The sequence below is a fragment of the Pipistrellus kuhlii genome, unplaced genomic scaffold, assembly GCF_014108245.1.
Source record: "Pipistrellus kuhlii isolate mPipKuh1 unplaced genomic scaffold, mPipKuh1.p scaffold_m20_p_14, whole genome shotgun sequence".
Classification (NCBI taxonomy): Eukaryota; Metazoa; Chordata; class Mammalia; order Chiroptera; family Vespertilionidae; genus Pipistrellus; species Pipistrellus kuhlii.
Window position 1 is genome coordinate 27,006,708 of NW_023425449.1, and position 144,179 is coordinate 27,150,886.

Sequence of the window (144,179 nt, forward strand, 5' to 3'; positions counted from 1 at the left end):
CAGAACTGCACTGAGAAATAATGCCTGACCAATGTCCACAGGATGTTTTCAATGTGTACTTTGTGTAAGGACTGACAGCAATAATCATCCTAACCTACGTGGGAGGCACTGTCCCCTGGAGGGCACTGCCCGCCTGCTCCTTGTCTCTCACTACAGAGGGCCGCTTAGGACATTTCCTCACACACAAAGGAGGAAATCACCCCTTGGTGCTCGAGAAGCACTAACTCCTCTTCCTGGGAAGGTCAATTTCCCTGTGAGAACTGGATTCACATTTCCTTTTTTTTCTTTTTTTTTTTTTCTTTTTTAACCTGGCTCCTGTTTTTCCCAAACTGAAGGCTGGGGTTGGCTACCATGACTACCGTTCCCTCTCTGCAAAACCATCATAAGTCTTCACTAAACGTGCATATGAATTTTTAATAGGACATCAAGTGTGCTTATTGGTTATCTGGAACTATTCCTTATAAATATAACTTCTAAATGTAAGTAGAAAGAAGGGAAAAGAAATCATGTATGTTATAGGGGGTTTTTGTAGTAAGATTATTTCACTCAAATAAGATTTGTTCCAAAAAATATTTCCAAGGAAATGTACTTAATATGACTTAAATTGCAAGGAGTTCATTTTCATCCCAGTCTTGTGCTATGATAATACTGTGAATTTTCTTTATGTCAAGATGAAGCATCTTTATGTTATAAAAGATAAAGTGTTTTTCATGCAATGTATAGACTTTGATATGCATTTTATTAAAAAATATATTTTATACACACACACACACACATATACACACACACACATATATACACACACACACACACACACATACACCTTTGAGCCAGATTCTAATATAATTTTCATAGGAAAATTCCTATTGAGGTTGAGTAAATTGCAATATAATTTGAAAGCACAGGAATTGTACAGCAGAGTTATTCTGGAAATGAATCAGGCCCCCAAGGTATGAAGCAAGCATATTCAGGTCTTTGGAACAGCTCTAAGAAATTTCTTAAGTTCTACTGACTCACTGAAACTACAGTGTTCCAGAGGGGGAGTAAAAGCATTGCAAGGCAGTAGTTTATGCAGATCCACTTAAGTTTCAAAAATCAAAGTTTCTTAAAACTCAATAGCATCATCTCTAAATGAGTATTCCTGTACGACTCAATGTATAAAACTTTAGTGTGTCTTATTAAATTGTAATCTAAGTCTGATATGACACAAAAATTTCTAGTTTAAACCCTCATTATCTCAATGCGAGCCTGTTAGGAGTTTCATGCCAGACACACAACTCTAAATAGAGGAAAGGAACAGGAAAAAAGAGGAGAATGCTTCTCTGTGAGTATGTCCTCCGGGGCTGCATTACATCATCAGTGTATAATGCCTCTTCCTGTTCATCATACCCTCTACTATGACCCAAGATAATATTCTGCATTAAATTAATAGAGGCTGCTTTTTAATCATGTCAATATTTGCTATATTAATATTTCCCACTAAATGTGGATAGTTCTAAGGAAAATGAACTGTCCTCAAGATGGTTAAGTTTCAAGAGTCAAGAGTTAGACATAAAAAGCATTAATCAGCACATACAAATTAATTGCTTTTAATTAATTAGAGAAATAAATGATGAAATAAAATTGCAGAGTTATTATCTCAATAAGTTAATGCCTGATATGTCAACTTCATTTTCATTTTAAGAAACTTTAAATTACAAAAGTGCATGAGTCTATCCTTTATTACAATGTTGGTATTTGACACAAATTTTTGAAAAATGTGCTTATCCAAGTGAAAATTTCAAAAGGGAACTGGCAGCCTAACAGTTTGAGTACTGCGCTACCCTAAAGGATGGAGAGCTACACCCAGAATGGCAACGTGAGGAGCTCCCAGATTTGCTGCCCCCTGTAAACAATATCACCGGTGAATAAGAATAATTTTAAAGTGTCTGGACATTCCCCTAAGGACATACAACAAACAGGGAAATATTTACTGAAGAAGACCTCCTAAATCTCAGTAAGAACAGTGTGTTGGAATTTGAGCCACAAACCCACTCTTTCCCTTCCCCTCCCCAAAGTTGACATGATTAAATCTCCATTCTAGGTGGGTACAGCCAAGAAGATGGGGCTCCCTTTCCCATCAGCCCCCAATCAAGGAATATTAAAAAGGCTGCAGAGGCTAAATCTCTGGAGACAACCACAAAGAGGTCATGAGCCTCTTCTTCCACACAGCCCCACTCAGAGAGCAGAGGTCCTACTATGTGCACATGGAATACAATCCAAGATAAACCATATGCTAGGCCATAAAACAAGACTCAGTAGATTTAAGAGGATTAAAATCATGCAAAGTATGTCCTCTGATCTTGCAAGGAAATTATAAATCAATAACAGAAACCTGGGAATTCATAAGTAGGTAGAAATTAAGCAATGTGTGCCAACATAACCATTGGGTCAAAAAAAAATCACAAGGCAAATTAGAAAATACATTGAGATGGATAAAAACAAAAATATAACATACCACAAGTTATAGGATGCAGCTAAAGCAATGCTTAGAGGAAAATTCATAACCAGAAATGCCTATATTACAAAAAGATCTCAAGTCAATAGCCTACCCTTTAACATTATGATACATCAAAAATCACAAATGAACCCCAAAGCAAGCAGCAGGAAGGAAATAATAAAGTCAGGGCAGAACTGAATGAAATAGAAAACAGAAACATAGTTAGAGAAAACCAACAAAATCAGATGTCAGTTCTCTGAAAGGAGCTACACTACTGGCAAGCCTTCAGCTAAGTTTACCGACAGAAAAAGAGAAGGCTCAATTATCTTAACTGACAAAACTTCTGAGACTTTACACAGGACCGGATCCCTTAATTACCATGAATCAGAGGTGATTTCTGACGTGTAAGCCATATGGAAAAGCACCTCCATTTGTCGCCTTTCTTCCTTTGTTAGGTCAACAAAATCTATCGTAAATGTCACAATCTTTGAAATTTATCATTTATTCCTACTTAACTACCTCCTCCCACCCCCTATTCCCAAACATATGCACACTTCTGCTTTAGGAAGCTCCTTCCCCTATTTCAGGATCTGTTGCATACCTTTCCTTTCCCAGCCACCATCAAAACAGGATAGATCTGATAATACTTATTTGCACTTTTATTCATTGACAGATGGCCCTTTCACATTTATCCCTAAAAGAGCACCACTGACTCTGAGGTATTAGCTGCAGGAACAAGCGATTTTCCACCTTAAAGAATATTAAGCTGCCACACAATCTAATCAATGGATACCACACGTTGAACCAAGTAGCTGATTTTCGTCTTTTGACTCAGAAAATATGCAGCAAATTAATGTAAATCCTTAATTTTATTTATATTAGGAAAAGGGAAAATATGGGAAACTGGGTATCACCTTGAAAGTCATTTGAATTCATTTTTGTTATGTTTACTTTGTGTTTTTTAGGGACAGAAGGTTGGAGACTACAAGAAGCATCAGAAGTTGGGTCCAGGAACAGACCCTGGCTGCTCAACCCAACTGTGCCAGGAGCAGAGAGGCGGCACCCGTGAACCTCCATGCCAGGGCCTCTCCTCCAAGATGGGGCTGGGAGTCTGCCTTCCTTTGGATGTTGACTACAAAGGAGGCCACACCTGCAGTCGGTGTTTGGCAAGTATGTGGTTTATCAGTTTTTTTCTGTAAGATATGAATGTTTAAATATGCCAGTGTGTGTAGCAGGCTTTGCCATTTCTTCATTTCTGTGTACACGCAAGAAACCGTGGGAAGGAAAAATCCAGGGCTCTCCCTTCTGCCCCTCAGCGGCTCTGCCTCATGCTGCCCTGATGTGGTCCAGGCAGCCACACAGCCTGACCCTTCACAACACAACACAACATGCCGCCTTCCTCACTCAGCTGCCGCTCTAGTGCTTTCTCCCCCCTGCCCATGGCTCCACCCTACACCTCCCACACCTCCCTGTCCCCCGACACTCAACACATCTAAAGTCTCTCAGCACATGCTTATTCCACCTGCATTATTTCTATTTCTAACATATATATTTTGCATCACACAATCCCTCCAAATCGGGACTACGTTTTTGAAGTTACTAGTTTTACAACAGTGATTATAACAATAAACATTTATTAAGGACTTGCTTTGCAACACGCACTCTACTGTTTTACATAAGTTATCTCATTCTGTCACACATACTTATATATATATATAAACATATGCTAAGATTTGCCAGTAACACTTAAAATTAATTAAAATGTACTGTTGGCCACCTTTGACAGAAATGTTTCAATATACCGAAGACATGAAATTCACAGAATAAAATATCTTGAAGTCTTACAAAATGCACAACACAAAATTATGGTGGGGTACTATTAAATTTATGTTTCTATCATGGAAAAGGAGCTATTCAAGGTACCTACTTTCTTTTTGTCTTAGAAACCACAGCTTCTAATATGTCAAATAAATATGATTAGATTCTTTTCTTCAAATAAATCCTTCTACTAAGACAGAAATATATAAAGTGAGTATTGTGTTTTTGCATTCATTTCCAAACTGTTTTCCATAATAACAACCCAGCCTGACATCATCTGTGGCGTGAGGGCTAGAAAATAACATGAGATATGATTTTTACTAATCCTCTACATTCCACTTTGAAGCTGTATTCTGTTTTTAATCAAAACTCTTATTTTATTATCAAGACTTACATTATTCTCCGAAGGAGTGGATTTTCTGTTGGAGACAGGAAATGAAGGACTGCTAATGCTGGAAATGTATTTTTCCTGTCTCGACATTAATACATGATATATATTCATATTAATAACAACTCTGAAAACTAGCTTCATTTCTTCTACATATAAGCAATAAACAGTGTGTGTAAAAAATATGAATACTACCAGCAGTGATATATAATATGGGGCCTCTTTCAATGTACAGCCATTCCTAATATTTCATTAGAGCATGTGTACAGGCAACTGCCAGAGATGTCCATCAAAGCTGGATTAGATGAAGACAAACAATGCAGGCTTTCAGGAAAAATCAAAGCTGCAGCTCAGACGTTTCCATTCTCATCCTAGGGCACTATACCACCATTGTCTTCCTCCTTTATGCAAAAAAGAAAAAAAGAAAAGTCAATTATGTTACGGACATTCCTCTACAGCAGACTGAAAAGTCTGTTACAGTCCGACGAGAGACAGTAAAATCTAAAACCTTTATAAGAAAATGTAGAAATCTCAAAATACCTTCATGCTCAAGTCTATCACCTCTGCAAATTTTCTGCAAAGTCTACCATAATTTCACTGTTGCAGAATCTATCAGTGCAAAATTTCATAGAACCAAGCACTTTACTCCCAAATAAATAAGTGTTTGAATTGTTTTCTAAACAAAAATGTTTAATAATAATTAAACAATAATCCATAAATAAGCATAATATAAAAATTGACCAGACGGTGGAACGACTGGTTGGCTATGACAGGAACTGAGGAAGACGCTCAACGCAGGAGCTGGCCCCAGCTGACTGCCTGATCGGCTAGCCAACCTTTCGGTTATTCCTTTCCCCACCCCCCCACCTCCACCCCCAAGAGCAGGCTCCAAACGCCTGATGGAAAATGGGAACTGGGTGGCGGTGGACACAGGCAGTGTTGGGCGCCAATCGCCCCACCAGTCACCCCCTATGTTCGCCCCACACACAGAGGGTGACCAGCCATGGTGGCAGCAGGGGACTGGGCCGGCTGGCAGCCGAGAATGATCGGCCCTCATCACAAGCCAGGCCTAGGGACCCTACGTGCACACAAATTTCGTGTGACAGGACTCTAATGTTTAATAACAAAATAAAACTTCCTGCTATTGTCATTAATTTTATGTGTAATAATCACTTCTTCCTAGTTCCCAAATACCTTTACACTTCTATTAAGTATATGGATAAATAATAAATGGATAAATAAACCACTCTAATCATGCAAGGTCATGTCTTAATCCAGAGCATTTTAACATTGAACATACATCCATATGGCAGCCCATTGCACTTGCCTGTTGGTGTCATTTTGAAGCTCCAAAGGTTTGATGTAGAGGGTTCTCCATAAATGTTGAATGAATTCTAATATAACTGAATGTAGACTCTGCTGGTGAATTTAGGTACTCACTCTCCTAAGATCTCTCTCACAGAAGAAACTAAAGATAATACCCTATGCTTACTGGGCTTTTCTTTCTCTATAGTTTTCAAAGATAATGTCACCTCTCAAAACAAGGAACTCTCATAGTGATCTTGATATTAGATTCCCCCCCCCAAAAGACAGACGTTCAATCTTGTTCACTGCAGATACCATAATATCTGGGGATATGTTTCAATTGATCACAATCTGAGGTATAAATCTGGAATCAGGAAGACCCAAATTCAAATCCCAACTCTACCCCCATCTTGTTGTAAAGTTTTGGGCGATTTACCTGACCCTTCTGGTACAATGCCTAACTCATAAGTAACAATATCTACTCGTAGAGATTGTGTGAGAATGTAATATGACAACAGATATAATGTAACATCACCTCCAAAGCATATAACTGAACTACCAGTGACCATTTCAGTTGATTTTATAGACACCTAGCTAGATGAAAACTGAACTGCCACACTGGATGGTCTATTATTTTCCATAAGCAGGTGTTTGAAATTAACTATTCAGCATTTTTGGAGGGAGTGTTCATGGGATGGAATCACACTTGGTCTCATCTACACTGAGCTGAGTTCCTAAGGTCCAGCACAATATCTGGCTCAAAGCAAACACTCCAAGAAAATTCATAAGTGTGTACATGTGTATGCCTGTGTACAATCATTTTTAAAAGTATAACAAAATGAGAGTAGCAATTGCTCCTATTTGTATTTATTTTCCTCAAAATTATACATGCACACAGTTTAGAAGGTTAAATAATTCTAAAATGTTTCTTATGAAAACTATCAGTCCCATCCCATATGCCACCCATTTCCTCCTCCTCAACTCTTTTAGCTGATTATTAACACCATAAAGCTAAGCAGCATGATTGTATTGCTCCATTCCAGTATTGTCTGTTGAACTTTCCTATGGAGAATGAAGATTGACCCTCTTTCCTCCTGTCAGACACCGCCCCCCCCCTCCGTCACACACACACACACACACACACACACACACACACACACACACACACCACCATTCCCTTTACCCCATTTTCCCAGTAATTTTGGCTCTTTCAATAGTCAGCTTCTAGTATTGTAATGATATAAATAGTATTCAGAGCTGAGCTCTGTGTATTAATATATCATTAGTTCTCTTTTCCTGCACACCTTTTTGTTTTCTGTGGAGTTCATTATCTTGCATTTTTTTTCTACCTTAGCTTCCTGTATACTCAAATCAAAACTACCTACCAATTGCCTGACTCTCGGGAAGTTCAGACATCTTGCAGTCTATCAGTTTCACTGTCCTAAGGAAACTTTTCTAGAACCTTCTCTGCTCACATCTGACTGACACCGTCTCTGCCTACAACCTCGGGTCACCATCTTTCTGGCAATCTCCTTTGCCTTTCTTCTTTGTCTGATCTCCTGTTTCCTGAATCCCACATCTGTTTTCTTTGTTTACTCCCTTTTGGTGAAGCAGATTTTCCAGTAGTTTCCTGGGAAGTAAGTTTTTAATGACTTTGATACTTGAAAAGGACATTGAGAAGTCATTTCAAATTAATCAAAAGTTTGGGTAAGGAATTCTAAGTGGGATGAAAATTCCCTCAGAATTCTGAATATGATCCCTTGACTTTTAGCTTCCAGTATGCTATTGAGATGTTTGATATTCAAATTCCAGGTTCTTTGACCTTTGACTTTTTTTTTTTTTCACTGTAATTTTCCCTCAGCGCCCAGAAATGTCACGGTGATAGTGCCTTGGTGTGGATGTATTTTTATCTACCATACTGGAAATTTAGTGGGTCCTTCATAATTTGGAAATGTATGTCCATGAGTTCTGAGAAAATATTTTGAATAATTTTGTTGCTAGTTCATCTCCTCCACTTTCTCTGGTCTCTCTCTACTTTTTTTATTTTTTGGATAATGGAGCTCCTAAATTGGTTCTCCAATTTTCTTATTTCATCCTCTCCTGTTCTGCTCTACTTGCTAAGAAATGTCTTCAATTCTTCCTTCTGTTTCCACTATAAGATTTTTCATTTCTGCTCTCCTGTTTTCAGTTTCTTAATTGCATCCCATTCCTATTCCTTGGTTGCAATTTCTTTCCTTCTCTCTCTGAAGATCTGAATGATTGCCTTCTTGAAGTTTTCTTTTCCTAGGTCTTTCTGATAACTTGCCTTATTCTGTGTGTTGTGGATTCTTACATGTTATAGGATTCCTTCAAATATCTGTAACTGCTCATATCTGAGAAAGGGAACAACCACTACTAGAAGCCAGAATGGAGACTCCAAGCACACAGGGGGTCTTATCTGTTGTGCTATCACCACAGGATGAGCCAGCTGGGCTACAGTAGAGAAGTCCCTGGTGTCAGATTCTCCAGAAAGTATCTTTTGGCCACTTGTCTGGGTAGAGAACTTTCTACCACTGCATTGGAAGGCAAGTGGGGCAGGAGAGGGAAAGGGGGTATGAGGAAGTCCTTCAATCACTCTCTTTTACTGTAGTATCCTGATCCTGATCAATTATGCCTATGTCCCCTCTCTCTTCATCATCTCCAGAGAGTATCTCCAGGTACCCACTGAAGACTGGGAGAGGATTTGGAGATGTAAGTCCTTCTTAAACAGAACCAATACAGATGATTTGAGTCTCCTTTCATTCCAACATATAGTGAAATTGGTAACTATTGTCACCAATTCTTGGGACTTTACGAGATTCTGTTATGTACATAGGCTTGTTCCTCACATCTGCTAAATCCATTATCATACTAGCATCTGCTTCTAGCTTCCAAAATATTGTCGCTGTTATCTCCTCTTTTGTTTTGGCTATCCTTGTAGGTTTGTGCACTTAAAAAAAAAATCTATTTCCTGTTATTTTACAGCAATTTGTGATGGAAACAAAATTAACTGTCTAGGTTTAATGGATTATCAGTATTTAAAATAAAAGTTCCTTTTTACACATTTGTATATTTTCTAAAGTTTCCACAACAACTGTATTCCTTGGTAATCAATATGTAAGGAAAGAAATGACACTTTGAATATACAGAGGGGATCAGGCTAACTTTCTGCACTTCGGGACTTCCTCCAAATACCCATTTATCTAGCGAGATAAAGGGCTAATATACTAAGTGTCCCTCCACCTGTCCAACCAGTCACTATGACGTGCACTGACCACCAGGGGCCAGACGCTGACGCAGGAGCTGCCAAGCTGCAGTGACTTGGCTGCAGAGGTTCCTGGGTGACAAACCCTGAAACCAGAGAGGGGGGAGCCCGATTCCTCGTGGGATTCCACATTAACCACGGGTTACGTTGTTGCTGGGGCACTATTGGCCCCAAATATGGTTTACTGCACACTTGCATTTGCGTTCCACACCCTGTAGACAGCAACTTTGCACAGTGCCCTCTCACACTCCGGGACCCCTCAGGGCATGTCAGAGAGCAGGTTTCAGCCCAATCCCCGCAGGCCAGGCCAAGGGACCCCACCTGCTGGAGGGACCCCACTCACTCTGCAGAAGCTGGGGAGTGACCGCGGGAGGTTGTCTCCAGGGCACGTCCGGCCCATCTCGCCCAGTCCCACCCCACCGGCCACCACTTAATTTCTTTTCAATGTGCATGAATCCATGCACTGGGTCACTAGTATATAAATAATAATAAAAAAATAAGGAAATGTTCTATTATGCAATGGTCATTGTCCATAATGAGACCTTGAAGTATGACTATATCTTAAGAAGTCTTCTAAATTATCAGCTATTTCAATATAATTATAACAGATGCTGTCTTTCCTGTGACTGTTTCAGAACCTTAAATTATCTTCTACAAGGAGATCCTTGGGAATGAGTACAAATCAAATCACTATTGGCGAGTTTCCTAAAAAGCTATCAAAAATAAGAACACACATGTCCTTGTTCTCAAAGGCCACTGCAGGTCCCAGGCTTGATCTGCATCCCAGCGAGTCTGGCTCAGCTCCTTGATAACACTCTAACACATCCCTCTTTAAGCAAGATAATTCAATGTTACATCTCCAAAATAGGATTCTTTTAAGAAATAGCTATATGCTAGACATACGGACTTTCTCTTTTCAAATGGTCTCTTTCTCCTGTACACCAGTAGAACCCTATGTCAGGGCAGTTTCTATCGGGTATAGTAATAATTAATGTCATTTTTTAACATTCGTTTAAAATCTTGCTTGGCGTTGACTTGTATTGACATAACCTTCAAACACGTGGTATCTACAGAACGTGTGAAGTGCAATTAACAAGTTTTGCTTGAAAAAGTTTGTGTTTGTTTTTTGGTATTTGTTGCAAAACTAGGGCTAAGAAGATGGCGGATGAAGAGCATATTCGGCACTGCATGCTTTACGAGTTCCAATTAGGAAGAAAAGCAACTGAGGCTGCAAAAAACATCTGTAGTGCTCTTGGTCAAGATGCAGTTAGCGCCAGAAAATGCCAGCGTTGGTTTGAGAAATTTTGCGAGGGAAATTTTTAGTTAGATGACAAGAGTGGTCGAGGCCGTGTGTCCAATTTTGATCAAGAAGCTCTTCAAGCTCTTTTGGTGCAAAGTCCTCAAATTACCCAACAAGAGCTTGCGACAACTTTAAATTGTTCACAAAAAACAATTTCCAATCAATTGCGCGCACTTGGCAAAGTCCAAAAGTTTGGAAAATGGGTTCCTCATGAGTTGACCGACAACAACCGTAATCAAAGACTCACAATTTGCAGTTCGCTCCTCTCTCGTCAAAACCGTTTGCCGTTTTTAGAGCAAATTGTTACCGGAGATGAAGAATGGGTGCTGTATGTTAATTTGAAAAGGCGGCCTCAATGGTTGGACAAAAATGAGGCTCCGCAGCCCACGCCAAAACCTGACTTGCATGCGAAAAAAGTGATGTTGTGTGTTTGGTGGAATTTTAAAGGAATTCTTCATTATGAACTTTTACCATCTAACCCACATGTGTCAAACACAAGGCCCGCGGGCCAAATCCGTCCCACCAGGCCTTGCAATGTGGCCCGCACCGCGCTGTCATCACTGCACTCCGCTGCGTTTCCATCACAATGACAGTTTATGACTGTTCAGTAAACCATTCGGCCCGCGATTTAGGCTGGATTTTAGATTTTGGCCCCTTCTCTGATTGAGTTCGACACCCCTAATCTAACCAAACCATTACAAGTGCAGTGTATAGTGCCCAATTGGAAAGGTTAGCCCAAGCTTTAAGAGAAAAAGAACCCGCGCTGAATAATCGGAAGGGCGTAATTCTTCACCACGATAACGCACGACCGCATACTGCAAGAATCACTGCTGAAAAACTGCACCAGTTGGAATGGGAAGTTCTCCCTCAACCTGCATATTCTCCTGATATTGCCCCTTCCGATTACCATTTGTTTCGTTCTTTGCAAAACTTTCTTCTTGGAAAAAAATTTAATAATGAAGAATGCCTCAAAAATGCATTGACCAAATTTTTTGCATCAAAATCACAAGAATTTTACAACAGAGGGATTAAAATGCTTGTTGGGCACAAGTAGTAGAAAACAACGGCAACTATATTGTTGATTAAATTTTGTTGTATTGTTTAAATAAATTCAATTTAAAAAAGTATTAGAAAACGACATTAATTATTACTAGACCTAATATATGTTGCTTTGATTTGGAGTTAGCTGTGCACCTGATTAACTTCCAATACTAGGCTGTAAACTCCTACAGGGAAAATCTATGTCTGATTATGTTTGTTTCCACATAGCCCCTTCAATACTGACATACACAAAACAGAAGGTTAAAGATAAATGTCCTTCCATTACAAGCAAAGGCATATAGCTACCTTCTTCAACATACCCACTAGTAACAAACAGTATGTGGTCATGAGGAAGAAAAATAAAGAGAGGAAGAAAGAGTTCAAGAAATCAGATATTTTTTAAGATTTAAAGAGAGTTGGGGGAAAATGCTTCTGGATTTGGGAAGTAGAAATACAAGGGTATCAGAAGTAAGAAAGGGGTACCAGACATCACTGTGAATTTACTTAACATTATTCTAAAAGTATTATAATGGTACAATAAAATAGTAAGTATTAAAATTATAAAGGAAGAAATAAAATTATCATTTCAGATAGATGTGATCACAGTCTATATAGAAAACTCCAAACAATCAGCTAAAGTACTAGTATTATAGGAAACTATAGGAAAGATTAGTGAGAAAGCCAAGGACAGACTTAAGCAATTATTTTTTCAATTAAATAACATTAACCAATATTAGAATAGGAAATATCACTAATCAAAATTGATAGTAATAGCTCACATTTGTTGAATGCGAGCCCTTGGCTAAGTACTGCCCTGAACATTTCGCCATGTTTCATTTAATCCTCACAACATCTTTAAGAGGTGTGACTCCCAGTGCCTTCAGTTCATAAATGAGGAAACTGAGGCTGAAAGAATATCAGTGATTTGCCCAAGTTGTAGACCAGCAACTACATACACTGTGTTCCTCATCAAGCAATATTCCAGGCCAACTCCAGAGCCCAAATGCACACATCCTGGGGTAAACTTAGTAAGAAGAGAAAACTATACAATGTATGAAGAACATAAAAAACATTAATAAGCATACACCTGTGCATTGTTCCTTAACTAAAAGATTTAATACTGAAAGGATATCAATTCTCAAATTACTCTATATATTCAATGCAATCCAAATGAAAAATCCTAGCAAGATTCTTTTTTCCTTTCTTTTTCTCTTTTACTCACCCTTTTTTTCTTATATTCTTTATGTCAGTCTTTCTGATAAAAATGATCCTGCATCTTTTCTAGAAGAATTAAACATGTGAAAATTCTGTCAAAAAGATTAGTAAGGGACTTTGTCCTACAAAACACTGAAATATGCTTTCTTGCCACAAACATCCTGGTCATTGCTCACGAATAGATAGATTATGGTACAGAATAGAAAATTCAGGAATAAAATCAAGTGTTCACAGAAATATCTAATATAATGTAGCAGTCATTTTTAATCAGATAGGCAAGAATAAAAGAAATTGAAAATACTCAATGTTCGTAAAGGTAAAGAGAAATAAATGTATAATTGGGCACATGGTTAGTGGGAACATAAGCTGATACAACTCTTGGGGAAGAGCAATTTGCATACACACACACACACACACACACACACACACACACACATATATATTATAATTAACTCTCTGAGCCAGCAATCTTATTACTAAGAATTTTTAAGGAAATAAATGCATAAATTAACCATGGTGTTGTTGATTATAGCTAAATACTGGAAATGACATAAATGCACAATAATAGAGAAATAGCTCAATAAATTTTGTTATATACTTAAAGGCAACTTAGTACAATCATTTAAAAGTACGCCCTCTCTTCAATGGCATGAAAAGATGTATCACCCTAACCAGTTTGGCTCAGTGGATAGAGCGTGGGCCAGTGGACTGAAGGGACGTTGGTTCAATTCCGGTCAAGGGCATGTATCTTGGTTGTGGGCACATCCCCACCAGGGGGTGTGCAAGAGGCAGCTGATAGATGATTCTCTCTCATTGATGTTTCTAATTCTCTATCCTTCTCCCTTCCTCTCTGTAAAAAAAATCAATAAAATATACTTTTAAAAATAAAAGATGTATCATTAAGCAGATAGAAACAGCCTGCATAATATAATCCCATAAGGAACACTATATGTATGCATATCCATATGAAATATATGCCTAGGAGAGATCAAATGGACACAAATAACGTTAAAGGTACATTTATTGAATACTTACACTATGAACCAAAACCATGTTAAGCAACTTTGATCACATTATCTCATCATATCTTCACAACCACCCTATGAGGTAGACACTATTATGGTCTTCTTTTTAAGTGATGAAAAAAAGAGACTTAGAGATATTAGTAACTTTTTCAAGGTCACACAACCAATTAGTGGTGGAGTCAGAATGGAACCTGAGCCATGCCCCACTGTGCTACAGGTCTCCCATGTTCAACCGAACACCCAGCACTGGTGACAGCTCTCCAGAGAGGAGGATTTGAGAAACGTCTGCTTCCTCTTCCTTTTATTCTGCATTGTTTAAATTTTCTTCCATGACCATGTATTATATTTGGAGATATGGGAAGAAGGAAAAAAAAGGAGAAAGAAATTCAACGGTGACTTTTGCCACAGCCATTTCAATAGGCAGATGGAGATGAACATATTTCAAGAAAGTGAAGAGTAAAAAGATGGGAGAGAGGTGCGAGGCATGCAAAGGGATTGATAGAAGTAAATGGCAAAAAAAAAAAAAAAAAAAAAAAAAAAAAAACCCTCTATAAAGTGTTCAATCAATGATGTAAGCAAAAATTAATATAACTCTTTATAGAGGGGATTTTAGCAATATGTTACCCAAATCAAAACCAGGCATGTCCTTTCCCCCAGAAATCTTACTCCCAGGAACTGTTCTTGCAGAAAGAAGGGGGCGCAGATAGAGAGGCCTTCATAATTTTCTGCCTTTGCTATTTGAAATGGGGCGCAGGGGGAAGAGCTGAGGGTTTGTAGTTGAACCTACCTGGGTTTGCATCCTTGCTTTGCACTTTAATGGCTGTGACCTTGAGCAAGTTACTCAACCCCTCTGAGTCTCAGTTTCTTTATCTCTAAAATGAAAATAAACACACATGCCTCACAGAATTGTTGTGAGGATTAAATTAGATGTACAATACAACAGAATGTTTAAAATATAAAGTAGCATTTGTTTTTACCTTCCATCACTCACTAATATGTATACCTTAGAATAGATGTCTAAACTTTAATCAAAACTCTAGGGTAAATCATAGCTTGGTCATTTGCTCACTTCTCTGCATCAAAGTATCCTAAAATATTAAACACTATTAGCTTTTAAAGCAATCAGAAGTAAACTTATGTTATGATACTTTGACACTTTCTCAATCTCAATTAGCACTAAACTAATTAACAAAACTATTTTCTACACTACAGTGCATCATATTTTTCTTCCTTCTTCCCTAATCCCTGGTGTGTTGTAAGGGTGATTGAGTATCTAATTACTTCTTAATTGAAGCACATATTATACATTTTTTACTAGTTCAAGCTTAATGCTTTTAGTCCAGACATCAGATTCAAGGAAATTAAGTTGAATTGGGATTTGGGCAACTATTATAATGAGAGAAGGTTTGTATTATGTCTAATTATAAGTAAATGTGGATTTTAGCATTATTTCCTGTGGAAATATTTCAAGTACAGGAATGTGCCATAAATGACTAACTTAGATGATTAATAGCATTGTTATTCTTATTTACAATCTTATATTCCTAATTACAGTGATTTTGTTGCTGGGAACCATTAAATATAATCATTCTTTAAAGAAAAGATATTAGAGAACCTTTGGTTGTCCCCATACTAAAATCAGAATGAACATTCATATCTGTGAAAAATTATGCGTTTCTCTGCAGCATAAAGGTTGTAGGACTTCATTCATGCTACAAAAAGAAAAAAAAACAAAAATCTTGGGATACTTGGAATCTAACCAATGACATTAATAAAAAATATTTATTTATGGAAAACCATAAAAATATTACTACCTGAATGGTATTCCAATTTAGTTAATACTTTACAGACAGTATTTCTTAATGGGTTTTTTTCTCATTGAATTAGGCAGGAATAAAACACTCTGAAGTAGGTATTTGCAGACAACACGGGTGAGTTGGACTGTTTGTTTGTAGATAAGGGGAGCAGCCATCTGGAATAATTTGGTTGAAGACCACTCTGGGCAGAAGACTGGATTAACTAACTTTTTGAGATCCAATTCAACTCCATGCTTCTAAGATGTCCTGGAAAATATTTTATGCAGACAAGGCCTAAAAAGCCTTTATGAGTTTGTGACCACTGAAATGAAAAGAATTCAGAAATTCTGAAAGAGTTTAAAGCTCTGTAATGGAAAATGGAAATGTAGCAATTCATTTAGTTGAGAATGTGCTGTCTAGTGGCAACTTGATTGATTAGGAAACCTCCATATTATCTAATAAATATTTTGGATTTTTGTCCAGGACATTGGGAATTATCTAGGTTACTGTTTTGTTAAAAGTCTTAACTGGAATACTTGTTTAATTAAAACTGAAGTAGCCAAAAGAACAAGGCAAACCTGTTTGTATTAACAGAAATATCTCCAAGATAAATGAGCAAAATTTTTGTGTTGCTTTTTTTTTAATATATATTTTAAAAGACATTGTCTCACACCTTTGTGAGACTGGTGTCAATATCTACCTTTCCTCTAACGTGGCTCCTTCTCTAACTTACAGGAGATGGCTCCCATCCCTAAGAAAAAGGAAGTGCCATACACTATCAGGCCATGTTCATTTCCATGCAGAGATTTCAGATTTCCCAGGTGGTGCTCTATGTAAGCAGCTTGCTAGCACAATCAGCAGGACCTTAACTACCACATAATGAAATTAAAGTATTAAAAAGAAAGTAGAGAACTTCATGATTTCATCATGTTTCTGTATTTCCTTGTAATCACTAGCACCAAGTTACATATTGGTAGATCTAATGCAGGTCAATTTTCCAAAGCCCATTTAAAAGACTTTTAACAGCTGAGACATTTAAATCAGATGCCCATAATACTATAGTTCAAGTGGATGGCAATAAGAAGCCACAAGACCACCACCAGTCTCATATGGCAAACGGTGACAATTAGTTATGTCACCGTGTCCCACAGTGCTCAGGTGTAGATTCAGAATCCTACTCAATGCCCTTGTACCAATCCCTCAAGAGCTGGCACACACGTTTGAGTGTTCTGTGTCATTGACGTCTGTTATTTTTATAAATCTTTCTCGAATAATCCTATGTAGAAGAGAGGAAGAATGCCCTTGCAACAGTCTAGGTGAGAGATAATGCTAACTTTATGGGTTGTGATAGATAGATTTGGAGCTATCAGAAGGAAAATCTAGAACTGGATGATATATGGAAATGTGAGATGAGGTGAGGTGAGGTGAGATGATGAGGTGAGGTGAGGTGAGATGATGAGGTGAGGTGAGGTGAAGTGAGGTGAGGTGAGGTGAGGTGAGAAGAAGTGAGATGAAGGAGTGTCAAGTCTGACTCAGGTTTCTAGGAAAACTTGGAGAGCCAAGTCTACGAAGGACCATCATGAATTCAATCTCGTATATGTTGAGTCAGAGATGCCTTTGACAACCCAAAAGAAAAGTCAGACTGACAGGCAGGCACTCAATTCTAGAACTTCGTAGAGAGACCTGATGCAGGGATGTAAATGAGGGGTATATCTGTATTTAGTGGCCACTGAAGCTGTGGGTGTAGGTGAGTCACCTACGGAGAGAGCAGGCCCGTCAGGCTGAGCGGTGAGGACTCTGGCAGGAAGTGAGTGCTGGGAATTTACAGTTCCCCAGTGCTATGGCGCCTCTGCTTTCCTAAACCTCTGTGAACTTTATCACAGGAAAGAGAACTAGAGAGAATAGACAACAGACAAAGGACAATGAAACTGACACGAATACCTCTCCATAAGGTTTCCGTACATCTCAGAGTGGAAAAACAAAGCTAAAATTTTGATTTGAGGAAATTACAAAAAATGAGCATCCATGAGATGAGAGGCATCACAGAACATGTTTAGAGGAGATCACCTGGTCTCAGAGATTTTCTTATGGAAAATATATCCTTCAGGTTTAAAATCATAAAATCAATGTAAAGTGCGAGAATATATTAATGTTCACCATATATGTTGGCCCATGATTGCAAAATGGACTCTTCTTCTGCCCAAACACAATTTTGTTTGAATTCATGGGGGAAGAGGAACACTAAGTTATTCTGGAATTTTTATGCACAATAAATAATTAACATTTCTAAAACATAAGGAAAGGCCCTGGCCAGTGTGACTCGGTGGTTTGATTCTCAGGCAGGGCATATGCCGGGGTTGCCGGCTTGATCTGAGGTGTGAGGCAGCAGGTCAATGTTACGCTCTCACATCTATGTTTCTCTCTTCTCCCTTCCTTTTCTCTAGAAATCAATAAACTATTCTTTAAAAGGGGGGTTGGGGAGAAATATGGAAGCAGGGAGTATTCTCTTTGTTTAGTCATTTTGAAGAAATGCGCAGACAGTTTTGATATTTTCAGTCTTGAGTTAATAACAATTTCATATCCCATAACCAAAACGCAATAGATAGATTGAACATCCTCGGTATTGGGGCCTCTTCCTGAAATCATTTTGAAACCCTTTAGGACAGTGGTTGGCAAATTGTAGCTGGCGAGGCACATTCGGGTCTTTGGCCCTTTGAGTGTGTGGCTCACCAAGGCCTGGGTGAGTCTATTCTGAAGATGTGGCTTTAAAAGAAGTTTAAGTTTAAAAAAATATAGCTCTCAAAAGAAATTTCAATCGTTGAACTGTTGATATTTGGCTCTGTTGAATAATGAGTTTGCCGACCACTGCTTTAGGAAATTCATTCCATTTTCAAAAAAGTTCTATATGATACAGTAAATAGAAAACAGCAATACCCATCGAGCTTTCATCCCTCACCCTAATGCTTGCTGTGCATCATGTTAAACTACTAGATTGCAGAGAGTCCAGGTTCTATTGACTAAAAGAACTTTCCATTTATCCAGGAAGCATAATAGCAGCATTTACCTACATGGTCATTCCAAGTTAACATTCTCTCTTTTCCCACACAGACCCTCCTTTCCTATAATGCATTATCCTTTTCTACCCTATAGTTCTTTTAGGTTATAAAAGAAAACCGATATGGAATTGTTGCTAGCTATAGCTTCATTATCACTCAGAAGACAACATTATTAATTGCAAAAGTATACGTGGAGAAGAATTCAACACAGCTGAGTGTGACTTCAAAGACCCAGAAAGAATTACAAGGGCAAGTGTGATAAAGCAATTGTTCAGAGAAGGTTGCTTAATCACCCCTCTTTTTTCTTCTACGTTTTTTGAGCATTTTAAGAATCTATTTGGGACATACTCATATGCCTCCTTTTAAGACAGGGGGGAAAAGGAAATATTTAAAGAGCTTTGTGGTATTGCTTTTTATAGAAAATAAATTAAATAAGTATAATTAATTATAGTTATTGTAAATATGTGCAGTTTAACAATATCTGAGTCATAAGGGAAATAGATAAGACTAAACAGTAAGAATAGCCTTCTAAAACTGGGATAATACTCAATGAAAGAAATAGGCAAATAATCATTTCATTGATAGATTAGTACCAAAGTTATGACACCAAGAGCAACAAAGAAACTGGGCCTAATGCTTGGCCATATTCTTTGTTTGTTGTTAAGTTTTGATATTTTCAGTCTTTCTATAGAAAACTCAATAGGTGAAGAATCATTTAATGTCAACTGGCTCCAGGAAATCTGAACTAGCAATGCACCTGGGTAAGTTATATGCTAACTCTCTATGCAAGTACAAAATCAGAGTTCTTACTTCTGAAATGGTAATATGAAAAGTTACAGATTATTCATGGGAATAATAAGTCTTGGTTATCAAAGCCTTCCAGATGTCTAGACATGTCGTGCAAAAAAAATGCCATTTTAAGTCCCAAAACTAAAGTTATTTTAGTAAAACATAGCTAAAATAAATCTAAATTATTTTAAACATTTTTAGAGGACTACCAGAAAAAAAGTGTGGGCATTTTTTTTTCTTTTCAGTTCCAAGAGCTTAAATGAAACATTCATGCATTAAATTCAAAGTCTGACTGTCAAATCATTTCACTTTAATAAAAATTTGAATTACTGCCTTAGGGCATTATTAAATATCAAATAAAAGCACACATCCATAAGTCTGATTTCCCAATATAATTTTTATGTAGAACTATAACTAGATTTGTATAACATATTTCAAGATAAAAGGGATGAAAAATGCATTCATAAAAGGATGAAGTCAGAATTGGGGTCACCTTTGAAAGAATTCCTGCACCATTCTTGGGAATTTCTGGGAAAATGACCTCCTTTAAGTAATCTCAGCCTCCAAAAACAGGACATGGATCTGTCTTCCTTTTCAAAATACTTAAATTGTCATTGATTTAAGACTTTCAAAATTATACATTATCTTCCTATCATACAGTGAATATGAAGTATCTGAAATATACATAATATCATGGTGCTGTGTGTGTAAAAGTGATAAAATAGAGATGGCTATTTAGATATTTAGAGAGGCACCTCTGGTCTAGAATGATATAGATAAAAAATTCAAGATAATCTTATTTCATTAAAAAGGGTCACTTATAGTCACTGATCATCATAGACAGTATATTAAACCTAAGCTGGAGAGAGTCATAAATTCATGTTGAACAAACCTCATCACACCTCACTGTCTTCCCCTCTTACTGGTCACTCCTGTAAACCCATCCTTTCCACCCTTCTGCTCCAATCTCCCATCCTCCCTGCAGCTCTAGCCCCTACTGGCTACCTCCCCATTCTTCCCTAAATAACAAAAGCAAGTCACAGACTCACTATGTCTATAAACCACCACCTCCTCTTTCTTCCTATTACTGCACATGAAGGGTCTATTCTCTTACAAAAGTCAATCTGCAAATCAACTTAGGATTTCATCCCTTTCAACTCTTTAGACACTTCACAGCTAGGACTAGCCCCTCTGAGAAACAGCATCTTCAGTCCCTCCATCTGCATAAAGAAAAGTTCCAGTATTTCTTTTGTTTAAAAAAAAAAAAAGTCTTGCCCTGACCGGTGTTGCTCAGTGGATAGAGCCTCGGTCTGTGGACTCAAGGGTCCCAGATTCAATTCTGGTGGAAGACATGTACCTTGGTTGTGGGCACATTTCCCAGTAGAGGACATGCAGGAGGCAGCTGATGGATGTTTCTCTCTCACCAATGTTTCTAACTCTCTGTCCCTCTCCCTTTTTCTCTGTAAAAAATCAATAAAATATATTTTTAAAATAAAATAAATTTTTTAAAAGTCTCATTCTCACCACAATGAAAGAAATGATGTATGTGTGACATGATAGGTGTTAGGCAACACTACAATGGTAATCACACTGCAATATGTAAGTGAATCATGGAGCATCACATAGCATCTCTGCCTCCTCCCTTGACACTCAACTTTGTTCTGTGGCAACATGCATCGCTCGGCATCACTCCACCCTTACCGCCAGCATGGGGACACTCTGACCTCTGTCCAGCTGCCTGGGTCCCCCTTCCAGTGCTGCTGCACAACTGCATTACTTTGGGCAACTGACCTAACTCCTCTGCGCTTTGGTTAATGTACCTGTAAAGACTCAAAGACTGTATGAACACTTCATGAGTTAATGCCTATGCAGCATTAGAACATTATACATACATATATATATATATATATATATATATATATATATATATATTAATCTCTATGCCAACAACCCCCATGTTCAGTTTAGTCCTCTTTTTTGATCTCCACTCTCAAAATTCCAGCTACCTTCATGGTGGATCCACCATTGGAGAGTGACAGGCATCTCTCATTCAACATGCGCCAACTCAGCTCTTTTTTTGGGGGTTAGGAGGAGTGGAATCTGCCTGAAACAATCTTTTTTATATTTCCCCTTTAAGGCTACCGAAAAATCTGCACCTATATAAGGCAATGATCATAATAAAAATTCCCCCATCCACATAGCCGAGGTCTTCATCAGATTCCACGGTGAGTACACAGTACATCACATTCTACTCCACAGATGCACTTTCTTGAGAGTCTGTGGGGTTGTGACCAATTATCTGGAAATATTAGTTTGTCACAAACTGCCTCCTTGATCAGTAAATACTGTGACATTTCATTAGGTTCCATGAAGAGGGAAGGTGAAACGTTGGTTAAATTAGCAATTTTGCTCTCTCGTGATGTATATTCTTATAACATGTAGGTCTTGTGGGCCTCGTGGTAAAGTCTCCTATCATTCATGCTGATCAGCACTCCATCAATTCACAAGCAAAACTGCAATAGCAGGAAAAGGCTGGAAGGCATTACTCTAATTTTCATACTTAGACTTGAAACTACATGATCATGAAGTTCATCCTCAAACAAGGGAACTTCTGCAAAAAAAAAAAAAATTAATCTGCTCTCTGGCTTTCAAATGCACTGTATCTTTAGGATGTACCTTTAACTTGAGTGATTCTCCATGTAATGTTCCCTTATAATCTATTGCTTATGTCAAATCAGAGGGTTTAATAACCTCCCTGGAATGTTCACACTCTATCCGGGCTACTTGAAGCTTCCTTGGTAGTTGTTTACACATCTGTATCACTGACTCAATCCCAAGGCCAAAACCATGCTGCATTCTTAAAACATTGTCTCCAAACATCATTCCGGGGGTAAATGGCACATACAATTCATCAGCTAACTTCTCCACCTCTGCCAACTTCCTGATGTAGGTCTTAGCTGCCGTAAGCTTCCAGGGCCCAAAGAAGTCCCAGTGGTTGACCTGGAAGCTAGGGATCATCACAGTAAAGACGGTGCCCACATGGACCACATGGAATAGGCTGGTGCGGCGGTGGCAGCAGACACAGATTCCCTGCCTCACTGTGACCCAACCCCCGGGGCTTCCACGCTATCACCATCCCAACTCAACTCTTTATCTTCCTTTCTATCCCAAACAGAGCCTCCTCCAGCTTTCCTGCTGTCACTCAATTACAATCTATCCACATAAAACTTATCTTTGATATTTCCAACCTCTCTAACTCATCTATCCACTCTCCTCTACCTCATCCAATCGGTCACTAGCTGTCGCCTTCAAGGTCTGTCTCGCACACATGAAAGTCTCTCTCCTTCCACTGCTCCTCGTCAGAATCCGAGCCTTCATGTCCTACACCTTGGCTACTCAGCTGACTTCTGCAATGTCCTTCCACTATAATCCAGTGCATTCGATCTCCAGTCCCTGTGACCTACTAAAACCACACATGAGAATAGGCCACTCCCCTGAATAAAAGTCTGTATAAGTTATCAATGCATCAACAATAAAGATGCTTTCACATGGCTGGTAGGCCTTCCAAGGATGGGCCCTGCCTAACTCCCTGCTTTGATTTCTATCCTCAGGCCCACGGGGTTTTCCTTCGGGTACCTCAGTGCATTAAATGTTTACCTCCTTCACAAGGAGTAGCTCCTTGGGGTCTTTGAAAAGGTAGTCCCACTATCAGAAATCTCCATTGCTACATTCCTTTGTTCTCATTCATGGAGTTACTACAAGTTTCTTCTCATTCCTGCCAAAGGCAACTTGCCTGGTCATCATCTTCAAAACTAGGAGGGTGAAAGGCACTGGAGTGTCTAACACAGAAACTGAGAGGGAATGAATGACTGGAATATAGGACATTAGAGTGTAAGGAACTTGTCATTTGCCTGGACATTCAAGATACAAAGTTATGTGTCATGATGGATTCAAAGTAAAATAAACATATTTCAATCCTGAAAAAAATCTGAAATCTAACAAAACAAAACAAAATAAGAAATACACAAAGTTAAATGGAAGAAATGATGCGAAATGAGAGGTACAATTGAGAGGAGAAGCAGAGAATTCCTGCTGAGAGTGGTATTGAAGTTGGGCCTGCAGGTTAGCAAGGATTTCAGTAGGCAAAAGGTGGAGCAGGAAGGACTGTGTGAACGAAGCACAATCACAGATGTAAACAGACGGTCTGGCTGGAGTCCTGGTTACATACAGTGTAGTAATAACAGAGAAGCAAGGAGAGTGGATTGAGAAACACATGGACGAAACGATCACCTTTTACAATTCCCGTGTTGACTGTCCAGCTCACGAGATTGTGAGCTCCTGGACGCCAGAGATTTCTATTCATTGTATTGCTTGCGTAATACGTGACTATCTATCCCAATGGTCCACTAAACAGTCAGAGCTCTGTCCTGCTTACCTAGAAAAGTATTTCAACAGATACGACTCTCTTATGGGAAGCAGTGGCTTGCCGGCCACGTGCTGACCTCTGTACACACTCTTAGGCAATTTACAAGGTAAAGAAATAATTCAGTGTACCGGCATTTTTGTAGACTTTACCTTTTCCATGTTTGTGATGTTTTATTTTGTTAGCTCCTTAGGGGTAAGGAATCCATATATTGAATTCAACATGTTAAAAATGTATATATTATGTTTTAATCAATCCCAAAAGATACCATATTCTGATTATTAACTAGTGCTTCTTGATTATCAAATAATAGCACTTCCGTAGGACAAGTATTTTCATTCACAACAGATCTGCCTACCCCAAAAACAATACAATAAATCTGTGTCAGACAATGAGGGTCAGCTCTGAGGCTCACACACCCCTCCAGTCCCTTCCTTCACGTTCCTCTGTCATGAGGGGGTGACTGCTGAAGCTTCAGGGGTTCGACACAGTGAAGTACTAAAGGGGTGCTGGCATATCCCTGTCTCTGTCCTTAGGAGAATCAGTATTAAAGCAACATTCGGAATGAAAGGCTGCTCTAGTGGGAAAATCTGAGGATTGCAGATTCTTTTCAACAATGCATGAATATTTTTTTTTAAACCGCCTTACTTCCAAATCAATGGGGCTTGAGAGTGTGTCATACATTTTACCAAAATAAAACTCATATGGCTGAATTATCAGGATCCCCACGAGCGTACCTTTGGTCTGATAGGTTTACACAACCGTCTGCCCACTTCCTTACACAGCCTGCACATACCGGAGGAAGCCTGGCTTGTTCCCGTTCCCTCCGGCTACTGAAATGCAGCTCTGATGACTCTGTCACTAAGTGGCTGCGTGGGTCTAAAATTGTCTCCCAAAATCCCATCACAGCCTTCCACGAGCTCCGCCCCCTTCACATGTGTCCTCAGCCTTCGGAATTCTTCAATCTGAAAATAAGAGCAGAAAAATATAGATTAATAATTTACCAGACATTAACAGGAGTGGCTTAAGATATGCATGCATTGCCAAATTAAAAAGGAGAAAATGAAAACTAAACTTCAAAAACAGGAAAACAGACTTCATTCTTCCAGATCTAAGACATTAGTCATGATCCTTGCAGGAGAAATGAAGACCAGAGAAGTAAGCACAGGTATCATGAAAACCTGCTGGACTTATTAATGCAAATATGATATGCATCTCTCTCAAAAATCTTTCATGCTTGCCAGTAGGATAATAAGAAAGAGTGAATGAATGAACATCTCAAAGGCTTCCCAAGTATACCTTTAATAAGTTCTGATGTTACTGTACATTAACACTGATTAAATGTTAGTTTTATTAGATGGAGATTTCCTTCATCCAAAGACTCTCTTTGCTGCTCTTTCAGCCCTTTGGAGAATGCTAGTCCAAAGAATACCTCTAATTTTCCCAAAAGTTTAAGCCCAACTTCCTCTCTTAACAATATCAATTTTCAAGTTCATTTCCCTTTCTCAGGTAACCTCTCCATGTCCCAAGGTTTCCCTTTACCTGTGGAGAGGTTGTTCCCATGGTCCCCAGGGACCTTTCCCATCAGCCACACTGCAGTTCCTCTGACCTGCCAGGTCTGTACCCGCTAAGTACCCATAGCCTGCCAGACTCGGCCCTCTGACAAGTATGTTCGCAATAAGCAGACATGTGAGGAACATCACCAGGCTCATTCCCATCTATAGGGAATGACTTACTTACAGGGCTCATTGTCTGCTACTTCACTTAAATGCCTCACAGGCACATGACTCAGGCAGTCTTCATTCCTTACGCAAAAGGAGAAACTGATACTAAAGAGGTTAAGAAAGTTTCCAAATTAACCAAGTCTGAGCCCACTTCTAAACCCACCTGCTCTTTTCCCAGCTCCATGGCCAACTCTTCAGAAATCCTAGTCCAATCAAGAGAACCTACATCCTGCATGGATGCTGAGCAAATGTGTTTGATCAGCAACAATCCACCAAAAGCCCATTGTGTATTAGAGGGTTATATCCACAAAGGTTTCTTCATACAGCATAGCCATAGAGTCTCCACATTCATAAAGTAAAAGAAAATGCAAGGAATCAACTAATGCAGGAATAATGATAAAAATGTAAAAAACTCCTACAGACTTAAGGGGGCCCATGAAACCCCTCAATGACATGCAAAAAAACTGTACATGTGCATTTTTTCTGAAGTAGAAGTTCACTGACCCCAAAGGAGCTGAATCTCACAAGATTCTAATCCAACCCCCACATGTACATGTTGGAAGATAGAGTTGGGGGCAAATTAAATGGCTTGTTAGATTAGAATCCAGGTTAGAAATCTGACTTCTATTATTTTATTTTTCCATGACTCCAATACTGTTTTATTTCCTAATAATAGGTGTCAACTGTCCTGTTTTTTTTAAAGTAATATATGTATTTATATAAAGATGCCAGTCAGATTAGCAACTGGCTGTTTAATCTACATAATGGCTTGTCACTAGACCTTCTCCGGGTCTTTGGGTGGGGATATGAGTGGTGATTGTATCGCATGCCATGTCTGGGAGGTTTCTAGAGTCAAGGCTGCATGAGATCCCCCTGTGCTTATTTGTGGGATGTATCTCACTCGGTTTTCCCTATGTGTGGCGTGGGAAGGACCCTGGTCAGTGAGAGGATCCTATGCTTTTTCAAAAAGAAGACTATGAAGGTGAAAGCAGTGGGCCGGTTCTCATCCTGGTTCTGCCACCTAAGATCCCAACAACCAATTAGCTCACCTCATTATGCCTCAGTTTCCACATGTGTACGAGGGAGAGGAAATAGCAGTACTGGCAAAGATGATGTTAAAAGTAAATAGAATATTTCATGAAAAGTATTCAGCATAATGTCCAAGCACATGGTATTTGATATCTACTATTAATAGCCAACTTCTTTTGAGGTCAAACCTTTAGCATTTTGGATAAATATTTAACTCCAATTTTATATGCAAAAAATAGACTGGAAAAAAAAAAATTAAACCAGTTGGCTGGGGATATGGAGAATCCTCCTCCTTACAGTCAGCTTCCAAGGAACCGTATGTCATAGCGGCCACCAGAACCTATAACCTTGGGCAGGGTCCCCGATGAGCAACGTGGACTAGAAACTGGACTGCTTCAACACCTTTTAAAGAATTCTCCACTTTCATGGGCTTTGAAGCTTATTTTAAAGTGAGGTTAACTTTGTATTTACGAATAGTGAACTGAAGATAAGCCTTTCAAGCTGCAGGCCTCCCCTGCACACCTTCAGTGAGAACAGCTCCTAGACGAGAGGATCTGAATCAACAGCGGGCCCGTCTCAGACCGCTGTGTTCCTGGAGAGAACTCTTTCACAAGAAATGCTTTTCTCTGATCAGAGCAACACTTTGAAGACTTCAAACATCAACAGAGAAAAACACGTCTTTCTGAAATGCCAATGTTTCTGAAGTAACCGCCCCTCAAACCCTTTAGTCACTTCAAATGGTTTCAAGTGCATACTGCGTTATCCCACGCTGAAATGAGAGTAGTGAGAAATTTAAAAAATAATACCCCAGGATAAAAGCCTTCAACAAAATTCAAAGGCCAGGCAGTACAGAGACTATCTTTATCATATATATCCGTATGCGTGATTTCGTCGATTTTTAATGCCACTCTACTTAATTAAGCATGGCGTTTGTTTTTAACCAATGTAAAAGAGGGGTCCCACTCTTCACAGACAAATCCTCATCTTCTGAAGGCAGCAGGGCTGCATACTCACTGTTCTCTGAACCTGGGTGGTACTCCAATTGACCTAAGTTAAGACATTTATTCCAAACTTCACTGACCCGTGAACCAACTAGGCTATTCACTCACAGTTCGGCATACATTAGTATGTTCATGGCATCTCATTTCCAAATGTAACAATAGAACTGAAAAAAAAAATTTTTTTTTTTTTACTTTGGCTTCCTAACGCTTAGAACACTGTTTAGCTTAAAGTCATTTAATGGAGATTGATCATTTAAAAAAAGAAAAAGAAAATTACACTCATTCAAATCCATCCAATTGTGTGTGTTTTCCTTTGCCTATGGTATGCCAACCGAACGTAATGTGAAAACTTCAACTAAGCAGGCACTTCCAGTTCCACAGTCTAGAATTCCTGGTTCTCAGGAAGATGGGAACATTCCACGAGGGGTGGAATTGTCAGCCGTACACTTCAGCAGAAAACTCCTCCTCGCATCCAGCTGCTGTGCACTTCACAGGAAAGCATTATGACTTGGAGCTTGTCTCTGTAATGTGGCTGGTACAGGCCTTATTATCCTGTGGCAGATTATGTATTCGAGAGAGCAATTGTTTCCATCCTAATACTCAGCAGTTAATCACATGTTAACCCTATGATGTGAGTTGAAACATTTTTTCCTCAATAAAAGTTTCATATTTCTCAATATCACCAGCTATGTAGACTAGGGGTGTCGAACTCAATCAGAGAAGGGGCCAAAATCTAAAATCCAGCCTAAATTGCGGGCCGAATGGTTTACTGAACAGTCATAAACTGTCATTGTGATGGAAACGCAGTGGAGTGCAGTGATGACAGCACGGTGCGGGCCACATTGCAAGGCCTGGCGGGACGGATTTGGCCCGCGGGCCTTGTGTTTGACACATGTGATGTAGACACTCCACCTGCCATTCGCCATTCCTTTTATCTTATGGATCAATTCTCATTCTATCTTTATCTCTTTTTCTGCTCTTAAGTGCAATAATATGAGACCTCAATTTTTCTTGGTTCGGATGCTCATTTTCACTGTTTTCTCTAGACTGTTTCTATGTTGGCTCTGCTTTCTCTGAAATTGTATGAGCAGCAACAGTAAGACATTTAAGTCAAGAACAGACTGATGTATATTCTCTTAAGATTATAACTTTTTTCTAAATCACTACAAATTGCATTTTAACATACATGCCTGTGTGTGTGTGTGTGTGTGTGTGTGTGTGTTCACATTTTAACATTGCTGCCCTCTGAACAGATGCTATAGGGAGCTTTGAGCTAACTGCACCTACATTTTTTTCTCTTGAAAAGCTACAGGTAACTGCAACGTCATTAATTTTCCTTCTTTTTTTTTTTTTTTTACTCAAGAAGTAAAAAAGTTACTCAAGAAGTGAGGATATTTTTTCCCTTGATTCTAGAGATAGAAGGAAGAGGAGAGGGCAAGGGGGAGTGAGAGAAACATCAATGTGACAGAGACATGTTAATTGGTTGCCCCCCACAAGCACCCTTACCAAGGGTGGGAATCAGACCTGCAACCCAGGTACATGCCCTTAACCGGGAATCGAACCGGAGACCCTTCAGTGCACAGGCCAATGCTCTAACCACCAAGGCAAAAGTCATCTATTTCCCAGAGCAGGTGAGATTACTGGCTTAGGCTCCCCTTTATCGAGGAGCATGACCCAGAGAGCTAGAGTTAGACTGTCACTGGCCTTACTTAGAGGGACGTTACTGAGCAAGGTTTTCTTTGAAGCCAGTGAGACCCAAAGGCACAATGATTTGTCTCTGGTGTTTAGCATAGCACACTGGTCAACGTGATAGTAAAACATTGTATCTCACGTGTACAGAACATCAGGTAACATTCAGAATACAGCTCAACATTAACATCCCCAACACCAGACTAGTAAGGAAATCTTTAATGGAATTCTAAGCGAAACTGAGAATTTTCTTTCTTGTGGCTCAGCAAGGTTAACCCTTAGTTGTAAAAAAAAAAAAAAAAAATAGAAATGTTGTGTTATAGAGGAAAACTTTATTTTTCACTAAAATTTTTACCAGTTTTAAAGAAAATTACCCCTAACCAAAAACTGTAATGCCTAAATATACATGACTGTAGACCCTAAGCTTCTTCGATCTCATCCCCAAGTCTGAGATCTACCCCTGTGGCTAAATCCAAGTAAAGTTTTCCGTCTTTAACTAATGTGTGCTCAGAATCTGATACTCTTCATCTCTCTACTCCCTCCTTCTTGAACTTCACACCCTCCTGCCCCCTGTCTTTCCCTACCCCACCCCCACCCCCCACCCCCGGCCTCCTGGCATCGCATCAACCTCCTGACTTTCAAAATCCTCAAACCTTCTTTGGGGGCGACTCTTCCAAGGGGTGCCCCTTGGGGCTGCCAGTCTCAGTTCTCTGCACCACTTCTTCTCTCTCCTCTCCTACACTATGGCTTCAACCACCACTTATACAGTATACCCCCTTCTTGGATGTCTCACACACATCTCAAACTCTAAATATTTACAACCATAAACTCAATTACAACAATAAACTCAATTAATGTGGACTTACAAAATGGCAAGGGATATAAAAAAAATATTATTTAAAAAAAACTTGGCTTATGTACAGCAAGCATGTCAAACTCAAAAGGCTAACAGGGGCCAAATAAACAAGGCATGTGGTCTGTGGGCCACGAGTTTGACATGCTTGCTGTAGAGAACTGCTCAAGCCTTTTGAGGTTCATTGCAAAGGGAAGATATAGCCTTACAGAACAGGGATCCCATCGATCCCTGGAGGATAGGAGACACATAAAGTACCTCTTTTATAATAATACTAGAGGCCCGGTGCATGAAATTCATGCATTGGAGGGGGGGTTCCTCAGCAGCCTGCATCCTCTATAATCCAGGACTTCTGGCTTCCAACTGCTTGCCTGCCTGCCTTCCTTCTTGATTGCCCCTAACTGCTTCTGCCTGCCAACCTGATCACCCCCTAACCACTCCCCTGCCAGGCTGATTGATACCTAACTGCTCCCCTACTAGCCTGATTCCCCCTAACTGCCCTCCCCTGCAGGCCTGGTCCCCCTCAACTGCCCTCCTCTGCAGGCCTGGGTCTACCCCCAACTACCCTCCTCTGTAGGCCTGGTCCCCTGCAACTGCTCTACCCTGCTAGCCTGGGTTCCCCCTAGCCCCAACTGCCCTTCCCTACAGGCCCAGTTGCCCACAACTGCCCTCCCCTGCTGGCCATCTTGTGGCGGCCACCTTGTGTCCACATGGGGGCAGCCATCTTTGACCACATGGGAGAAGCCATCTTGTGTGTTGGAGTGATGGTCAAATTGCATATTTCTCTTTTATTGGATAGGATCAAAGTCCCTGTTTAAAAACAGTATAGTTATGTTGCCTCATGTTTCAGCAGGTTACTTCCCTGTGCATTAGCATCTATAGCACCTACAGTGGGGGAGGGAGGTGACCAAAAGTGGGGCTACAGAACAATCCAGAACTTCCCAAGGGTATTCTTTCTCAATACCTCATCCTTCTTCATACATATTTGTCCTGCGCTAGCATAAGAAGAGCTATTTCAAAGCCCACATGTGACTTACAGAAATAACCAGCATTCTCACTATACTCTCAAGACCTTTCTCCTCTCCATGACTAAGAAAATCTCCATAAGAGAATAACTAGACTAATCAAAAAATTTGACTATTTCAGCGACTTCTATTTACTCCATAAAAACGGACTTTTAAAATACAGATCATAAAGGATGGCTGGGTTTTGTTCATCCTTGACCTTTCAATTGCTTTCACAAGTTCGAGCCATTTAACTTTCATCTGCAAAGAAGTAACTGATCTAAGGAGAGTTAAAACATAAAACCGACATTTCCCTTTTACAGGAACAAAATGTAACCTTTTAACTCAGAACTTCACTCTAAAAAGACGTAAGGTGCCGCACTCACCTGTAGCTGGGATATGGTTAAAGGGTATCGGAATAATATCCAGGTGACACCCTCACTGCAAGGTGGAATTGTGAGCGAGCCTTCGTACACCCAATAGTCACGGAGCAGAGGATCTGTGCAACCACGTGGACATGACACACAAAGGCAAATTAATGCATCATAATTTTGAGACTCCAACAATAATTTTCAAAGCTACAAACTGTCCAAATAACACTTCTCAGACTGATGTCATTTTTAAACTAGACCCCCATATGTGTTCTTAACTAATCATCATAAAGAAAATAATTGATGGAAAACACAATGAGTCCTCTATTATTTATAGTGGTTTATTCTATCAGTGGTTTATTTTGTATATCCAAATGTACTATATAAACTTAATACATATACACTTGAAGTGTGTGTGTGTGTGTGTGTGTGTGTGTGTGTATATATATATATATATATATATATATATATATATATGTAAAATTTAGTCACTTTAGCAAAAGTGTACCCATAGTTGTTTTTTGTTTTTTATGTGTTGTTGTTTTTTTTTTACTTTAGTGGAGGACTTAGCTAATTACACCTAATATTTATTGAAAGCTTGCTACATGGGAGGAACTATTCAACATTAACTCATTTAACCCTTACAAAACACCAATGAGATAGTTCCTATGCCTAGCTCCATTTGTCAGATGGGGAAATTGAATCACAAAGGGTTACATATATAATTTGCCCAAAGTCATAGGGCTAATACCTGGCAGAGCCAGGATTCCAACCAAAGCATTCTGGCTTCAAAGCCGGTGTTTTTAACCATTCTGCTCTGGCTTCTTCTATCAGTACTGCTTCTTTAACAACAAATTTTTAAAAGCATATTATGATAGGATAAAAGAAACTATTCTTATGGAAATCTTTAGCACTATATTAGAGAAATTCACTACTGAATATGATGGGTAAATGTTTGGTTTGTTGTAGAGCAATTAAATGTAAAAAGCAGAAGATATGATGCATCGACCTATATGGTTACATTTGAAACACCAAGAAATGTCACATAATTTGGGTAGAGATTTATAAAGACCAAAATTTTGTACAAAATAGCCTTTAACTACAAATTATATTCTGAGTATTTTATACACAATCCCTACCTATTTAGGGCAGACCTAAATAATCAGAATTAACAGATACATATCATTGCAAAAAGATACCTTATAAAATTAGGTGTCAAGTTTATTTCAGTATAGATTAATAAAAACTTCACTGATCAATTCTAGAAGTATAACAAGGTTACTTGTTATGCTGGTGCTTACATAGAGGTAGCAATTTTTACAAAAAGGAAACCCTGCATGATTAATGAAACTAGTGGTAAAGTATTTGTTATCTCAAAAGGTTTACTCTCGTGTTTAGGTAAGGGGTACTTACCACAGAGAATACTAGTATATATATTGTAAAGAGCCTTTATTAACTAGAGTAATACATAGTTATATATTCTGAGGAAAGCAATGAAGGCATATCCATAGTTAAAATTCACCTTTATACAATCTATCCATGTATACTTACCTGGTAATAAAGTGTTAGGATTAAAGCAGGGTATTATTTTGGACTTCCCCTAAAAAATAAAAATAAAAATTATCTCTGGTTAACATAAAATTTCTTAATTTTACAATAAAAGAGTTATTAGCACTGAAGAATCCCAGTTGACATCTTTTCTAAATGACATCATTGGACCGCATAGATTTGTGTCTCATTCTTTCTTCTCATTGGAACAGTAGTGGCTGGGTCCAACAAGACACTCCTACTCTGAATCTATGCCATTTTCTTTTCTACCACAGTCGTTTTCCCTGTAATTTTTGGTGTGAAATGTACAATTGTCTATTTAGTGTCTGTCCGTCCCCTGTCACCTACTTTTCCTGCTCCTAGAACATGCATACTTGGGCCTCAGAGTAAAATGCCTGAACCCTGGCTCAGGTAATTATTTTGACTTGACTTTCCTCCTGGTCCTTGATCTTGGCATCACAACCTGCCTCCCAAATGCTTATTTTGTTCCATTTGGACTTGGTATTTCAGCTCTCAAATATCTCCTCCAGAGAGGGAATCTGACACTCACATGAAAACATTCTCTTTCAAACCAATTTTATCAAAGCTAAATTTCATTTTCAAATAAAATATTTGTGTCCAGAGTGGCTCAGTGGTTGAATGTCAACTGAAGAACCAAGAGTTCAAGGTTCGATTCCTGGTCAAGGCATATGCCCAGGTTGCAGGCTCGATCTCCAGGAAGGGGTGTGCAGGAGGCAACCAATCAATGATTCTCTCTCATCAGAGATATTTCTCTCTCTCTCTCTCTCTCTCTCTCTCTCTCTCTCTCTCTCTCTCCCTCCCTCCCTCCCTCTCCCTCTCCCTCTCCCTCTCCCTCTCCCTCTCCCTCTCCCTCTCCCTCTCCCTCTCCCTCTCCCTCTCCCTCTCCCTTTCCCTTTCCCTTTCTCTCTCCCTTACTCTCTGAAATCAATAAAAATATATTTAGGGGGGGAAAAGAAAATATTTGTGCCCTTATTCAATAATCATATTAATACCCATTATTATAAATAGTGCTATTTAAATTGCTCAGTCCTTTGAGACAGAGACATGTCATGGCAATTGGATATCTCTTATAAGGTTACTCTGTGAATGAGACATAACAGAGAAAGTTAATGCCTAACCTCTACATCTCTTCCTTACTTTTAGAGACTCTTTGACGCATTAAAGAATCCAGCTTGCCCAACCAGTATGGCTCAGTGATTGAGCATCAGCTGGTGAACCAAGAGATTACTGGTTCGATTCCCAGTCAGGGCACATGCCCAGGTTGTGGGCTCAGTCCCCATTGTGGGGCATGCAAGAGGCAGCCGATTGATGTTTCTCTCTCACTGTTGTTTCTCTCTCTCTCTCCCTCTTCCTTCCTCTCTCTAAAAATCAATAAAAATATATTTACTTTAAAAAAAAAAAAAAAAAAGAATCCAGCTTACTTGCCTCCCACCATCCTCCTGACTTTTGTCATATTAGCTGAAGAAATAAAGGAAAATTTCTCCATCTAATTTCTATCAGGCAAATGTCAGTCAAAAATGTGTCCTCACACCATTTTTTCACCAGCTTCTTTGACTACGCAGTGCTTTCTCTTGGTACCTGAATTCCTTCTGAGGTGCTCAGATCTCTCTGTTAGAGGCTCTTGTCTGGCTTAAGATGCAATGGGCTTGTGCTAGCGTAGAGCTAATCAGACTTCATTCCCAGATGGGTTTCAGAATTGGCTTTGGGTCGCCTCCAAGGTCACTGAGATTCTATTGACTTAATGGAAGCATAAAGGTACTGTTTATAATAGAACTTGGCTTCCCAGCAATGCTAGGCTGAGTTACTGCAGGGTCAAACCAATCTTCATCACCTTCTGTGAATACATTATCCTATCGCTTATGTGTACTTGTTTTTCTTTTTCTTTTTTTTCTTTTTTTTTTGTGTGTGTGGGTGGGTTTGTGTGTGTGTGTACAGAAGTACTGTGAAGTAAGGTTGCCATAGTTTTTATTCGTTTTGTTTACACAACTTTCCTATAACCAATGGGCAGAAAGTGCTCACCCAGCAGGCCTGGGTTGCTCAAATCTTCACATTTCAAAAAAATGGCCTGTCTTCAAGCCTGGCCCTTGTTAATATAATATTAAATGTCAACTGTAATGGGAAAGTAAAACAACAACACATTTTTTTTCAAAAAATATTTTTTAAAGAAATATCTGTAAAAAAAAAAAACCAAAAAAAAACGGCCCTTGGCTGGCTCTTGGCTGACCATCTCTGAGCCCCTGGACTATTCTGCCTTAGAGAGTGTTGGGTGTGCCAGAGGCCTTGGCCCATGTTGTACCAGTTTGACCAGATAAGTTGGTCCTAATCAAGTGATTTATGAGGAATGTCTAGTTCAGTAGAGGGACAGGATGGGAGGGCTGGGGTCAGAGTGTCTGAGGTCAGTCATGCAAGCATGCAGACCCTAGACACCAAGGTCAAGTAAGGTTCTCTGGTTGGCAAATACCTCACACGTGTTAGGCCACATCACTGCTGGGAGAATGGGGTGTCCCATGCCACTCCACCCGAAAACTGTGCCTGCTTTCTCCTGTCTTATGCCCATGAGCCTTTCACTGCACCGGGTTTTCATCTGTTTCCTTCCGCTGCATTAGACCACAGCCATGAGAATAACAGCTTTTCGGTGAGTCCTTTTGCTGAGTCCTCCAGCCTGAGGGTGGCCTTTGGGGACTGGCCTCTTATACAACCAGGAGTTTTATTTCCTTTAAAACAGGGACTTACCTTATACTGAATATCCTGGAGTATTTCGGTCACAGCCTTTAGGCCCACATGCTCTTTTCCTATCTGAAATACATAGAGCAAATGCCATTAACCACAAGCCTATTAAATACTCAGCTTTTGCTCAAAATAACTAATTATAGAAGCGAGGATCAAGTCCACCTGAATTTCCTTCTTGGGGAATAAATCAATGGCGTTTTCATGAATAACCAGGTCAACATTCACTGAAGGTCACTGATGCTGTAACAGAAGCTATAGCACAATCAAATATTAGATATGTTCTTGGATGTTTCCAAGAACCCATCTAAATTCATCATGCTGTGTACAAGGCTACAAATATGTCAAATCATCTAACACAGCAATACAACAGTCTCAAGGATGCTTCTGAATCAAAATTACTTATCACATGTCCAAACCTTCCCATTTTTACATCTGACATGTCTAGACCATTATTATAAAGATTTCATCAATGCTGAAAAATGTCATTAACTCAGAAAAGTGGATATGTGCTTTGATAGGCTAAAGTCACCGCTATCAGGACATTTCTTGATGACAACCGCACATAATTTCTAGAATCACCTTTGTATTCTCAAATAATAATATGCTGTTTATGACTTTCTGTTTTAAAATATTATATATCGTGACATATTTTGCTTGTATGCAATGCTCCAAGGAATTTGAGACTTTTTTTTTTAAATATATTTTATTGATTTTGTACAGAGAGGAAGGGAGAGAGATGAGAGCTAGAAACATCGATGAGAGAGAGTCATCGATCAGCTGCCTCTTGCACACCCCCTACTGGGGATATGCCCGCAACCAAGGTACATGCCCTTGCCTGGAATCGAACCCGGGACCCTTCAGTCCCCAAGCCGACGCTCTATCCATTGAGCTAAACCGGTTTCGGCGGAATTTGAGACTTAAAAAAAAAAAAAAAGTGTTACATTAAGTATTCTTGACTTTACATTTAAAAATGATAAGTGTGTTGAAACCAGTTTGGCTCAGTCGATAGAGCTTCGGTCTGCGGACTGAAAGGTCCCAGGTTTGATTCTGGTCAAAGGCATGTACATTGGTTGCGGGCACATCCCCGGGGGGGGGGGGGGGGGGGGGGGGTGCAGGAGGCAGCTGGTTGATGTTTCTCTCTCATCATTGTTTCTAGCTCTCTATTCCTCTCCCTTCCTCTCTGTAAAAAATCAATAAAATATATTTTAAAAATAAAAATGATAAGTGCAATCTGATTTCCATTTTTCAACCAGGATAATGGAGCACAGTGACAGGGGAGAGGATTGATAACCTCAGATAATCATTGCTATTGTTCGCCTTTTTCCTTCCACATAAGTTTTTAGGGAATGGCCTTGAAGGCGCCAGAATAGCTATCACACTATCTGTAGTCTCTGTTTCTGTCTATGTGACCCAGTTGTGAAACATGCTAGTGGAAAGGCATCTTGGAGGAAAGAGAGAAGAAATCTGCACAATCTAAGACATGCCAATCAGTTAACAATAATCAAGACTTTGTTTTCCAAGTGTTTGCCCTGCCTGAGGTAGGCTCTAAAAACAGAAAATAAATTCTCTGAGGGAAGAAATACCTAATGCAACTGTGGTCCTGAGTGCAAAAGCCAACCTGGGCCCTGTTTTGTTTTATTGGTTTAACCGTGGTGCAGCATTTGGATGTCTGCCTAGACTTGGGGGTCTGTTTTCATTTCCTGCGCCTCTGTCACATGATAACTACGAAGAGTCCGCATGTGAATGGTGTAGGGCCACATAAAGCAAGGTCATGTGGGCTGGATGCCTGGGTTCTGGTTCTGACTCACTTTCCAGCCTTGAACAAGTTGGCTTAACCTCTATGCCTCACCTATACAGTGTGGAGGACAAAAGCGATGGGGTTGAAGATAAGACTAAATCAAACAGATACCTTAGAACAGGGCATAGTGCAATGTAAGTCAATTAATACCACCCGTGTTGTTCTTACTCAGAAAACCAGACAGTCAGTATCAAGGAAGTTCTTACATATAACAGCGCTCAATAGCTATTACTGGTTCCTTCTGTCTATAAAGCTTCTTCATTTTGTGGGTAAAGCTTTGTATCTAGCCAAACTGGAGCTACTATTCCATCTCTTCTCTTTCCTTCTCTGCCAAAGTTTTGTCTACAGAGGTTACAAGCACCAAAAAGCAAGTATCGATGACACTCTGCATGCCACCAGCTCCTAAAATCCTACAGGAATCCACCAGGAGCTGTGAGAACAATTCACTTCTGACCTCTCACCTTTGCCATCTTTCACCACCACCCCAAATGCAAGCCCTCTGGCCACGTTCCTCTCCTAGAATTCCAGCTCTACATTGCCTTATATTTTTCCAGCTCCCCTCATTTTCCACTATGCCCTCTGAGTCAGGATAATTACACATCTTCGCCAAGCTCTTCTACCACCTCCTGAACTATGTGGACGCCCACAGCTCTCCCAGGCGTAGAGTGGACACCGTGCAGGCTCCCTCCCATAAGACTGAAAGCTGTGGTCAGTGCCCTGCTGTTACCGTCAGATCGGTACTCAGACCCACATGCATAAGGCCATCTGAGTGGACCATCCACCCTTGCTGCTATCATGTTCTTCTTGTCATTTACTGACACACTGGTCACTCCCTCGCAGTCATCACCCCCTGCCATCACTCTGGAGGCCTTCCTCATCCATGTTAGTGGCCCGTCCCCTCCTGGCATGTCTCTTTACCCTCAGCCCCATCCTACCTCTGCAAACCATCCCGGGAACACACCCTGGATTTGTTTTCACTCTGAAAACTCACCTGTCCAGCTCTCCCCTCCTGCCTCTCTTCCCATGAATGGAGCACAAGGACCCAACTCTCAGGAGACTCTTGGCTTTGTCTCCTTCCCTCCCTGCCTACACCGAATGGCAGCTCTGCAAACACTCTCCATTATCTAATTCTTTTGTCCTGAGTCATCTGCTAGGCAATGGGTCAGTGGAACAATTTGCTAGAATCCTCTGCTCCTCTACCTGGATGGAGAACAATCTGTACAATCTGAGATAACCAGGCTCATGTGGGTCTCCCACACCAACTGTCAACTTCATATTATCATTCTTCTTCTGGACTATTCCAAAACCCAACTCCAAACCCACATTTCCTTTGCTCTATAAATAATTTTGCTTTCCTTTCTTAGAGATAATAAAGGTCATCAGGCATGAACTTCCCTAATTTCTTTCCTTTTCCACCTCCAAATTCATCCCCTCTCTACCCACCTCTTCCTCCTGGGCCTCTATTTTGAATAAAGGGTGGTTACCCAAGGTTATTCCATACATATATGCCATATGCTCTCCACCCCATGCCCTCCTGCCCCCTCCAGGACTTTCCTATGTCCATTATCCCCTTTCTTGCTGGTATATTTAAACCTTACACCCTAATTACCTCATTTTGCTCAGAGTAAAAACACAGGCAAATCTCAGATCTCAAAAAGGAAACAAACAGGCTTTCACTGTGCATCCCCCTGTTATTCTCCCTTTTGTCTTTCTTTTCTTGAGTCAAGCTCCTTGAAAGGGACATTTATACTCACTGCCTTGAGTCCCCCTGTCCCCATTTTCTCACCCAAGTGTGACACCCTGGGTGAACTACAGTCTCTCTCCTCTCCGCTCCAACTGACATTCCTCATCAATCCTCTCCTTCATGAAATTTTGCTTTCAAGTTTGTGTAATTTTACTTTCTCCCGTGTTGGAAGCCGCCCATTGTCTTCACTAGCAGAGGGGTGTTGACAAGGCTGGTGAACCTTGAAGCTCTGAAAGGTCAGAGCTCTGCACCCACTGTTTAGCTGAGACAATGGGAGCTGAAGCAACTTCCACCTTTTAGCTTTATGTAAATCCTTGCTGACTGGCTATTATTGGAATTGCCTGCCTAAGGGCTATGGGTGTATCCAAAACTGGAATACCGCCTGGCCCCCAAATGCCAAATTTATATTTTCTTGTCTAGTCTCTCATTTGTGTGTGGCCTCCTCCAGAACCAGAACCCTGAACCTGAACCCTGAACCCTCACACACCTAAAAGGCTCTGTCACAGCGATAACCAGAATTTCTCTTCAGAGCAAACAATCTATGTACACATATGGAAAGGTAGGACAAGTGTGCATACTCTCACACTTCCCCTGGCCTCCAACATGGATCTTGTTCCTGGAAATACTCACGCTGGTTTCAAAGGTCTTTGCTTTCCACCCAATGCTCTAATTGTCCCTTCCATATATGATCATTTGGTCACTTGTATTCCTATTTTTATTTTTTAAAGAATGAGACACTGAAATAACAGAGTGGAAGAATGATTTCTGGTGCTGACTGGTGACATTAAATCGCTATGTGATTATAAAAAAATAACTTGACCTCTCTGGCCCTTTATTTCTCTTCTGTAAGATAAAGGAGGAAGAAGCCTAAAATATTCAGAGTTTCCTTCACCTCCCAAGTCTTTTTTCACATCACGTTTATAATAAGACAATATTAAAAAGATTCATCTTAGGAATTAGATTCATTTGGAGGATGTATTTTTTGTTTTGTTTTTATAACTTTATTTTTGTATTTTTATTTTTGACACAACTACACATGTCCCCACTGCCACATCCCACTTTGCCTACTGCCCCTGCCCCTCCTTCCCTCTGGCCATCATTCATCTTCAATTAAATTTTTACCTTTTGGTTCGCTTTTGTACATTTCACTAAATTTATATAATATCCTTTGTCCGCTAGAGAGATCAAATCCAAACTTTATATTGACTGTATCTATCAAGGTCTTTGCCAGTCTTATTTTGTTCATGTTTTCTATAAGGCACTTCAAATTATCTTTGAGTGAAAATTATTAATAGCAAAGAACAAAAGAAATCCACTACAGAATTACATTATTGATTTTTCTTAGATTTTGCAATAAGCCAGACTCCAAAAATATTTTCAAATTCTTTTTCATTAATAAAAGGAATTCTGCTTTCAGAACACATTTTCTAAGTCATTTCTCCAAAGTCCCTCAATGGCACTCTGAAGAAAATGTCTAACAAGTAAATGAACCAGTTTCTACTAATGAATATGGCTGCTCTCTCATGACCCACAAAGACCAAGTTTCCTACTTTTAAATTGTCAGTGTTCTCTGTATTTGTGTTTAATGTCACCACTATTAAATTTAAGGGAGACCAGCAAATACTCTGGGCTCCAATTCAAGATGGCAGTATAGAAAAAAACCTGAGCTCATCTCCTCCCACAAACAAAAAAATCTACAAAAGACCCCAAATAGCCATAGCAATATTGAGAAAAGATAACAAAGCTAAGAGATATCATGCTTCCTAATTTCAAAGTATACTACAAAGCTATAGTAATCAAAAAAGTATGATACTCATACCAAAACAGACACAGACTAAAGGGACAGTGTAGCAAGCTCAAAAATAAACCCACATATATGGTCAATTAATCTACAACAAAGAAGGCAAGAATATACAATGGAAAAAAGACAGTCCCTTCAATAGACATTGTTGGGAAAATTGGACAGCTACATGCAGAAGAATAAGACTGAACCACTTTATTATACTATATACAAAAATAAATCCAAAATGAATTAAAGACTTAAAAGACATGAAACCATAAAACTCCTAGAAGAAACATAGTCAATAGACTCTTTGACATTAGTCTTAGCACTGTTTTATGTATGTGTGTGTGTGTGTTTATCTGTCGCCTTAGATGAGGGCAACAAAAGCAAAAATAAACAAATGGGAATATATTCAACTAAAACCTTTTTGCACAGTGAAGGAAACCATCAACAAAACTAAAAGTCAATCTACTGAATAGGAGATGTTTGCAAATATATCCAATAAGGTGTTAAGTGTGTAAAATATGTAAAGAACATATACAACTCAATATAAAAAGCCAATCTGATCAAAATAAGGGAAAAATTATCTAAATAGGCATTTTTCCAAAGATGGCAGACCCATAGCCAATAGATAAATGAAAAGATGCTCAACATCACTAATCATCAGATCAAAACCACAATGAGATATTACCTCACACCTGTCAGAATGGCTATTATCTAAAAGATAATACATAACAAGTATTGGCAAGAATGTGGACAAAAAGGAACACTTGGTGAGACTGTAAATTAGTGCAACCAATATAGAAAACAGCATGGAAGTTCCTCAAAATGTTAAAAATAGAACTATTATATGATCTAGCAATTCCACTTCTGGGTATATATCCAAAAAATGAAAACACTAATTAGGAAAGATATGCACCCCTAATTTTATAGCAACTTTCTTTACAATAGCAAAAATATGGAAGCAAACTAAGTGGCTATTGATAGCTGAATGGATAAAGAAGATGTCTTATATATTAAACACACACACACGGGATATTACTCAGCCATAAAAAAGAATTCAATCTTGCCCAGCTGGCATAGCTCAGTAGTTGAGTGTCAATCTATGAACCAGAAGGTTGCAATTCAATTCCCAGTCAAGGGTATAAGCCCAGGTTGCGGGCTGGATCCCCAGTGTGGGGCATGCAGGAGGCAGCCGATAAATCTTTTTTTTTTTCATTGTTGATGTTTCTATCTCTCTCTCTCTCCCTTCATCTCTGAAATTAATAAAAAATATATATCTTTTTTAAAAAGAATGAAATCTTGCCATTGGCAAGAACATGGATAGACATAGAGGGTATTATGCTGAATAAAATATATGTGGAATCTAAAACAAACAAATAAAACAAAAACAGAGAACAAACTGGTGGTTGTCAGGGGGTGGGGGGTGGGTGTAGGTGTGGGCAAAATAGGTGAAGGAGATTAAGAGGTACACTCTTCCAGCTATAAAATAAATAAGAAGGGTACAAGATACAGCACGGGGATATTTAGTTAATTTTACTGTAAACATTTGTGTGGTGACAGATAGTTATTAGAGACATACCATGGTGATCATTTTGTAAATATATATATATATATACATATATCTTGCAAAATGAATTGGAAACAAGCATTTGAACAATTCAACAATCATAGGAGACCACTTACCTGAACAAACAAAGCAATGATGGCGATTCCATGTGGCTTCCCCACAGCCTCATCAATACTGCCGAACAGGGTGGAGTTCCAGTGGATCAGATGCAGCTGGGTGAGCAACAACAGACAGGTGACCTCGTTACTTCATGTGCCCACATAGAGAAGAACACAGACAGGTCAGCTTTCTGGAACTATGTGTATATGGTGTCATAAGCAACAGGAGTATCACCAAGAGACACAAACGGATTACTGCTTTAACACAGTAATTCCCCTGCAGGAATTTCTTCCTTCTTCTTTCTGAGCAGAAGCAATGCTTAGTGGCTTGCTGCCTCTCCAGTTGTGCTTCAGTCCTAATCAGGACCACATCGAAGGAGACTGGCAAATGTCCCATTGGTTTAGTTGCCCTTCTTTACATGTCATACCCTCTGGATCTCGATGGAACAAACACCAGGACTCACTCAAAGCATGAGTACCTGCAGTATTTCCATCAAGAATAAGGCTGCCAAAACTGGTTTGGCTCAGTGTATAGAGTGCTGGCCTGCGGACTGAAAGGTCTCAGGTTCAGTTCCAATCAAGGGCATGTACCTTGGTTGTGGGCACATCCCCAGTAGGGGGTGTGCAAGAGGCAGCTGATCCATGATTCTCTCATCAATGTTTCTAACTCTCTATCTCTCTCTCTTCCTCTCTGCAAAAAATCAATAAAATATATATTTTTTTAAAGAATAAGGCAAAGCCTGTCTCAAATTCTGGTAAATTATTTCAACCTTCTAAGCCAGGGGTGGGGAACGTCTGGCCCGAGGGCCACATAAGGCCCATGAAATAATTTGGTCTGGCCCTGCCAAGGCATTAGGGGTGATTTAATTATACGTCTGACAAAATGTAGCAAGCTAATTTTTAAATTGAGAATTTTGTATGGTCCATGAATAATGTTATAAATATCCAAATGGCCCTTGGCAGAAAAAAAGGTTCTCCACCCTAAGCATATCCAGAGATAGGATCCTATAAAAAATAAAATAAAATAAAATAAAATAAAAAATACTGCATTTGTTTAAAGCCATGATAAAATAAAAAATGCTGATGTGGAGCTCTAAAAGAAGGCCATTTCCAGCACTGGAGATAAAGTTTAATCTCTGAAGGAATGACAAACAATGCTCAAGAGGACTCCCTCACTCCTGGTCTCATAAAGCTCTGTAGCTTTCAAGTTTATCTAGAATATGCACTTGTTCCTACAGCCCTGATAAAACACTTGCAAGAAGCCAAATTCAATTCCCTGGCTAAAATTAAATGGCCACTGAGGTTTTTAATATAATAGTACCTAGGTAAGCCTCTGCCTAGAATACTATCTTCGTCACACTAGCTTTTAATCATAATTACTTATCACCTTAAAACACTGCCTCGTTTAAAAATTAGTTCTAATCCAAAAAGACGTAGCTACAATTCAATCTCCATGTCATTTTAGCATCCATATTAAAATATTACGGAACATTATCATGAGGATTGCCACAAATTTGGTGGGGGTTTTTTCCTGCTAAATTTGTCCAAGATTCTGAAATTATAAAGCTGACCACTAGAGGGAGGTAATGGCCCCTTCTGCGTATGTAATAGAAATGGTAGCCTAGGAAAAGACTACCCAAGACAAGGGTAGGTCAGGCTCTGAAAAATCCACGAGGATTATGACTGCCCAATAAATTTAACTGTCAAGGCACTGCCTTTAAGAAAACAAGGTTTTATAACCTTTCAGTTAATAATGAAAGACCAACCAATTTTAATCTTTCCTTCTCTGGCTGCAACAATAGCATAGCAGTCCCAGTGGTACAGATAAGTGCACAGAGGTGTAGATAAGAACTGACTGCCTTAGTTAAATCAACAAAGAAAGCCCAAGGTTGAAATCTAATTTTATTCGACGAATTACAAAGTTCAAATCAACATTTTTCTTACTTCTCACAGCCACATTATGGGGTGTTTCTTTCTGATACAAAACAAATAAACCAAAAAAGCACAGTCTCTTTTTTTTTCTTCTTCTTTTTTGTCACCCTTCACAATCCAGCAAAATCATCACACACACCAACTCTACAAAGTATGGTATACATTTTTTTGTGTTTACCACTCCATAAGTATGTGCTGCACATGGTGACTTCATTTCCAAGAGTGTAGTACAGCCCTGATTAGGTGGCTTGTCCCATACACCAAAAGGTTGCAGGTTTAATCCCCAAATGGGTGCATATAGAAGGCAACCGGTAAATGTCTGTCTGTCTGTCTGTCTGTCTGTCTGTCTCTCTCTCTCTCCCCCTTCTCCCCACCCCCTTTGTCTCTCTCAAAATCAATAAAAACATAATATTGGATAAGAGAGTATTAAAAGAGTATAATACAGAAGAGTAACTTTTCAGTGGAGAAATCTGACAAATATTGTACTACCTGAGCCGGGTGATCAATGTCTATATCAACAGTTATCAGTCATGTTGGCAGTACAGATGGTTAATTCAATTACCAAGCAAATGTCTGACACATTCTGGAAACGAGCTGTAACCTAGTATGTATTTAATTATATGTAGTAGTAACTCAGCTGCACAATCCACAAACATAACACTCTACAACTGATTGTCTGTCAGCGTTAGCTCACCCTGTGCTCCCCACGCTCTTCCTCACTGTGCCTGTCTGCTAGGGCTACCATGACAAAGCAGCACAGATTGGGTGGTGCAAACAACCAATATTTGTGTTCTCACAGTTCTGGGGGCTGGAGTCCAAGATCACGGTGTCCACAGGTTTGGTTTCTCTGAGGCCTCTCTCCTTGGCTTTTACATGGGTGCCTTTTCCTTGTGTCCTCATATCATCTTTTCTCTGGGCATATACTAGTACATGTCCACATTTCCTCTTTCTATAAGGACACCAGTCATACTGGATTAGGGCCCATCCTAACAACCTCATTTCTCATTTTAACCTAATTAGCTCCACAAAGATCCTGTCTCTAAATATGGTCACCTTCTGATGTACTAAGAGTTAAGACTTCAACATATGAATAGGGCCGGGGGGGGGGGGGGGGGGGGGGGAGCGCAATTCAGCCCAAACACCGTCCATCTCACCCTTTCCTCACCTTAGTGAAAGCTTTTCAGATCTCAAAGCCTTGAGTTGTTCACATCAATTTCTGCTCTCCCACAATCCCTTCTTTATTCCTATCATCTTGTATTTTGCCTTAAATTAGTGTTGCTCTGTTCCATAAAGCATAGCCATGTAGATACAAAAAAATCGTCAGAGCTTTTGAACAACTAAGAGTAGCTTGTGGGTAACTAAAGGGTGCATAAGGCTGACAGCAACAGGAAAGATGAGGCTGGAAAGCTAGAGGGGTTCAGATTGCACAGAGCCTTAAATCTTATCATGACTGTGTTTTGGAAATCACTAAAATAATATTGCAGTGAATATTATTATTACTTATGCTGTGCAGATCCAAACTCCCTATACCAATGTCTTTCCTTCAAAGGTCCTTCTGGCAGTGAGGAAGTGAACTGGAAGCGTGAGAGCTGGGAGTCTGGAGGTAAGCTAGGATTACAAAAGTTCCAGCTGAAAAATCACGACATGGTTCATTTTATGTGCCAACGTGGCTAGTCTACAGTGCCCAGCTGTTTGGTCAAACATCCGTCAGACTCTAGATGTTGCTATGATGGTATTCTTTTAGACATAACCTTTAAATCAGGAAGCTTTGAGTAAAGCAGATTACCTTCCACAACGTGGTTGACGCCCCTCAAAGGAGAAGCAATTCTACCCACAGGTGATAACATAAAAATCCCACCTCAGCTTCCAGTCGATGGCCTGCCCTGAAGTTCTCAGATTTGCCAGTTTCCACAATCACATGAGCCAGTTCCTTAATATAAACCTTAATTCGTCATCTCTCAATAAACAGATATAGATGATAGATAGATAGATAGATAGATAGATAGATAGATACAGACATAGACATAGATAGACATAGACGTGGACGTAGACATAGACCTGTTTAGATATACATCCGTTTCTCTGGAGAACCCTGACTAATACAGGTTGTGCAAACAAATTTTAATAAGTATAAAGATTAAGTGAATATTTTAATCTGAACAAGACTAGTAGCAACAGGAATAAAGACATGGCTCTAACAAATAAAATTACGATATTTGGAATTTATTCTCCTAACAGTAAACACGGTTCTTTTGGGGAAGGGAAATGGCAACACAACGATCCACGGATGATCAGAAGGAACATATTAGAACTTTTACTTATGTTTATTTTTATCCAATGCCTTTTGTATTTCAAGTTTCCTATGCTTCAAAAAGTAGATTTGATAGATAGGTAGATATCTATAGAGAGAGATGAATGATAGAAAGAAAATAATTTTAGTACATGAAAATAATTTATTTAAAAACATAGACATACTAGAGGCCCAGTGCACGGGATTTGTGCACTGGTGCGAGCGTGGCCTGCAGGCATCAGCCCCCTGTGGGAAGCGCTGCTCTTCCAGGTCAGCAGAGCGGCTGTGGACCTGCCCTCTGAAGCTTCCCCCTGGCCCAGCATCTTCTATGGAGCCAGAGCACTCGCCTCTCCAGAGAACCTGGTCAGGGACAGGCCCAGGGACAATAGCACTGAGAGGGGGGCAGAGTAGGTCTCAGTCCTATAGTAGCCATGAACCTACCTCCCAGCCTCTGAACCCGCCTCCCAGCTTCCGAGGTCAGCTCTGCAAACCCAGCGGTGGCACTACACAGCCTGTGAGCATCCGGAGGAGGCAGCAGGGAGAGAGGAGGAGGAGCTGGAGCAAGAAGGCAAAGATCACAGCCCAGGTTCCTGTCCGAGGGCCAGGGATTCACAGCAGGAGTAGCCACTCATCCCCGTCATCTGAGTGATGCTCCCACTGTGGTAGCTCTCTGACCACCAGGGGGTTGCTCTTGCACTGAGCTTCTGCCCCCTAGTGGTCAGTGTGTGACATAGCCACTGGCCAACCAGTCATTCTGCCATTCAGTCACTGGGCTTTTAATATATAGGATGGTTTTGAATGGAAAGGCATATGACACTATGAATGTGGCTTGGAAAATGAAGAAGTGGCCCACTGAGTCAAAGGAGGCTTAGCACAGGTGCAAGCAGATGCTATAATCAGGCCAGGTGAGCTGGCAGATGAACTGCAATGAGATGGGCTCTGGGGCGAGTCTGGTCCACAGCAGCATACAGGACGCAGAGGCAGAGACACGCCACACTCTGCAACTCCACCGATCGTGTCTCAGAGACAACAAGCTCTCGCAAAAGACCTTTGGGCTGGGAATCCGATTCCTGTTCCAGTTCCACTCCACAAGGCACTAACTTACCTGAGCCTCAGTCTAGCAGAAGGAGTGTTGTATCTTATAAGCTTGGCTTCTCCACACCTTTCTCTGACCTCCCCTGCTACTCTCTCTGTTCCTATTCTCTTTAATTTTTTAATATATTTTTATTGATTTCAGAGAAGAAGGAAGAGGGAGAGAAACATCAATGATAAGAGAGAATCACTGATCGGCTGCCTCCTGCACAACACACAACGGGGATCAAGCCTGCAACATGGACATGTGCCCTTGACCAGAATCAAATCTGGGACCTTTCATTCCACAGGCATCGCGATACTCAGCTATCCACTGAGCCGAACTGGCTAGGTCTCTGTCCCTATATTCTTATCACATCTTGTTGTCATTAGCATTAGTTATATGCAGCCAGCAAAGGCATCGAAGCAGGCTCGTACACTGTGAGAATGGAGAGCAACTTACCAACTTGTAGGCAGGACCAAGTATATAAAGGCCCCTTAGCATTTCTAAGGAGTGTAAGGGTTAAACAGCGCCATTACTACCTCTGCTACCTAGACTCCAATGGCCCCCCTCTTACTCAGTCACTTCGCTCCTTCAGGGTCCATGGGCCTGGAGACAACCCCAGGCAGGCCTCAGCCTCACTGAGACCTTCTGGAACCTCGTCAACACACAGCACAGCAGGTGGCACAGGGGCTGCCTCTTGCAGTTTGAACCCAAACTCCAACTGTGGGACCAACAATAGGAATTGGCGTGGGGAGGGGGGTGACAAGGAGGGGGGAAATGAACAAGATTTCTTCCTCAACTGAAACAATGGGCGGTTCTCCACGTTCCCTTCACTGATTCTCTCAAAAGACAAAAGGCTTTGGCTCCCTCCCAACCCAGGTCTGTCAGAGTAGGGAAAGGAGGTTTTCTCTGACAATGAAAACTGAGTCTCTCCTCCCTTCTCTTCTCCCCCGCATCTGCCACTCCCCAACCACAGAGGTCTCAATGGCTGTGGATGGATGTGACCTCATGGGTGCTAATAACGTACGTTTCACAAAGAAATAAAAAGGCAAAAAGGTACATTATTCCTCTGCCAGCATCATGACCACCATGCCTTCCCATTAAAATACCTGACCACGGGATGACAACCCTAAAACATTCTTTTATGTGTTTAGAGGAAATCTTTGACTGAGCTTTTCCCACAGGGCTCGCAAATCCAAGCTGCCTGCCATCGATTACCCTGCTACACCATTAGTACCTGTGAAATGTTCATCTTAATGTACTTAACTCGCAGCGATAAATTTGTCCGAAGTTATGAAACTGTGACAAGTCATAGCCTTATAATCATTTCTTTGTCACTGAGAAAAATAAGTTTGAAGATTTCGTGGCAGCCTAACAGAAAGCTATCTGCAAGATAAATGAGGTTTATTATTAACATAAATAACGCCACAGCATTCAAGTACCGAAGGATAAATCATGAGCAATGGGAGAAGCAGTAAAAACTGCAAAGGCAATTATGACTCACAAATTTCCTTCCCCGGCCCCGTGCACTCACACAAGTTCTGTGAAGCCTCCTGTCTTCAAGTGCTCAGCGGACCTTTCCTTTCTGTGCCACCTGAAGCTGCGGATGGCTAGAACGGACATCAGTGTCCTTAAAAAAATAAAAATGGTGCCTTCTCAGTCCCCTGTGGAGGCCCCTACCTCCCAGGCTAGAGGCCTACAGTCCCTTCCCCTTTATCTCCAACTCACCAAGGCCTTTCCCGGCCCCTCATTGTTTACAAAGCCCAACTAATCTCTCTTTCATGCAGGTTTCACCACGTTTCCTCTGCTCAATGTCTAATTTCCTTGTTTCACCCATGTCTGGCTTAAATTTCTCTAGAACTCCTAGATTTCTCTAACTATCCCCATTTGGTTTATGTTCCACTCACTTGAAAAGTTGTTCTAATTCTGCCTCTCCTCCTAGGCCTTGACAGGCATTTGACAGACAGACAGACAGAAGATGAAGGTGTTGGACAGGAGACAGAAATACAACCTGAACCAACGGATGTGAAGGAAAAGTGATAGCCAAGGTTTCTACCCTAAACCGCTTACCGAAAGTTAAGATGAGCTCAGTTTTAGATTAGCTGAAAGTTACATCAGAACAGTCCAGAAGGAAGAGATGCAGAACCAGAAAGGCCTGGAGAAGGGGCTGGCAGCACAGAATGCAGATGGTCCCAGGTATCTGCAGAGAGCCTCAGGCCACCCCTGGAGCGAGGCGAGAAGGAGACTGACAGAGGGGCCAGATTGAAGCTCTGGGAGGAAACCCTGAACATCCCCAGGTTCTGAGAGGACACAAGAGGAAGACTTTCTAGAGGAAATGGTGGTCCACAGAGTCAATGCTACAATAGCTACAAAGAAACAAAGGGAAAATGAGGATATTTGGGATGTACTTGTTTAGATGATTGAGAAGACAGTTGCCATACAAGGGACAGAGGTAGAATGTAAAGGCCTCTGGATAAAATGAGTGGGGCTAGGTGGGCAGGATGAGCAAACAGACATCAAACGGGAGCAGAAGTGAGTACTAGGTGATTTCTTTTTTTTCTTTCTTTCTTTCTTTAAATCTTCATTGTTGAAAGTATTACATCTGTCCCCTTTACCCACCACTGACCTCTTCTAGCCTGCCCCCACCCCCTACCCCAGGCCTTCGCCACCCTATTGACTATGTCCATGGGCTATGCATCTATGCATACAAGTTCTTTAGTGGATCTCTTCCCACCCACCCTCCCCTGCCTTCCCTCGTGCTTCTAAGTCTCTGGATCTATTTTGTCCATCAGATTTTTTGTTCATTAGATTCCACATATGAGTGAGATCATGAGATATTTATCTTTCTCTGACTTTTTTATTTCGCTTAGCATAATACTCTCCAGGTCCCTCCATGCTGTTGCAAATGGTTAAGAGTTCTTTCTTTTTTATAGCAGCACAGTATTCCATTGTGTAGATGTGCCACAGATTTTTTCTCCCCCCACTCACATGCTGATGGGCATTTGGGCTGTTTCCAAATCAGATGCTTTCTTTTTAATGATGAGAAATAGTATGCTTGAGTTGAAGCAAAATGCACCTTGCACTTTTAGGATTCCTTAATCCTTTAATGGGTAAAACCTGAAAATTCACACTATAAATGTATGTTATCAATGTTTCTGTCAGAAATACTCCATGCTTAGGAACACAGCTTAAGTGACCCTACAAAACATTTGTCTGCCAAACTATTGTCGTCAAGAGCTTTGCTCTGAGCTGGGCCTCTACACAGTAGAGATTCGCAGAGAAAGGGGCTCAGCAAGAGCCGAGCCCAGGGTCTGGGTCCCGACTTTGCTTCATTGTTTTCCTCCGTCCCAAGGAAACGCAACTGTGGGGAGTTGCAGAAAAATCCAGCTAGAATAGGGGTGTCGAACTCAATCAGAGAAGGGGCCAAAATCTAAAATCCAGCCTAAATCGTGGGCCGAATGGTTTACTGAACAGTCATAAACTGTCATTGTGATGGAAACGCAGCGGAGTGCAGTGATGACAGCGCGGTGCGGGCCACATTGCAAGGCCTGGCGGGACAGATTTGGCCCGCGGGCCTTGTGTTTGACACATGTGGGGAGTTGCAGAAAAATCCAGCTAGAATTAGAGTTTTAGAAGCCCGTATTTCACCTCACCCATGCTCTATCACCCCTAAAATATCCTTCTCAGAGCACTCGGAAAGAGCTATCAACTTAGAAAAAGGAGGAGGGAAGAGTTAATGTCTCAACCACACTTATGATACTAGGAGTTGAGAGAAAGACGGTGTTCGGCATTGAAAATTTTTTAAAAGGAAACTGGTGAAATGTTTGAGTAACACAACGGGAGCGTTAAATAACTGAACACCAGCAGAGAAAACACCCTCTCTCCGAACCCACTCGTAATTACATGAGGCAGCCATTCGTCTGCAGATACAGTGAGATTTAGTGTGCATTACTTTCAGGTGCTCCTGCACTTGGAGATGTCATTGTCAATATATTATGCAGCTATTAGTTAGAGAAGGACATTCAAGGTGTAGACAGATATAATAGTGACAAAGTGCTGCAAAGCACGGGGTGGAAAATAAATTAGTTGAAAGCCTATCTCTGTCACCTCCTTGTTATGTTTGCCTGAACTTAACTACGTACCCTCTCAGATAGGTGAAAAGAAAGAGGAGGGTGTGAGGGAGCACTTCAGAGCATCTTCATCAATTAATACATTAATACCAAATGGTGTTTATCGTGTTCTTAGGGTTCAGAATCCTCAATTTAAAAGGCGCTAGTTCTCTGTAATTTACAAAAAGATTATTTTTTTTTTCAAAGCAAAATGATTTCCCCTTTGAATGCTAATTGCCTTTTGTTTACTTCCGTGTGGTGGCCCTCTTAGGACTAGGGCATAGGAATACTGTGGGAGCACTGCTCCCGAGAAGGGAAGCTTCCTTTACAAAGGGAATGACTTTGAAAGGCTGGAAAAGGGTTGTTGGAACAGTCCTAAGAATAAAAGCAAAAATGCATCCCTTTGAAATATTTTGTTTAATGTAAGCAGTTAAAATGGATTCTTTGACATTTGGTTTTCCAAGAAATAATCTCTGTTTTCTTTAAAAAAAAAATGAATTGTGGGTTATGGCTGCAACTATTAATAAATTGCCGTAATTTAAATGCTCTATATTTCATTTGTAATTCCATAAAATAAAGAAGGTAAGGACACTGTCGAAGTGTCTCGGTGCTATGGAACATAAGTCACATACAGATTTCAATCTGTTCACTTTGTACAGTGAATCAGTGAAAAATGCCTGCATTCTCTCCCTCCTGTGTCCGCACATAAGAACTACAACTGACAAATGAGGTCTGAAATAATGTCAGCATCCATCAAGGCATTTACTGAGTCCCAGTAGTATCCAAGGTTGCAGTGTTCGATGCTTTCAATATTGTAAATACAAAGAGCTCAAATCATTTTATAAAAGAATCCAGGCTGTGAATAAATAAAAATATAAAGTTGGCAGTTCAACAGAAGAAAAATTTGAGTAAAAGGGGTTAGTGTGCAATATAAATGATAGTAGATATTTAGTATTTGTGTGTGTCTAATGAGATCCGATGTTACGTCGTTCTCCACCAGGCACTGTTCTTTGCAAACACTGCCTTGCTCAGTCCTCACTACCAAGTTTATCGCGGTAGAGTCTATGACTCTCACCAACACCTTAAAAAGAAAATGGAGATGCAGAAGGTAAGGTAGCCTGCCCTTGGGTGCACAGCTAACAAGAGCCAGGGCGTGGCCCAGATGGTTGGAGCCACCATTCCATGCTAGCTCTCTCCTCCAGAGAGGAAGGGTAGAGCACTGGTCAGGGTGGAATTCAGTGTGAATGCTCACACACCGCAAACATCATTCTCTACAGAAGCAAAATAAAACAGGGGAAAGAAATGGAGAGTGTAAACCCAAGTAACGGCTAGTAATCCAGCCAGGCTGTGCCCAACACCAACAGCAACGGTGACAAGTTACACAAAAACTCGATGATCTCCTGCAAAAATTACCTGAGTTCTCATAGCCTCTAACCTGCAAGGCCATGACCAAGATGAGAGGTATTATTGGGAAAGCTCCTGGTAAGTAGGAAGTAAATGCTGATTAGAACTAACTGGAGTGGGGAGGAAAAGGAGAAGCTGCAAGCAAGGTAGAAACGGTTGTATTTAAATACCACGGTCTTCAGTGAAATGAGTATGATAAAGACAAACACCATATGATTTCTCTTACATGTGAAACCTAAAAACAACATAAATGAACACAAACATGAAACAGAAGCAAACTCATAGATACAGAGAACAAACTGATGCTTATCAGAGCCTGGGGGCGGGGGGAGGTGGAGGATGAGCAGAGAAGAAAATTAAGAAACACAAACTTCTAGCCCAGCCAGCATGGCTCAGTGGTTGAGTGTGGACCTACGAACCAGGAGGTCATGGTTCCATTCCTGGTCAGGGCATATGCCCAGATTACAGGATCGATCCCCAGTGTGGAGCGAGCGTGCAAGAGGCAGCAGATAATGATTCTCCCTTGTCACTGATGTTTCTCTCCCTCCCTCTCTCTCTCTCTCTCTCTCTCTCTCTCTCTCTCTCTCTCTCTCTCCCTATCCCTTCCTCTCAGAAATCAATAAAAATATATATTTTTAAAAGAAATACAAACTTCCAGTTATAAAAAGAAATCATGGGGATATAACGTATAGCATAGGGAATATATTCAGTAAACTCATAATAACTATGTCTGATGACAAATGGGCACTAGACTTATCGTGATCATTCTGTAAGGTATATAAATGTTGAATCACTGTATTGTACACCTGAAACTAATATAATATTGCCTGTCAACTATAATTTTTTAAAAAAATAAGTGAAAATAAAGAGCATGGTCTTTAAAAAATAAAATGCTCATCTCCGTTCAGTTTGGTTATGCTCCCATTATGCTGCTTGAACACAACTAGTTATTTCCTGAAGGTTTAAAGATAATTAACAATGCCTTCCATTCTGGAAAACCAGCTCACCTCCATCAGAGTCACAAATTCAAACTCGTCCAGGAACTGGGCTGATGCATGAGGGAGGAAAGGAATGAGGCAGGGGCCGGGGGAGCTGTGAAAACTAGAAAATCGGTGCCCCTGCCCAGCGGTATTTAAACTCCAAATTTTAAAAAGACAGCTCCAGCTGGACCCAGCCCTAAATCCAACCCAAAGACTATCAGTTTGCAACCGCTCGTGTCTATCATTAATATTCTAATCTCCTGAATGGAAGAAAAACTAAAACCACCTGAGCTATCTCTATGTCCGGCCAGACATCCGCTGTCCTTTCCTCCTTCTCCCACCCTGCCGGCTGAGTTGTCCAGCCTCTTGTCTAAGAGTCAGCAGCAGCCTCTGCTCTGCCCCATTCTTCTCCTGACCACCTGAAGGCCTTTGGTCCATCATTTCCTCACTCTCCCCAGGTTTGACCTGATGTTTCCCTCTCTATTAGCCACACACCATCTTATAAATCTGTGCAACTTTTTCTCATCTTTAAATAAACCACTTCCTTGACCTCACATCTCCTCCTAGTACTTGCTCTAGGCAGCAGACTTTTTCAAAACCTTACCTACATCCCCCCATGACCCCTTCCTCCCTTCCTTTTGGCTCCCTGAAATGTCTCTCTCATCCTCGTCATGTTGGTGAAACTACTCTCCCCAAAATCACCAAGAACCTCCTGCTGCTATATTACACCTTTCTGCTTTCTTGACTACTCTACAGGATCAGAAACTTCTGCCTCTTCTCCTCAAACCACTCACTTCTCTTGGGTTCCATGGCAGCACACTCCCCAGGACTGTCCTCAAGAGCCCTTTCATCTTGGACTCCTTCACTGGTTTCTTTCCCCGGACAGGCCCCCCAGATGGTGGTTCTGTCAGGACTCCGTTCTCTCACCTCTTCTCTTCTCAATCAGCATATTCTCATTGGGTCATCTTACCTACCCCCATGTCTTCAACTGTCATCTAGATGCCTATAATTCCAAAATGAGCATCTTTAACCAAAATCTCTATCCTGAGTCTCAACCCCTTTACTAAACTGTCTACTGGAATATTTTAATAGCAAATCATAATCAAAGTCCCTCCACCACCCCTCAGACCTATGTTCCCCCTCTTTTTGCTCCTTGCTCTGTTAATGGACCCAAGCCAGAAATCTCTTCATCAACCCCCCTCCCTACATCACTAAGATCTATGTCCTGCCTTTTCCTGCCTTCTTAAAGTCTCCCAAATACACCTGCTTGTCTTATTCCCATGAGCAATTCCTCAGTTTAGAAACTGATAATCTATTACTAGAATCACAGCCCCGATCTCTTAACTCCTCTCCATGCCTCCCAAGTTGACTTTTCAAATTCACTCTCCACCTAACAGTTATAACAATGCAAGGCTGACCTTGTCACCCGCCTGGGAAAGTTCATCCAGGGCTTCCTACTGTTGGTAGGGTGTATTCGAAACTCTTTAAAAGGTAATGTGCTGCTGAAACCGGTTTGGCTCAATGGATAGAGCGTCGGCTTGGGGACTGAAGGGACCCGGGTTCGATTCCAGTCAAGGGCATGTACCTTGGTTGCGGGCATATCCCCAGTGGAGGGTGTGCAAGAGGCAGCTGATCGATGACTCTCTCTCACCGATGTTTCTAGCTCTCTATCTCTCTCCCTTCCTCTCTGTACAAAAACAATAAAATATTTATTTTTTTTAAAAAGATAATGCACTAAAAAATGTCTTTCTACGATGTTTAAAAGTGTGGCAACTTTGATTTATTATGTATTAACTGTTTCAAGTTAAGTTTGGATAACCATTATAATAATAAGTTCTGTTTAGTAATCAAAAATGCATATAAAACAATTTTGATTGGATTTAAAATTCAGCACTATTTCATTTCTCACATTCCAACTTTATACTCTAACGACACTGCCTACTAGCCTAATTTTCAGAAACAATAATATTCAAAATGTTACAATTTACAATAAAATGCACATATATGAAAATGTCAAAGAAAAAAACATTTTAATCCTCATTTGTAGCACAGAACACTCACAGGCTTTCACTATTTTTTTTTTTTTTTTTGCAATTATCTAGAGTAAAAATCAGAACAGTTTTACTATAAATATGAGAAGGTACATATTGTAGAGAGAAGAGAATGGTAGCTAGCCCAACTCTCACCTTGGGCAACTTATTTAACACCTCTTACACTGATTATTCAGCTGAAAAACAGACATAACACCTACCTCTAAGGAACATTTTAGTGATTAAATAAGATATGTCATGTGCTTGGCACACAGATTGTCTTCATAAGTGTTAACTCTCTCCCCACAAGTCCCCGAGGATTGCAGTAAAATGCATCTTTCATGATGGCCATGAGATAATGCAAGGGACATAAAACAATATAAATTCCAACAATATAAATACTGTGTCCTCAAAATATTGTGAGAAGAATGAACTTTGACAGGCTAAACAAATAAATATATACATAGAGACATAGGTAACCAAATTTCATCAAAGCATTCTCCATGGAATGGAGGCATTTTTCCATCTACATTAGATGACTACAGAAGAGGGCTGGCCTAATCTTACAGACAAAAGGCTCTGTAAAAACCTACACCTGTGCTCTGGCCGGGTGGCTCAGTTGGTAGAAATGTCTTCCCGTACATCAAAAGGTCCTGGGTTCTATTCCCGGTTATAGCACCTATGGGAGGCAACTGATCAATGTTTCTTTCTCACATCGCTGTTTCTCCTCTCTCTCCCTCCCTTCCTTCCTCACTCTTCCCTACCCTTCCTCTTTCTCTAAAATCAATAAACATGTCCTTAGGAAAGGATTAAAAAAATCTACACTTTTTCCCTTACAAAGTACTTCCTTATGTATATAAATTTGGTAATGTACTTGAAAATGATAACCAACTAATACAACTGTTCTTTGCACAAAGAACAATTCTTTAGCGAACTCACAATAAACCACATCACTTCTAGTGCTAATTAAAGAAGACTAGGCTTCCTTGAGATGAGTGTAAGACTTTCCTGCTCACATGGGAGCTGGTGCTACAGGAACCAAATATGAGCCAAATAACTTAAAAAGACATTTTAGAAAACTGGGTTTTAACCTACCATTGACCTTAAACCGAGTCCAAGTTTTTTTCAATGCTGTGACAAGGTAAAGGATCACTTTCGTTGATTGAGGCGGAACTTCTACCAAAACAGCCTGGGTAAAAAAAGGTCAGCTAGGCACAGGAAAGGCATCAGTGGGTGTGAACCAGAAAAAGCACAATTCAGATGGAAACTGGATCCGTATGACAACATGCTTCAGTTTTGTAAGTTCACAATGACCTGGGGGAAAACACTCAAAATCATGATAATACATTTTGTACACAGCCCACAATGTATTATCATCAATGATAAAAGTGCCTTAAATGTTCCATGCCGAAACCAGTTTCGGCCTGCCGATTGAAAGGTCCCGGGTTCGATTCCGGTCAAGGGCATGTACCTTGGTTGCGGGCACGACCCCAGTGGGGAGTGTACAAGAGGCAGCTGATCAATGACTCTCTCTCGTCAATGTTTCTAACTCTCTGTCCCTCTCTCTTCCTCTCTGAAAAAAAAATCAATAAAAAATATATATTTTTTTTAAATGTTCTAAAGGCAAACATAGGCACTCCAATTAGAGAATAAGGACTTCACTTGCACACAAGCTTGCCTACCGCTGGGCCTGCATTTCCCAAACTGGCTAGAGTCTGCTTCATAACACTCTCCTTTGTCTGGTCTGAGTAGTCACATTGTCTAACTAGTCCATATGCTGCACTGCTCACACCTTTATTATTTTAGCCATCCAAACCATTCTCCAAAAATGTAAGGAAATTTGTGTAAATAGGAACAAAATTGCTGTTTTCTAATAGTTTTTACTATAAATAGCTTATTTGTTTTATACAAATGAAATATATCAACGAACAAAACTGTAGTTTTATGTGTAAACTAGAGGGGGGTCCGTCAGCCCAGCCTGTGCCCTCTCCCAGTCCGGAACCCCACATCCTTAGCGCTGCTGCAGAGGCAGGAGAGGCTCCTGCGCCTCTGCGCTCACCAGCCATGAGCCCAGCTTCTGGCTGAGCGGCGCTCCCCTGGCTCTCCAACACCCCCTAAGGAGTCCCAGATGGTGAGAGGGCACAGGTCAGGCCAAGGGAACCCACCGGTGCAGACTGGGAAAGACCCAGGAGGTTGGCCAGCTGGGGAGACACTGTGTGAGGACTCCAAGGAGTGTCCGGCCCATCTGACTCAGTCCCAATCAGCCGGACCCCAGCAGAAAGCTAACCTACTGGTCAGAGTGTCTGCACCCTGGGGGTCAGTGCATGTCATAGGGAGCGATTGAGCTGCTTTAGCATATCATTAGCATATTACACTTTGATTGGTTGAATGTCCAACCAATGGACCAGACAATTGCATATTAGGCTTTCATTATATAGAATGTACTTATTGAGATGGGCCCTTTAGAAAAGCCAGAGCCTTTCTTGCTCTAAAATAACATCACTTAGAAGATAGTTTTGTTCTCTAAAATTATTAGAGAGATATAGAGTTATTTTATCATCTTTGCTTTTATATAATACACTAGAGGCCCGGTGCACGAAATTCATGTACTCGGGCAGGGGTGGAGGGGGTATCCTTCAGTCCAGCCTGCACCTCTTGGAGTCCAGGTGCCCCGCAATTGATCACCCCATAGAAGGAGGCCTCACCCACCGCTGCTGGCTGGGAAGCCTGGGTCTCCCTCTGTGGGGCAATAATGGGGCAATGGCAGGGCCCCTGGACCAATCGCATTGTACCCACCTTGGCGGTAGCAGTCAGTGCTGGGTCTCCACAGTGCCCATGACCCAGGAGGACCAAGAGGACAGCATTTCAGCCTGCTTGCCACAGTCCCCGCCCACCTGAGCCTACTGCACGTGCAGCCTGACTTTCAGTGGTCCATTCAGTCATTTTGGAAATTACAGACCCTGGCTTTTTAGATATTAGGATAGTATTAGATATTTCAATTAATTTGAAAGTTTAATGAAAACATGTTTCTGTGGGGAAATGGTAACAACTTATTAGTGGACACTTCATAGCACACTTTCAATGGGACTAGCTATACTGCACAAGGTGGACATTTAGTCTAGAATGGCAGGCACAATAAAAATATAATGTTATAAAAACGCATTTTAAAATGAGAAAACATAATACAATTAGAAAATATTTATTTATTAAGCTGTCCTGAAACTAAAAGATCTGGTTTTCAAAATAACTGCAGAAGAGAAATCTAGTGGCACAAAAAGTCACTTTTCCAGCTAGGCATCTAATTGGTATAACTGGATGTTCCTTTTCTCAGCAGACACAGTTGACTTCCACTCACCACACAGTTCCTCCCCTTTCCTCCATGCAAACAGAGCCCCAACTGCATTTATATATCAGAAGGCCAAGAGCTTATGGGAAAGTAAGAACTCTCCTCAGTCCCTAGAATTTATCTCTCAGCTTCATTTACATAAAAATTTGGCTCAGTGGATAATGTCAGCCTGCGGACTGAAGGGTCCCAGGTTTGATTTCGGTCAAGGGCACGTACCTTGGTTGTGGGCACATCCCCAGCAGGGGGTGTGTAGGAGGCACCTGATCGATGTCTCTCTCTCATCAATGTTTCTAACTATCTATCCTTCTCAATTCCTCTCTGTGAAAAATCAATATTAATAATAAATAATAATTTTTAAAAATCTCAACCAATCTCAACTTCAACATGACTATGGCTGACCTTGACATATTCTCTACAATTCCCTCTCTCTTCTGGCATCCCACGTCACTTAACAACACAAGTTCCCTCAAGCCTCCTGCTCAAAATATCCATTCATTTTTCACAAGCATAACATTATGTACATACTTATTGCAAATTATTCCAAAAGATATTCTAAGAATTGGTCAATCCAATTATCTTCCCCAAATTTACCTGCCCCCCAAAAGGAGTTCTGGGGAGAGAAAGGCAAAATTGTCTGCCATTCTCTCAAATCTCTGTCCCCATAAGATTCAATATTTATGCAATAAGAAATGGGACTTACATGTTTTTGACATTAGACTCAACCAACCAAGGATAATTCTTCCTATAAAGAGGGCTCAAATTTAACTAGAATCAAGAAGCAAAAAGTCTAGTTGTCCAGAGACATTTAGCTCACCCAAATCAATAATGCCCATACACAAATTCTAATGCTCTAAAATAAATGACTGCACTACTTGTAAAACTATGGTTTTCACACCAAATTTCAAAATAAATATTCATGTCTTTGGATGCATCTTCATTTGTTCCTTTTGTAGTCCATATCTATAAGATTGTTACCACTGTCTTTAGTTTTTAAGATACAGAAATTTGTGGGAGCCATCAGGTTCACTGACTGGTTACTTCTCCACTGAAAAGTAACATGGGCCATGGGAAGGAACAGTCATTTCACCCTTCAAGTGCTATTTTCTCACATGGTTCTATCTTAATTCCACCTCTTTCAACCCGACTAAGGAATCATTAAAAACAAATACTGTTTTCTCACATCTTATATTTCTCTTGGGGTTTGCCTTTAGATACAGACACTTAGCCAATGTTTGTTAACTGAACCACTTCACCATCTTGCCTTCCCAACAGACTCAAAATTCAACGATATCTTTCTGTTCACTTGCCTCTGGAGAAAACGGTCTCTGGAGGAGAAAGAGCTACATGGGAAGCAGTAGCACTCGGAGCTCAGCTGAGGAAAAGGTGACCCAATTACTGATAGTGTAGACTTCATCCCATGATGACCCAAGCCATTGCAGTCAAGCTCTGTAGAACAGCCAAGCTTTAGGCCACTTAGAAACCAGCAAGACTGGGAACACAGTGAAAGCATGCCAGTTAATAAGTTAATTAAGAACAATGCCTGCTGATAAAAATCTGTAATATTCGTTCTCCATAACAAGGTAGATCTGTAACATTTGTTTTTGTGTGTGTGTTTTTTTAAATTATTGTAAAATATTTCCAACCCCATACAATCCAAATTTGAAATAGGATTAATGATGTAAGACCTGGACCCAGGACAGTTTTTGAAAAGTAAAACATCTATAAACCACCCTGCCTCAAGCCTTGGTTTGAACAATGATTGGCCCAAGTTGCGATGGTGAATTGGGCAAAACCTCACCCAAGTACATTAGAAAGGGAAAAAATTAAAATCCTACACAAGCTTCAAAATCCTTGCTCCCTCCACCCCCAACTCTTTTTTTATTTTAAATAAATCTTTATTGTTCCAATTATTACAAATGTTCCTCATTTTTTTTTCCCTTCATTGTTCCCCTCCACCAGGTTCCCACCCCACCCTCTGCCCTTTCCCCACCCCCCACTGTCCTCATCCATAAGTGCACAGTTTATGTTCAGTCTCTTCAGAATGTGGGAAACCATATGACTATCCCAGGTACAATGGCGCAGCAAGCAAAAAGGAACAAGGTCTCAGAGGGTTCAAGGAAATGGAACTTTCTTCACTGATTCCCAGATGTGTCTGCTCTCTTGCTATAGTGTCTAGGGCCATAGAGTAGTAAAGGGGGAGAATTTGGAATAGTTGGTCTTACTAACTGAAATGCCTCTTCCCTGTTCTTAATTCGTGCAAAGAGGGATTTTCCCTAAACAAGGCTGAACTTCTGCTTTACTCCCTCAACTCACTCCTCCCTATTATTTTTCCCCTTTTATGAAATGTGAGCGACCCTTAGAGAGCAAGCTAAGAAACCCTACCTAGAACCTCACTCACCCCCACCGGCCCACCTTCCCAGGCTATAACCGAGTGGACAGGCCCATTCTTTCCATCCACACTAAGCTAGTATGTCTCCAATGATGTTCCATCCACAATAGAGGTGAAATTTGTGACAGTTGGCCAGTCTGCCCAAGAGATAAGGACTCTGGAGACAGACCTGGCCAGGGGGGGAAAGTTAAAAAAATAAATAAATAAATAAAGTCGGTTGTAACTCAGTGCCGAGAATTCCTTTGCACAATAGTAAGATATGCAGACCTCCCTCCAGACCTGGCTAGGAGATTGGCCATCAAAACAGCAGCATCCTGCACTTCTGTTTGAAGTCAGAACAGACATTCTGCTTGAGGCAAAAACAGGCCAGGTTGTGTAAACTACCTGAGAAATAGCCCAGGAAGGCCAGGTCTTTGTCCTGAGGGGCCAATCTAGGAGTGACATACCAATGGTGGGAGGGGTGGGGGAAAAGAGGTATAATATAAGAGGAGGGACTGCCCCTCCATCGGGGCTCTCACCTGGGTGTTTGCCGGCTGCTGCGTCAGCCAAGGTTTGAGCCCGGATTCGAATCTGTAATAAACTCTAGCATGCTTAATCAAATTGGCTCCGGTGGTTCATCTCTTGGGGAACTCGCTTCGTAACAAAATTTTGTTAACCATCTGATGACCCTCATGATGCCTTCTCTCTTAATTTGTTCAGAACGGGAGCTGGGGAGAAGGGACCTCTTTATGGGAGCTCCTCAGAGAACTCACCAGCTTACAGAACTCACCAAGGAGTATTCATGGGAAACACATTAACTCTGAAACCAAATAAACTGGTTCCACTGAATGAGCTCTCTCCTCCAGAGCTCTGAGCGATGCATTAAGCTGGGTTCAGAGAATGTACTTGCCTTAAGGTCCCCCAGTGAATGCATTAATTGATGATAAAAGATCCATCTTTCATTTGTCAGGTCTTACAAGCAGAAATGCCTTCCTTCTACATTTAATGTTTATAGTCAACAGTTCAAAATCTGCTCTTCATTTCAAGGCTTAAAAAAAAAAAAACCTACCGCTATATTGTACTAAGTTACAACATTTACATCCAATACAGCTAATTATATACTTTAAATGCTTTTAGAAGGTACTTTAAGTGAATATCAGATTATGTTCAATAACAATATTCTCTACCACCTTATTCAATGTATGGTGCCTCCAATACATCATTAATTTTTCCAGTCTCTCCCTAAGTTTCCTAAGGGTGGGTATAATTGTATGATCTTTTTGTGCCAGTGAAGGAATTGAGGTTAAAAAATGACCCAGAAGTTGAATAGCATACACCATGGTGAACTGGACCCAGGCTGTAGCTCGCCCTAACTGATCATTTACATTGCCAAAGCAGGCTGCCTCCTAGGAACCCTGGTACCAAAGGTCCAATTTTCCCTAAGATTCATGGTATACTGACCTAAATTCCAGATGAGTTTTTGTTGTGTATAGCCCTAAGAACATAAGAGAAAAAAGTGTATTCAAAGCACAGCAAAGCAGTGACCAGGGCTCAATGATCTTACTACCATCACTGTGCCATTGTAAGCTGCCATTCATAACTACAATATTAAATAAACAGAAAAACATATATAGTTGTTATACCTGTTAAGATCTTATGAAGTTAAAGAATGCTTAACATCTTTCCATTCCATCAGAGGTTTTACCCAACTATCTTACACAGAAAATATTTGAGTTTTTCTACAAAAAAAAAAAATAGCTGTTAATATAATTTCTATTGCATTTGCATGCATCATAATATAATAAAAAGATGTACCAGGAAAAATGTCCAGGAAATGTCATATTGACTAAACCTATAGAAAATTATATTCAACTAAAGTGGGGAGTAGGGGTTTTAAAAAAGAGACTTCGAACTTTCTTCTCCATTCAAATTCTCTGCATTTCTTAGTTGTAACAACAAAAAAGGATATTTTGCTAGATTTTTGTCATCACTACATCTGCGTTGCTCCTTAACAGTACACACTGAAAATACACCCTGAAGGGTTTCCTCTTTGAAAACTTCTGAGCTATTTTTGAGGCCTCTCTTTAGACAAGAGCATGAAGGCTGTAAGAGATTTATGAGCTTGCCCAAGGTCCCAGAGCTTGGGATTAAATTATGGTTGTCCTGACTTCTGAGCCTAAATTCTTACCAAGTACACCATTCTGACTCCTTCCCATGATTCCACTGTTCATCAAGACAGCAGCACTGGTGCCCTGTTCTCTAACAGCTTTCCAGAACAAATACCCTTCATAACTTTTTCCCACCATCAGACCTTGCCTATTCTGTTTCTCATTGGTTCCAATTTTGTCAAGTTATGGTAATTAATCTAGCCCACAACTACCTATAACAAGGTTAGACCTAGCACAGTGCCTTTCACATACAGATTGATAAATATTTGTTTGGTTGACAATCGTTTACATCTCAAAGAGCAACGTACTTGCTTTCTAACATATGTCTCAAAAATCTTTTAATTGGCTTCTAATGGTGGAATCTGTATACTACATAGGGTGGGTGAAGGGGATGAAGCCCTTTAAATGCCACAGATACACTTAATTATATCTTCTAAACACTCATTAAGAGAAAGGGGATGGAGACAAATCACATTCACTGCATTTGGACTCTTCCAATGAGTCAGTTGTGTATTGCACTCATTGTTATATATCTATCACTTAGTCCAAATCCTGACCAGTAGGTTCCCAAGAAATATATTTGTTGTTTGGATAGATGGATGGGTGGATGATGAATGGAAAGAAGGAAGGATGGATGGGTGGATGGATGGACAGATGGGCACACAATGGATGAATGAATGGAAATTATTTATTTTAAAGTTTGGCCATTTGGTTCCAGATTATATATTTAACTCATATTATATATTTTTTATCAGAAGGTATATTAAGAGATATATTTTACTGTAAAACAGATCTGTTAAGACCCAATTTAATTTTTTATCAGCAGCAAGTCTGTAAGTACCTATAAACTAATTATATATCATATTCATTTATAGGAACTAACTTGCTATTTTCTACAAATTTGTCTTATATTGTAAACTCAGCTACAATATAAATGCTTCTTTCAAATTTACTTTGCTAAGAAACCTTTATAAACTTCAAACAATGACAAAGAATAATCTACTAAAAAAAATACTCACAAATATAAAATCAAAGGTAGGTTCAAAGTAACCACTCAAAGGTCAAGTTGACCTTATACACTTCTTTTTGGAAGTGGGAACGGCAGACTGCCACATCATGTGGAACATCTAAAAGAACATTTCTGTTTGCTCAACATCATAATTTACTTTCCTTCAGTAAACTGTGAGGTTTCTGCACTAAATACATTTTAATAAATGCAGAAAATTAACATGCTAAATCAAAGCAGGAACATGATTTTTAGAGTAAAAATGCAAGTGTTCATCAGAAATCAGGAAATGTAAATTTGTTGTTTATTTTTATTAAGAAGTAATAGAGAGGCATTGGTTTGGCTCAGTGGATAGAGCGTCAGCCTTCAAACTGAAGGATCCCAGGTCTGATTCCAGTCAAAGGCACATGCCCAGGTAGTGGGCTCAATCCCCAGTGTGGGGCATGCAGGAGGCAGCCAATCAATGACTCTCTCTCAACATTGATGTTTCTAGCTCTCCCTTCCTCTCTAGAATCAATAAAAAAATACATTTAAAAAAATATATATATGTAAGAGGGAGTTTTGCAATTAGACCACTGAAGAGGCCATAGCACAAGACTCTAATTCTTGTTTATCCCTGAGGCTCAGGCTACTAGCCCTAGGGAAGATTCCAGAATACAAAGTAACAACAATCATTAAAGTCATTATATTTCGAGACTAGATGCTTTTTCTGGTCAAAATAATAAAATTTCCCAAAGAAGCTGAACATTCAAATTTCAAACTGTTTCCTTTCCTATCAGTCTTAACTCCTCTTCATGCAAGCTTTCTTTTTTGTACATAAAGCAACTTCAATCCAAAGAATTAGCAATCGTTGTAAATAAAATCTCAAACTGGAATGGATTTTCCTGGTAGGAATCGGCTTTGGAAGGTGGAAAAACAAAACAAAACAAAAAAAAAACAAACACTCCCTGGAGCAGCACTCAGCTCACAGGGCCTCCTGTGGCCTGCCATTTCCTAGGTGTCACTCAGCAAGGTGGGTGGGACTAGACGGTCCAGTGAACCCAGCCCAGTTCTCAGGGCCCAGCAAGGGTCCTTCCTACCTTTGCAATCCAGCACTCCCATACCTTCCCAAAGCCACTTTGGCTTTAGTCTTCACAGCTGCACTACAGTGGTCCCGGGCATGAGGCCACAGCCTCACTACAGCAGTCCTTTGCAAGGCTGAAAGGCACCAGCCTCTGAATGGGGGTGCGTGGACATAAAAGCTCCTCACAGGGATGAAGAAGGCCGTGTTGTCTCTTCCCATTTACGTCATTAGAGAAGAGGAGGAATTTCTTTATTGCTGAGAGTATTACAGATGTCTCCCTTTTGCCCCCTGGATGATGCTTTCTTAAATGGAATATTTAATTAACCAAAACAGACCTTTCTTCACCCAGGCCATACATTATGGTTTCCTCTAAGTTGCCCTGTGACCCTTTGGAGCCTCGGATTTCTCCTACGTTACTGGACCAGGTGATTTCTAAAGTTCCTTTTAAAAATAAATCCTTAATTATATATCTAATCCTCCCAAGTCCTGTCTCACTAAAGTCACCCTCTTACATGCCTTTGGAAAGTCAATAGGAGTCTCTATTTTGGAGGAAAATCACAAACAGGAAGCTCTATTGAGATATCTATGGAAGTGAAATAGCTTGAAAATCATTTCATTTCATTTTTTTGTTCAACAAGCAAACTCTTCCTGGCATCTTCTCAGGGCAGTAAAATAAATGAGCATGCACAAATGACTTGGGAAGCAGCAACCCACAAGGCCAGGTCATTCTCCCTAAAAGAACATGTAAATGGTACACACTACATCTGCCTGAAAAGAAAAGAAGAAATGTAAGATAGCTGGAGACCTGCAACACTAAGGGCGGTGGGTAACACACAGGACTGGTGCTATGCTATGAGACATTTTCTTCATAATTATTTTTGGCCTATTTTGCAACCAAGACCTGGACTCTTCACAATTAAAGAATCCTGCTCTCCACAATGAAATTCATTTTTCTTTCTTTCTAATTCCTAAGGCACTCAGCTTTCCATAACCAGCTGGTAGGTGGCTAGCTCAATTATCACAGCCCTTTCAGGGTACACAAAGCAATAGCTGCACTTTAAATACAACACAAATTGAGATAAACGTTTCACCTACAATATGCTGTGCCTCTTTCTTGGTAATTCACTTTCCAACCATAAACTTTTATTAGGTCCAAAGAGCAAGGAAGTCAGACCCACCGTACGTGCTCTCCTGCTGGCCTGTGGGAAGGTCCAGTGCCCATCCTGACAAAACTATCGCTCATGTGAAGTGAAATGAGACAAACAGAAATAAGGCAGTGAGCTTTCTAAGTTCTAAAACTATTCAATTTACACGTCCATGTTTATTATTCTCAGTCCCTATCCTTCCTACATTTAGCTATTAAAGTAAAGATCTCTCTTGAAAGAATGATGGGGAGAGCAGAAAGTTAGTAATGTTTTATTTGCAAAAATAAAACTTGGCTGTGATCTCCCAACCCACTAATTTTTTTTATTTTTTATTTTACTGAGCCAGGTCTGGGTAAAAAAAACGTGAAGTGATTCAAAAGTATAAATCAGTAGTTACAAAGTAGTCAGTAATATTGCAATGACCATATATGGCGCCAGGTGGATACTAGATTTATGGTGTCTCTTCATAAATTATATAAATGCCTAACACTGAATGTTACCTGTAATTGAAAAATGAAAATTAAAAAAAAATTTACTGATCCAGGATAAAATCTAAATGCCTGGGAAGTATTGTCCCACAGAAGTGTGAAAGTAGCAGTTCAAGTGTAAAGATTAATCATAATTTAGCAAGTGTTACACAGAATTAGGCTACCTTGAAAAAGCAAAGAAGATAACAGTCTCCAAAGACAAAGATGAAAACAGAATATGTAGCCTGAAAGTAGAACGTGAGCCTGAATACCTAGAAGTTCTCCCATCAGTTAGATTTGTAACAGAAATTAATAAGAATAAAATAATTCTGGTGAGAATGTGGATGCACAGAGCATACCAGTGTTAGCAAATGAGCTAAATGCATATTCACAGAGTATTGATGATTGGATTTCAAAAGCAAAGACATTTATGATGTCGAGGAAAACATGAAGCTTCCGTAGCCACCAGGAAAACACACAGAAATTAATTTGATGGGATCTCAGACTTATCTTAAATCAACAACCTTCTATTCTACTCAGCTGGCTGCCTTGATTAAATTTCATGATGCAAAACACAGGTACGTTAAGTAAAATTACATTTTCAGGCGATACGAGAAAAACGGCTGCAATGTGTTTTTCCTCATTAAAGCACTGCCATTATGCATAAACCTTGAGTGTTCACAATAGAAGTCAGGTTTACAAGATGAAAGCATGGCAAGAAAAAGCGTGTTTCTGAAAAATAAAAATCTTAGGGAAAAACAAAAATGGCTTTCTTTACTCATCTTGCTTAATGAAAGATCCAGAGTTTAAATTGTCTAATGTCACAAATTGCGTTACTTTTTGAAGCGATGTGGATGCTGGCTTCTAATAGTAACAAAATATATTCAAGATTGTTTTTACCTCTGTATTTATAATTTTAAAAAGCCAAGAAGGAGGTTGATGAATTTCTGTTAAAAGCCATTCCTGTTACATGTGACAAACTAGCAAATATTTATTTACAGTGTTTATTTAATAAACCATTGAAGTTGAGTGAAATCAGTATAAAGGAAATAGGGATTGATATGTGATTTAGAGATTAAAGTTAGTCCTAAGATGTAAATAAAAGATGAAAAGTGCCCTATATTTTTTTAATGATGTACCCCAAGCGGGGTACCTGGTCTCCACACACAGCTGTCCTGTAGCTCTTGATGGCAGTTCAGGAAGTTATCTATCGATCCGTCTCCACATAAGCCATCTCATTCCATCCTGGATGATTCTAGGTGGAGTCCCTCTCTCCTCTCCTTCAGCACACCCTGTGAGCCCTCTCCTCCTTAAAGCCCAGCTTGGTATTCACAGCCTCCATTCAAGTAAAACAAACAAAACAGCCCGGCCAATGTGGCTCAGCGGTTGAGCACTGACCTACAAACCAGGAGGTCATGGTTTGATTCCCAGTCAGGGCACATGGCCAGGTTTTAGGCTCGATCCCCAGTGTGGGGCATGCAGGAGGCAGCTGATCAATGATCCTCTTTCATCATTGATGTTTCTCTCTATCTCTCCCTCTCCCTTCCTCTCTAAAGTCAATAAAAATATATTTTTTTAAAAAACGAACAAATCAAAAACCTACCTGGCTTACAGCTGTCCCTCTCTAATTCTGCATACCCACAGCATGCATGCACACAGTAGGATGCAGCACTAAACAAACACTGAATGATTGGTACATGTATTCTCTCTCAGATTGGGTCAGGAATAATCTGGGATAACAAAGAATATAAATATTATTCATAACCTGTTTTGGAAAAACTACAGTCAGTAATCCCATGATGTGAAATGTAAATATTTCTGCAGAAACAAAGCCTCACGAGCAGAATTTAATTTTCACTCCAAACAAACCATTACCTGTGGTTAATGGACCGGAGCAGCTACACCACCACCAAGGAGCAGGACCAGCCTGAACATTTGGTCCGGAAATTCAACAGCAGAGCAAAGAGCACACACCACTGACTCGCCTAATCTAATTAAACTCTCCAGGACTATGAATACCCTGTGGCACAAGCAAGGCCACTGAACTACCAGCCAGAAGTCTCTGCCTACCGATTACTCCCATCTCTCCCTCAAGTTTTTGTTACTAGAGGACACCTTGGAGGCCTGGTGGAGACAAAACGATGAAGTGGCCTTTCCTCACTTTACCCTCCACACCTATAGGTTTAGTTGTTTTAGATCCATGGTCAGCAAAACTGTGGCTCGCGAGCCACATGCGGCTCTGTGGCCTCTTGAGTGTGGCTCTTCCACAAAATATCATGGCCTAGGCAAGTCTATTTTGAAGAAGTGGTGTTAGAAGAAGTTTAAGTTTAAAAAATTTGGCTCTCAAAAAAAATTTCAATCCTTGTACTATTGATATTTGGCTCTGTTGACCAAGTTTGCCAACTACTGTTTTAGATGATTTCATGTCCTCTTTCAATGCATCTGGTGTGAACTTTTCCTTCTTACATTGCGTGAGGACAGAGCAGTAGCCAGAGGTGCCACAGAGAGAGGGCAGGTGTGTTTTAAGGCAGTTAGAAGTGACCGGGTGTCTGTAGGCTTTGAGAATAAAAAGTTCCTGGAAAGGTGACATTTGAAGATCCAACCTTCCCCATCAAGGCCTTCAAGAAGCTGTTATTGTCCTCACTATCCCAAGAGTATACATCACATATTCAACTTAGCACAATGCGTTTTTCCCTTTTGACCTCAAAGCATTGATTATTTCACTTTTAATGGAGTCTTTTTTAATGAAAGGAGCATCCTGAACTTCCAAAGGGAGTTCTTAAATTATAATTCAAGTATTATTGGGAAATATTTCCTCTACCTTCATTCCTTGAGGCATAGATATCCTTATATAAACTATAGAGTGGTTGAGTGTCAACCTTTGAACCAGAAGGTCACAGTTTTGATTCCTGGTTGGGGCACATGGCCGGGGTTGTGGCTCAATCCCCAATGAAGGGTGTGCAGGAGGCAATCAATCAATTATTCTCTCTCATCATTGATGTTTCTATCTCTCTCTTCCTCTCCCTTCCTCTCTGAAATGGATAAAAAATATATTTTTAAATAAGTAAGTTATTACATTATACAGCAGTGATTTCAGTTACTAAGGCCTGGATCTGACCATGGGCAGTGCTACACAAGATTAAGCAGATGTACAGCTGGGACCACAGAGAAGGAGGACTGGCATGCCAGCATCCCCCAAAATATACCATTCCCTGCCGCTGAAGGGCTACATCCTGGACAGAGCGGGGGTCCTTAGAAAAGAAATATAAACAAGGCTGGGAACAACCAAGACATCTCCCCCCTTTCAAACCCAGCCTGGATTGAATTTGATGTTCCTGGCACTGGACTAAAAAGTTCAAGTAAAAGGAGGAGGGGAGACTTGTTCTTCAGGGGCTTTCTTAGCTCAGGCTGTGTAACAAATTCCCATGGACTAGAGGCCAAAACAACAAACACTGATTTCTCCGTCCTGGAGGCTGGGAAGTCCAAGTTCAAGGAGCCTGCAGATCCGATGCCCGGGGAGGGCCCACTTTCTGGCTTGTATGATAGATGCTATCTTCTCGTCCTGTCCTCACCAGGCAGGGAGTAGAGAAGCTACTCTCTGGACTCCTACAAGGACATTAATTCCATTCCTGAAGGCTCCACCCTCATGACCTCATCTAACCCTAATCACCTCCCCAAGACCCCACCTCCTAATACCTTCACACTGGGGTGGGGTAGAGTTTTCACATAAGAGTTTGGGGTGGAGGGGAGCACACAAGCCTTGAGTCCATAACAGAAGCCCACAGTCAATGAGAAAGACACTTTAGACACTAAAGGTTTCACAATCCATGAGATCAGTGCTGCGGCAGCAACCTACCAAGGACCTGGGGAGCAAAGGTCAGGGAGAAGTTAATTCTGCCTCGAGAAGGAACTCAAGCATTGATTATTTCACTTTTTCCAATATCTAGTTGAAGTAATTGAGGAAGAAATTGATATTTCAACTAGATATTGGGAAAAGGACAGGAATTGACTAAAAAGATAATTAGGAAAGAAGTTCTTTAAACAAAAAAAAATGACCTTCTAAAAATTCCTCTCAGTGGTTCTCAACCTTCCTAATGCCACGACCCTTTAATACAGTTCTTCATGTTGTGGTGACCTCCAACCATAAAATTATTTTCGTTGCTACTTCATAACTGTAATGTTGCTACTGTTAATGAATCACAGTGTAAATATCTGTGTTTTCCGATGGTCTTAGGCTCTACAGCAGCGCTTCTCAACCTGTGGGTCACCTGTGAGAATCGCTAGCAGGGTCGCCTAAGACCATCTGGGAAAACAGATATTTACATTACGATTCATAACAGTAGCAAAATTACAGTTACGAAGTAGCAACGAAAATAATTTCATGGTTGGGGATCACCACAACATGAGGAACTGTATTAAAGGGTCGCAGCATTAGAAAGGTTGAGAACCACTGCTAACTGCTTGTGTTGAATAGAACCAGCCTACCAATTTTAATCAGCGCTAACCTAGATGTTTAGTTACTATTGAGGCTTCTCCAAAAGTTATTTATTTCCAGCTTATGACCAATTCAGAGCATCTACAAAAGTGACCTACTGAATTTGCAGAGGCAGTAAAATTCTTACAACAGTAATAATAATAATAATAACAGGATGAAACTTAATGGCTTTACTGAATAGATTACCTTTATGGCCAACAGCCCTCGTGCTCTCTCCAAGCCCATGGAAGTCCCTGGGAAGCCTCATTTGCTGCCCCAAGCTTACATTGCATTACACACTTGGTAATTGTAATGTAAATTGGTAAAAATTGAAAAGCTGTGCATCTACTTTTAAATTGAACCATTTGTAGTAAATCACTGAATACTTTCCGTGAACAATAGGAGTTTTACAAGATGACCTGTTATTCTTACCTCCATGGGAAAAGCTTTGAAATTAACGGTGTGCTCAGAACCACGCTGGTTTTCTCTTCCCCAATGAAATCGGACCTCATACAGTTCGAATTCGTGCCCTTGAGGCAATGGACCTCCCGACAGAACTGAAAAAAAATAAAATAAATTATATTTAATTAGATCTCAAACATATTCATCAGCACAGCAATAGAAACACTGGGGACATGTTTGGACAAACACTCGCATGAGCTCTATAGATTCCATTCATATGGCCAAAATGAGAAATACAGCACAACTGTAAATTTACACTCTGTGGGTTTTTGCTGAAATTCTTATAATGCCATTCAGATAACAGCAGAAGTTCAAAAACCTGGAATATCTTGGTAATGATATGTATATCATTTCATTTTAACTTGGTTAACTTTAGACAAAGAAAACCAATCCAATAATTATGCTCTGAGATATAAACTTAACACTCATCAGGAGGTAAAAATATTGTTTGAGTCTCAGATTAACCAATAACTTGCTATAGATGTATCAATACATTAAACCTTGTTTTCAGATCATCCATTTGTAGCAACAGGCTTTCAATTTAGAGAATAGGTATAAGCTAATAAAGTTATCTATGAAGAGAATTATTATTAAGCCAATCAGGTTTTTCAACAATGCAATCACACTTAGGGTAAAAAGTAATTTACCGTTCAGTGTCACATACAATGCAAACAAAATAAAATTTAATAAAATATTAATACTTAAAATATGAACATCAGTTTTATAGGGCCATGTCTCTAGTTCTCATTTCTGGATATGACTCAGAACTTTGCCCCAAAGAAGGGCACTCTAAAAGTAATGAAAAATAAATCTGTACAAGAACCTGTCTTGAAGAGATAAAATACTTTCTTTAAACACTCCCTAATTATCATATGGAAAAACTTGAAAAAAGGTTATTATAAATTACTTATTTCAATATAAATAAAGATTGTTTGCATTTTTATTTTTAAAAATGTCCTTTCTAAATTATATCAGCTAAGAATTGAAAGTTATTTTTCATTCAAGACAGTGACAAAATTCACCCCATTCTCCCCAAAATGGTCTCTCAAACAGGAGAACATTGATACCTGGGTTGTCATTGCCGAGCAAGTGACAATGTCCAACCTGCTCTCCCGAGGAACAGTGTGGCTGTCTATTTCACTCTAAAACTCAAAGGGGAAGAAAGCAAGCTAGTGCAACAGGTATTTACTTGTTTGGTTGGTTTACACCCCATAACTTGTTCCAAAAAGAATTTCAAGCTGCTTATATCAAGGTACACAAAACACAGGCAGAAAGCATGCATCAGGAAGAAGAACAAAGGTTAAACAAAGACGGGCAGAAACCAGCTGGAGAAATGAGGTGATCGCACACACCAACGTCTCAAGTCCTTGCTAAAAGTGCCCAACAAATTTGCTTCTAAACTTTCTGCCAGCTCGGTGAAGAAAAAGAGCTACAATAGCAAAAAGCAGTTTTCACTTTTCAAGTGTATAAACCTCACATCCTGGGGAAAGGAGGTGACCTGCATGGCCTTTAGGATACTATTTTTCACAATTTTAATGCTTCTCTCCAGACTGGTCTTACTAAAGTCTCACAACAAATCTGAGGGGTCAGTGGGATCGTCCCCATGGACAGGAGAGAAGAACAAGGCTGAGAGGGGGTAAATGCGGCCTGCCCTGGCCACCCAGGGTCCTCTGACCCACGTCCCAGGGTGCGACAAGGATGGGGAAAACCAAATTTTAGTATCTGCAAGCATGAAAAACAATGGCTTCTTTTTTAAATATATTTTTATTGACTTCAGAGAGAGGAAGAGAGACAGAGAAACATCAATGATGAGAGAGAAACAGTAATCGGCTGCCTCCTGTATGTCCCACACTGGGGATGGAGCCCACAACTCAGGCATGTGCCCTGACAGGGAATCGAACTGTGACCTCCTGGTTCACTGGTCGACACTCAACCACTAAGCCACTGCGACCAGGCAAACAATGAGTCCTTTAAGTCTAGGGTTCTAAACTGCAGTTGTAATAAAAAAAACTTAAGTACACGGATCACAAAGGGTCACAGGTATCCAAAGCTGCAGTGCACCTCACATAGCATCTTCAATAAACACCCGGCTGTGGATGGAAGAAGAGATGACAAGTTTCTATTTCAACCGGGTGCCACAGTTTCTGAATAGTCTCAAAACCCACTCTTCCTTCCACACAGCTGTCCAAGCTTGGTCTTAAGGAAAACCCAGGAAGCCTGCAGTCCACATACAGTGGACCCCACCTCCCAAACCTAACAAGAGGGGAAAGCAAGGAAGTCCGTGGCTGAACCGCAGCCTCATCGTGAGAACTAGAGAACACACCCTCGCCCTGTGGGAGCGCAGCCCGAGCGCTTCATGGGGGTGGGCTCTGCTTTTTAAAGGTGAAAACTGCCCTAGAGGAGGCTTAGCTCCACACTGCTAAGGACAAGGAGGGAGAAATATTGTGAAATAATAAGTCATGGGAAATGGGAAAGAGGGTTTTTAAAAACTACTGGTACTTAAGAAAGAAAAGAAAAGAAAAGAAAAGAAAAGAAAAGGAAAGAAAAGAAAAGAAAAGAAAAGAAAAGAAAAGAAAAGAAAAGAAAAGAAAAGAAAAGAAAAGAAAAGAAAAGAAAAGAAAAGAAAAGAAAAGAAAAGAAAAGAAAGAAGGAAGGAAGGAAGAAAGAAATGGATGTTATAACTGATGTTGACAGTGACTTTAAGAGACCAGAAAAAGAACCTGGAAACTCCATAGGTCTGTCTTGATAAGAGAAGTTGAAGGCCCCCAAGGATCCACTGATCACATACATTGTACCAGACACTGTATTAAGTGCTTAAGGTACACTGATTCTTTTTTTAGAGAGGGAAAGGAAGCAGGAAGGAAGGGAGGGAAGGAGGGAAGGAGAGAGAGAGAGAGAGAGAGAGAGAGAGAGAGAGAGAGAGAGAGAGAAAGAGACAGAGAGAGAGAGAGAGAAGAAAGAAATAGAGAGAGAGAGAGAGAGAGAGAGAGAGAGAGAGAGAGAGAGAGAGAAAAGAAATATCGATCGGTTGCCTCCCTCACAATTGAACCCACAACCAGGTACGTGCCCTGACAGAGAACCGAACCTGCCACCTCCTGGTGCACAGGATAATGCTCCAACTGAGCCACATCAGCCAGGGCAAGACAAAGGGATCTTGACAAAACAGACAACATTTGTTGATCGCATGGATCTTTACAACGAGCACAGAAAAGGGAAGCATTCTCTAGTCCCCAGAGAGGGGTGACAGAGGCAGCGTGGGCCAGGAATCAAGCGCTGGGAACCTTTCACTTTTCCTTTAGATGAGTATCCCAAAGTAAAACCGCACTAAAATCACGTGGCTGTACAGAGCCACAAAGAATGACGAAATCCTGAAAGCAGAATTTTATGAGGTGCCAGCTAAGTATTACCTGTGCATCCTTTAAGAATGACTGTTTTCAGACTAAAAATAAACAGCTCTGTTTCACCCATTTGGCCACATCCGCTTAAGGCATTTTTTTGCCTCAGTATAGCTTTTCTTCAAATAAGGAGACCACTCATACCAAAAGGTGTACACTTTTCCCTACATTTATGATTATCAAAGTTTGCCACCATATGGCAGGTTTATTAGTTGTGATGTCACTAAGGTCAGTAAAATGTGTTACAATGGCTCTCTGGCTGGAATTAAAACAAACAAACTTCGACATAAAAATGTGTTACAATGAAACTCATACTGATGACACGCTGCATTTCCTTAGAATAACAAACTTGTGGGGGAAAATACAAAATAAACCGATGTGATCGCTGCGGCACCCGTTTTCTTTAATACCCTGTCATAGTCACGGCTGCAATGCTTATGAGATACAAAGAGATCCTTCTCCAAAATTTGGGAACCTCATAGATGTATATTTCAACCTAGCTAAGCTTCTCTCTCCATTCGCTGGAGACAAATCTGCCAGGTAGTTCAATAGTTCAAAGGCTGTTGTCCTTCAAGGCTTATCTCCCTCACTGCACTTGAGTTCAACATGCACGTTGCAAGACAGACGCCTTGCCCTGCACCGAGCACCCAGTTCATAGAGAGAGGATACTGCCTCGGGGCTGGCGGGCCCTCTCAGTGCGTGCGGAGCTGGATTTGACGGTTCACATGAATTGCATCAGAAGAGTAAGGGAAAGTGCACAAGGCAGTAGGAGAATGCCCAGCAAGGGCCGAGCCAGCACCAAGGGCATCAGAAGGTCAGGAGATGACTGCCAAGCAGAGCCTTGAAGAGGAAGCTAAGGGAAGTGAGAAAGCGCGGGCCAGCAGGGAGAGGAGGCTGAGAGGGGAAGCAGCCTGAATGTGTCCCAAGAGAAGGAAGCTGGAGGTCACCGATGGCCAATGTTAAGATGAGAGAAAGTAATTTTTAAGGTATTTCTGACAACTCCATATTTAAACCAGCAAGGCTGCTAAGAAGCACACTTTTTAAAAAGTGGTCATTTTTTAAAAGTATGATGAATAATAAAAAAATAATAATCTAGCCTAAAATTAGCATGAAGAATTATAAAAGGCCCAGGAGTGGAATTTTCTAATTAGGGTTTCTATAATAAGTGGCAGGGAAGGGCACAAGTGACCTACCTTGATGAGCAATCTCTCCCATGCTCATGGCCCTTTAAAAGTGTCATCACCCTTAACACACTGCTTGCCGTCAGATGGAACGACATTCTATTGCACAAGTGTGGGCAGTCTCACACTTTTTCACAACGTACGTGTCAGACCACCTCAGGCGAGAAACCTATAACAATTGTATTTTTACACTTCAGCTACTTTCCATAGCACCATAAGTATGTCCCATTTTAATGTGTCCGTGTACACTAAATTGTTACCATTCCCACAGAACAAAGTGATTCCTGTGTCCCACGGAGACACATGTGGCAGCATTCATGAAATTCTCTACAGTCAGGGAGACAACCGGCCAACAGTCTGGTCAGGTCCCACCTGGAACGCAACCCTTGGCTCAACTCCCGTCGGAGGCACTTTGTCTCCTTGAAACATGCTCAGAGCAGAGGGAGAAGAACAGTGACTGGATCCAAAATGTGGTCCAGTTCCAGGGCCTCCACCCCTGCCAGCCTCCTCACCCCTGGTCCATACAGCCAACCCCTGACATTCGTAGGTGGCACCTCCGAAATCTCTCTTGTGTCATCCCTTTCTCCCACTGATGCTGTCAGCACTGTAGCTGCCATCCTGGTAAACTGAGTCTCACCCAATAACCTGCAAACTGACTCCTAATGTCCCCAGATCCCATCTTTTTTTTTTTTTTTTCTAAAGGAAGTTTATAGTTTTTTGTTTTGTTTTGTTTTTAACTTTATTGATTTTTTTACAGAGAGGAAGGGAGAGAGATAGAGAGCTAGAAACATCGATGAGAGAGAAACATCGACCAGCTGCCTCTTGCACACCCCCTACCGGGGATGTGCCCGCAACCAACTTACATGCCCCTGACTGGAATCGAACCTGGGACCTTTCAGTCCGCAGGCCAACGCTCTACCACTGAGCCAAACCGGTGTCGGCCCAGATCCCATCTTATTCAGCGCTGCCAGGTTAATTTCCCTAAAGCAGCATTCTGATTATCTGACGGAACATAGAAACTGGTTATGCTCGGGAGCCTTGGTTCAAGGTCGCCATTTGATAGGTCCCACATGAATTTGCTCGAATAGACCCTCTTCCATTATATTTTCTATTAACCTCGCTGATCATGAAAGAAACTTTTCTTCCAGACGTACTGAACGATGTGTTTTCCCTGTGCATATCCGTATCTTTTCTGCATACTGATCTCCCTTCCCGCTCATCCCATTCTCCCAGATCCAAATGCTAGTCACCTTTCAAGGATCATCGCAAATGCCACTTCCTCCCCCAAATGTCTCCCTAACAATTTCAGGCAAAAAATAATAATAATAATCTCCCCCTGTACACCTATTCTTCACAACCTACCACTGTAACCTTCTTGAGGGCAGGCACTGGGTGTTATTTGTATTTACCTTCCCCAAAGCATGCATAAGGTGAAACAAAGACTGCAAACTGCACTTTCCAGGCGGGACGAACCCAGTGGCTGTGGGTCTGGCTCACAGGCCCACATCTCCACCTCTTCCTGACACATCAAACATCTGGCAAACTAGGTGAGCCGGTTTCCCACAGTCTCCACCAACCCCTATTGCCTCCCAACACTACACATAAAGGCAGAAAGTCAATAGCTATTTAGAGGAGTTGCTTTCCTAGATGTTGTCATTTATGGTGCCTGCCTGGACTCAAAGATAGGTGTGTAATTCCTGTAATAAATTATCAATAACTAAACATTTATGAATGAAAGACCATGTCTGAGGAACAGTTAAAGGAACGAATATATTTAAAAGGAAAAATGGAATTTTTCATAATAAGATGATGGTAGTCAATATTTTAAAGGATAACATGTAGAAATCCTAATAAAGAGGGAATATGCAAATTGACCATCACACGATCACAAAAATGGCAGTGCCCATAGCCACAAAATGGCGACAACCAGTCTTTTTAGCCCTGCCAGGGGTGCACGGGGGTGGCAGGCGCACGGTGCAGCTGGACCAGTTCTCAGCCCCCCAACCGCCCAGGGCCGGCCCAAGGTGCAGGTACGCCGCAGATGGCGGCTGCCCAGCTGCCCAGCTGCCCAGGGCCACCCGAGGCTCAGGTAACCAGGGTCAGCCAAGGCTTGCACTGCTGCCAGTGGCAGCAGCAGAGGTGAGATGGGGCATCACCTTTCCCTGATTGCCAGGTCACCTCCCACCCCTGAGAGCTCCCAGACTGTGAGAGGGGGCAGGCCTGCTGAGGAACCCTCCTCCAGTGCATGAATTTTCATGCACTGGGCCTCTAGTAACAATTATATTTGTTCTATGTGGGTCCAGAACCCCAAAATGGAAACAATGAGGGAGAGTACAGAACTTTTCAATCTTTGAAATTACTCAAAAAACAAAAGGGTTTTCTCAGTGAGGAATGAATTTCCTCTCTTGCGCTGTCCAAGCTGAGGACGCTCAGCCACTCGCCAGAGGACCTCAGACGGAGGCTCACTGGCTGATCTCCAGGGCCCATGGCACTCCGGGAATCTACAACTTTAGCCCCTTTCCCAGACTCACGTGCTGTCTTGCTGGAAAGCAGAACACTGAACCGACAGCATGCAGTCTGCATGAGTGCACTGCTTACGGATGCATGTTGTACAAGAGGGGAGGGCCAAGGAGGAGACCTTGAGAAACCCCATTATTTAAGGGAATGGAGAATCAAGAACTGGCAGAGAAAAGGCAACAGTCAAAACTAGAAGAAAGATCAGGAGGTTCTGACACATTAAACAGAGACCAACCTGAGAGTTTCCAAAAAACCCATTGCAAATGCAGCAGAATTGAAGTGTGTTAAGAAATTGTAAGTATCCATTGGTTGTTGGATGAGGAGATCATTGATGACCTTTGTTTGGGAGGGCCAGCAGGGGTTGGAGAGTGGAGGGCTCATGCTCAGGCCATGCCTCAAATTTAAAGTAAGGCAATATACCCTGACGGGTTTATATATAGGGACTGTATCGTTGGGATTATGCTAAAAGCTTTAATTTAATAGGTGTCGCCATTTAAATTATGCTACAACTTTTGTAACTGTTTTTGTTTACTATAGACAGAGCAACAACAAACAAACAAAGAAACCACAGAAAGACAGAATAAAGTACCCAGGCCACTGACAGCCTCCTCCGTGAGGCCAGACGTTTCAGTTAGGGTTTCAGCTGGTGTGTACAAAATGAGTTTGATTTCTTAAAATAACTGTGCTTATTCTACGAATATTCCATTTCAAAAGGCAGCACCCAAGAAAACATGAACGTATATTATTAAGAGAAAGAAGCCAAACTGAAAAGGCTACACAATGGATGATTCCAACTATGTGACATTCTGGAAAAGGTGAGACAATGGAGACAGGAAGATCTGTGGCTGCCTGGGGCTGGGAGGAGAGGGAGGAACAGGCGGAGCACAGAGGCTCTGAGGGCAGTGAACCTGTTCTGATGACCTCACAGCGATGGAGACATGTCATTCTCCACCTGCTCCAACCCAGAGAATGGACCACACCATGGTGACCCCTCAGGTAAGCGGTGGCCTCCCGCAGATGATGCTGTGCTGGTGCAGGGTCACCAGCTGTCACCGATGGGCACTCTGGTTACACTCCTGCCTGCGGTCAGTAACCAGGGGCAAACAGCCTGCTGTGAGCCGCCACGCACCCTGCCTCAGGGAAACAGACAAAACCTACAAAGGCTCCTCCTGCCACATGGCCAGGTCCCTACCTCATCACAGTCCTGTGACTTCCACCAGACCATATACCCGCCCAGGTGCCAGAGCTCCTAATCCCCTCTTTAGACCCACTCCTAACTAGGAACCATGAGCCAGTGAACACTAGACATTTAAGGAAAACCTCCAATATTAAAGGAGAGCAAAACAAACAGAAGAAGGAACCCAGAGTAAACAGACAAAGGGCGGGAAAAGAAAAAGCAATACAATGAACTTATATGCATATGTATGTATAATCCATGGACACAGACGACATAGTGGTGAAGTCCTGGGGGTTGGGAGCGGGAGCGGGTGGGGAGAGGTTAATGCGAGAAAAAGGGGATATTTGTAATACTTTCAACAGATTTTTAAAAAGGAAGAAAAAAAAAGCAATACAGAAAAGAATGGAGATAGATTCTGCACTCATGAAATAAATGCTGGATACTGGAGGTTAAAAATTCAAACAATTCCTAGAATAAGCACATCTTTTTAGAAATTAAGAATAACTAGCAGAAGTTAAAAGTTCCATAGGAAATCCCAAAGTTATAAGTTGAGAACACGACAAAAAGTAGAAGAAAAAGACAAACAAAAAAAATAAGAGTGACTGAAAGAAGATAAAAAGGAAAAACAGAAGACTTATCCATGAAATAATGTAAGAAAACTTCTGAGAAATCCTGATTTGAAGCAGCCCACCTAGTCCTCAGCACAGAGACCGAAAAAAAAAAAAAAAAAAAAAAAAAGAGCCACACCAAAGCATAGGGTTGTAAAATTTCAAAGCAATCGCCACAGAGAAGAAACTGCAAAAGCTTCTAGCGAAGGGAAAAGGTCATATAAAAGAGTTGACAAGCAGGTGGCTCTAGACCTTTCGACAGCATCCCTGGAGGGCAGAGTAGCTCCCGGTAATGCAGCAGTGACATAAAATATCTGCGGGTGAATGGTTCCAGCCCAGGCTGCTTCACCCAGGCCAACGCCATACCAGTGAGAAACATGCGAACACACAGGTCTCCCAACATTTACCCTCACGTGCCCTTCTTCTCGGGAGGTTACTAGGAGATGAGCTGCAGAAGGGAATAAACCTTAGGAAACACCTTGAAATGAGGGAAGGACCACACAAGAGCATGTCACAGCATCTAGAAAACACAGGATTGGACACGGGAGAGAAGTACAGGGACTTCCTGGGCCTCGGTTCCAGGGGGCTGCAGGGCATGGCCGTGCAGCAGGCCTGGAGAGCAAGCGGGCCAGCCGACCAGGAATAGACGGAAGAGAGGCCTGGAGTGGGTGTGGAGGAAGGATGGGTGAGAGGGAGGGAAAGATAACCTGGTAAGTGTCAGTATCCTGGGAGAAGATCTGCCATCTGTCAGAGACTTTGAAAATGAAATCATGAAAGATAAATACAAAAAGTAAATTTTAAAAAAAAATTAACTCAGGGGTGGGGGGAGGGAATTCAGTAAAGGAAACAGACGATAATCCCAGCCAAAAATAACAGCTATACATACAATCATAAGAAGAAGAACACTGAGTATTAACTTAAGTAGAAGTAATTTCAGTATAGGGACAATGGAAATAATAGCTACACAATCATAATAAGAAGACCACTGAGTATTAGTTTAAGTAGAAATTGTAATTTCAGTATAGGGACAATGGGGAGCAAAACCATGATGTGGGAGGGGAATAAGAGAACTGGCCTCATCTTCAGAAAATGGAGCCCCGGCTCTCCCCGTGTTAAGAAGAATGGCAGTGACAGCATGAGGAACAGCTAAGGGCTGAAAGTGATTGTCCCCAGGACAAAACGTGGTGTTAGGTGCGAGGAGCAGGTTATACCCCAGAGGCAGGGAGAAATACAGCACTAGTCCACTATTTCAATTATGTGAATACTCTATTTTGATAAAACTTGTACTACATAAACGAATGGCAGGGTGTTTTGGCTTGTAGCCTATCCCTGTAAGAAGCTCAAATATCCTAGAAAAACAAATAAATAAACTGGTCCAGACATGGAACTTTTTGTTACTTCCTTTTACGTCTGGGGAAATACTGACGAAGTCATCACAGAGGCAGGAAGGAGATGGGGCATCTGAAGGAGCGGGTTCCCCCTGAGGAGACAGGAGGAAGGGGTCTGGAGCCTGTGTATCCAAAACAGTCCTAGACAGACCAACAGACTGCTCTTCCTCCGAGATCAGGTGTGGAGGATGGAGAAGCATCAACCGGGAAAGAAAGCTACTTGATCAAGACACATACCTGTGGTGAGAGGGCCAACACAGCGCTGGACAATGTCTTTTCTGAGGCGGCTAAGGAGAGTGTTTGAGAAGTTACCAGAAGAAAACGTTAACCTCTATCTGATCAGGTAAATTTGACCTTAGAGCAGGGAGGACACACGCTTAATTGACAGTATTTGTGCTCAGTCATTCCTCCGTGCTCCCATAAAGCTTTCTAACACCACGGCCGTGTTAATGCTAGGACTTCACAGGGTTGTGTTCCTACTAAACCAGGAATCCTAAACAACCATCTTGTCCATCTATACACAACCAACACTGACTCACAGTGGTAACTGACAGGAAATACAATTTTGTTGTACAGATACAGAAATATTTTCTTCCCAGAAGTACAAAGGCATGTCAATACACCAACACACATGTATGGCCTTAAAATGTTTTTATAGGTCAGAAGTCAGTATTCAGTAATTTTACTATACATGTTTAAAACAATACAGACTATACCCAGCCAGAGTGTCGGAGTAGTTGAGCATCCACCTATACACCAGGAGATCACGGTTTGATTCCTGGTCAGGCACATGCCTGGGTTGCGGGCCCATCTCCAGAGTGGGGCATGCAGGAAGCAGCCAATCAGTGATTCTCTCTCATCACTGATATGCCTGTCTCTTTCTCCCTCTCCCTTCCTCTCTAAAATCAATAAAAATGTTTTTTTAAATAATAATAATATATAATATCACTTCATAGGTAACTCTCACACACACACACACACAAATACTCTGATTTAAATTCAAGTTTAATCTGAAGTTGTCTCTCTAAGTACGCATGCATCCTAGACTCTGTTTTGGGCAATGCCCATACTTTGACCTCAGAAAGGCAGAAAAGGCTGCATGAACCTATGACTACCTCATAGATTCTAAATTAAAGTTCAGGAACATTCACAATGAATGAAAAATCCATAGTTGCTCATCAATACCTGCCTGGCCTAATAATTAATCTGAGAGTTTTATGTTTTAAAATATCAAATTTAATGATCCAGAATTTGAGCACAGTTCGTCTCCAGTAAGCACTTCCTATCATTTCAAATATTCTAATTTTACACTCTTTCTAAGAGGGAAATAAGTCACTATTCGCTATGAATAGCACAATAATGCTAATTTTTAGAATTCTGTTTTCCTCTTCCCTGCATTTACGCTGAAAACCACTTTCCTTGGTAACTGCCTGACACTCTTTCCACAAAACATTTCAGATCCATCTCAAATAGGTTCAGATGGGGAGAAGAGGAGTTTAAAAAAATAGAATAAATATATAAAAGCAAAAGCTTTGTTTACTAGTTAAATCTTTTGCTGAGTTTAGAGGATATTTTTTATTGCTATTCATTAAAAATGTTCTTGTCATTAACATAGCAGAAAAATAAATATGAAAAGTCTATATTAAATACCAGGTAATGTCAATAAATCTTAATCTTTAGTTTTATAATGCAGCAAAACAAAGAATTATAATTATCCAAATGATTTACGCTAATCAATAATTTAGGACAAAATGCAGATTGCTACACCTGGGTGCACCTGTTCACAAATCCCACAAGGTGTAAGTTGACCAACTAAGATTGTTCAAGTAACATCATACCACGTAGAACAACCAAACTGGCATCTTCATAACTCCATCCTTCCCAAAACAATTCCCCAAAATGCATTTTATAATACAGGAGGGTACCTGACAATGGAGCTATGTCAGTTCTGCCTTTAAGGTCACATAAGCTAAAGGGGAGTTAGTTCAACAGCTGCAAGATGACTTGAGTTTACGAGAGCAAAATCTTCTAAAATACCTGATTTTGACTTCAGGATAACCTGAATGGTGTGTCCATCATTGGTGACTTCACAGTCCCGGCAGACCACATAATTGGGCGAGAGGCGGACATCCAGCAGGGAGGGGTCATATCTGGCTTCCCTCGAATTCAGGTTTATGGGAGACTGGTATTCCCCATTAGCATCAGGAAACACTAACCCCCATTCAACACCTAAACAGAAATGAAGCATATTTATTGTATAATAGGTTACAAAAAAGTTACAGTAAAATTTAGCATGTTAAAACTAGTTGAAACACTGTTTATAATCCTGGACATCATTCAGAGGGTTATGACTACCATCTCTATACAGATGAACTATGGTAAATGTGTGTCAGTATTTGCATTTATACTTTGTATAGTCTAATAGTCTCAAATACTACATACAAAATCCTGAACTAACAAAATATTCTGTTTGTAGTTGTCCACAAAGGGGCAGTAATTTATGACTAAGAAACTCAGGTCATCTTAAAGTAATCAGGAAAAAAAAGTAATACCACAAAGTTTTCTCTGCCCCTCAGTTCAGTTATGTTTAGGACTTGGGAAATACCTATAACTCTCAACATGCTTAGTGAGAACCCAAAACAATAAATCTGATGCTCGTGAATAAACACCTCTTATCAAAAATGCAAATAAAGCATTTTGAAGTGTACATATGTACAGGTTCCCATACCTATGTATTCATTCATACATGCTCTTTCCATATTTTTATAATGAAAATTATAAACTGCGCATTTTTTTCAATAGATGGAGTCACCATCAGCACCGGGGGTCGGCTCCATTAAGAGACCTACATCTTCAGGGACACATTCAGGAATCTAAACTTCGAGAAAAGTCCACCCGCTTCTCGCCATGCCCACTGACCCAGCCTGACATTGAGGACCTGTCTGGCATGAGGGGGGCCTTGCCAGCATCCTTCAGGAAAGGAGTAGGGGCAGAAACACTTGCTTCTAAAGCAAGTAAGACACGAACAGTTTGGCTAACACTGTGTTCTGAGGGTGTGGAGCAAAAGGTAGCGCTGTTCCTCTTAGCGACTCAGAAGGGGAGGAAAGTCCCAGCAGCGGCTGCAATGCTCGCCCTCCGAGTGGAGGCAGTGCCAACACCTGCCGGGCAGTAAGGCCGGGCTTCCCAACAGGAACGCAGGTGGCAGGCCCGCCCTCTATCCCCTCCGCTCCTGGTGCCCCGAAACCGGCCAGGGGTCCGGGAACGTGACGAGGGACCCCCGTGGGAAAGCGGGGACCCGGGGTGCTGGGAGCGCCGGGGACCCGCGGTGTGCGGAGCGGCGCGCTGGGCGGGACTCGGACACACACACGCGGCGCGCAGCCCGGGACGCGCCGTCCAGGGACCCGGGGCACCGGGGCCGGCGGCGGGTTACCTTCTTCGTAGCCCCACTCCACGCCCTCCTCCTCCTCCTCTTCGTCCTCCTCCTTCTCCGGGAAGGCCACGGAATCTTCGATGAAGCTCAGGTCAGCCATGGGGAGGCCGTGGGTCCTTCGCGCTCTCGCTGGCGGTGCGGGAGTGGGAGCGCGGGGCGGTGCGCGCGGGAGGGTGCGAGGCGCGGGTGCGAGTGGGGACGCAGGGAGCGGGCAGAGCGCTCGTGGCGAGAGGCGAGGGGGGGTGCGTGTCCGTGGGGTTGCGTGTCCGCGGGCGACGGGCTGGGGCTCTCTCTCGGCGGCCAGCGGGGAGCGTCCCCAGCCTGGGAGGGCGGAGCGCGGGGCAGGGCAGCCCTTGGAGCACGAGCTGGCGAGTTATAGCCCCGGCGGGGGGCGTGTCTGCCCCGGAGGCCCCGCCCCCTTGGCTGGGTGGCCCTGACCCGGGGCGGGAGGGGGGGGGGGATGGGAGAGATTGGAGGGGGGTGCGGGTGGAACCGGAGGAAGAGGCGCTGGGTCCACTCCCCTCCTGGCTCTCGCCGCCCTTCCTGAGCCTCGCGCCGTGAGTCCCCGGGCCTGGCTGCTCTCCCTTCTTTTCTTCCTAACTCCAGGAAATAGCAAGAAGGAAGAAAGAAAGGGGTCCGGGAAGGAGAGATAGATTGCCTAGGGGGAGGAGAAAAGAGAGGAGCTGGAAGAGCCCATTCACCAAAGAGCAGCCCCCACTCTGAATCTTTGTTACTGAGAATTTACTGACTTTCTCTCCGTCCTGGCTACATAGTGGAAACGAGTATGGAAACACTTCCAAGAAATGTGTAGTTCCTAAAAAACATTTTAAGGGGGGAAAAAATGTTTTAATCTAGAGAAGTAAATGTAAGTTGGGGATATTTTTCCATTAAAAAAATATATATATATATATTTCCCAGGCAAGCGGAGTGAAAGGCAAAAAAGCGCATTTGTTGTTAGTTTCAGACCCTCGGGTGCTGCTGCGGAGGCAGCTGGCTGTGTACACAGCTCCCGGCCGAATGAAATCGTGTAAATAATGAAATGCACACATTGCATCACAAACAGGAACTTTCCTGGCCCGAAGAGGTGGTATTGCTTCCTCCCGACCCAGTACTAGTGACTTCAGCCCCCTGTTCCAACGTCTTTTTTAAAAGCTTTAGGCAGTAACCCCTGAGCAGATAACACCACTTTTTTTAGAAGGTGTCTGTGTATAATAAACTCTGATTTGGGCCTTTCGGGAAAGCTTGGTTTTATATGCTCTGTGCACTCATGAACATGTCTGTTGGCAGTTTGAATGGTGGGTTCCTAAATCATACCGTCCTAGGGATGCTTCATTCCTCATAAAGACAAAGATGCTCAGTTTGGGGATTTGGGGTTCTGTTGTCCACTACCTGCTCAGCCCTCCCCTTTTTTAAAAAGCCACTTCACAGGCAATTAGAAATTTCTCCAGAAAATGGATTGGGACTGAAAGGGGGCTGGAGGGAAGGGAGAGAGAGGGAGGGATTCAACAATCTGCCACTTTCTCGAATGTTCAGCAACATAGGTGAAAACTATTGATCAACTTTAGTAGCTGTGGGGATGACCTGTGGATTTCCTGTAATTGGAGTAATTTGGCTTTCTCCTTAACACAACACCAGAAAGTCCACCTCTCTCCTCTGCACCTTCCTGAGCCTGAGCTTGACAGAGCAGAACGCTATCCCAAAGCTGTAGCTTTTTTTTTTTTTTTTTTCCTCCCAGAGAAAAAGGGAAAGGGAGAGAGAATCCTTAATCCGCTGCCTCCCACATATCCCACTCTGGGGATCGAGCCCGCAACCCAAGCATATACCCTAGCAGGGAATCGGACCTTGACCTCCTGGTTCATAAGTCAATGTTCAAGCACTGAGCCATGCTGGCTGGACTAAGGCTATGACTATTAAAAAAAAAAAAAAAAAAAAAAAAAAAAAAAGGAAGGGAGGAAGGAAAGTAGGAAGGAAGGAAGAAAGAAAGGAAGAAGGAAGGAAAGGAAAGGAAAGGAAAGACTACCCCACATATTAACCACTTTCTTCTAAAGGAGCATTTCATTTCTTTCTCCTTTCATGAAAACCTTTTCAGAATCTTGGAAGTTTTATAAACTTTCTTTTAGAAATATGCCCATGCATTAATCGAATGCTACAGCTAGTGGACCCCATTGAGGGTTGCCTAACAAAATATTTTTGCCACTGTGAGCCCATCAGCAATGTTCAATTCTCTCTGCCCCCACATATATGTAAAGGCTACATCATAGCCATTGTGTGACCACCAGTTGTATTTAAAGCATCACATGAATGATAGACATGTTCACCAAACCTGAGGACAGGTAAGTCACCATGGTAAAAACTCCACTTCCCACGAGTAAATGGTGTGCCACATTTACATACAATACCATGTTTCCCCGAAAATAAGACATCCTCCGAAAATAAGACCTACTTACAGGTTTCCTTCTGAGTGAAATATAAGGCATTCCCCAAAAAATAAGGCCCCCCCAGGCTAATCATGAGAGATTTGGTCCACTGATTCTGAAAGAAATGGAGTCACAAGAAATTCACCAGGAAATTCAGGAATTGGATTGTTATGATGATGTTCCAGAAGATGATGACATGATTGTCATTGAATAAATGAGTAAATTCTTGATACTGTAGGATTCACAGTTTGTCTGGTTTGTGTTGACAACTACTGTACTACCGTACCGTATATAGGTAATAAATTTCCTTTATTTTCATTTAACAATAAATGTGTACCATATTCTTCTTCATGGAAAAATAAGACATCCCCTGAAAATAAGACCTAGAGCATCTTTGGGAGCAAAAATTAATATAAGACACTGTCTTATTTTCGGGGAAACAGGGTACATCATCTATATATTGCATAGATAAGCTAAAAGACTGAATTGTTAGTACTGAATTTTGCAGCTAACAGGTAATTTTGCATATAGCCAACCATGAATCACCATTCATAAATGCAGTTAACTACCAGACAAACATGTTTACCTGCATTTGTTCTTTCTGAATTTTTCAACATCATGTGTATAATGTAACTCCTCTCAAGCCTACAGTACCCTGTCCATCAACATATGAGCCATTCCACTGTGCATCCAAATATTCAATTAATAGCCTTAATTGCTTTGAGACTATATGCTTCAAAATTCTGCTAATTAACAGCACCTTAAGACCTTCTCTTCTCAGGTCCCTGTACTATATTATCACTAAAGATGGAACTTCTATTTCTAGTTATTATAAGGTATCTGCCACCATAAAATCTAAACACACAGATCAAAGATATAGGGCAATTCTTGAATTTACAAAATAGAACAAGCACACCTCAATGTAATATCAAAAAATCTAAAAATATTCATGCTCTATATTTGAACACAAGGACTCCACATATCCCTTTATATAATTTTAATGCATTACAACCTGTTACCATACTTGATTCCTTACATTATATTATTTATTTTTAGTGTTTGCATAACTAACACTAAACAACATCAGTAGCACAATTTATTTTTTAAATATATTTTTATTGATTTCAGAGAGGAAGAGAGAGGGAGAGAGAGAGACAGAAACATCAACAATGAAAGAGAGAGAATCATTGATCAGCTGCCTCCTACATGCCCCACATTGGGATTGAGTCCACAACTAAGGCATGTGCCCAAACCATTAAATTGTGACTGTGACTTGTTATTTCCTGGGTTGATGCTCACCCACTTAGCCAGACTGGCATGGCAGTAGCCCAATTTATTAAAACCAAGGTCTATATTATTAATTACTATTTGATACTAAGACAGTATAAATAGAAGCACCTAAAAGGGACAGGCTACCTAGATGTCAAAGGAACAAAGAGAGAAGATTGGGTCTAGCACCCCATCCCCACACTACCCCCTCCTGCCCATCTTTTCTCGCCGGTTGCTGTCTTACCAAGCTTTCTCACTGTGTTGGTGGAACAGGCATAAATAATTATTACCCTCTTCTTGTGGGCACCTCGTGATCTGGGAACACCTCAAGGATAGAACTAGCATGTGCACGTCAGATGACTTCTAACCAGACTGTAAATCTCTGAACTTCAACAACAATGAATTATGTTCTTTCCTATGCCCTCAAGGAATGCACAGTTCTCTTGAGGAGGGGTGGAAAGTAAATATTAATAATTACTAGCAATAATGAAGGCAATATGTTCAATAGAGATGCAAGTACCATGACATCTAAGGGTGATGCAAATCCTATGCCATGGAAACAATCCAGAATGGCTTCTTGGAAAAGATATCATTCGAGGCAAACCAAAAAGGATAGATAGGATTAGGGGGAGAAGGGTAGCACTGAATGAGTGGATAGCATTCTGGGCATGGGCAATGGTGCCGAATAATGACAATGCTGCTGAAGACAATTCTCTCCTCAGGCACCTTCTGTGACCTGTCAAACCCAATTCAAATTACTCAAAAACTGTGGCTTCAATGGGCTCATGCCTGAAGTAGGACACTTCTCTGGTTGGTTACTTTGTTAGCATGGTTTTTTTGTTTGTTTTGTTTGTTTGTTTGTTTGTTTGGTCTGTAAAACCATCAAAATTTTCCTCATTATACACATTTTGATTTTTGAAGATTTCAATCTTTTGTTTATAAGACAAAAAGCTCTGATTCTTTCTCTCTCTCTCTCTCTCTCTCTCTCTCTCTCTCTCTCTTTCTCTCTCTTGCAAGCAAGCTGATGTTTATTATAATTACACTGCACCTTACCAAGTAGAGATCTTACACGTGAATCTTTCAATGTAAAACAGTTGCCCATCAGGACATATTATACATATCAAGATAGAGATGTGAACAGAGCATTATAATATACTAACAGCAATTACATAACATTTGAAAGATTAACTGTATTATTCTCTTTTCCTTATCTCTGGACAAGTAGAGAGTAGATGTTCAAGGTCACTGTCATTCATTTTTCACAATCTGAGGGACCTTTGAATGATGTACCATTAATCAAGTGGCCATACTGTTTTAAAGGACATTCACATTCCTATTACACCCTTGAGAATGTTGACCCTTCTTAAGTGTCAGAGAAGAGGTATTCTGCAGATAAATTAGGATCAACAGGATGTATAATATACCAAGTGTTTGGATTCGTCTGTCTACCTCAGACCCCATGGGAGGTAATGGAGTGAATGAAATGCTGTTTTCCATTATACAAGAGTATTTGATAATTTGCTTAGTATCTCTCTGGGCACAAAAAGTGCTGCAAGATCTGGCATTGGTGATCACAGAATTGCAATCTTCCAAACCTGTCTCCACATTTTACAAATAAGAAAACCAAGGCTCAGAGAAATGAGATATTTGCCCCAAGTCAGCCAGCCAATTAGTAGCAGAGCTGGGAATAGAATTCAGGTCTTCTGACACCCAGCTTCATAGTCTTTCTACTTTATCATGCCAAACTGCATTTTTAATTGAATTTATTGGGTGACATTGGTTAATAAAATTAATAGGTTTCAGGTATACAATTCTATAATACATCATCTATATATTGCATTATGTGTTCACCACCCCTGATTCTTTCTTTCACGCTTATTTCTTCAACTGCTTAATCTTATATTTTGCTTTCTTAAGTTGTATCACACCCTACTTTTATTTGAGCTCTTCTTGGTCTTTTGTCTTCAGAACCATCAGCTTTCAGTCCTAGAGTTCAGTGTAGCTGTGGCAAATTGTACAGTTTCTGTCATTCACAGCCCCTCTTTGTGATATTATACCTCATGGTTTTGACAGAGTAAATATGTGCAGAGGTATAGACACCACTTCCTAATAGAAGCCTTAGCTGCTCTCCTGTGGTTGCACCATCATTGTTGTCCCTTGGCCCCCAAATTACCCAGTCCACGAAAGGCACTGTTCCTTCGGTCTGGATCCTGCAATGAAGACGACCATGGATCAGGGGACAGAGAACCTGAAGTCAACAGCATGTAATGTGGAAATAAACCTATATTTTATAAGCCACCGAGATTTGGGGGTTGGTTGTTATAGTAGCACTAGAGGCCTGATGCATGAAGATTTGTGCAAGAATAGACCAGCGTTTTTCAACCGCTGTTCCGCGGCACACTAGTGTGCCGCGAGATGTTGCCTGGTGTGCCGTAGGTGCAGACAAGACAAGAATTTTATAATTTTTCACTATTTTGTTTACTTAATATTTCATAATAAAGTAATTATAAAATACTTCCTTTGTGTTTATTTGATTCCTATTCAAGAGAATTACTTTATATATAGTCAATATAGGCACAGAGTTAAATTTTTTAACATTTTCTAATGGTGGTGTGCCTCGTGATTTTTTTCATGAAACAAGTGTGCCTTTGCCCAAAAAAGGTTGAAAAACACTGGAATAGACCTTCCTTCCCTCTGGCTGCCTCCTTCCACCTTCTTTCCAGCCTAGAGCCACCTTCCACCTTGGCAAGCAGCCCAGAGGCCCAGAGTGGGGCTTTGTCACATCAATTTGCATATTCCCTCCTTATTGGCTGTAGGTACTGCCATCTTTTGTCACGAAGTGATGGTCAATTTGCATATTCTATCTTTATTAGATAGAATAACCTACCAAAAGTTGACTATTACAGTAGCCCATCAGGTAAAGGTGAGTTCAAGGGTAATTTTTATCTGTTTAAATGCTTTTCTGCATGTCTTTTTTTTTTTTTTTTTAAGTAAAAGTATCTCTCTGGCCTGCAAAGACCCTAAACAGTCTAAAACAGTACCTTATCAACCCCTTGCCAATTTCTTAGAAGCCCTGGCCCTGACTGGGATCCTCACTAGCTCGGTACTCACTGAGAAAGCTCTAAACCCGTCTCCTGAAAGTAGACGTGGCTTATAGCTCTCTTCACTTCTCTGAGATCACACCAATTATGCCTAGAGCCCTACACCTACTTCAGCACTAAAATGACAGCCCCTGAAGTTGGAATGTGTGAGATCACTATGTTGATGACTCTGAAATCCACCTTTTCTCGGGAGCCTTCCTAGCATTTGCCAAATGAAAACCTCACTCAAGTGATTTCCCAAGTGCTTCCCTAACACCCTGTATAGATCTCTAGCCCTGAAATTGTGTTGTAAGTGCGTATTTTATAACCACCTTCTCTAATAAACAATGAGCTCCCCAAGAGCAAAGGGTTCATCTTTTTTCCTCTCTGTATCCTTCCAAAGGAGGTACTTAGGAATTCATTTTCCTGTGCCACCAGCATACAATGACCTGACTAGCCTTCATAGGTATTAGTGCAATAAAAGTCTGACTACTCATGTAGAGGCTTTCAGGGTGCAATTGGGCCTTAAAGAAAGAGTAATAGCCCTAACTGGTTTGGCTCAGTGGCTAGAGCATTGGCCTGCAGACTGAAAGGTCCCGGGTTCGGTTCTGGTCAAGGGCATGTACCTTGGTTGCATGCACATCCCCAGTAGGGAGTGTGCAGGAAGCAGCTGATTGACGTTTCTCTCTCATCGATGTTTCTAACTTTCTACCCCTCTCCCTTCCTCTCTGTAAAAAATCAATAAAATATTTTTTTTTTAAGAAAGAGTAATAAAGTTTGCTTGGTGGCAGGTATGTGAAGAGGGCTTCATAAAGGACGCTGGGTCTGGTGAGATAAATAGGTGCTCTTTAGCCCACAGAAGGGAGGTGGAAAGGAGGTGAGGGCAGGCCAGTTAAAAGGAAAAACAAACAACCAACAGTCAAATATAGAAGTCAGTGTGGGTTCACTCTTTGATCAAGATTATATTCCTTTTTATAGTGTGAATAGTTTTTCCATGGTATGAGTATAATTGCAAAATGATACGTTTAAATAGTGTGTCTATGTTTGTTTTAGAGATTTTTAAAAATATGATTCAAAATAATCTCATGACCTGAAATAAAATACAAAGTAAATGATATGCTTTGATGAACACATACTGTTGACAGACAATTCTAAAAAATGTATTGAGCCCTTTATACGTTTAAGAGAAGATGCAGTGGCCATACTTCAGTTCCCACAGCAGCCAGGACACCTCTCCCTACAGCATGCTGTTGGCTGTCTTGTAAGATGGCAAACCAATTCACAGGAAAATAATAATTTGAGCACTGTGGTTTTCTCCAAAGACTGCTGCCGTGATTTCTACCCTCTTGTGGGCACATGCTGGTCTTCCCGTTGAGGGAATTAAGTGCCTACTTAGCAATCTAAAAATGCTCCTCTTCAAAACCAGAAAGCATTCAAGATGTCCTACATTAAATATTTCTATTCCATTAAAATTTGTGGAATAAGGAGGAATGGGGACACTAATGAAACACACAAAGCAATAAACATTTGTAATACTGATGGAGTACAGCATGTTTGCATTATGATTGGAACCATAATGATTAGGTTCACTGAATGTTACTTTGAGCATCATTATCGCAACATTGCAATTTCATGTCGTTTTGGATCTTATGTCAAAATGTGAGAATTTGGATTTTTAAGAAGAATGACTCCATTTTAGATAGCCCCTTTTGATGTTAATATATAGTGAGTCCGATGTATGCTTTAGAAGTAAAGATATTGACCATCACAGACCAAAATAATAATAATACCAAACCAAAAGAGGTGTTGGGAGGATTTAAAAAGTTAATATAGATAATGTGCTTAAACTGGAATAGCCAGTTTGACTAGAATGCTTGTTTTGAAAATGCACATTTGTTCCAATTCAATTTATATACTAGGGAACAGTTTGAGCACAAAACTTCCCTGTTTTCTCATGACATTCTTGTTTGTGAGAAACATAAGGTAAACCCAGAAAACTGTGTGCATTTCAAAGGCCTTTCCTGACTTCTCCTGACTGAGGAGACCTTGGAGATCCCTTCATCTGAAGGCCAAGTCCAGAGAGATCCTGTGATTCCCGAGTTTACCCTTTAGTTGATAGGAAGCCAAGGCTGGAGCCAAGTTTCATGTCCCTTCTTGATGCTCGACATTCACACAGGCTTTCAACATTTCTCTGCAGCTGGAAATATCCAACCCTGAACTCCAGCAGCTTCTCTTTATCTTCTAATTGATGCTCTCTGAGATTCCAAGTTTCTCTCAGCACACTCTCTGGGAGTCTCTCGGTAGGGGCTGCACAAGGTGGAGTTGTTCTAGATTCCTCTCCCCCCACACTGAAGACTCCGAACACTTCCACTGTGATTCCATGAGGCTCAGCGTCTGTTTTTCCCAACACCTGATTGGTGTTGTGCTAACTCCCACAGAGCCTTGTCCTGCTATTAAAGTGTTCCAATCTAGACCAATTCTTACAGTTACCCCAAGTGAACAAAGTTACATAACGTTAGCATATTGTTTCTGCCAGAAAAAGAAAAAAAAAAAATCCTAGCTCATTATGTGACCCAAAGAAGGAATCTCTCACAATGAAATGAACGTAAACCAAAGGTACCGGGGAATGGTCATGTGACAATTTTAAATTATCAACATGATTCTGCAGATTCTGAAAGAGCATCCCTGTGGACCTTCAGGATGGCTGAGAGCAATGGCTCTCCGCCTGGGAAAAGCGAAAATAATGGCCCCAAGTCAGTGTGACCTTCTGAAGAATTCTTTTAAGGGAATCAGCAGCAGTGGTTCTAAGCTGTGGGGCAGAGTGAGGGCCAAGAACCATAATTTTAAAAATTCTGGAAGGAGCTTGATGGGAACCTGGTGTTCCTGACCAGCAAGCACATCCAAGCCCAGTTCTATTTGGAGCTGATGGGAACCTTGTGCCTTTGTGGTGACTGTGAGAAACCCTGAGCTTCCGAAGTAGGAAGGAAACTTGTGTCTCTTGGTTACATGAAAAATAAAGATATCTGTCTCTTTGTTTCCACTGAGAAGAAACTTTTGTCTTCTTGGCTCCCAAGAGTATCTAGACCAGTCCAATTTTCCAGAAAATAGTTCATACCCTCCTCCCTAATCAGAAAATACATAGCTTGACTCACCCTGGTCTTGAAAAATAGAGAAAGAAAAAAAAGAAAGAAAGAAAAAAAACACCCAATGAATGCCATTCATGCCAGCTAAACCCAAGGACAGATGAAGTTGGGAGCAAATAACAAAAATCCCATTAAAGCCAGACAGATCTATGATAAAACAAAGAATAATCCAAATAATTTCTTCTTTTTAATTTCCTTTCTCTGTTTATAACTGCTTTTGGTACTAACTGATGGTTTTTAAGGAGCCAAAGCAAAAATGTTTTGCAAGAAATGCGGGGATTGGGGGAGTTTTGTTTGTTTGTTTGTTTGTTTGTTTGTTTTAAGTCCATGATCCCAAGGTCAGCATTTTTAATGTTTTATTTATTTTTTTTATTAATTTCAGAAAGGAAGGAAGAGGGAGAGAGAGATAGAAACATCAATGATGAGAGAGAATCATTGATTGGCTGCCTCCTGCATAATCCCCACTGGGGAGTGTGCCCTTGACTGGAATCGAACCTAGGACCTTTTGGCCTGCAAGTTGATGCTCTATCCACTGAGCCAACGCAGCTAAGGCAAGAAATGTGGGTTTTGATAGCACATGTTGAAAAAGGAATTCCTTATGGATTTGGATGAAAATAGCCAGTGGGCAAACACCAATGGGTAAGACCCTGCCTAAAGTTTCCAACGCAATATCTAAACAGAATCTATCAATAGTTGGGAAATAATGTGATGGCAGTAAATCAGATATAGGTGTGTTTGCCATGTTCTAGAGTAATAAAATTAAGGAAGGTCCTCATGGAGATTAAAAGCTATAATTTTAGCCAAAACCGGTTTGGCTCAGTGGCTAGAGCATCAGCTTAGGGACTGAAAGGTCCCGGGTTCCATTCCGGTCAAGGGCATGTACATTGGTTGTGGGCACATCCCCAGTGGCGGGAGGGGGGGGGGGTGCAAGAAGCATGTACCTGGGTGGAGGGCTCCATCCCCAATTGGGGAGTGGGGGGGGGGGCGTGCAGGAGGCAGCTGATGGATGTTTCTCATCGATGTTTCTAACTCTCTATCCCTCTCCCTTCCTCTTTGTAAAAATCAATAAAATACTTTTTTTTTTTTAAATGCACCTGGAAAGCTGATGAATATCCTACTGAAACCCTCCCCCAAGATTCTCACCACAGAAAAATAAAAAGGGATAAAAAGCCCTCAGGACAAACTTAACAAAGGCTGGCTCTGGAGCACACCCAGGCCCCTTCCTGGGCATGAACTGCTTATTCCTAAGGGTCCCCAGGAGGCTTGCAGCCAAGGAGCAGTGGGCTCAGCCCTGATCCTGTCTCCGAGGCCCCCTTTTCCTCTCACTTCCCAGAGTGCGGCAGCAGCCACACCTAGGCCCTTGTCTACCACTCTGACCTTCACTTCCCAGAGCGCTAACAGCAGCCCCGCCTCGGCTACTTCTTTCCTGTAACTTTTCTAGGCAGACAACGCAGACAGAGCACCTCCCAGGCTCTCCCCTGCTGCTTCCTCCACCCTGATTTCTTCTTTTGTTTCCCTGTCCCCAGCGTTCATAAACACACTCTCAAATCCAACTGGACTCTTGTTGAGAAATCTTTCCTACTCACAGGAAATCAAGGGCCCGCACACCACAGGCCGGCCTGACGCAGACCTGCTCCCGGCTGGCCCCGGTCCAGTGACATCAGGAGCTGGAGGAGATGATAGAATAGAGGAAACTTTCAGTGAAGACGGAGAACAGCAGAATCATTTGGAGTCAACGAGGAAAGCCTCAATTATACTAAGTAAAGAAAAATCATCTCACAAAAATGAGGCAAGAGAAGCATGTCTCATCTTATGTGAGAAGATCTGAGGTTTGTCTAAACCAGTGGGGGGGGGGGTTAATTAATTTTTCAGAGAGAGAGGAAGGAAATGGGAGAGGGAAAGGGAGGGAGAGAGGGAGAAGTGAAGAGGGGTGGGGGAGGTGGGGGAGGGGGAACATGTGAGATCCGTCTGCTGTGTCCAGCACTCTCCCCGCAGGGATTGTGCCCTGACCAGGAATCAAGCTGGCAACCCCCAGGTGCACGGGACTAACTGAGCGAGGGCTAGACCCGTGATTTTTAAAGTGTATCAGCTTCACAACCTAGGTGTCTATCAATAGACAAATGGATAATGAAGATGTAGTAGCTATTTATAATGGACTATTATATTACTCAGCCATAAAAAAAGAATGAAATCTTGCCATCTGCTATGACTTTAATGAAACTAAACCAGAGTATTGTGCTGCTTAAATAAGTCAGCCAGAGAAAGTCAAATGCTATATGAGTTCACTTGTATGTGGGATCTAAAACAAAACAATGAAACAAATAAAACAGAAAAAATCGTATATACAGAAAACAGTTTCACAGTTGCCAGATTTTTTTTGGGGGGGTGAGGGGAGCGTTAGGTGACTGGGTGAAAAGGTAAAGGAATAAAGGAGTGTAAATTGGTAGTAAAAAGCTAGTCATGGAAATGAAAGTACATCATAGGGAATATAGTCAATAATACTGTAACAACTATGCATGGTGTTGGATACTAGATTTATCAGTGATCACTTAGTTATATATCGAATCACTGCTGTACACCTGAAACCAATATAATATTGTATGTAAATTATAATTGAAAAATAAAAAAATTATTAAAAAAAAAATAAAAAATAAAGTGTATCAGCTTCACCTGAGAAATTGTCAGACATGCAAATTCCTGGGTTCCCCTCCCGACTCATCATCGAATCAGAGACTTGGGGGATGGAGCCCAGCAGTGTTGTTCTAACAATCCCCAGGTCAGGATTTGAGAACCAATGCCCTGTACTGTCAGCCTGCCTCTTGTCTTCTTGCATCTACAATAAACATGCCTTTGGATGTCAGAGCAAACCCCTTTTTCCACACCTCTCAGGGCACAATCTCCCACCAAAAGAACCCTCATTGTTATCTTGTGACCCTAATACCATCTCTATGGCTGTAAATGTTGATTAACTATCCTATGCCCACCAGTGTAGAAGAAGCCTGTGTCTATCCGTTTCACTTTGTATCCAGTCTCAGCTTTCCCCTCTTTACTCCCTCCCTCCTCCCTAATCTATCACTGATGGATTTCACATAAACCCCTGGGGTCTTCTCTTTTAATTCTGATATACAAAAAAAGTGGTGAAACTGTCATTCTCGAGAGCATTTTCTCCATTGAGATTTTGCTTCCCAGTAGTTGTCTGTTTTGGAAAAAAAAAAAAAAAATTCATAAAAGTCCTAACAGGTTTGGATGTTTCCTATGTCTACACCAGCTACATGCTGCTATGGAGCATTGAAATGTGGTGCATCCAACTGAGACCTGCTGGTAGTTGTAAAATACTTAGTACAAACAAAATAAAAGATTTCATTAATGTTTTTCTATTGATAACATCTTGAAATAATAATGATTGGATATATCGGATTAAATAAAGTATATTATTGAATCAATTTAACTAGATTTTTTTTTTAATGTGGCTACAAGAAAATTTTAAATTACATAGAGGTTGCATTATATTTCTTTCTTTTTTTTTAATTGCATTATATTTCAATAGGCTAACACTACTCTAGAGCAAACTTCTGAAAAATATAAAATTTTGCTCCACAAAATTCCTATAGAAAATGCTATAACTCCTTGAATATGTTCAATGGTGAGGAACCCACAGATCAGCACTTTATCATTTTTGAACAGGTCTTTCAATTATTAAACTAACATCTGCTTTGCTATTAACTACCAGTTTTTGTTTTGTTTTTTCCTTTATCCTGGTTCTGAGCTGCAGACTTAACGAAATAAGGATGATCCTTTGCTTTATGACAGTTCCTTAGTTTTTTTTTGTAACTCAAACCATTATCAACTGTGTGTCATGTCTTTGTCAGATCCATGTACCATTGCTCTGTCCATATGATGCATGATTTCAGGAACCGTCTTCCCTGTGGTAACATTCCTCATGCAGGGAACATGGGCCAAAGTGAGTTCTGGTGTCTTTCCAGTGGAGCTGAGAGCATTGTTACCGGACCCCGTGGGATTATCTGATTGTATAGGGCTGTACTTTGTATTGCCTTTGACTGGCTATGTCACAAATCTGAAGAAACAGAGTGTAAGTTATAGAAAATGAGTAATGATGCAAATGTTGAATAGCCACAGGAATGCAAATGATTGCTGTTCATGGAAATGCAAATGAATTTTGTCTGACAGAGGCTATAAATCGCTGTGAGTCGAAAATCTCATTTTAAGTGGGTTTTAATGAATGGGTTCAGTAAAATATCTGACACATATTCATTTTATGTTTGCAATTTTTACCTTTTTGAAATAATGCTTCAACACCTTCAAAATAGGATTCCCAGAACACAATATGATACCCTAGATGTGGTCTGAGTACAGGGGACTCCTTGATATTTGCCTGGTTACTACATCTCATAACTCTAGAGCAGTCTGCCGTAATAACCTCCTTTAGTACCGCTGACACATGGAGTTTATGGTGAAACAAAACACTTAATTTTTTCCTCACAGATGATACTCTAGCCAATCTTCCCCTATCCCACCTAGTGTTTCCCAAACTTTTGACATATGTGTACCCCTTCTATAATTTTCGTAATGCTGAGTACCCCTTGTACTCATGAGAATGTAGAATTAGGCACAGCTAAGCAAGGTGCAGTGCATATCCCCACCAAACTCCGGTACAACACATACCTCCACCAAACTCTTCCCGTATCCCTGGGGATATGCATACCACACTTGGGGAAACAATGCCCTACCCTATACCTTTTATTTCAAACTAGAGGCCAGGTGTAGGAAATTCCTGTACTCAGGGGGGTCCCTCAGCCCAGCCAGCACCCTCTTGCAGTCTGGGAGTCCTTGGGGGATGTCTGACTGATGGCCTTTGCCCATGGGGATTGGGCCTAAGCTGGCAGTTGGACATCCTTAGCCCTGATACAGAGGCAAGAGAGGCTCCCACCACCACCACTGCTGCGCGCCCAGTCATTCTGCTGTTATATTACCTTTTTATTATATCAAATGCTAGACATTTTATTAAAAATATATAATTTATTGGCATATAAATTATATGCCAATCCCATATAATTTTATAAAACAGGCTTGAGCACCCAGTTGTAAGGGGAAAGTATTCAGGCATTCACCATTTAAGCACAATCCTTGCTGGGAGTTTTTTGCAGATCCTCTTTCTCAGATTGGAAAAAGTTTCCTTCTAGTTCATTGAGTATTTTTATCATGAAAAGGTGATAGATTTTATCAAATATTTTTCTGTGCTTATTGAAAGGATCATGTAGTTTTTGTCTTTTATTATGGTAATAATAATATAACCTTGCAGGCTGGAATAAATCCCACTTTCTCATGGCACATCATTTTTATATATTGCTGGCTTTGGTTTGATAATACTCTGTTGAGTAATCAAAGATAGGATCGCATGTCTTCTTTAGGTCCAAATATCTAGGTGCATGATACATAATACATAATACCTAATACATAATACATAATACATAATACATAATACATAATACGTGTGTCCAGATGAGCTAAAAGCTGGATGGAATCAATCCCACTGTTATGAAGAATATATGGCCAAACTTACTTAAAGCAGAAATTCTTCATAAATATCCTTATAAATTTCAATTGATGGTATTAATGCAAGGATAAAAATGCATGAGAAAAACAAATATCAGGGCCTTGAGAAAGATTAAGAAAGAGTGATCAATCACACATCTGTTCATTCATATTAAAAGCTTTTGTTGATCACTTTCTTGTACCAAACTCTGGAGCGATATGAGAAAGGCTAAGATACAGTCCTTGTTCCCAAGGGCCATAGTCAGAGTCAGAGCAATAAACAAATAATGACATTGCATTGTAAAAAGCGCAGGGTAGAAATACCTACAAGGCTCAGCCGCAGCCTCGTTGAGGAAGTAAGGAAATAGTGGGTGAAAGTGTGGAGGAATTGTTCAAGTAGACTTTGGGAATCACTCCATAAATGTGTTAGAGAAGTTCTAGAACTTTTTTATTATATTACACTGAGCTTTAGGCAAATGCATTTAACTGATGCTTGCATGGCACTTAATTGTCATGTGCCAGTCACTGTTCTAGGCATTCTCCAATTGTTAATCCAACTGCAACCTCAGGGGGGTAGTATTGTTATCATTCCTATTTCATAGATGAGGAAATTGGGTCTGTGAGGTTAAGAAAGTTGCACGATTCAGGCTGTAGAGGATAGAGGCCAGATTGGGACTTGGGCAGGGGCCCTCCAGGTTCTGTGCTTTTACTGTGACGCCATGCTGCCACGAGAACTTTAACCTCACCTTTCTCAGGAAGTGCTTCTAAAGCTTTAATGTGCATACAGACCTCTAGGCATCTGACCAAAAAGCTGATTAGATGTGGAGGTCTAGTCTAGATATTCTGCCTTGAGTTTCAAGGGTCTAGAATAGGGGTGTCGAACTAGGGGCCAAAATCTAAAATCCAGCCTAAATCTCGGGCCAAATGGTTTACTGAACAGTCATAAACTGTCATTGTGATGGAAACGCAGCGGAATGCAGTGATGACAGCGCGGTGCGGGCCACATTGCAAGGCCTGGCGGGACGGATTTGGCCCGAGGGCCTTGTGTTTGACACATGTGGTCTAGAATCTACTTTAGTGTAGGTTGTTTTTTTCATCCGATATACTCATTCATAGATTTTTTTTTTCTTCATGTCTACTCCAGTGTGTGTAGGAAAATTATGTGCAGACTTTACATTTTCATTTCCACGGTATATATTGTGGCTCCAACCAATACCTTTTGACACCTGGACATCCTGTGTTAGGCCTAGGAATGGAGCAGGTGAATGGAGCCAGTAGTCAGCTGAGGGAAAAAGGGAGAGAATCAGGGGAGGCAGCAAGCAGGGAGTAGAGAGAGTGGGGCAGAGTCAGGGAAGCAGGAAGAAAAGTGTAAGCGAAGATACACCCAGGCCTCTTGTGAAAGTTGTGCCGTGTGTGTGTGTGTTTGTGTGTGTGTGTGTGTGTGTGTGTCTATGTGTGTATGTGTGTGTATGTGTGTTTTAATTCCGAAACAGATCACCCATTTCCATGCTTTCTACGCAGAGTATTGCTCCTTACTCCACTGGAAACCAGTGCTATTCGTCGGGCCTATGAAATGAGGTCACTGCGAACAGCTCTGCAACACCACCTCCTCCGCCTGGAACGTGAAGTGGAAACCCCTCGCTCCTTTGACTAACAGGACTGACTTTTCTGCAATGCCTCGCCTGTTTTACTAACTGTGGTTCTTTGGAGGTTCCATAAACACTTCTGTGGAGTCCTCATCTTCCCTATTAAATAGGCAGTTTCTCTTTTCTCGGAGTAATTCAAGACGTATCCCCACGCTCTGAATACAAATGACTTCTTAAGGCTCTACAGAGAGAGAGAGGTCTTACCTCTTTTGAGGAATCTGAGTCACGGGGGGTGCTCTCCAAGAACCCAACGTGTATGCCAGAGGGTTATTTCACAACGCGTAGCAAATTCCAAAAACTTTAATTGGACAGTCATCCCCGTTCAAGAGAGCATTTTGATGTAAAACATGATTGCTGGTGTCTGTGCCAGATGACACTGTGCTGTTGAAGCTCATGGGGAGCCTGGCTCTACTGGGAGCACTTAGCAAACGTTAACTTCCTGATGCCCAACACCCTGCGAGCCGTCATCCGTGTGTCCCCGGATGTGCGGCACTCCAAGACAGCGGACCATTTCTGGCCCTTACAGTGAATCAAGGACACATGTCTGCTGGTGCCCAATAGCAGGTACTTGGTTTGTTTGTTAATCCTCTCCCATGGATATTTCACTTTTAGAGAAAGTAGAAAGAAGAGGGAGAGACAGAGAGAGAGAGAGAGAGAGAGAGAGAGAGAGAGAGAGAGAGAGAGAGAGAGAGAAACAATGATGTGAGATAGACACATTGATTGATTGGTTGCCTCCCACATACTCCCTGATTCAGGATGGAGCCTGCGACCAAGATACATGCCTTTGGCCGGAATCAAATTTGGGACCTTTCAGTTCCCAGGCCAATGTTCTATTCACTGAGCCAAACTACCTAGGGTTCAAAAACAGGTACTATTATCCAGTTTTGTTTGAGTAAGCAGATGCACAGGATGGTAAAGCACATGGCCTGAGGACACAGCCAAAACCACGAGAGCCAGAACCTGAAGGCAGGAAGTCGGGATCAGATCCAAAGCCAAGCTCTGAACCATCGGGCTTTATTGCCTCTCAAGAGTGAATGAACCCGAAGGAGAGCCCTTATCAAAAAGAGAAATGGTGCTTCGTTTATACGGAAGCTGTACTTTCAAACCAGCAGAGGAAAATGTGCATCGAGCCGGCAGTTTCACCCATCAGCTGGGGAGGAACGGGCCCCAGCACTGCAAACACGGGAGCACCACGTGCCTGGCCTCGCCTTGGCCCGGCCACCCTGACGGGGCCTGGGGGGTTGGGTATCCGGTGGAGAAAGTGAATGAGGTTCCAGTCAGTAAAAGCAGCTCCATCAGGAATGGAAGTGGATGCACTTGAGGCATCTCAATGGACAGTCTTCACACAGACCATCTGAGCTACAGGAGTTGGAGACTTTACGCAGTGCGTAGGGCAAGGTCTTCCCTGGGTCCCTGCGCCAGGACAAAAGCTCCCCAGAGTATAAATCCTCTCACTGTGGCATTTCAATCGTAAAGCCTGCTGATTTCCTGCCCTCCCCACACATACACACAGGCACTCCCCCAGGGCTGGGCAGTGACAGCCAGCAGTGGGATTGGCTTTACTCCTGTTTGGCCCGAGGGGGCGCAGAAAGCCAATCCATGAACCTGCAAGGGAATGAAAATAATGCTTGTCTTGATGATCTTTTGCTACATAATCAATTACTCCAAACGCAGGGGCCTAAAAACCATCATCTCGTGGGTTCTGTGGGTCAGGAATCTGGGCACGACTTTGAGGCCCACCTCCAGCCTTCTCGAGGCCGCAGTCGGGTTTGGGGCTGGGGTGGCTCTATCTCAAGGCTCCCTGGGGCAGGGTCTTCTTCCCAGGCCACTCACCTGGCTGTTGGCAGCCTCAGTCCTTGCTGACTGCTGGCCAGAGACATCATTCCAGGGGACAACTTACAGCATGGCTGCCAGTCTCAGAGAGAGAGGGAACAGAGATAAATAGCATCATCTCAGAAGAGGCTCCCCTCACCTCTGCCCTGCTCTGTGTGCTAGGAGTCACGAGACCCAGCCTTCCTCTAGGAGAGGGGATAGCATGTGGGCATGAGCATCGCTGAGGCTTAGAGGCTGAAGGAAGATAGTGACTGAGATCTGATGAGGGAAAAGTTGTACCCACTCTCAAAATGTTTGTTTTTGATACAAAAACACTTCTCCACGTTTCTAAACTGCCAGGAGTCTGTCAATAAAATTATACAAGTACTAGACACCCACACGGGTAGGGACCCTAGGCCTGGCTGGGGATTGGGACCAATCAGGGCCTTCCAGCTGCAAGCTGGACCTTCCTTCGTTCTGCATCGCCCCCTGGTGGTCAGCACGCATCATAGCAAGTGATTGAACTCCCGGTCTCCTGGTCGAACTCCCAAGGGGACACTTTGTGTATTAGCCTTTTATATATATAGATATAAGAAAAGTGCAGTGACATTTTTTTCCTTTTGTCCACATTATCTGTGAACCTTCAGCCATTTTCCTTCCCTAGTTGCACCACTTGACCCGTTAGGGTCCCAGGACTTGGGGCCCACCATTAGTTAGGCTAACAGCATTTGGGACACATGTATAGGGAAACAACTTATCATCTATATTGAGACACTTTTAGAGTGAAGAGACTCTGTTTCTAAGTCAAAGTCAATGGGCAAAGCAGGATGCCTGGGCAGCCTCCTCTTCAGCCAAGTCTGTGTTTTAGTGAGTGCTTTTCTCCCACCCTCACTCTTTCTCTCTTCACTCCCCACTCACTCTTCACTCTCCACTCCCTCCTCCCATATCACTGTTTTCAAAAGTGAGCTGGAGATAGGGACACAAGCCATGAGCAACCTGCGGACAATGCTCCCTGGTTGGTATGCCCATGTGACTCCCCCCTCCCCAGCACCTTTTCTCCAGATATCAGTCCTCCCACCATTGCCTTCACCTGGCATTACTGCTATTTGTGGGTGTGTCCTGCTTTCCCACCATTGACATCAGTATGTATGTCTCTGTCTGTGGTATGTGAGCACAAGTGTGTCTCTGTGTGTGCATGTGTGTGTGTGTGTGTGTGTGTGTGCACCTGAGTGTGTCTATATGTACATGTAGTGTGTGTGTGTGTGTCTCTGTATGCGTATGGAGTGTTCCTGGTCAGGATATTAGAAATTGGAAAGCATTCAGACTAATACTGTCAGGATGGTTCAGTCTAGTGACTTGTCATGGTGATCACATAGTAAGGTATAGAAATGTCAAATGACTATGTTGTGCACTAAAACTATCCAATATTATAATACAATATTGTATGTACACTGTACTTCAGTAACAAATAAAGAAGAATTTTTTTAAAGAATTAATGTCAGTGTTATGGGTTCATTTTTTTGTTTTTATAAAGCATATCTTAAAACATCTTTGTGTGCAGAATGTTTACTGGCTAAGGTACCATCATCCTGTGGTGTTTTTTAATTGTGCATCTAGAAGTCAGCCTATCAATAAAAATAAATACTCTGGTGTTTGCCCCTAACCCAGGAATAAGAACTTTGTTACCAAAATGGAATATTAAGATGAGGAACTGACATCATTTATCTAAAAATGTCCAACTCTTGTCCTTCCCTAAGGAAACAAACATGTACCATCTCTTCATAGATTGTTGTTAGATAAATGAAATTTGGAAAATGGCATCCATAAACTGGGTTATAATACTGTGAACATCCTTTAACTTGTTCTATAAAAGCATGTATATAAATAGGAGAACAGTTTCTTAAAACTAAACAAAAAATTCTTATGATCTTAATGGCAGTCATTTCTGGATCGTAAACACAAGAGCAATCCACATTGAAATGAACAGTTATAGTTTCTAATGATCTGGAGAAACCATATGTCTTTTTAACTGTTCGGTTGTTCGGGAGGGATGAGCACAAAAGTGAATTTTCCCTTTTTCTCAGCACATCCAAGTGGAATTGGCAATGAATATGAAATCATCTTTCGGGGCTATTGCAGAGAGCATGTACAGTGTTATCAAATGTAGTCTACCCTGCTATTAGTTTTGCAGCAAAAAGATGTTTCTATCATATGGTCTTCATCAAGAAAATTAAATAGAAGGATTGATAACTGGTGGATAATATTCTCTCATGAGCTAGCTTCTAAATGGGTCACATTGCTCTCCATATTATTGAAAACTGAAAATAGATGCTCTATCAGCAATGTTGAGAAAAATAGCACATTTTCTGGAACTGACTGGGGGAGGAGGGGCAGGATATTTCTTTATAAATTAAGCCTCTAGCAGAGCCATGAGGTTTTTAAATCTAACAGGAGCTTCACAGGGTGTCTATTCTCCCAGGTCCTCACGTTCTGTCTTAGGAAATAGACATCCAGAAACATTGAGACCAAATAAAACAACTCTTCAGTGTCTGAATTATAGTTTCAGGGGTAAAAATTCTTGTTTCTACATTATATATAATTTTTGGAAAAAATTATAAAAAAATCTTTCTGAAAAAAGATAGAGTGGAGAAAAAAAAGAGAATTTATCTTTAGATTTTATGTAATAAATATTTCTTAAGATCTTATGCATTTTTACCCCTGGATGAGTCTTAACTATAAAAGTCAACGAGTTGAACCTGGCCAGTGTGGCTCAGTGGTTGAGCATTAACCCAGGAACCAAGAGGTCACTAGTTAGATTCCTGGTCAGGGCACTTTTCAGCTGGATCCCCAGTAGGAGGAGTGTAGGAGGCAGCCAATCCATGATGTTTCTCTCTTATAGATGTTCCTATCTCTTTATCCTTCTCCTTTCCTCTCTCTCTCTAAAAATCAATACAAACATTTTTTTAAATTTTTTAAAGATATATTTTATTGATTTTTTTTACCGAGAGGAAGAGAGAGCGATAGAGAGCTAGAAACATGGATGAGAGAGAAACATCGATCAGCTGCCTCCTGCATACCTTCTACTGGGGATGTGCCCACAACCAAGGTAATACATGCCCTTGACCAGAATCAAACCTGGGACCCTTCAGTCTGCAGGTTGATGCTTTATCCACTGAGCCATACCAGTCAGGGCCAAACATTTTTTTTTTTTAAGTCAATGACTTGAAACAGAAAAGTAAGGCAGAGAAACCATTTCCCCCAAATAAAATGGGAATAGCCCCTTCTCCTGGCTCTCAGCAAACAGGACCTGGACTTTGCAATGGCACTGAGCCACACACATGCCCTGAGCACTGACAAAGGGCCTCGCGCCCAGCAGGCTGCCCCGCAATGTCCCTTCTGCCTGGACCAGTGGGCACTGTGGCCTCAGCTCCAGCTACTTCAGTCTAAGACACGGAGAAAGGAATCCGGAAAGGTGTTCTCTCCCTGCTCCAAAGGGGCCAGCGTTCATCTCCCAGAATCAAAGTGACCATCAAGAGCCACTTTCGAACAAGATCCGATGTTCCCTCGGGCCAGGTTGCCTTTGACCTTGGGCCACTCACCACTTAACTAACGACATGACAGGTTGTACTTCGCATATTTCAGGCTTGACAGGGGCGGGAGGGCAGCTGAACGTCAATATTCTGTGTCCACACGCACTAAATCAGGTTCCAATTGAGAAGTAACCTTTTCCCCGTCTCCTGCTAGCTAGCTGCTAAGAGCCATTTTGAAGGAAAAAAAACAACAACAAGAAAACGAATAGCTGGAAGGCTAAGCAATTAGTGGGAGGTTTTTTTTTGTTGTTATTTTTTTCTTCTATGTACTTGATCTCCTGCCTCTCAGCTCAAGGATACACGGGGCGACTCCGGGCTCTGCTAAATGAGTAGCTGGTGGAAGTCCCTTGATAAATTAACAGGAACCGAATTAATACCGGTGCTTGGTAAGGTGAGGCCCGGAGCACCTCTCTGGCAGAGATAACTTCGGATGACCCAATTATGATTATAATGAAGGGCCAACTGGGATGATATTTCCAAGAGAACGTTACAAAAATTAAAAGATTGGGCGGTAACGATAACCCACATACAAAGCGTCGCTCACATCTATTGAGCACTGCCTGGCAGACACTGTGCTATTTATAAACATTATCTTCTCTGTCCTCATCCCAGCCTTTAGGAGATCGGTTTGATTATTATCTCCATTTTAGAGGTGCTAAAACAGAAGCTTGGAGAGCGTGCGGAACTTGCCAGAAGCCACACGGCCAGGAAAAGAGTGGCGCCTGGCTCTGAGTCTGTGCAGTCTGCCTCCTGAACCACACCTTTAACTGCTCTTCTGTAACTACCGAAGGGAGACAATTTTCAGTTAGGATGGCTTCAAGCGTTTTGAATATGCACAAAACTCAAGTTCAGCGTCAAAAGAGTTACGATGGCTCCAATGTTGAAAATAAGAAGGTTTGTGAAAATGGGCCACGGCACAGAGAGAGGGGAAAGTAGGAAAGCCTGCACGAGGCCAGAGGATGGGGCGCTGTCAGCTGGCTTAGGAGAGAAGGGAGCAAGGACACTACTGTCCGAGGTTTGCATTGCTGGCGAGAGCCACCAGGGAGTTTTTCCTTTCCCCACACGGCCCTCATCCCAAGTAAGTAAAGCTAAATACGCTCACACAGCCAGCTCTCACTGCAACTCAGCCTCCTTGTTCTTGTCTTGGAAAATGCAAGACGTGATGGAGAAGTGCCAGGGCCAGCCTGACGGTTGAACCCGGCTGAGATAGGGAGGTGGGAATTGAGAAAAGAAAGACAGGAAAGCGGGATTGGAAGGGTTGCGAGCCATTGACCGGCTGCAGCAACTGTATTAACTGTGCAATGCCTTTTATACACAAACACTTGAACAGGAGGTCTTTCAAGAGGAATGTACTCTTTGTTCCTCTTAATCCCTAAGGGAGAGACAGAGCAGAAGGACAAATTCTCAGTACAGCAGATCAGGCAGATTCTCAGTACAGCAAATCTCAGTAAGTCGCTACAGACTTCTTGGTAAGCCATGAAAGGTTGCTCTTATCCTACTGATAACCGCCATCCAAAAACAAGTCTGGGAAACCTGTGGGTTTTGCTAGTCCCTTCAGGTGCAAAGACCGTGCCAGCTTATACCCGGTCTCCAACAGAGAAGGACCTGGAGCGGAGCGGCCTGCGCTTGGGTGTGGAAATCTCCCCTCTGCCTGTGTATCTTCTCACCAGACTCAAGTCTGGACTCTGGTTTCTAAGAACGTTACAACGGCGTTATGCCGCTGGGGAGATGGGGGACAAATATCAGAACAAACAGCAACCTTCAATTAAGATGAACCGAAGTTTAACTTAGCGGGGGGAAATGTCACCTACCGTATTTTTCGGACCATAAGACACACTTTTTCCCCCCCAGAAGTGGGGGGGAAAAGTCCCTGCGTCTTATGGTCCAAATATAGCCTACACACATACTTTAAAAAAAAAGTTTTTTTACTTGCCCGGCTCTGTGTGATCTCTGTGTGCTTGCCGGGCTCTAAAATGGTTCTAAATGCTGCTGTTTACTTTACAGGGTTGATTACATGTGTTTATGACTGTGATGTTGGGTTTTAATGCACATAAAATATTTTAGGACACTATTTGTTTCAGAATCTTTTTTTCTTCATTTCCCTTCTCTAAAAACTGGTGCGTTTTATGGTCCGGAGCGTCTTACGGTCCGAAAAATACGGTAATTTATGGCCATGAAAAGGCCTATGTTAGAGAGCGAACAGCCTTCCCACCCAGTCTGTGCCGTTCATGCTGGGGTTTGATCTGGGGTTTGATCTGGGGTTGGCACGTCTGAGAGGGTCTGAGATGGAGTGTTATTTTCTGTGAATAGTTTCTAAACGCCGGCCGCAGGGAGTCACGGTGGTGGGGAGGGCGGCACGCACACACACACACACACACACACACACACACACACCCTCCCCCCAGTGGAAGGGTTCACACATTCCACTTTCCTCTCAACAGCCGGCTCCTTCATGCGGCCGGCGTGTTTGGGGCGGAAATGTCCTGCCAGCTCTTGTACCAAATACTGACGGCTTTATTACAAATTACAGAATTAGAAAGCCACAGGGATACGCTCTGCACACCTCGAATATATTTAGGTTAGCATGATAGGTTTCAGTTTGCTATGTGTCCTTGTTTTTATAGGCCGAGAAGTACATTGGGTTACAAATTGCTTTCCAATAATCCCCTTAGGAGACGAAAAGTTAAAATATTGGGAATGTATCCTGTGCTCATCTGTGTGCCTTCCGTTTGTTTGTTTGTTTGTTTGTTTTTTGGAAATATATATTTTTAAATCTTTATTGTTGGAAGTATTACACATGTCCCCTCCTTCCCCCATTGACTTCTCCCAGTCTGCCCCCGCCTTCCCATCCCAGGCCTTCACCATCCTATTGTCTGTGTGTGTGCCTTCCTTTTCGTCAATCATTGTGGCTTTTGCTGACTTGAGAGGCCTGGTACCTACAGAAGTCCATTCTCGGCTATGCAAACAGTCCAGCAAAGTTCCAAAGCATTTCATCTATAATATGCTAATTAGACCAGACAGACAAACAGCCTTCCAGATGTCATTCTGGATGTCCTTCCCGATGAAGCCACGGTGGCAGGCCCAAGACTGAGTCAGTTCGGGGCAATCAGGCAGGCAGGCAGAGAAGATAGGGATGATCAGGCAGGCAGGTGAGTGGTTAGGGGCGATCAGGCAGGTGGGCAGGCCAAAGTTAAAAGCAGGTGGTCCCAAATTGCGAGAGAGACGTCCCAGATTGCAAGAGGGTGCAGGCTGGGCTGAGGGATTCCCCTCCCCTCCTCCATGCATAATTCATGCACCAGACCCCTAGTGTCATTAATAACACAGCCCGAAGGTTGCTTTGGAGAAACTGAGCTGGGCTTAGACAACTCTGTTATTTCATTTCCAAAAGCCCTTGACAGATTGGGAAAGCTTATTAATAAACACAGTTTGAACCAAATGAAAAAATATTTATTAATGCTGGCACACTAGAAAAGAAATTGCAGAGGGAGAAAGCAACCACAAATGTATTCAATGCTCCTGTGGGTCACCCTTCAAATGATGTGGATGCCGGATATAATGGCTCTCAAGAGACTTCTAGAACAGCCACCCCTCCTTGAGTGTATAGTCTAGCTCCATGGTCGGCAAACTGCGGCTCACGAGCCACATGTGCGGCTCTTTGGCCCCTTGAGTGTGGCTCTTCCACAAAATACCATGGCCTGGGCGAGTCTATTTTGAATAAGGGGTGTTAGAAGAAGTTTAAGTTTAAAAAAAAATTGGCTCTCAAAATAAATTTCAATCCTTGTACTGTTGATATTTGGCTCTGTTGACTCATGCGTTTGCCGTCCACGGGTCTAGCAGAAGGACGGGGGCAGAGGAGGACCATTAAGCGCTGGGTTGCAGGGTGTGTGTGGAGTGTTGCCGAGAAACACAAGCACTAAATGGGCTCTATTAACACAGCCACACGACAACCTCTGTGTGCTGAGTGATCTCAGCACAGAGAGGCTGCTCCCAGTTGTGGGGAGTAAAGGAAGTGATGTTTGAATTACCTTTAGAAATGGGTAGGCTTGCCGAAACCGGTTTGGCTCAGTAGATAGAGCATTGGTGCCTTCGGACTGAAAGGTCCCGGGTTTGATTCCGGTCAAGGGCATGTACCTTGGTTGCGGGCACATCCCCAGTAGGAGGTGTGCGAGAGGCAGCTAATTGATGACTCTCTCTCATCGATGTTTCTCTATCCCTCTCTCCTCCTGTCTGTAAAAATTCAATAAAAATATATTAAAAAAAATAATAAAAAGAAAGAAAGAAAGAAATGGGTAGGCTCTCATGGGCAGCGATGGCAGGGGAAGATTTCTGGCAGAACAACGACCAGGAAGCAGTAAGACACAGGGAGGATTGAGGGCAGCAGGAGGCACAGAGAGCAGAGAGCAGAATGAGAGGTGGAACTGGCAGTGTCTTCAGACAGGCGGGCGTTGGAACCCCGGGACATGTAACACTAAGATTTCCCTAAACCAGCGTTTTTCAACCGCTGTTCCGCGGCTCACTAGAGATGTTGTCTGGTGTGCCGTAGGTGCAGACAAGACAAGAATTTTATAATTTTTCACTATTTTCTTTACTTAATATTTCATAATAAAGTAATTATAAAATACTTTCTTTGTGTTTATTTGATTCCTATTCAAGAGAATTACTTTATATATAGTCAATATAGGCACAGAGTTAAATTTTTTAACATTTTCTAATGGTGGTGTGCCTCGTGATTTTTTTCATGAAACAAGTGTGCCTTTGCCCAAAAAAGGTTGAAAAACACTGCCCTAAACCAAAGGCCTAGGTTCCTAAGACACCTTAGCAAAATGTTAATCATTCATTCAATGGGGGGGAAATTGATTATTTTGCTTCCGAACTCTCTGCAATCACAGGTCTCCCAAAGGCACAATTGGTGTTTGGAAAATGCCTGGGGCAACTTCTGTTCTCTTTAATGTTCTGTTTGCCATTGGATTACTTATTAGACATCAGAGAGTTAGTTGTTCTCTTCTGGGCGCCTGGGGTAAAGCCTAGGAGATGCCTCTTCTGTCATTAGCTTACCATGCTACAGGATCATGTTCCATCACAGAGCACAGGAGAAGGCTTTGCCCTCCGCTGTAGCTACACGGTACCCCGAGAGCTCAATAAAAGCTGCTGTTTCTCTAGAGCAGTATTTCCCAAAGTGTGGTATGTGTACCCCAGGGGTACGGGAAGAGTTTGGTGGGAATATGCACTGCACCGTGCATGGTGTTAGTCTACTTAGCTGCGCCTAATTCTACTTTCTCATGAGTATGAGGGGTACTCAGCGTTATGAAAACTATAGAAGGGTTACACATATGTCAAAAGTTTGGGAAACACTGCTCTAGAGCAATCATAGAGACTTTTTTGGCCATACTTTAATAAACTTCAAAATACAAGGCAGGGCAAAGTTTTACAAATCTTGAAACCCCAAAGCAGGTTTATCCTAAATAAACAGGCTTCACCTGGATACTGAAACTCCAGGTAATTCCTTAACTGGTTCAAGGATGACTTTCCCAGTGGAAATTAGGTTGCTGCTAAAAACAGATTTCTCAAAAGCTAGATTTTTATATGCACACCATCCTTTTTAAAGATGTTTTTAATGATTTTGGAGAGAGAGCAAGGGTGAGGGAGAGAGAGCGATAGATATGGATATGACAAACACTAATCCGATGCCTCTTGCACGCCCCCTACTGGGGACTGAGCTCACAAGCCAGGCATGGGCTCTGACCAGGAATCAAACCTGCAACCTTTTGGTGCATAGGATGACACTTAACCAACTGAGCTTCATGGGCCAGAGCCCATGTTCACTATCTTGACAGATTACAGATACTACAAATGTATGTTTTCCCAGCTATGGAATTGGGCTTTTATCTGACCAATGGCTTCTGTAAAACATCACTTTGGTTTTTCCTCTCAAACACACTGGTCTTTTTTAAGTATATCTTACAAGATTTTAGCCATTATCATGAGATATTGTGAATTAATAAAAGGTAATATTAGTGCTTCGGGATTTTCCTACAGTAATTGAGATACATTTGAATTAAAAGACGGGGGAAATGATGTTTTAAAGAAAATCAACTTGGCATGGCCTTTTGTAATATGAGGTTTCTGTGATGCAGTTTTAGTGCCATTAAAACTGAGCTCTTCGATAAATGTCAACTAAGAGAATCTAGATCAAGTCATGTTTCTGCTAGGAGGTTAGCAGCTCCACAAGTGAAAAGTTTTAAGAATTCTAAGTATTATGGCAATATTTCCAAAGTGAACAAGACATCATATTTTTTTCAAGAAGCTACTATGAGTGAATCTGAGGCCCCTTTGGTATAGACTGAAGCCAGTGTGGGGGGAAGGAGGATAAAATAGGTGTGTTTGACATAACATTTATGTCTTTACTAGAAGCCCAATGCACGAAGATTCGTGCAAGAATGGGCCTTCCTTCCCCTGGCTGCCAGCACTGCCCTCACTCTGGCCTGGAGTCGCCTTTCCAACTTCCCACATTGCCCAGAGGCCCAAAGCGGCAGGGATGGGGTGGGGGGGGAGGCAATGTGTCCCACCACACAATGGCCCCTCAGCACTTGTGTATGCAAATTAACCTGCCAGCTTTGTTAGGTTAATTTGCATACGCACTCCTGATTGGTTGGTGGGTATCAAAGAGGTACGGTCAATTTGCATCTTACTCTTATTAGTGTAGATGTGTGTATGTATGTATTTCTACCCTATTATTTTGTATTTTCTCTAAGCTTTCCTAGATTACTTTTTCTATTCTTTCTTGCTTTTCCAATTATTTTTTCTTATTTCATTTCTTATTTCATTTTTCACCTTTACTAGTTTGCAAATTATGCCTTTTTTGCTATTTTTAGTGGTTACACTAGACATTTTAATATGCACAATTTATTTGATTCAGACATTTCTTACCCTCTTACCAACAAAATAAATATACATCTTTATAAATATATACCTATATTTTGCAATGACATTGAAATACATACCTACAGCAATGACATTAAATCACACACTGGAAATTAAATGCTTTTTTTTTTTTTAATTAAGGGCATCCTCCTTCTTGTGGGCTTACTTTAAAATTAAAATATTCCTAAGAGGAGTCACATACATTTTATCATCATAGTAAATATTTGTTTGCCAGATCCTTCTTCTCTGAGACTTAGGTTAAAAAAGAGAAAGTGAGGAGGACAGAAAGTGAAGAAAGTGTACAAGAAATGAGAGTAGGGACCCCAACCACAAACAACCTGCCAGACACTTTGCCAGCCCTGACAACTAGCCTTTGAATCGCTTGCCAGGGTTAGTGCAGATTAAGTACCATTTGTTGCTACCACCAGCTATTTAGAAGACAAAGGAAAGACCAAATTTCTGTTGTTGTGACAGATATGGACATGTGTAAACTAACACCATGCACTGTAAAAGTTTCCTTCGTAGAGAGGAAAATGCTACTGCTCTCTGCCATCTGATTGGTTCAGGTCTCAAAAAGACATTTTGATCTGACACATAAACCATGTGTAATGCCTTATTGGACCATGGGTGGGGGAGTTGAGTGTGCCTAACTGCTTCTTTATTGGTAGACATAAACAACACTTATCCTTCCCTCAGAGGTATCATTAATTACTTTATAAGCAGGAAGACGTATGTGGTGGTGGTTTGCTCTAGGCATAACAGTCACAAGTCAGCCAATGATATTGCACACTGACAACACAATGCTATCTTTCCCAGAAATGAAAATAGATACTTGCAGGTGCAGCTAGAGACTGTCTCCACTAAATAATTGTTTCATCGCTGAGGAGAACTCGCCCAGTGGAGCTCTGCCCTGCAGCAATTACCCCTGCAAAAGCCACTTTGTTCCAAGCTCTAGATGAGTATTATTTGGGAATGTGGCTAGTTAAAGGAGAGGTGGCAAGTTCTGAGTAGAAATTCAGTATAAGGTGTTCAAAAGTCACCATCCCATCACAGCTACTATTCCGGGTAAGGCCCAGGATACAGCCTAAGTCAGGATAGTCTAGAACTTGGCAAACAAAGGGGCCCCTTCTGACAGACCAAACAAACAGAGCATCCCCACTCCCCGCCTCCCTACCAGACATCCACACACATTCAATCTGGTTCTAATTGACCCTTATCTTTGGGCCATCGATATTTGGAAGATTTCAAAGGTAGTGGTAATTTTTATTCCAACACACAGTCCTTGAAGTAGATTTCTCTAAGCCTCACCCTGCCTACCATACCACTAATATGTTTGCTGGCACAAGGAAATTTCTGTTAAAGAGGAAAAGATGTTTGGATCCTAACCAATATTTACACAGCAACTGGGTGCGAGTCTTTCAAAGGCCTCAAAAATGTGCATATTGTTGATCTACCAAGTTCATTTCTAATAATTTTTCCAAAGAAAATAACTAGAGATTTGTGCAAGGATTTAGCTACAAGGAATCTTATTATAGAGTTGTTTTATAATATAAAAATAAGCAAAAAAAAAAACAAAACAAAAAAAAAAAACAACCCTGAATATACAGCTTTATAAAACCTTCGATTTCTGGTGAACCCACACACTAAACCATTTTGCTACCATTTAATAGTAGTAATGACTATATCTAACCAAATAAGAAAATATTTGCCTTGCAATATTAAATGAAAGAGCTTGAAATGCAACATTTTGTACTTTATAAAGTACTAGTATAAAGGAGAAAAAAAACAAAGGGACCCATACACTGAGAGAATTATGTGTGAGTGATGGGACTAGCAATTACCGCCTATCATCTCTTCTCTTTGCTTTTCTTCATATTCCAAACAATCTGCAAGAAATATCTATTCGCTTTCTAGTCAGAAAAAAAAAATGATTTCCAAAATAATAAAGTAAATTTGGGAGTGCACAGATGTCTAGCACTGGAAGCTCAAGAGCTCTGGGAGAACAAAGGCTTGCAGATGACTTGTGTTGACTTCATGTAATGTTAAACAAAATGTGTGCTATCACTAGCACTTTTGTGTTAACAAATTATAAATTTTCAAGTCCCTTAAGTGGTTGAAATCAGCTATGTTTTGTCAGGAAGTTCTGGATGAGGGTTTAATATTGGTGGTGGGCTGAAGCAAAGATGTATAAAACGTTGGCCCAGGAATACAATGCAGGCAATGACACCAGGTTGCAACCTGCAGGCGCTGTGCTCAGAATTCCTCAGGATACAAACCTAGGTTGATGATTCCTTTGACCTTGCATGTGCATTGACTTTCCCTCTGCCCCCAACATCCGATGCCACATTTCCCGGTGCTGAAGGCACTCACGCCCTGTGGGCTCAGGAGAGGGGTGACATGACAGCCAGGGAGTCCAGAGTCCCCATAAGTAATTATGAAGGGCCAGCCCCAACCTCCATGCACAGTACGTGAAATTACAAACACAGACGCTCACATGGAAGTGAGAATATCAACCTCTAAGTGGAAGGCATGTTCCTTAGAACACAAACAGCTGATGTGGAAAATAAAAACAATGGGAGACCATGGGAAGGAGCAAAGGACAATTTTAAACTGGATTTTTGGAAACAGCAGAGCACTGAAGTCATTAAACTGAACCAGTTGAATCTGGGTTCTGTCACTCACCTTATGCACAGAAAGCCCTTGAGCATATGACCCGAGGCCTCAGCTTTCTCAACATGGAGATACCAGCAGATTCCCATACCCACTGTAGTTATTTAAGTTTTACAGAGTTGCTGCAAACACTGAATTAGTGAATGCTTTCATGAAACCATTGCCCCTACAGAAAGCACAGGGTTAGGTTTCTGGGAGCCTCTGGTCACAATATTTTCCTCAACCCATCAATACAGAACCTTGTTTTATGTGTGTTTCTATTTAAGGCACCTTATTTAACATATATATCGTTGGCTCATTAACATTGACCTTGCAATGAACTAATTACTCATGCTTGCTCAAAGCTTATCTAACATACCGTTTTCTTTTTATCTTTCTTTTTTTTTTTCTAGGAATGGGAAGATTAGAATTAGCTTTAAGGTCTTTGTTTTATTTAAGAAAAAAAAAAGTAAAGATATTGATTAAATGTAGACTTAGACAATTAAAAAAGGCATTTAAAATTTCTAGTGTAAATAGCAACCAAAAAAAAGGGCATAATTTGCAAATTAGTAAAGGAGAAAAATCAAATAAGATAAAAATATTTGGGGAAAAAAAAGAAAGAATGGAAAAAGAAATCTAGAGGAGTTTGGAGAAAATACAAAATAATAGGGTAGGAATGCATACATACACACATAAATACATAAATGTTATGTCTAACACACCTATTTTTTCCATAAGGCACATTACAGCCTTCTTGCTCTTAGGAAGAATACTAGCTTGGGAGTCTTTTAAATATATATAGATATAGATATAGATATAGAGATAGAGATAGAGATAGAGATAGAGATAGAGATAGAGATAGAGATAGAGATAGACATAGAGATAGAGATAGAGATAGAGATAGAGATAAGCTATAGATCTCGATATAGTCCGGAGATATAGACTCTAGATCTCGGCCGGCCGCTATAGCATAGATATAGGAGGAAGCATATAGATTATGATGATATAGATTATAGCTGCTGTGTGTGTGTGTGTGTGTGTGTTTATTCATTTCAGAGAGAGGAAAGAAGAGAGAGAGAGATAGAAACACCAATGATGAGAGAATCATTGACCGGCTGCCTCCTGTACATCCCCCTCTGGGGATGGAGCTGCAGCCTGGGCATGTGCCCTGACCGGGACTCAGAACGTGACCTCCTGGTTCATGGGTTGAATTCAACCAGTGAGCCACACTGGCCTGGCTAGCTTGGGAGCCTTTTAAAAACAATGAAATCATCAACATAGAGCAAAAAGAAATGCGAAGAGCATAGCACTAAATAGATCTCAACAATAACAGCTTAAAGTATGAGAACTGAAACAAGTTCCCAGAACGTAGCCACGTCTGACTCCCCTGGGCCGGTGTTCGTTGATCAACCTGAAATTTGCTCTGCTCTGCACCTGTCATGTCCAGCAATGACTGTGAAACCGCCATGAGTGTGGATTTCAGGGTCACAAATAAATGTTAGCAAGTACGTGAAATCACAAACACAGACGCTCCAAATAATGTAGACGGACACTAACAGTACCCACTGCAGCAGGTTGCTATAGAGATAAATGAAAGAATTCATGGGAAGCAGGGAGCACAGCATACAAACTGCGCTGAACAAAGAACTTTTGCGAATGTGTAGCCCCGTGGAGGTGGAGGTGCCATGTAGATAACGACACGTATCCCCGCAGACTGTTGGTGAACACCCTGGAAAGGGGACCGCGAAACAGCCCTACATGAAAACTACCTGATAAATCAGTACAATTTTTTGCCATGACATTTTTCAAATGGTCTTTTTAAAATCCTTTAGAATAAAGCTATCTGTGTGTGTGTGTGTGTGTGTGTGTGTGTGTGTGTGTTTAGCAGGTCTGTTGGGTTGTAATTAAGACCCCTGGGAGACCTGGAAGTGGAAGGGAGGAAGCAGATTCATAGTTTTGTAATAAAAGCTGCCCTGAAGGAGACAATTAACCCTTATTCAGAAGTAAATAGTGCTATTAATGAAATACTAATAGGGCTCTGGCAAGGGTGCATCAGTGTAACCTCCTTTTACTTTAAAAGTCACCTCACCTGGCATGGAAGGGGTCCCCTTCCAGAAAGTCAATATTTGACAGGTATGTAAGAAGCTACAAACACAATTTCCTGAGGGAGTTTCTAGAAAGAGGTTTACCTGCCTGAGCCAGACAGATGGAGAAGATTTTAAAACTAACCTTCCTTCCAAACCTGGCCAGGTGGGCATTGTCTTCTAGTTCATTCTTCACTAGTCTCCTGGGCATTTAAACCCTCCTCTTCCCTTCGGGGTGTGGAGTTCAAAACTTAGTCAAACTTTTGTTGTCCTTGTTTTTTGTTTTTTTTTACAGAGAGAAAGAGAGAGGGATAGAAATTTAGAAACATCAATGAGAGAGAATCATCGATCAGCTGCCTCCTGCACATCCCCTATTGAGAATGTGCCTGCAACCAAGGTACATGTCCTTGACCGGAATCAAACCAGGGATCTTTCAGTCTATAGGCCGACTTTCTATCCACTGAGCCAAATGGTTTCGGCTGTCCTTGTTCTTAACTAAAATCCTTATAAAGCTCTGTCTGTAGTATCCACAGCCTCTCTCTTCACTGTCTAACTCTCTTCACTGTCTAACTCCCAAACCCTCCCGTTTATGGGATCACCATTCTTGCAGTTACCTAGGCTTATAACCTTGGCTTCATCTTTTTCTTCTTCTTCTTCATGCCACAGGCCAATTCATTCCAATTACTTCATTATATATATATAATATATATATATACACACACACACACACACATACACACACACACACACACACACACACACACACACACACGCACCAGTATTTGGTACTATATGGAAATGATGCAACATCCAGGGAACAACATCTCTCTCCTCTACACCATCACAGAGTGGTCCTTGGGCTTGATGAGGTTTACCAAAGTCAGCCACCCTATAGGATATTCCCAAGATCAGATGAACTGAGTAGATGGAGAAGAAACTCAGACTCAATAGATTTTATCATTTGCTTCCTAAAACTAAGGTCTAAAGTTTAAAATGGTGAACACATTTTTTTAAAGGAGGCAGAAACTTCAGGCCTCCAAGTAACTGCCACCTCATAGGGTCCCCCTGCACCTACAGTGAAGGAGTTGGGGCGGCTTATAGGGATGTTCTTGATATTGGATGAGGTTGTCTTTGTTTGCTTGTCTTACTACTTTTTAAAACCCTATATGTGGGGAGAAAAGTGATTATTAACTACAGACAACATATACAACACTGTGTTCTTCATCAGTTTCCATGTTAAAATCATAGCTTCCATCCCAAATGAGGCTTTGGAAAAATTCTTTGAAGATTTACATGAATGCACTTGAGAAGCATATATCAGGGGATGCTGACTTTGTTGTCAACCTCCGAATGTCTGAATTCCAACAATGAACGATGGAGTTGAGACTTCAAAAGAAGTGTATAATGTTGAGCTCTGCAGTTACACAGGGGAACCCCAAAAGCCTGCTTCCCAAAGGCGTACCTCTTTTTTGCTGCAAGGTTAAATGAGTAGTGGCTGAAATGCCATGACTTAGGACATTGAAAAAGAGATAAAACGCAGACTCGACAATTCTTCTCATTTCCTTCTAAACTAAATGGGCCATTTCTTTGTGTGTGATACGTTGTTGGTTTTTTAGTTTTGGGCATTTTTTAAAAACCATCATTATATGTAGTAAATACAAAGACTTTAGGCCGATCTTTGTTTTGCAGGCTCGGTTGGTGATTTTTATATCTATTTGTTTTCAGTCGTTGCTCTGAATGTAAGCCTTCCATCCAATTTCACTGTATCGCAAATTCCCCAAGATGCAACAGTATAAAAATAGTAAAACTTGTTCCTGATTCAAAATCTTCTTTGAAATGTGGTGTTAAGAATGATGAATCGTTCAGTAAGCAGAAATGAAACATGATGAATTTCCATTGCCAGCAAGATACCATGTACCTCTCAGAAATGAAAGTATAAGCAAGCACCTTGACTCTCATGTTCATGTGAACATGTTATAGGCAGCCCATTTCCATTCTCCATTGCCCCACCTCAAGGCCAAGTTAATATAGCTTTACTTTAAGCACGGAAAAGGAAAGGGAAGGGAAGGGAAGGGAAGGGAAGGGAAGGGAAGGGAAGAAAAGAAAAGAAAAGAAAAGAAAAGAAAAGAAAAGAAAAGAAAAGAAAAGAAAAGAAAAGAAAAGAAAAGAAAAGAAAAGAAAAGAAAAGAAAAGAAAAGAAAAGAAAAGAAAAGAAAAGAAAAGAAAAGAAAAAGAAAAGAAATTGGGCCTATTTATTTGAGTGTCGGGACCAAGGGACAAAGAGAAATTGCCCCTCCTGGTGTTCCAATACTGGTCCTCAAATGAGTTTCATGACCAGAGACTTCCTCCTCCATGTGAATATAACTGAAAACGCCTGGGAAGCTATGGTGATTTGCTCTCTTTTCTGTGGGTGGTATCTGCTCAGGGAGGCATGTTTATTTAGTTGCTTGGCTTGTTCTTTGGGGGAAGTTTTCGTGTCTAATTGAATCTCAAAGAGAATGTGAACGAGTTAGATGTAGGAGAAAGTGTCCCACTCCTGGCTGTCCTTTGGAGTCTTCTCCCAGTGCATCCTCCCCCATCCATCCTCCCCATCCATCCTCCCCCAGCCATCTTCCCTCATCCATCCTCCCCCAGCCATCTTCCACCATCCATCCTCCACCATCCATCCTCCACCATTCGCCTGCTCAACTCCAAACCCTGTCCATCAGAGCTCCACTAGCCTTTCTGTGGTCTTTGTTCCCTCAGGCAGAAAGCTGTCTTGTATGCTTGGGAAGAAATGACTTGGCAGTAGTGGAAATCAAAATATTTCTTCAGCCAGAACAGAACTGTCTGTAATCCCTTGAATGCTTTAAAGACAAAGCACTTACTAAGTTGTGTTTCTCTTTTTCATTGTGAGGGAGAAAACAGAAGGATGCTCTGCACTGGAAAAGCTCCCCGGGCTGTCTGACAGATGCTGCAGCTTTTCCTTCCTGGATCCCAAGCTTAGGGCATTGTTAACAGAACTTGTACAGCTGTTTAGCTAGAATATGTGTGAGATATGTCACAATCCCCTCTAGTTATTTCATTAACCTATTTATAGCTCAAGGCATAGCTTCGATGTGTCCAAAATATTTTATACTTATACTAAGACTATATAAAGTGCCTCTAAGGTTCAATTTGTCTCCAAGACCAGGTATTGATAAACCCTATACTTATGTCTTAATGACATGACCACACTAACATAAGCAATGTGATATAATAGCCATGATGTTTCATATTATCCCCAAATTAAGAGGAAATGCTAAAATAAACCAGGCTAAGTTGAGACCACTACTATCCACAATAGTTGGCAATTAAAAGGGAGGGGATGAGAGCAGGATGGAGGAGGTCAATGGGGAATATAGGGGATTACCTGTAATTCTTTTCACAATAAAGATTTATCAAAAAATTAGAATAAATAAAAGGGACAGTTGAAGAGGGGGATGGATATCAGGATTAAATGTGTAAAGAGAATGTGGGAATGGATGGGGAATACATAAGAATTTATCACTAATACATTGTCCCCGGGGGAGAAAAATCTAGAACATGATACTTTCCAAATCATACTAGGACATTAGAGACTTCTCAATTTGGCTTAATAGAAATATGCCTTTTTGTTTTGATTTCTTAACTAGAATTGAGTGCCACATTCTTCTAGCTGTTGCTTCTGGGGGAAGTCAGATGCGGGGCAGAGAGGTGCGGGGTAGCCCTGGAGAGCTTTACTGGGGACTCTCGGTTCCACCCCCTCTCCTTCCCCTTGTTCCTGCCTCAGCACACTGGGGGTGTTTCTCCTCAGCCCTGCACCCCGTGTGAGGCGTTTCCATATGTTTCTGGAAGTTGTCAGTGCTGTTCTCCATGAGGCCTGAAGGCAAAATGCAGTGTTTGCAGCAGGTTAGAGAGTCCGTCCTGAGGAATTGCTCACTTTGTTTGCATATAACTTTTGTCTCCTTAGGCCAGCCCACATTGTGATTTAAAAGAAAATTTGTCCAGCCTGGGCCTGCGTAGCTTGTGGTTGATCGTTAACCTATGAACCAAGAGGTCACAGTTCGGTTTCCAGTCAGAGCACATCCCCGAGCTTCAGGCTCAGTCCTCAGTGTAGTGTATGCAGGAGGCAGCCGATGAGTGATTCTCTCTCATTATTGATGCTTCTATCTCTCCTTCCCTCGCTGTTCCTCTCTGAAATCAATTTGTGTGTAAATCCCTGACCTCTCAATCCATCTGCAACCACAGCACCTCACCCCATTAAAAAGCCCCTGTGCCCAGTTATTTCTGCAAGGTTTTCACTGAGGAGGGGGAGGGCTCACGTCTGTCATTTTATTGTCCTGGTGCTCCTGTTCCCCGTGGTGAGGGTCACATCTGCTGCCTACCAAGCTCCTGAATGCCCCACCCACTTCCATGAATGCTGGAGTCACTTTCATTGGCTCTAAACAAACAAAATAGTTGTTAGTTCTGTGCTATTTCCTTCTTTGTATGATACCATATCTTGTCCCAAAGAATTTTAAGTCCCAAAATATGTACAATGAAACAAGATTTAAAAAAAAAAAATAGGAATTGAGTTTATAGGAACATAATGGCAGAAAGATTTAAAAAAAAAAAAAAAAAAAAAAAGCTATGAAATGAGTGCCTAAAACTCAAGCCGTAAAATTAGGTATACTTGCTTGAAGTGGCCTGAAAATTTTGGCTATAAGCTTTCTAGCAGCCCATGTAAAATGAGAAGCATAAGAAAAATCAATTTCTCGATAACTGAGATCTGAGAGAAATGTCTCCTATAAAGTCTCACTTTTATAATGAAGTTTCTCTTTAACTTAGTACCCTGTATCTTCACCAATATTTTTATAGTAAACATAAGAGTATTCATAAGCTAATTTTTTAAGATTCCTTTGAGGTATATCTATGGCCTATTCTATAAAATGCTTAGTAACTCGGTGTAGGAGAGCAAAGACAACGCAGTTTAGGTTTGATGCAGAAAAGAATGAGAGTATCTAGAAAATGAGCTGTGTAGCTCTCGGGAACACCTCCATGAAGCTTGCTGCATCAAGAAACTCTTCCTGATAGGTACTTAGAAGTAGACCTATTCTGTGTTGCCATTTGAAAGGGACACATATACATCTAGAGTCAGCTGAGCGAGGGGTAAGGTGAACAGGTTCTTATAAAAGCTGAGTCACTGAAGAAAAGTTACACATGGGGGAGAAGGCCACCACTCCTGCACTGAGGCGAGTTGAGAGTACAGGAAACCACAAGCAAGATTTTCTACTCCAGCCCTGGCTGGTGTGGCTCAGTTGGTTGTCATCCGATACACCAAGAGGTCGCAGTCTTGATTCCCAGCCTAGGCATATGCCCAGGTTGCAGGCTCAATCCCCAGTAGGGGGCAGGCAAGAGGCAGCCAATGGATGTTTCTCTTTCACTCCCTTTCCCTTCCTCTCTCTCTCTCTCTTAAATCAATAAAAACATTTTTTTTAAAAAGATTTCCTACTCCAATACACAGAAAAACAAGCTGTTGAGTCTCAACGCACTGTTATTTAAAACATGGAAACAATAATTTTTGTATGAAAAATTACCAAAACCTCAGCCCTCAAAAATTTTTTCTTTAAAACATCTGTTGAGAATCCAACTTTAAGTAGTGTCACGACTTACTGGACACCTCCAAGATAACTGATTCAATGGTTTAGCTGGATTTATCTGCTTTGCAGAGTTGTTAACTATATGCCAATTGTAGGTTAGGGGTGTCGGGGGAATCTACTAAAAATTAAGTGTGTTTTATTTCTGGAGCCCTACTTTCTGGAAATACTTGCAAGGAAAGACCAGTTGCCAGTTAAGGTCACTCTTTCTTCATCAAACTAACGCATGTGATCTGCTTATAATAAAATGCTTCTATTAATTTGCAGTGACTCAGAACGGAAATTTTATTCAGTCCTTTACGTAGGTATGTTCAACTGAAAAGTAAGCACTTTGCTTCTGTCCAAACTTTGAAAGAAATGTGGGTCCCTTTTAAATCCAATGAAAAGTCCATGCTTTTATTAAAGGAGCATATGAACAACTCAAATGTAAAAATCTCACAGTAAGTAATATGTATAATAGATCCCATTAGAAGGTGCTAATCAGATAATGTGGTCTGACTCTGTGTTTAAGAAAACAGTCCTAGCTAGATAGTTCAGTTGGTTAGAGCATTGTCCCAATATACCAAGGTTGTAGGTTCAATCCCCAGTCAGGCACATATAAGAAACAACCAATAAATACATAAATAAATGGAACAACAATCTCTCTCTCTCTCTCTCTCTCTCTCTCTCTCTCTCTCTCTCTCTCTCTCTCTCAAAAGGAAAAAACAGAACAGACTAGTTCCATAGGAGCAGGAGCCAGGGGCTGTTTGTCAACAGTGTCAGCTGCCAGGAATATTTCTTCCTCAGCGAAGAGTCCAGAGCTATACCCTCTGTGATAAGACGCGCCCCTTGTTTTATTAAGTTGGTGGCTCCAAGTCAGAGACCTGAGGACCCCTGGGTGTGATTTAACCTTTAACCTATGAACTCAGGAACTGTCAGGGTAATTTATGCCAGCCTTCCAGTATTGGGCTCATTTCACCCTCTGCCGTCTTTACCAATGCAAAACAAGAGAAATGCCTATTGATTGTGAAAGTGTTACATGCAATGCCCTGGGAAGATGTAAAGTAGAAGAGAGGAATCAGCCCTCTAACCTAGTTTCGTATCCGCAAACAATTCCATTCCCTCAGGTATCAACCTTGGAGCCCCATTCTTCCCCCACAGCTCCACCATTACCTCACTATTATTTATTATATGACTCTTAAAGCCAGATATTTTTTATGATGAAACTGTTTCCGTAATAAGTGATTTCAACATCATTTATGGTTTATGGCTTAGGAGAAGGAAATCATATAATTTCGTTCCACTCCTGAATGTCCAGGCATTGCAGATATAATCCTCCTCATGCCAGTAAAGACATTAAGGAGAGAGAAATACAGCTCTTTTTCCAGCCTTCCAAATAGGAAAAATATTTCTCAAAAAAAAAATAATAATAAAGAACAAAGCCACGAAAATGGTCCAACAAAACATTGGAGACATGGCGACAAAACAGAAAACAGTGTTATTCCTTAGAAAAAGTGAATCACAGAGCTGTAACCATCAAGTCATGCTTCAATATTGCCACTATAAAATGGGTTTTACAAGGTGAAACAATAACATGTGCTGAAAATATGAAGGAAATCTGGACATGTAATCAACACTTGATTTTTTGGGATAAAGACTTTTAGATGAAGACATTCAGAAATTATAGCTCTGGACCCATACTATAGTTAAGAATTCATTTCAGTAAGAAAGAGGCAGCATTAGCCATCACTGCCAGAATTCAGATGGATGTTTAAAACCCCAGACTCTCATCCTCCTCCTCCGACACATCCCATGCCGAAGAAATAAATGTCAGGAGAGCAGAAGACCTTTCCACTAGACAGAACACGGCGCAGGAATGAGCGTTAAGGGAATCTGATTCTGACATGACCCCATCAAATCCCAAACCTCATTGTGCTGATAGAGATCAGAGGCAAAAGCAAAAAAGGTTGACTCTACACTCGTGTGCCAGTAAAAACTCCGTGGCAGGTTTTACAGAGAGAGCAGCTGACATTTGGGGGACGTATGGGGGAACGTGGCTGAAATACAAAAGAGAAGTCGGCAAGATTGAACGTTGACTTCCTGCAGATATGTGAGCAGCAATACAGGGGTGCAAAAATTGTCTGTTTAGGAAGCCTTTGTTCCTGCCAGCCACATACCCCACCCTGATGTGTGTTCAGCGGGAAGATACAACCGGAATACCCAGAGCAGGCAAGGTCCTGACAGCCTTGGCCTCCCTGGTGACTGTGCAAAGGACGGTCTCCAAACGGGAGTGACGTGAAGAAAAAAGGGATCATGAACTTCATGAATCATTCTGTAAACGAAGCCATATTTCCTTTCATGAGTTCTTAGGTCTTGTTTTAAAAATGTTTCAAGAATGTTCTAAAAACTTTCCATGTTGGTCTGGCCGTCATGGCTCAGTGGTTCAGCGTAGACCTATGAATCAGGAGGTCATGGTTCGATCCCCAGTCAGGACACATGCCTGGGTTGCGGGCTCAATCCTTAGTGTGGGGCATGCAGGAGGCAGCTGAGCAATGATTCTCTCTCATCAGTGATGTTTCTCTCTCTCTCTCTCTCTCTCTCTCTCTCTCTCTCTCTCTCTCTCTCCCTTCCTCTCTGAAATCAATAAAAATATTGTTTTAATATAAAAAGTAAAAACTTTCCACTTTTCAGTGTTGGTAACTTAAGAGGACTAGAAAATTCACTTGCATATGGATTGCTCTTGTGGTCTTATTGGGTCCTGAAATCTGTGCCAAAGTTGAATAAATAATTTTACAGGTGAAATCTGTTAGGATCTCTGGCAGCATGATTTGTAAGTGATTAGCCAAAAGAAATACCGTATTTTCCGGCGTATAAGACAACCCCCTAATTTTACAGTTAAAACATAGGTTTAGGCCTATATTCGCTGTATAAGACTACCCCCCACTTCCGAGGCAACACCAGTTCTTTTTTTAATAGACTGCCTCTCGCCGGGACTGGTTTGGCTCAGTGGATAGAGCGTCGGCCTGTGGACTGAAAGGTCCCGGGTTCGATTCCGGTCAAGGGCATGTACCTTGGTTGTGGGCACATCCCCAGTAGGGGGTGTGCAAGAGGCAGCTGATCAATGATTCTCTCTCATCAATGTTTCTAACTCTCTGTCCCTCTCAATTCCTCTCTGTGTAAAATCAATAAAATATATATTTTAATAGGCCGCCTCTCTGACTCTGGCCAATCTGAGCAGGCTTTTTACTAGTTTCAAAAGTCGTCTTATACGCCAGAAAATACGGTAAGTAGTTTCCACAGTTCATTGTGGAAATCTTTCATTTAACACCCAGCAAACTCTACTGCACAGCTGTCATTTGGCGGGCGCTGGAGAGCTCTCCGAACCTGGGCACTAGTTTGGAGACAAACACCATCACACTCAGAGGCAACTATAAGGCAGTGTTGTCTGCTTCTTATAATCAACCCAATCCTGTCTCTTGTGAACAAAGGTTAGAGAACAAATGCAGTTAAACAGGGATGTCCTAGAAATGACAACCAGAAATAGACTTAACACGGTTTCCGTAAATAAAACCGAGGACAGGAGAGCAAGGTGCTGAAGCTGGCGTTTCCCAGGAAGGGTGGAAATCTGTGCTCCGGACCTTTGCACAGCCCATTTACCGACCAATGTCACCCAAGATTCTGGGAGTGTGTTAAGGGCTTAGGCCTGCTCTGTCCAATGTGGCTTATGTCCAATGTGCACTTGAAATGTGGCTGGTCATCCTGCCCAGTTAGGCTCAGGGTGTCTGCCTACCGAAGCATCTCAGGTTCTATTCTTGGTCAAGAGCACATACCTCTGTTATAGGTTCCCAGGCCTGGTTGGGGTGCATGCAGGAGGCAACCAATTGATGTATCTCTCTCATGTCAATCTCTCTCTCTCTCTCTCTCTCTCTCTCTCTCTCTCTCTCTCTCTCTCTCTCTCTCCTCTCTCTACTTCCTCCCTTCCATTCTCTCTAGAAATCAATGGGAAAAATATCCTCCAGTAAGGATTAAAGAAGAAGGAGAAGAAGAAGAAGGAGGAGGAGAAGGAGGAGGAGGAGGAGGAGAAATGTGGCTGGTGAGCAAATTGAGATATAATTTAAATGTAAAATAGATGCCAGATTTCAAAGGCAATATGAATAGAAAAAAAATAAATCATCTCATTAATGATTTCTTCATGTTGATTTATGTTGAAATGGTAATATTTTGGATATACAGGTTAAATAAAATATAGCATTCAAAATAATTTTACTCATTTCTTTTTATCTTTAATGTGACCACTAGCAGTTGACTAATTAATATATGGTTCACATTACATTTTTATTTATCAGCACTGGCTTAAACTCTTGAACCTGAGAAAACAGAGTTCAAATCCACACATTAGTTATGTGACCTTAATCAAGTTACTTCACCTTCCTAACCACTTGCCATCTACCAGTTTCTGTTTTAATTGGTGGGGAAACCTCAAAGAGTTGGTTTTAGGGTGAAGTTTGCTAAGGTAACTCATGCAACACAAGTCTTCAATAAATTTCAGCAAATATTTTCAAAACCATCTCAGCTATACAGTGACCTTTTTTTTCTTCTTTTTTTCATTTCACTGCTAGCCCTTCGAGGAATCACATGATCTAAATTGACCTAGGATCTTTACACAGGAAGTGGTATTTTCCACTCCCATTGGGGTCATTGTTTTCAACCTTCCTTGTTTGGTAAATTTCTACTCAATCTTCAAGATCTAACTCAAATACATCTCCTGTAACAACTTCCATGACTTCCCTATCTGATTAATTACTCTCAACACTGTCCATCTAATATTTATTTATCATGTTTTGATTGAGCACCTCCTATATGCCAGCTTTGTTTTGGGCTCAAATGGAGTAGTGAGCAAAATAATATTCCTGTCCCAACAACATTCTGCATGCTTGCGGAAAAGACAATGAACAAAAGCACACATCGCTTCGTGCCCACAAAGAGAAATTGGGGGGAAAATAAATTGGTTAAGAGAATTGAAAAGGACAAGGTCAGGGAACACCATTAAAATTTTTTTTTTTTAAATATGGAATGCTTCATGAATTTGTGTGTCATCCTTGCACAGGGGCCACGCTAATCTTCTCTGTATCATTCCAATTTTAGTATACACTGAGTGGCCAGATGATTATGATCTCTGAACGCATAATAATCTGGCCACTCAGTGTATATCCTATATAATAAAAGGCTAATATGCAAATTTTCTCCTCAATCAGGAGTTCTACCAGCAGGCAGGCTGGCCAACCACCCATGTCCCCTCCCCCTGGCCAGGCTGGCCGGTCCCCACCCATGCACGAATTCATGCACCAGACCTCATATATACGTATATATATATTTTGAGAAGCCAGATTATTATGCGTTCAGAGATCATAATAATCTGGCCACTCAGTGTATGTGCTGCCAAAGAACGCAAAGGGAACATCAATTTAGATAATGTGACCCAGGACAGCCTTTCTGGGAAGGTGGCACTTGAGCAAAAGCACAGGATGCCCCGCCTAACATGCTTGATGTAAGGACAGATACCCAGAGGGGAGGTCTGTGCCCTGACACTCTGACTGTGAGAGTGAAACAGGCAGCATCTCCATGGACTACTAGCTGGAAACACCCTGGACAGAAACGTGTCTGTCGTCCTGCTCCTCTGCAGCCTCCTAGAGAAAATAACCAAGGAAGCTACAGAAATAGCTCAGCTTCTCAACTGCCGCTGAACATGACATTTCTCTGACTTTACCAAAAGTAAAGAGCTGGCTAAAGCTCTTAGGTCCCTTACCCTGGCCACATGCCTATGGTAACATATTTATTTTAGTCTTAAAAATACAGCCTTTAGTTGTTATGTTGTTGATGAAAGTTACCATCTTGCCTGAAAAATAGCTTTCAGGGAGAAGGCCTTGGATTTCCCTTAGTCAACCATAACATGTTCATGTTAGAAATGATGAACTTTAGAACTGGACACAAGCTTCTGAACATCTCATAACCACCCATCCACATGCCTAAGTCTGGGTTGGTTTGTATAATAAAACTGAGTTTATCAGGATACATTCTTTCTGACCAAAAAAATATAAAGAGTATATAACATTTAATTTAATTAAACTGAATATAGAGTATGTATTATATAAAATATATAAAGACTAGAGGCCCGGTGCATGAATTTGTGCATCAGTGGGGTCCTTGGATCTGGCCTTTGGGATTAGGCTGAAACCGGCTCTCCGACATCTTCCAAGGAGTTCTGGATTGTGAGAGGGTGCAAGCCAGGCCGAGGGACCCCAACAATGCACATTTGGGGTCAGGGAGAGACTTGGGAGGTTGGCCAGCCAGGGAGGGACCATGGGAGGGTTCCAAGGTGTATCTGGCCCATCTCTTGCCCAGTCTCAATCAGCCAGACCTCAGCAGCAAGCTAACCTACCGGTTAGAGCATCTAGCCCCTGGTGGTCAGTGCACATCATAGTGAGCAGTTGAGCGGCCTTAGCATATCATTAGCATATTATACTTTGATTGGTTGAACAGACGACCAGACACTTAGCATATTAGGCTTTTATTATATAGAATAAAAAATATGTAATATTTTATGTAATATAATAGTTAAGTCTGATCTATATTCTTATTCCCATCATGATTATTAAGTCCAAGAAGAAAGCCAAAGAGAAGAAGAAGAAAAGATAGAGCTGTGAATATCTCAGATGGTAAAGAGTGAGTCCTAATTTTCTTCATCTCCCAGTAGTTGTGTGGTTTGCAGAGTTCAGAAGTGTCCATGCACACAAGACCAGCCAGCCTCATCTGTAACTTTCCACAGTGGAATAATACTGATGGCTTCCAGTTGTTTTCTTTCCATTAGTTGCAGCTGTTTTCTACTGTTATTTATTTTATTGCTGTTAATTATTTAAGTAATTAACACAGATTTATTTTGTCTTGAGGCCCTGTCTAGGGCAATGTTACTAAGGGTATAAATTTTCAAGTCAAACAAATACATGGACGAGGCCAGTGTGACTCAGTTGGTTGGGCATTGTCCTATGCACTGAAAAGTTGGGGGTTCGATTTCTGGTCAGGACATATGCCCAAGTTTCAGACTTGGTCCCCAATAGGGGGGGTGTGGGAAGCAGCCAACTGATGTTTCACTATCACATAATGTTTCTTTCTGTCTCTCTAAAGTCTTTTTAAAAAGAAGCAAAAGAAAGAAAGAAAGAAAGAAAGAAAGAAAGAAAGAAAGAAAGAAAGAAAGAAAGAAAGAAAGGAAGAAGGAAGGAAGGAAGGAAGGAAGGAAGGAAGGAAGGAAGGAGGAAGGAAGGAAGGAGGAGAGAGATAGAGAGAGAGAGAGAGGAGAGGAGAGAGGAGTAGAGAGAGAGAGAGAGAGAGAAAGAAGAGAAAGAAGAAAGAAAGAAAGAGCAAGAAAGAAAAAAGAAAGGAAAGAAAGAAAGCGACAGCCCTACCGGTAACCTATTAATAAAAAAAAAAAAAAAAAAAAAACAAAAAAAAAAAAAAAAAAGAAAGAAAGAAAGAAAGAAAGAAAGAAAGAAAGAAAGAAAGAAAGAAAGAAAGAAAGAATCACCCTAGACTTCATTTGTTTTAGGTTCTCCTGAAGTCAGATAATAGGGACTCTGGGGACCACATACTCTTGGCCAAAAAGAAAAATGTCATAGCCAACAGTCACTTACATCAGTTATGCACCTTTGGAAACCATTTGCCTCCTGTCAGCTCATTTTTCACAGGACACTTCCAAGGAGATGAGTGTACATACGCATATTTCAGCCAGTAAGTAAGGCTAAGAGGGGGTGAAAAATACATTGACCAGCGTTCTCTGCCATCAGGTCACAAGGGGAGGGTGTTGTGTTGTTGATAAAATTCTTTGGGTCTCAGCTGAGACTAAGTTGCTAAGCCAGCCTGAGTTCAGCTTCTAGAAAATCTACTCAGCACAAGTCTAAACTCACGATGGTCCTAATAAAGAACCAGCAAATCGAACCGAATCTTTAGAGGCCAATTTTTTTTTTTAAATGAAGAATATTTGTTCAAAGTGATAATGCTGACAGGATTTTGCTCATTGTATGGGTCTCCTTCTCACAACTGGCATGAATGAATAGTAAGTCTGAATTACCTGATAATTTGTAAATAGCACTTCCTTAATTACCATCAAGAATGTTCACACACACACACACACACACACACACACACACACCACTATTAGCTAACCAGGTATAGCCTAGGAAAAAAAAAATGCTGATCACATTTAATGTAAAGTTGCTGCCTAGCATAGTGGTCGGCAAACTCATTAGGCAACAGAGCCAAATATCAACAGCACAACAATTGAAATTTCTTTTGAGAGCCAAGTTTTTTAAACCTAAACTTCTTCTAACACCACTTCTTTAAAATAGACTCGCCCAGGCAGCAGTATTTTGCGGAAGGGCCACACTCAAGGGGTCAAAGAGCCGCATGTGGCTCACAAGCCGACCACGGGCCTAGCAGAGTCAAAGGAACACTCGTCCAGAGACAGGTGGCCTGAGTTCTCATCACACTTTTGTTGTTTATTCTGTGTGGGCTAGTACAAGCCAGCTGACCTTCTCATTCCTCTGTCTGCTCATCTTAAACATGAGGGGCATCTGCTAATGACCTCTATCTCCTTCCCAGCTCCAACGCGCTGATTTTACATCTCTAACATTTAAAGTAACACGTTGTCACCACATAAACGAATCTTGTCAAACTGATTTCCACGTGACTCCAGGAGACTTGAGTAAGTAGGTTACACAGCCCCACGCTAGCAGCTCAGAATCGGGTTCTCCCGATTAACTTTCTCATAAATAGCACAGAAGTCAGCTGCAACCCAGTTTTGCCTGCAATGTCACAAAACCTAAATTAGTTGAATTTAAATTGGCGAGGTGTGAGTATGTGTCAGATCAAAACCTAATGTCAAGTAATGGTTCGTGTTGTGTCCTGGGTCATTGTCCTTCTCTCAGTGTACAATCCACCCAGGAAATTGTAAAGTCCCCACAGCCTCCACGGACATTCATGACCATGGAGGTCTAACTCCAGATGATCCCTCCCCTGAGCTCTGAACTTAAATTTACTCCTCTAGTCACCACTCCCCAGGTGTTTCCTCCAAGCCTGGCGCCCAAGCTGTCCTTGAACAGCTGGGCTCTACGCTGCCTGCTGCTGATAGCACCTCTGCAGGGGGCTGTTGTTATCTCAGTGGTAGAGCTGAAGAGACTGGATCTCAGAGAGGTCACACAGCTGATCGTTTTCAGGCCATGCTTCCAATCCAGGTCTCGCTTCTAATCCATGCCCCTTCAACTGTTCCACAAGAGTGAACAATATAGTTAGAAATGCTGGATAGCAAATCATGGTAATTGTTCTGGATAAAAGTGTTCTCAGTGTAGAGACAGGTAAGTTTGGGTAGGAGGGGGATGATGGGGGATGAGGGGGAGGGGAGAAGCCACTAGTGCAGTGAGGACAAGGTCTGAAATCTGGGGTGGAGAGCAGTAGCAGGAGATGCTGAAAAACCGTTATCTGGGCAGAGTGGAAATCGCTTCATGGCCCAGGACAGAGAACGTAGGCCTCTGACATGGGTCATCAAAGGCTATCAAGAGGGAGCAGGGAGTGATGTCTACCACCGGTTTCATATTTCAGGGGGAACTTTCTGGAAATAACTTTACAAATGGCTTAGAGGGAAATGAAGAGAGATTAGAAATAGGAAGATCATTGAGGAAATGACTGTAATTGGCCAGGTGAGAAGAGATTCAGGCCTGAACTGGGACAGTAACGGCATGAAGGTTTAAAAAAGGATTTTGAATTTGGTGCACAGTTGAATTGGAGAAGTAGATAAGGGTGAGGTTATATTGCCCCAGAACCGTCCTTATTCGTCTCTACCTTGCTACCTCTAGAATATGCCCCAATGGCACACATATTGTAAAACCTGCCACCTCAGTGACGAAATTCACTGCTCTAGATGGTACCAGATCCAAAACATGCAAAAACAGAATGTCTAGATCATACTATTATTTACCTCTGTGTCTGTCCTCTATTTTTAAGAAGAAAGAGAGTTCCCGGTAGGTGTGTCTCAGTTGGTTGGGCATCTTTCCATGCACCAGAAGGTTGCCAGTTCAATTCCCAGTTGGGGCATGTGCCTAGGTTTTGGGCTTGATCACCAGTAGGGGGCATACGGGAACAGCTGACTGGTGTTTCAATCTCACATCAATGTTTCTCTCTTCTTCTCCCTTCTTCCCTCTAAAAGTCAATTAAATTTTTTTGAAAAAGAGAGAGAAAAAGAATTCACAGGACATGATTCCCTGTTATTGAATGTCTGTGACTTTGACTAGGGGTAGGAAAGAAATGAGATAACCTACTGAAGAATATGGAAAACATATAACTGAAAATACTCTTGAATTCCCATAATGCATATGTAAGTCCATGACCTCATAAAAGAGAGGCTTCTCTCTGCAAAAATGATGAGCCTGACCTCAGATTCCATCTCCACCTTCATATGTAAATAAATGTAGTTCAAGCTCAATACTGCTCAACTTCTCACTACTTGGGTCCAAGCAACCTCTACTTCTCACCTGAACTCTCACAGTCTCCTCCTAACCTACCCTCACAAACCACCCTGGCCCCTGCCCCCAAACCATCTCAACACAGCAAACCAAAACCCTTTTAAAACCTAAGATGAATCGCCTCTCACTCTTCTGCCCCAAACTCTCCTGCTCAATGGCTCCACAATCAAAGTCCTCTGATGGCAGTAAGAGCCAGCATGTCCTAGCAAACTAGTGTACATACTATATCTGTCATGGTCACTGACCTCACCTCCTTCTATTGCCTTCTTCTCACTCGGCTGCAGCCTCATTGGCCTCCTCCCCACTCCTTAAACCCACCAGGCACTCTAACTCAACACCTTGGCACTGTTTTGTTTTGTTTGTTCCTCCTCTGTCCAGAACACTTCTCCCAGACTTCTGTGGGGCTCAGTCCCCCATCTCCTTCGAGGTTTTGTTCAGAAGCCTCTTCTACAGTGAGTCATACCCTGAACCACCTTATTGAAAATTACAACCCCCCACCACCCTGCCTCATTCACAGATGCCCTCCCCAACACACTTATACTGCTTTGCTTTGCTGGGAGTCATTCTTATACTGGGAGTCTCTAACATACTATTATGGGTTGAAGCATGGCCCTAAAAAAGATGTTAAAATCCTAACCCCAGTACCTGTGAATGTAACTTTTTTGGGAAAAGGGTCTTTGCAGATGAGCCAGTTCAGATGAGGTCATTAGGGTGGGCCTTAATTCAATGAGGCTGGTGTCCTTACTGAAAGGGGGAATTTTTTTTTAATATATATTTTATTGATTTTGTACAGAGAGGAAGGGAGAGAGATAGAATGCTAGAAACATCGATGAGAGAGAGTCATCAATCAGCTGCCTCTTGCACACCCCCCACTGGGGATATGCCCGCAACCAAGGTACATGCCCTTGACCGGAATCGAACCCGGGTCCCTTCAGTCCCCAAGCTGACGCTCTATCCATTGAGCCAAACCGGTCTCGGCTGAAAGGGGGAATTTGGATGCAGAGACATAACAGGAAGAATCTCACGTGAAGATGAGGCAGAAATCAGGAGAATGCTTCTACACACCAACAAACACCAGAAGGGAGGTGGGGAGAGGGGAGAAATGAACCAGGGGGCAGGAAGCCTGGAATAGATTCTCCCCCACTGTCCTCAAAAGAAACCAACCCTACCCACACCTTGATCTTGGACTTCTAGCCTCCAGAACTGAGGGACAAAACATTTCTGTTGTCTAATCAGCGGTCACCAACCTTTCAGACCTCATGGACCACCAGTTGGCGACCACTGGAAACCACCCAGTTTATGGTAGGTTGTGAGAGGAGTCCTCACAAACTAATATGCATATGATATCTATCATCAGCCCATTTTTCTGTATTTATTATCTGTTTTTACCCTGGAGGGCAAGCTCCTCAGGGCAGGGATTGTCTACCTGGGCTAGTCTATCTCCAACAATAAATGAATTAATCAATAATCCTGCTCCAGTCCACACTTCCAATCTTTCCTCTCACCTCTCTTCAGTACAAAACCTTTCAACTTCCACCCCAAAAACCATAGACTTTGGTGCTTTTTTAACGTGGCTTATCTTTCTTCCACTATGGAGGGCACATGCCCACCTGCTCCTTCACCACCTGTTAACATCTCTTGGTCGGTTAGGACACATCCGTGTCCTCCCTTCAGGGATGAATTCCCGCTGCTCCCCTCCTCTGTTTTATTATTCATGTGGCTGTGCTCTCTGCCTGTAAACTGAGACCCCTGTGAGTTCTGGAATCATGTCCTGTTCATCTTCCTAGCTCCAGAACCTGGCCCGCTGTGGGCACTCGGCGGCACTCAGAAGGTGCTCTGTAGATGTTGGCTAGTTGGAATTAAATCTATGTCCTGCAGCTCTGGCTCTGGCTCTGGCCACAGCAGGGCATGAGAGGATTAGAGAGGACTTTTCAGAGCAGAAGTCAGATCAGAGCACGGGAGCCTCCCTGCAGGCTCTCTGTCTTCCCACAATCTCCGGAGAGTTTCTTAAATTGGAACAGCTGGCGGTGTTGTGCCCAAACCACTTAGCGAAGCCCAGGGAGACACTTGCCGGAATCCACAGCTCAATCAGAGGAGGTGGTGAATCCTCCTTTTCATAAAGTAGAGCAAGCGTTCTACTGCCTCCAGTACCACGTAAAGGTCTCATCGCTGTCTTCCCTTCTGCCCCTAGTTTCTTCCGAAGGGCGGGTGTTGTAAAGGCCCCCTGTCTCCACCTGGCTTTGCAGAAAGGGTGAATTGGAGCCAGCTCCGGAAATACTAGGGAAGGGTGTGTTGGATGTGGCCAGTGGTAGGCAAACTCATTAGTCAACAGAGCCAAATAGCAACAGTACAACGGTTGAAATTTATTTTGAGAGCCGAATTTTTTAAATTCTAACACCACTTCTTCAAAAATAGACTCACCCAGGCCGTGGTATTCTGTGGAAGAGCCACACTCAAGGGGCCAAACAGCCGCATGTGGCTTTCGAGCTGTGGTTTGCCGACCACTGGGTGTGGCTGACCCGCATTTAGCAGAGCTGAATACTCACGTGGATGTGATCTGGAAAACCATCTTCTCCCTGGAGCTTGCCTCTCATGGCAGGAAGCCAGCTCTCAACCCCCAGAGCCAGCGAGGATTCTGGGTGCAGCGCTCCCTCCAGTGGCTGGCTGGCTCGCAGCTGCATCGGGGCCGCATTCCTACTGCTCCCAGCTGCAACCTAGAATGCATAGATACTAAATTCCATTAACCTGTGTCCCACGGCCTCAATAAAACTTTCTCAGTGATCCGCAAGAATAACAATGCATCTGAAAGACAGTCCTTTGCCCCGTGTTTGAACATTGAAAGGCAAAAAGCACACCGATGGATAAGGCTTTTTAATAAATAAAATTATTTTCTTAATCTGCAGTTACCTTTCAATCAATACTTACTTCCAGAAATTAAAAAACAAATAAACAAAAAAACACACACAACAACGCCATCTTGCAAATAGAAAGGAGCTTAGAATAAATCATAATAAACTAATCAAGAGGCAAGGTTCGACAAAGATGATTGTGCAGCAATGTTTATCTTGTCTTCATACAGTGCATCTTTCTCTAGGTAAACATCCGTAGCTGCAGTCAGTCACAAGGGAAGTGTAATTCTCCATCATGTTTTCAGGTCAGTAATGTCTGAGAAACTTAGGCCATGAAGAAGAGCCATAAATGCCTTTCACTGTGGGTGAGAACTCATCCTTTCATTTCAATGACGGTTAAATAAATAAATGAACAAACAGCAGCTCCCTGCACTAGCTGGCAGGGCCTCACCACTTGTGGCGAACAAACCTGATGCAAGTTCTCCACCTAGTGGATGTTTTGGGAAATGTGTAATGAGATAAAAATGGCAGGTGTGAATGGCACAGAGCTAGAGAGAGATATAAATATGATAGCATTCTGTATGTCCATCAGTGCCAGCATATCAGACTCCATTTTCTTCTTTTCTGCTTTTCCTCTTCCTTTCGTGCCTCTCCCTGTCTTATTGGCCAGGTCCCCCAGGAACCACTCAGAGATAGATATGTATTTGCCAGTGGGACCCTAATTGGGGAGTGCTCTCAGGGAAGACACCTGTGAGGGAGTGAAGGAGGTGGCCTGGGTGAAGGGGCAGTTGGACTGGGACACAAGTGCCACCCAGTACCCTGTGCTCCCAGTGGCCGGCCGGAGGGGTGGTGCCCTATGGGCTCAGCGCTGCTCTGGGTTGGACGCTTGCTGTCCAGTGGCCTTGGTGGGGGGAGCCACACAGGTGGGCTCACACACTGCCAGTGGTCCTGCCACAGTCGGTAGCCCACCCGCAGCCCCTTGTGGCCAGGTCTGGTGGTCACCGCTGAAGCTGCCTGGCTTCAGGGAGGGCGCCAGTCTCTACCTGTGGCTCAGTGCCTGGTGAGTGTAAATTATAATAAGGTGACCATACGTCCCACTTTTGGTGGGACAGTCCCGATTTTTAACAATTTGTCTGCGTCCCGCAGCATTTTTTAAAAGTCCCGATTTTTGGAAAGAATGCACGACAAGCTAGGGAATGGCAGGAGAACGGGAAGGGAATATACGGTTTTCGGCGGCCATCTGGCTATTTAGCCAGGATATGAGTTTTATTTTATTTTTGTTAACTTTATAATGTTAAACTTTAATAATAACAATTAATGGTTGAGAATTGATTATCGAGAACTGCTTATCAAAGTTCGCATTGTTGATCAGTTGTTAGAATTCGACCACCATTGTTTAGACTTAATGAAGAGCGGCATTTTTTGGGATTGGCAAAGATGAAAACATTTTGTAACTGTCTCTCAGACAATACACATCGTAGTAAGCTAGTTAAACAAGTGATGTCATTACAAATCAGCTATTCGGGTAATTTAGGTAAATAATTTATTTATTTATTTCATTAAAAAAAATTTTGTTGCTCCATATAGACCAAATTTTTTTTTATAGCTTTTCTTTTTTTTCTTTTTTTAAAATATTTTATTGATTTTGTACAGAGACGAAGGGAGAGAGATAGAGAGTTAGAAACATCAATGAGAGAGAGTCATCGATCAGTTGCCTCTTGCACACCCCCTACTGGGGATATGCCCGCAACCAAGGTACATGCCCTTGACCGGAATCAAACCCGGGTCCCTTCAGTCCCCAAGCCGACACTCTATCCATTGAGCTAAACCGGTCTCGGCTAGACCAAATTTTTAATCAAGAACCACTCCCCCACACCCCGCCCCTGTCAATGGTGTCCCGCTTTACCAATGTTAAAATCTGGTCACTTTAGTGTAGATGTTCCCTGTAGGTTCTGCCAGGAGAAACAAAGCCCTTCCCACGTGGTGCCATCTGCTGGCTTCTTCCCCGGCCAGACACACTGTCCCTGACAGTGCAGCCTTTCCCCCTGCAGGCCCCCCACGTGCCGCGCGCCATTCTCCTCACATGCTAAGTGGATGATTAGATTCATCACCCAACTCACTGACCTTGGATCCCCCTCCCCTCTGTGTCTCAGAGCAGCAGCGGCAGCCTTAGCTGTACCATATTCCAAGCCAACCCCTCTGGGAACTAAGCCTGGCCTCCCCCCCCCCCCCCTTCTGTCAGGTGGTCATAGGGCCCCTTGCCCTCCCCACGCAGCCATGGTGTGAGCCAGGCGGGGTCAGTACATCTTTGATGGGTGAAATGGGGATCTGAAATCCCATCTTTTGTACCTCAACCTGCTCTAGTACGATCACCCCAATGTGTGCTAATGAAATGAGGAAGACAGTGAGACAGGAACAGGCACGAAAGGGCGTACCAAGAGATGACAGGAAGGAGGAAAGGGCTACATCTGCGGACGTGGACTGACCTCCTGCTGACTCTGCTCCTAGGACGCCTTGGGTTCCTCATTTCCTGGACCCCTCAACGTTGGAGTGTGACGGCCCAGAGCCCAGATCACTGCTCTTCCTCATCCACATGGAGCTTTTCCCCAGTCTTCTGGATGCTCTGAGTCTCTCACTTCCCCCTCCAGCCCCGATCCCCGGGCTGCCGGCCTGGCCTGCCCACTGTTCACCTGCAGCCGCTCAGGCTCCACGTCTGGCTCCGCAGCACAGCTGTCCACGGCCCAGCTCCTGACACCCGAGTGGGCCTCATTTTGGACAACGTCAACTTTATTTTTCCCAGTGGCTCAGCCAAAAACTGGAGTCGTCCTTGCCTTGACTCCTTTCCCTCACCCCCCACTTCTGATTTGGAAGAATGCTGTCAGCAATCCACTTAAAGCTTAAGCAGAACCCAACACTTCTCACCCGACACCCCTGCAGCAACCACGATGGGCCAAGCAGCCGACCGTCCCATCTCACAGCCCTGGGGTGAACACCTCTCCTTGTCGCCACCTTCAGTCCTTGAACAGCAGGGCAAGGCCTTCACACTGGCCCTCCCCGCTGGAGTGCTCTGCCCCAGAATTCTGTACACTTCCCTCCCTCGCCTCCTGCAAATATAGCCTTTTCAGAGAGGTCTTCGCATAACATCAATTTAAAATGGGGGGGGGGGGGGGGAATGCCTGGCCAGAATGGCTCAGTCCGTTGAGCATTGTACTGTGCACAGGAAGGTTGCTGATTCAATTCCAGGTCAGGACACGTACCCACGTTTCAAAGAGTTCAATCTCCAGTTAGGGAGCATACAGAGGGCAACGAGTCAATGTTTCTCTCTCTCTCTTCCTCTCTCTAAGCATGTCCTTGGGTGAGGATAAAAATAAAATAATAAAATAATAAATAATGCTACTGTTCTTCCAGGTAGTGGGTTGAATGGTGGCTCAAAAGAAGATATATACCGTATTTTTCGGACCATAAGACACACCGGACCATAAGACGCACCAGTTTTTAGAGAAGGGAAATGAAGAAAAAAAGATTCTGAAACAAATAGTGTCCTAAAATATTTTATGTGCATTAAAACCCAACATCACAGTCATAAACACATGTAATCAACCCTGTAAAGTAAACAGCAGCATTTAGAACCATTTTAGAGCCGGGCAAGCACACAGAGACCACACAGAGCCGGGAAAGTAAAAAAACTTTTTTTTTAAAGTATATGTGTAGGCTATATTTGGACCATAAGACGCAGGGACTTTTCCCCCCCACTTCTGGGGGGGAAAAAGTGCATCTTATGGTCCGAAAAATACGGTATGTGTGTCCTAATCTCTGGAATCTGATTACGGTATGTCCTTATGTGGGAAGGGGGTCTCTGCAGACTGTAATTGAATTATGGGTCTTGCGATGTGGTCATCGTGGACTACCTGGTGGGCCCTAAATCCAATAACAAGGGTCCTTATAAGAGACAGAAGTGGCCGAAACCAGTTTGGCTCAGTGGATAGAGCGTCTGCCTGCGGACTGAAAGGTCCAAGGTTTGATTCTGGTGAAGGGCATGTATCTTGGTTCTGGGCACATCCCCAGTAGGGGATGTGCAAGAGGCAGC

The 144,179-nt window shown here is 41.7% G+C and overlaps 1 protein-coding gene, 1 non-coding gene and 1 pseudogene across 4 annotated transcripts; all 3 read right to left on the bottom strand.

Moving 5' to 3' along the window:
• Positions 1-4,065: 4,065 nt before the first annotated feature.
• CA8 (carbonic anhydrase 8) lies at positions 4,066-87,078 on the bottom strand. Of its 3 annotated transcripts, XR_004987748.2 has the most exons (10): positions 86,897-87,078; positions 85,504-85,695; positions 73,171-73,295; positions 42,900-42,995; positions 35,892-35,954; positions 33,141-33,189; positions 31,605-31,717; positions 24,715-24,883; positions 14,642-14,726; positions 4,066-5,086 (listed from the first exon to the last, which is right to left on the bottom strand). XR_004987748.2 is itself a non-coding variant. In XM_036436990.2 (9 exons), the coding sequence occupies exons 1-8, from the start codon at positions 86,994-86,996 to the stop codon at positions 24,749-24,751; spliced, it is 873 nt and encodes a 290-aa protein (XP_036292883.1). In that variant the 5' UTR covers positions 86,997-87,077; the 3' UTR covers positions 4,066-5,086; positions 24,715-24,748. The 3 variants fall into 3 exon arrangements, 2 of the variants coding, with proteins under 2 accessions (XP_036292883.1, XP_036292884.1); XM_036436990.2 differs by lacking the exon at positions 14,642-14,726 and having other exon boundaries at positions 86,897-87,077; XM_036436991.2 differs by lacking the exons at positions 4,066-5,086; positions 14,642-14,726 and adding an exon at positions 14,781-15,566.
• On the bottom strand, positions 21,426-24,704 carry LOC118718292 (annotated as a pseudogene).
• A 44,659-nt stretch (positions 87,079-131,737) lies between the features above and the next one.
• Positions 131,738-131,839, bottom strand: LOC118718710. Its single transcript, XR_004987894.1, has one exon. It is a non-coding gene; the product is annotated as a U6 spliceosomal RNA (small nuclear RNA).
• Positions 131,840-144,179: the final 12,340 nt, after the last annotated feature.

Excerpts from the sequence above, each read along its gene's own strand:
- CA8 (XM_036436990.2), bottom strand. The coding sequence starts at position 86,996 with ATGGCTGACCTGAGCTTCATCGAAGATTCCGTGGCCTTCCCGGAGAAG. Across the intron at positions 85,696-86,896 it reads GGAGTGGGGCTACGAAGAAG|GTGTTGAATGGGGGTTAGTG; the intron begins GTAACCCGCCGC and ends ATTTCTGTTTAG. Across the intron at positions 31,718-33,140 it reads TCCTAACACTTTATTACCAG|ATCCTCTGCTCCGTGACTAT; the intron begins GTAAGTATACAT and ends GTGGTTGCACAG.